Below are 141941 nucleotides of genomic sequence, written 5' to 3' on the forward strand. Positions count from 1 at the left end.
ATCTCATGGGGAGAGCTGAGATTTGTGGATACTTAAAATACATTACGAAATCTCTCCAATTCCCTCTAATTCCTCAATTTTTTAAAATTCTTTAAAATCAATTTCTAATTCAATAAACTTCTTTAAAATCATAATTGAATACCCGGATTTATAAGAATTTTAATAAAGAAGCTTTAATGAAAAGGGCTTGGATTAAGTTTAATTTAACCAAAAATCACCATATACTATTATTTAACCAAAAGGACTTTATATTTCATGATAAGGACAAAACTATTATATATCAGGCCCTATAAACCTTGAATACACATGGGCTGAATTAAAAGTCCAAAACGAAATATATTTTTTTCCAGCTCTCACCCCTAACGGAACCCCACTCCGTCAGCCGCTCCCGTTAGAAATAGACTTTCCTTTTTTACAAGTATGCCACTTCCTCATTAAAAAAAATTTGAAAAAAAAAACCCCAATAATTTATACGATCACAAATCCCATCTTGAATTTTGTTCGTTCTTGCTTCGTTAATTTTAAATCGGAGGGGAAAATGTTAGGACCTGTTTGGTTGCTCAGAAAATATCACTGAGATTCTGTTTTCTATTTAGAGTTTGAAACTTGCATAGCTAATTTCAATGGAGGAAGCTCAGAATTTGAGGAGCACTCATTTTTTGCGTTTTATTATGATGAGTTGAGCTCCGAAAGACTGAAAATCCCATAAAGATTCATGAGAAATATGGAAGGTAGAATAACTGCGTTAGTTTTGTTGTTCGACCCTAGCGGCAGTGCGTGGAGTATTGAATTGATTCAACAGAATAGTGGTTTGTTTTTGCATCATGGGTGGCCGACATTTGTGATAGACCATTACGTAGAATGCTGGGACTTCTTGATTTTAGATACGACGGTGATTTGCGTTTCATCGTGCTAATCTCTTATAAAAGTTTGCGTGAGAAAGAAGCTGCATTTCGTTTTGCATATAGCCAAGCCTCTAGCAACTTTGAAAAGTAAGTGTATATGAAACGAAAAAGGGGAAGGGAGGAGGCCCCATCATCTGGCAATAAGCTGGTTGATGGTGCGACGAAGAAGATGAGAAATGGCTTGTCTCAATTCCAGTCAGAATGCATCGATGAGGGTTGAGAAGCAACTTGTTCCAAGGAAGAAAATCCACATGAAAAGCCTGGGTTGGATGTTGTACTATGAAAAGCCTGGTTTGATTGTTTTTCTATATATATAAAGCAAAGTTTCAAAGAAACGAGACCATAATAAAAGATCTCGTTGAGCAGCACCCACCATTAACATTCCTTCCTGCGCCACAATGCTGGCAAACACTAGTAGTACTAGTGCATTGTTATAGTACTTGTGAGCCATTTATCCAAGTTTCCTTGAACGTGCTTGTTAGTTGTTACTTGTTTGATGCTATATATATATATATATATATATATATAGCATCAGCATAGCACACATGACTAAGATGACTTGTCGTGAGGGTGGTGGGTTAGGATTAGCTAATTTGGTAATCCAACTTCTGGTTGCCTAATTGACTAATAGTCTAATAATTAAAGTCATTGTCGTAAGTGCGTTCATTGTTACTTATTAGGATGAGTTATTTTGGTTCTGTTCAAAAATAGTCAGTCAATTTAATAAATGGTATAGTACCTGTGTCAGTTTAATAAATAGTGTAGTATATGTATCATTTTCATAAATAATTAATTAGTTTAATAAATAGTGTAATACCCATGTCAATTTCATAGATAATCAGTAAGTTTAATAAAAATAGTGAGTGCCCGTATCAGTTTCATAAATAGTGTAGTATATGTGTCAGTTTGATAAATAGTCAGTCAGTTTAAAAAATCGTGTAGTATCCGTATCAATTTCATAAATAGTCAGTCAATTTAATAAAAATAGTGAGTGCCCGTGTCAGTTTCATAAATAGTGTAGTACATATGTCAATTTCATAAATAGTCAGTCAGTTTAAGAAATAGTGTAGTACATGTATCAGTTTCATAAATAATTAGTCAATTTAATAAATAGTGTAGTACCCGTATCAATTTCATAAATAATCAATCAATTTAATAAATAGTGTAGTACCCGTGTCAGTTTCATAAATAGTGAGCTTAATAAATAGTGTAGTACATGTGTCAGTTTCATAAATAGTCAATCAGTTTAAGAAATAATGTAGTACATATATCAATTTCATAAATAGTTAGTCAGTTTAACAAATAGTGTAGTACCCGTATCAATTTCATAAATAGTCAGTCAATTTAATAAATAGTGTAGTACCCGTGTCAGTTTCATAAATATTAAGCTTAATAAATAGTGTAATAAATGTGTCAGTTTCATAAATAGTCAGTCAGTTTAATAAATAGTGTAGTACCTATGAAAATTTCATAAATAGTCAATCAATTTAATATCACTATTTTTTAAACTAGACATTGACAATTTCTGAAAATTAAAAACCTTGATCATACAATATTCACTCCTGCATATACAAATTCAAGATCAAATGTGTATGAACCTTGAGTATTGATTTCTTTTGCATAAGGACAACAAAATCAATATCCCTTAGGGAAAAGTGCAAAGAAAATGCCTGCCCTTTACACAAGCGCAGAGTTCCATTGACTCTAGCTTGGCAGCAATTCGTGCTACGCAACCATCCAAAACAAATATTGTTGAGATATACCAACGGGGTATTTTCAATCAGCTGCAGGAATCAAGAGGACAATGAGAGTGCATCATAGGCCAAATCAAAATATAAAACAAAATAAAAATTGAAAGCTAAATTGAATGCTTAAGTTTCATGAAGAAAAATGGTACTTCGGTGACATCGTTCTTGATTGCAAATTTGACTTGCATATTTATCTTCTCTTGCAGCAAGCTGTGAAAACAGATTCAAATGTTCAATTCTACTGCAGACCAACCAATCTTTGCATTTAAAAAATAATTCATTTATTAATTTAAACAATAAAAGTTCTACAAATCAAAAGCAACCAGAAAACTCCAAACACTTAATCATTTCATCTTCTCAAAAAATCACTTGAAAAGGATATGAGTAAAATATTGCAAAAGCCCAGAAATAGTCAACATAATCACACCTAGAAGACCCCAAATATGCAGAAAATAAATAGAGAGAAACAAATCCACACTTTTTCACAAATTCGAAACCAAATTTACAGTTACCTCTTGGAGTCCATCTTTAAGCTATCTCTGATGATTGTCAGAACTCGCTCGAACTTCTAGTTATCAGTGGAAGACTGGTCGGGAGCGTTCCGAACTTCTCGAACTCTTCTTGGCCTTGACTTCCTCATGGATCACAAGGGTGGGGTCATCTTTATCGTAGACGATCAGATCGAAATTATAAATTGAGAAAATAGCAGAGAGAAAATGACATGAGATCTGTAGAAACTTGTAGAAACCGTACAAAAGTTTTTTTTATTTCATCTGAAGTGAAGCGGATGAAATAAACGGGAGAATGTGTTGCCATCAGGGTAAAATCGAAAACTCATTGTTTGGGCCAATTTTGATTGGGTTGATTTAATGTTTGGTTTATCCTAATCATTAAATAAAGTTTATGTGATTTTTGGTTAAGATTCAAAGTTGTGAAGCCATTTTCATTAGTTTTCATTTTTAATAAACTATCTTAAAATCCTGATGGAATACATTTTAAATCTTGAAGAATCACTGAAAAACTTGATTGAAAATACCTAAATTTATTAAAAGAATTAAAATCTTTCAAAATCCCAATTGAATACATCATTTGAAGTTAGATGGGTAAATGGAATCCATATGTGACGAGATAAGCGTGAAGGTAGGAAAAATAAAAAGGCAAATTATTATGATAAAGAGAATCAACAATTCAAAGTATAACATTTGTACACAACTAAATACCAAAAAAATGTGCAAATGATATTTTACCACAGTGATAGAAAGGAGTTAAGTCCTTGCATAATAACGTGAGTTTAAACCTCGTCGGTGACTAATCTAAAATCTAATCTAATAAAATCTATTGTTTCGCCAAAAAAAAAAAAAAAGAAAGAAAACCAAAAAATGTACTACAGAAAATAAAGTGCGAAAAACACTTCCCGAAAATAAGAAGAAATTCAATCAATTATCTTTTCCCAATTAAAATAACGAAAACTGTGGTTTTGACCCACTGATCCTCTTTGGACCGTTAGCAGCAGCAATAAGGTAGTCCAAAGCTTCCACTTACAGCTAGATCAAATCGAAAGAAACAACCCCAGAAAATACCCCCCCATCCCACCTCAGCATTCAGGAAGTAGTTAGAATCCAGTGGAGTTCTTGATGTCCTCACCAAAGGTTTGTTGAAGTTTGAGACTTTTCCTGGTTTATTTTGTGGGTTGTGTTCTTTTTATTGACTAATTTGATGCACATTTTATTTTTCTGTTTTATTTTTCATATATTTTTGTGATTTTTTATATGGGGAAGTCCCGGTTGCATTGTATGAGCAGAACGAGAACCCTTCATCTGCACTTGAGTGAGTTCATTTGTTTGAATAATTGCTCAAGAATTCAGATGTTATTATTACTTACATATTCTTTCACATCAAAAGTTGGATGTTAGCTTTTTCGGGTTTGCATTTTCGTTTTAAATCTCATTGTCATTGCACACATTTTTGCTCGTATTGTCAACCCTTACGATATTGTTTCTGACCAGTTTATAATACACCTAGAGTAAGTGTGAACCGTGTTGAGAATTTTGAGAGCTTTGAACATATGATCGTTGGTATGCAACTAAGCGGTCATTGTTCGCGGGGTTTAGTCGAAATACTACTTCATTTGTGTATCAATTCTTTTGGAAATGGTACTTTAAATTGTCAATATGCTCTTTGCTCAATTTACACGGGTTACTAAGGTATAAATCAGTTATTAACAGGTTCATAACGGGTGACCCGATTAGTATTGATTCAAAATCTGTTATTTTTGTGTCGTGTTAACGGATCGTGTAAGAAATTGTCAGATCTAGCGCCACATCACAGGTTAATGATTGTTTAAAGAAAAAGCTTAACAAATGTATGAAAGTGTTCCACAATTATCACTTGATGTATGAAATTTTGAAAACCAAAAAACTTCACGGTAGTAAACTGAGAATTACAATACGCAACACAGCTTGACATTATATATTTACGTGATTTGTATGGACTTGGCGTCCAATAAACTATTATTTCATTTCGTACTTTATGCATGGATTTAAGTTTGACTTGTGAGTCTTCTTCAACGATTTGACTTTGAGAAGTGATTGGGCTTGTGATTGAAATTCGCCCAGGCTAAACCCTATTATTTACAACCGCCGGTTTTAGGGATCAGCGAATCGAGATCGAGAGAGGCGAAAATGGCGAGGATGAATTTCGGCGGGGTTTTGACGCGGCAGTTGGTCGGGGGAAATCGCAACAAGCACCAGCTCTGCGCACGTCTCCTTTCTAATTCTGTCCAAACTCTAAACTCCTCCAGACCATCGAAAACTTCCCCACCACAGACGGCAATTAATTGGAAATTAGCCGCCGCCCCTGCTGCCGCCACCTCCTCCGTCTACTACCCTTGTTCCCTCCTTAACTACCACCCAAACCCAAACCTCCATTTTGTGAGACACAAGCACTCGGTTCCACTTCCAGATGGAGATCGAGATCCGGCTCCTCGTCCTCCTCCCAACGTTTTCTTCTTGAATGTCGCACCCGAATATGACGATGCATCAAACAAGTTGAAGGTGTACATGCTATTATTTTACTAGTAATTTCTTTTTGAAAATGTTTTGTTTTAGGGTATAATTTTGTTTTCTGGTAATTTATTGGTACAGATGAAAGTCTTTCAGCGGTTTTCTACTTCACCGAACGTCGGGGATCAAGTTCTGGTAAGTTGTAATGATCGAATTCCCTTTCCTTTTTTTTGTGCAATGAATTGAATTTAGAAAGTTTTAACGAAAAGTCTGGTACTGTTTACTTTAACGAAAAATAACATTTTTACACTAAAAAGTCAAACCTAGTACTATTCAATTTATCCTTTATTTTGTTATTATCATTAAAACTTAAAGTTTTTAAATTATTTTTTTATTAATTTTCCTTTGAATTTACTGTAATCAATTAAGTAAACCTTAAACCCTAAACCCAATAATAATCGGTGTTTCTTCTTGTGCAGTCTCTTACTCGAGTGATGATCCAATCTTGAATTACATGTGTGTGTTTTACCCACACATTACAAAATTTAGGGTTTGCTTTTTCAAGGTACGGAATCTAGTTACGGGTCTAAGTTCAGTTCAATAGTTAGTTCCTGTATTTTTGAACATTTTAATAGTTATTCGAAACGCTCGCTAACTTAGCAATTCTCTGATTACTTCCTCGTTATGTGCTAATAGCTGAATAGTCTAGATCCCTAGTCCTTATTCTTTTCCTAGGAGCAACAAGCATGCTAAACTGTTATGGGTAAAAGATTACTTAATGATATAAATTATGATCCGTCGTGTAGCTGCACATAGAAGAATCATACGATAACTTCTTTTTATTATGCCTTTAAATTTGTGAACCTGACGTTCTATATTTTATCTATAGACTGCAGGTTGTTCCTCATTGTGCTGGGTGGGAGTTTACAAGACGGTAAATGATTTGATCCTTGTATTTTTTATAGCGCACGTGTCTGTTCTTGAAACCTCATTGTGCTGATGTGTGCATTTTTCTGCAGCCAACGTTCCGTTTCTTTCTAAAAGGGGAAAAGGTTGATGAACTTGCCAAACCTTCTATCAACAGCTTGTTAAAGACTCTCGCAAATGTTTACAAGTAATCCTTCAATCTCTTGGTTTCTTTTTTCTTTTTTTTGGTGGTCAATCTCTTGGTTACTTTTTGTTTGCTGATTTTGTGTATTTGTTAATGGAATCATATATGTTGAATATCCTCGATCGTCTGATGACTTGCTTAATGTGTGTAAATTAGTCCATCTGGGATGAAGAAAAGGAGAAGACAAGCTATAAAAGGTGGAGTGGATCCGTCACAACTTGTTGAGGTACTTCCGATTAGTTTTGTTGCATCGTCATATCCTAAAGCGATGGAGGCAGTTGAGTCTTTACCTGGGGTAGAACCCGGTGACAAGCTATGGTGGTTTGCAAAGGGGCTATTTTTATCTCAGGAGAAGAGAGAGACATTTTCCAAGCTGCAAGATGATGATGCCAAGCTTGAATGGCTGTGTAGTGAGATGGCTGAGGGGGAAGAAGGAGAGATGTTTTCTGATGAATGGCTGTATGCCAACATGCCTTAGGAATAATGTATTTATTTATATTAGGATTATGAATCTTGTTATGTGAGGTTGTTGACACTATGGTCCAGACCACTTAGTGTGCTGGTTTGGAATTTGGATAATTATGTAAGTAAATGTAACGCTCGACTTGTTTGTTTATTTACGTAATAGCACTCGATAATAGTCGTCATATTGCACGATTGAGTGTAACGCTCAACTTGTTTGCTTATTTACGTAATAGCACTCGATAATAGTCGTCATGTTGCACTTGTGCATGCACTACTGAGTGCAAGACAGACGACAACTTTGGAGTGCTATATATTATCGGCTTCTGGAAAAGTTTTATGTTACTCTTGTACCGTTTCTGCTATATGAATGAACCCCAAACAGTTTTGACTGATTTTTCATTCCTTAGTAATATAATGCATCGATCAAGCATGTGGCAGTTTTCTTGAGATCCACTATGATGATGGAGCATTTAACATTGAACCCATAGCTTTCACTAAACTAAGTATCAGTCATTTTACTATCTCCCCGAGTCATGTTCCACCATAATGATGGAAATAGTGGTCACTTACTATTGTTAGATAAAAGATGAAATGGTGGGTTTGATCTTAATCCAACGGTGAAAGATAAAAAGTGTACAACAGAAAAGTTAAACGAGCACCTACAGTTAGATCAAAGATCAAACGGTGGTATTGATCTTAATCCAACGGTGGTATTGATCTTAATCCAACGGCGGTATAAGATAAAGTACAACTTAAAAATAAGCACCTACCGTTAGATTAAAAGACCAAACGGTGGGTGACACCCATTTTCTCTAAACCTCTAGGGTTTAGGAGAACAGTTCTGACAAATCACAGCTGGTAAACATATGATAAAATGGGCAAAAAATTGTTGCACTGGCAGATAATAACAATGCTAGTACCAGAAGGAAACCAAAGATAGGCTCAATATTATATAATCAAATAAGAGTCAACGTAGCACAAACATCTACTAGTACAACTTACTTGTCCAAATTTAAATAAACCCACCCATCCGAACCATATATATGATGTCAACAGCATATAATACAATTCATAAATTTAAGTGCATCCAACTTATTCCACCTCCATTTCTTCACGAAACCAACCAATCTTGAGCCCAGGATCTTTAATGTTTGAAAATACCACTCTCTTCTCAGGCTTAGCTATAAATAGTCCTTTCGCAAAACACCACATACTGAAACCCCTTGGTGCTGTACATAAAGATTCAACATCCTTCATCACTTCACTAACTGAAGGTACGTCACTACTATCAACAGCTACCGCACCACCTTTCCATTGGAAGAACATCGAACCATCTCCCACTTTCCACCCTCCTGCAACTACTACGTCATTCTCATCTTTCTTAGCTTGTAGGACAAGTTGTTGAGTATCCGTTTTCCCCTTCCAGGATGACCTCGTCCGCTGAGGGGTTTCAACTGGCCTGACGTATCTTTATTGGAAAGTACACATATGAGGAAGGTCAATAATAGGGTTTAGTAACTAACTAACTAACTAACTAACTATATATATATAAGAGAGACAGATATAAATCCAAAACAAGTGAGATACTGCGCGTGATCACATAGATGTAAACTTAAATTGAACCATCAAAAACCCCAAAGGCACCAATATATACGACTGCATTCACAAATATGCAAAAACAAACAAATGTAAAAAAATGAAGAAAAGAATTACCTGTAAAGTTTTTCACACATATCCATCACGGGATCAGCATGACCACCAACAATCTCATCAACCTTAACCCCGTTTTGATAGAAAAGGAATGTTGGCTGCAGCAAAATGCACAGGTCATCAAATTAATTTGCAATTTTTAGATGAAAGCAAGGCTGAATTATTTACTCAGCTTAATCTAACGGCCTAATTAGCCAATACAAATATATATGTATAGCAAGTATAGCTATTCTAAACTTTCAATTAGCAGATGGTAAGAAAACACCACAAGTTTTTTAATCATAATAAAAACACAAAGGTTACATACATGAGCAATCAATGAACTAATTATGTTACGAACATGCAATGATAACAAAAGGGACAGAATCACTTACAAAAATGCAAACAGCCAAATCATATGCTATTGGGCGCAAGTCGCTCTATAAATAGAATAAACAATGTTAGGACAATAATTTAAAGGGCATAACAAGATATAATACCATAAGCCTTCTATATACCATACTGCAAGACAAATGATAATTAGAGTATCGAAATAAAAGATTGATACTCCAGCAAATTTGCTTTATCAGGTGTGACAATATTTATGTATGTTTTACCAAGGCAATGTATAGAACAGGGTAAGCAAAAGAGATAAAGATGCACCTAGTTGCACTAAGCATTGTGATTTGTGATGCGATCACAAACTGCCCAGAAAAACTCTCAGAAGAAACATGATTTATGATAGAAAACTTATTTCTTCTTAGTATCATGGACTGCTAAATTCTATTTACAACAGTTCTTATATATATTTGGAAAGTAAAAGGTAAAATCATAGAATTTTACAATCTTTGGTCTAATATTTATATGAACTCTAGTGGGTGAACTGTATACCTCCATGTCATATTAAATCAATGATTTTCATTTGTTATTCATTAATTTGTTTTTGAACTTATGCACTACTGATGTTATCATGTAATCCAAAATGAAGTTCCCTTTGCTCGCCAAGTTATCCATGAAACCAAAAGAAATTTGAATTTTGTTTTGGTACAGAAGAGCATTTTACATAGAATTTGTGAAATGAATTTAAATATTCTTAACATTGTTTCTACTTCCTAGCTTCACATTATAATACGATCCTGTTGGGAAAAAAAAAATGTTGCTTTCATAAAGAAATCATTATAAAAAAACAAAAGTAAAAAACTTTAATTTCAAACAGTATAGCAACTGCCAGATGGCCAGTAGTGAAAAACAAAAGTTAAATACTTGTCTAGTAATTTATTAAGATTAAAAAAACTAGAACCCACATGTTGTTTTCACCTTAATCTTAAGATGGGATACAAACAGTTTACAATATGAAAATATAGTTCCCAAATGATCCAATCAAGTTAGCAGATTAGGATACCATACCTCAACTGTAATCAGAACCTTATATAGTTTTACATGTGGGAAATGCTCCCTGATCTTTCGAACGATTGGAATTGAGTACGTGACGGCTGCAAAAGAATAGTACACCCAAATACAAGTTGCAGAGGAGCAGTTTACAAGAAATAACTTGACTGATAAAATTGTTTTGCATCACAACTTACTATTTGGGCAAGCGGCTTCAGTAAAGTAGAAAACTGCTGGCAAACGTCCACCTACAAAATAAATAAGAAGCTGCGTAGAATAACAAGCAAGGTTTTGAAAGTTTTTTGTCCATGTTAAATGCAAAGGCGGTCCTTTTGGAAAGCCAGCCAGCAAGGGAGGAATATCCAAGTTCCAACTGAATTGAATATGCACTTGTGGGTGGGAATTGGGAAGCAATTCTGATCAGATTATGGATCCTTTTTTCATGATTGTTTTTTCTCATTATAATGTAATTAACTAACTAGTCCAAATCATACATGTTGTGTTCAATCCAATGCAATACTAGGTAGTAATCTGCAGTTGTTTACCTTTAACTTGTTTAATTGCTCTCTTATATTCCTTCTTTTCCGTCAACATGATCATGTCTTGGGGACTCGGAAACAGAAGTTCTGTAGAAACAGCCGGCAGCGAAGTCAGTGGCAGATAGATGATAAAAAACAGAAAGAGAGAGAGAGAAAGAGCGAGCGGGAGGGGGTACTTACTTGAGCCTGGGCCTAAGGCCGAGGCCGAGAGTGCACCGGAGGCGGAGACCCTGGCTGGGAGTGAGGCCAAGGAGGAGGCGGATGCCTTGGAGGAAGGAATGGCAGATGCTGCTGCTGCGGTGGTTGTTGGCATTGAATTTGGGGGGGCTAGGGTTTGGACCGTACGGTGATGATGAAGAAGACGACCTGGGATTGGGATTGGGATGGGGATTCGGGGGTTATAGCGATTGCCAATCCCAATCCCGATCATCGTCTCTCGTATCAAAACCCCACAATTCTTCCTCGCCATCTCCATCTCTCTCTCTCTCTCTCTCTACTTTCTCTCTCGCGTCGTCGGTCTCTGGTACGAATGTAACATGCCTAGTATGGAGATGGTCGGGAATAGGTCTGCACAATCACTAAGACATTTTCAATAAACTGTTGCGCATATATATATATATATATATATATATATATTCAGAGTTGTTACACAATATGTATACTATATTTAGGGTTGCTACTCTGAATATATATATATTCACAGTTGCTACTTAATAATTGTGTAATTGGCTCAATACATGTTGTTTGTAACTCTATAGTATACGTGTTGTGTTGCAAGAAAAAATAGGTTATGGTTTTTACTCTATACGTGTGATTTGGAAGTTTTCTTCTTCTTCTTCGTGTATTTAACAATGGAACTGCTAACAAACAGAAAACAAAAAATGTTTACTAAAGGACGTTGGAGACTCGAAGGAACAGAACAAGAAAAGCATAATTTCGGGCAATGTAGAGTTTGCCGTAAGGAAAATGAGCACTTCAGTTCCTCCTGCCCATACTGGAATGGTGTCCCACCGGCGCTTTTGTTGGCGATGGTTATGGTGTAGTTTGTGGTCTTTTGGATCGTCGACTCTACAAAAACCCCAACCGTTGTGCCCATCCTGGTGGTTCCTCCAAAGGACGTCTTATTGTCGCATATTGCAACTACTGTAGGGATAAAGGGCTCCACTGGTCGGAAAAGTGCCCGGAACGTCCAAGGACAAACCATATAAACCTCTATTCATCTCATCCTCTAAGCCGAAGCTGCTGAAGAAAATATATTGAACCATTAAGATGAAGTGTGTCAAGACGTGTCTTTTAGTAATGGGTTTTAATAATAAATGAAACACAATACACAAATGCATTTGCAGGTTTTTTTTACCTTTTTAAATCGTTTGAGTTTTCCTCCATGCGACTCATAACGTTCAATCGCTAGGTGTTTTCTTTTCTTTTTAGAATTCTTAAGCTCATTACTCTGGAAAGATATAATAAGAGAGCTCCAAAAATTTGAAGTTAGATGGGTAAATGGAATCCACTTGTGATGAGATAAGCGGGAAGGTAGGAAAAATAAAAAGGCAAATTATTATGATAAAGAGAATCAATATTTCAAAGTATAACATTTGTACACAACTAAATACCAAAAAATGTGTAAATGGCCATTTATCATAGTAGTGGAAATGAGTTGAGTCATTGCATGACAACGTGAGTTCAAACCCTATCGGTGACTAATCTAAAATCTAATCTAATAAAATTTATCGTTTGATAAAAAAAAAAATAAAAACCAAAAAATGTACTACGGAAAATAAAGTACGAAAAACACTTCCCGAAAATAAGAAGAAATTCAAACCATTAGAGCTTCCACCCACAGCTAGACCAAATCGAAAGAAACAATCCCGGAAAAATATCCCCCAACGCACCTCAGCATTCAGGAAGTAGTTAGAATCCAGTGGAGTTCTTGATGTCCTCACCAAAGGTTTGTTAATGTTTGAGACTTTTCCTCGTTTATTTTGTGGGTTGTGTTCTTTTTATTGACTAATTTGATGCACATTTTCTTTTTCTGTTGTATTTTTCATATATTTTTGTGATTTTTTATGTGGGGAAGTCCTGGTTGCATTGTATGAGCAGAATGAGAAGCCCTACGTCCTCATATGATTCTTGCCTTTCTCTCTCTCTGTCATCCCTCTCCTAACCTTCAACACATTTTTATTTTTTATTTCTCAAAAGAACAAAAAAAAAAAAAAAAAAAAAAAAAAGATTTGTCACAATGGTAAAATTGGAATTTAAAATATGCAAAAAAATTGTTGGGTCTGGACTTTGGAGAACTGAAAAATTCCATCAATACATAACTTGGGCCCAGCCCAAAAAAAAAAAAAAGAACGTACGATTGTGAATGAGTCAGCCCTAATATTGACTCCCCAACAGTGCAAGAGTTAAAACTCTCTTTCAAGCCGCAACCGGACTACTCTGAGATTTCCCCTCACCTTATCTGCCATTGAAGCTCTTTCCCCAAATCTTCAGCAAAGTTTTGTTCATCCACTGTAAGTCCTTATCTCTCTTTCTCTCTCTCTCTCTCTCTCTCTCTCTCTCTCTCTCTCTCTCTCGTCATATGCATATGTTTCGGTTCGTTTTTTTTCGAGTTTCGTCACGAACTGAATTGAATCTCATATATATGTTAGCCAATTTTGCAAATTTTCTCGCTTTTAGGGTTTTTATTGCAAGACTCATTAAGCTGTGAAAGATTTTGTAAATCGGAGAATACGTTCCATGATGATTTTCTGACGAACTGGAAGGCGAGCTCTTGGCCGAATTTTCTTACCGTTTCTCGAAAAGCGAACATGGATGTTATTGTTTTTGATGACCTATTGCTGTGAAATTGGGTATTTTAATTTTAGCCTGTTCTGTTAGTTCTCTTATGGTAACGGTGTGTTTGTTTGAGCTCGCTAGCTTTCGCTGGCTTGGACTGGACCAAATGTCAATGTAATCCCATGTTTGTTGCACGCACGGACTAGCGTTAATGATTCTCACCTACACCAACCCCGACTGAACGATTCGCTAAAGGACCTTAGGGAGGCCCCCCGAAATCGGGTGGACTGCTAAGACCACCTCTATCCGCTTCACCTCTCCTCACTTCGCCCCTCCCATCTGCTTCTTACTTGCTTCCACAACCATTTTCAAATCCATATCCTGCAAAATTCAAAAGAAAAAAAAAATGCAGTCGTTCCATTTTTCAAATCCAGATCCAACCTGCAAAATCGAACCCAGAAACCTAGAAAACACACCAAGAAAAAAAAAAAATCTGCAGTGGGTTTAAGCTTAAATCCATGATGGGATTGACTGCACGGCAAGCCGACCCAGAAAACATAAAACTCCCTGATTGCAGACCTTCTCCAATATTATATTCCAATATTAGTTTTTTTGAGTCCCTTTTTTTGTTACTAGTTTAACATTTTATTTCTAGCTCTCCATACTAAGTAATGATAGGGTAAGATTGAGAGTGCTTGATGCCTCTGAATTCATGCATGTTTGGCTTGGTTTCTGTAAGTTTTTCTGTTTCAAAAATTTTAATTGCTTTGCAAAAGTTGGACTAACAGATGAGTACATACCATTATCAGTACTTGGCGAAGGGATTGTTGTGTTAGGTTAGTACATGAATTGGTGTAGGTTGATTATGGACTTGCATGATTGTTGCTTGTATTTATAATTGTTTTCGGTTGAATTGTTCAGTGTCATAGCACTAACCTTTCGAAAGTGTTGAGTTCAATTATTTCCAAATGGTGCTCGTAGTTGGCATTATGGTTTTGGAAATGGTAGTGGAATAACTTTCACGTGTTTGAACGATAAGTTTTTGGGGAAATAAACAGAAGATAATTTGATAACTTCTTTTACTGGAATTAAAACTTGGCTGGAGTTGTTAAATTTCTTCCTCTAGATACATGGATTTTATGGTTTTCCAAGCTCTTTTTGTTTTGTTCATAATTGTCACATCCCAGCTCGTGCTACTCGCTTAACTTCGAACCTCAGAAATAAAACCGCGCTACTCGCTTAACTTCGAAGCCCAGAAATAAAACCGTGAGGACGTAGTTAGGGTCCAAAGCGGACAATATCGTGCTACGGCGGTGGAGTCGAGCTCGTGATGAAGTAAGGGCCTAGGCCAGGATGTGACAATAATAGTTCTAGAACTTATCACTCCTACCGTTTTATTTCTTGTTGAGGAGGGAGATGATAACTAGACACTTTTTTTATGGTGGTTTAGGAATGTAGTATGTTACTTTAAAAATAGAAATATTTCTTCTCTTTTGAAAGTTCTTGTTAATGCAAGCAAGAATTTACACTAATTTTTTAAATAGTAGTTGTAGGGGTAAACTTCAAGAGGGTAAATTTAGTATGCATAGTAAAAATAATTGTGAGGCAACTAGTACAGTTGATGGATGTTGCTTGACATACTATATGTACACACCTCGCATTCCACATGTTACTAGTAGAATGTTAGAAGTTCACCTTGTTTCCTTGTATGAAGTTGATGAGATTAAGTCGATGGAATGGTATGCACAGTCGTGCAAAATCAGAATTCATCATATTTTAAGTGCTGATGTCAAAGTAAAGGACGAAAAGGGTCGCGTGTTCTTGTTGACAACCCGAGTAGACGCTTGTTTAAAATCATGGGTTAAGTGTAACCCATGTTTTAATGCAAGATATCTCCATCTTCCATTTCCAAACTTGTTTTTGTTAGTGATGTAAATTTCGAGACTTAATATATTTAGGATAAGGTTTTCTTTAATATGTTGCATTAAAACATGGATAAGCTAAAGAGATAACCCACACAACTTAACATAACTAAGCAGCTTGGATCTCAGAATGCTTATCCATGCTTTCATTGGCACACCTTTGCTCTTCTTCAGTCATTTTCTAACTTAGGCACATCTTCCACCTCTTTACCATTATCTATCAAACTGTCACTGTCACACTCAAAGATTGAAAGGATATGATCATCTGTTCCAGAAGCGTGTGATAGATCCTTTCACAGTGACAGTTTGATAGATGATGGTGAAGAGTTGGAAGATGTGCCTAAGTCAGGAAATGGTTGAAGAAGAACAAATGGTGTGCCAATGAAAGCATGGATAAGCATTTCGAGATTCAGTCTGCTCAGTTATGTCAAGTTGTGTGTGTTATCTTTTTAGCTTAACCATGTTTTAATGCAACATATTAAAGAAAGCCTTATCCTAAGTATGTTAAGTCTTGAAATTTACATCAATAACAATAGCAAGTTTGGAAATAGAAGATGGGGATATCTTGCATTAAAACATTGGTTACACTTAACCCATGATTTTAACCAATTGTCCACTCGGGTTGTCAACAAGAACACGCGACCCTTTTCTTCCTTTACTTTGACATCAGCACTTAAAATATGATGACTTATGACTGTGCATACCATTCCATTGACTTGATCCCATCAACTTCATGTGAGGAAACGGGGTGACCGTCTAACATTCCACTAGCGACATGTGGAATGCGAGGTGTGTACATATAGTTTGTCAAGCAAAGCCCATCAACTGTACCAGTTGCCTTACGATTATTTCCACTATGCACACTAAATTTACCCCCTTAAGGTTTACCCCTGCAACTACTGTTTAAAAAATTGGTGTAAATTCTTGCTTGCATCCTGCATTAACAAGAACTTTGTTCAAGTAATATACTACATTCCTAATCCATCGTGAAAAAAAATGTCTAGTTTACCACTATTCCCACTAAATTTACCCTTGCAACTAATGTTTAAAAATTTGCTTGTATCATGCATTAACAAGGACTTTCAGAAGTGAAGAAATTTTCAAGTAATAGACTACATTCCTAAACCGCCGTGAAAAAGTGTCTAGTTATCATCACCCTCCTCAGCAAGAAATGAAACAGTAGGAGTGATAAGTTCTAGAACTATTATGAACAAAATCCATGTATCTACAGGGAGAAATTTAACAACCCAGGCCAAGTTTTAATTCAAGTAAAAGAAGTTACCAAATTATATTATGTTTATTTCCCCAAAAGCTTATCGTTCAATTATTCCACTACCATTTCCAAAACAATAATGCCAACTATGACCACCACTTGGAAATAATTGAACCTTCTAAGGTTAGTGCGAGGACACTGAACAATGCAACCGAAAACAATTATAAATACAAGCAACAATGGCAACAACAACAAAAAAGCATGATCAGAAACAAAACATGCATGAAGTTAGAGATATCAAGCACTCTCAATCTTCTCCTACCCATTTCTCTCAAATTTAGTATGGAGAGCTAGAAATAAAATGTTAAACTAGTAACAAAAACCCGGACTCAAAAAAACTAATATTAGAATATAAAACAACTTGCAAAGACCCAAGTAACACCATGAAGCAAGCATACTTCTTCCATAAACCAAGTGCTCAAATCAGAAATTGAACTCGAATATAACGAAAGCAAACCAGAAATTTCTTAGTAATAATTAATTCACATAAAGAGCATCCCAATTCATCAAAAATTAAAAATTCTCATACCTTTCTAGTTTGAATCCAATCAACTTGGTTGGCGATGGCTTGGAGCAAGCGAGAGAAAAAGACTTGGAGTTCCAAGGAGCGTTTTAAACCCTGAAACAAAATCAACGGGATCCAGAATGATTGAAAAGTGATCGGGCAGAACCCGTGACACCTGTCTTCAAAGCTATAAAGGAAACATTGTCTGCATCACACTTACATCGCTTGTGATATTTTATAAAATAGTTAAGTAATTGGTAATTTCGTGTGTTTACTGGTTCGCTTAGAAGTGCCTTTAAAATGATTGAAAATGTTTAGATGAAATTAATTTTGGATTTCAAAATCACTTTAAATGCATTTTCAGAGAAGCTTCAGATATGCATCTACTTTCCTTCAAACTCACAGTTCTATTTAACTCAAGTAGTACAATAATTGTGTGATTGGCGCAATACATGTTGTTTATGACTATAGTATACATGTTGCGTTGTAAGAAAAATTAAGCTACTGTTATAACTCTATTTGTGTGATTTGAAGGTTTTCTTCTTCTTCGTTTATACTAAAAGGATGTTGGAGACTTAAACGCTCAAGTCCAGCTCGAGGAAAAAACATAATTTCGGGTGCTGCAGTGTTTTCAATGATATATTTTACACTAAGAAGATGAGGAATTCAGCTAAGTACATAATGAGCAACCGAATTTGGTATCGAATTCATCATATACGAGATTTGAACCTAAAGCGTCTCACTTGCAAGTGAAGAGGAATATCACCAGACCGTAGTACTGAGTGGATGAGCGTTGTAGAGTTTGTTGTAAGGAAAATGAGCTATGCAAGAAATTGCGATCCTTGTCACAAAAGAGAGTTTGCTGTAAGAAAAATGAGCTATACAACACTTGTCACGAAAGAGACATTTGTCACCAATTTGTGGCAGAAATTCTCTCCTTTTCTTGAAGCAACTTAACACCAGCTGCTACTGCTAACAGAAAACGAGTACAGCAACCACGACGATGATCGAGCAAATTAAAGCCTGCACCTGTACGAATTTTCAGCACAAATGGAAATAAAATGTCGATACTAACATCAAAGGACAAAAATGGTAGGAAAAATCTGCATAATTTATTACTGCCGAGGGCTGTGGCATAATACCATGGTGGTGGAAAGGCAAATCCCAAGAGAAACCAGTCACAAGCATAGCGCCTTCAAACTTAATTTCCGTCTAAAATACGAGCACGTACTCAACACGAACACATGTATAAGTTGTTGAGAGTGCTTTAGCGCCCTTACTAAAAGTCCTACTACACTGTCTGACTGATTTAATACATTATCTTATGAGCCACTTATAATACTCGTACTTAATACGTGTCTTGTACCTTCAAAAACCGCAATAAAAATCTCGAGCGTTCTTTAATTAAAGAAAAGTAAGCATTAATACAAACACATAATCAATTCAGTATGATCCATTCACTATTACTTGTTGCTCGTATATAATACGTGTTTATGTCCTGAAAAATCCGTTAAACGTCAATTTCTATCATTCCTTAATTAAAAGAAGAAAGTAAGAATCTTGAATGAGAAACTCACGAGGACCATCCAATGCCACAATAACCAAAAGCATGAGAGAGGCTTATCATACATCCCATCAAGCAAATCCAATTCTCTTCCATCAATTTGGAGTTTCACAGTATCTTTATTTCCATGATCTCCACCTATATCTGGAGTTCCACAGTATTTTTATATCCATGTATTTGAATTTAAGTGCAAAGCGTTACCCGATTGAACACTATCTTAATTAACTGACTTAATTCACGTTTCTTAAATGTAGTTATATTGGACCGTCAATATTCCACAACAATAGCATTACACTATTGTTCTTCTTCTGGTGTACAAACCAAAAAAATCTGATAATTACTTGCACTAACTTGTGAACAAAGCCCCACCAGCAGGTATGTATCATTTGGAGAAATAACTTAGGGTTGGTTGTGAGGTGCCAATTAACAGAAATTGTACCACCAAAACAAACATAATTTGCAATATATTAAACAAAAAAGCAGAAATGAATTTAAACTCATAAAATTTAATAAAATCTATTGTTTCCCGAATAAACTATTTTTAATTAAGATTAAAAAGTTCAATAAAAGAATTATATTTGGAATATATTAGTTACGTCAATAATGAGGAATGCATGATATTAATTATTAAGGAGATAATTACAAGGCCTTCCATTCTAATTCATCGCATGCCAATCCAAATTTTTTCATTTCTTTTTAAAGATGTTAGTGTATAATATCGTTTGTAATTAAAATAAAACATGTAATAAAAACAAATACGAATTAAACCAATTGATTAAGATAGAGGTTCTTATACTTAATTTGGCATCTCTTACTTGCATATTTTTTTTCGTGCAATGATATTTTATCTTAAAATAAAAGATTTTAGTTAAGCCACACTATATTTTATCCTAAACCCTAAAATCCACAATTAAAATATTTTTTTTTACGTACAAATAAAGAAAAGTATAGTTATAAATATTTTTTGAAAAAAAAAAACGTAAATTGTGAACTGTTGACTGGAGTCAAAATGTCAAATCAACAACCTAAAACCCAATCCGACGGCCCAAATCACACCACACAAATAAACGCGCAAACCAAAGCAAAAAATAAAACTAAAAGAAGAAAAATAAAATAATTATTTTGTTTATTCGACGGATACGCACTCTCTCTCTCTCTAAAACTCAAAATGGAACCCAATGAAAACCAACTGAGCTCCTACTTCCAACACCCCACCACCGCCACGACCGCCACCGGCTCCGCTGCCACGACCACCCCCTCTCCGACCAATGGGCTCTTTCCCAACACACACTCCACTGATGGGTCCCACATGGTGTACTCTCACTCGGTTCCCTCCTCGGCGGTGACCTCGCCACTTGAGGCCCCCAAAAGGAAGCGGGGGCGGCCCAGAAAGTATGGCACGCCGGAGCAGGCTCTTGCGGCCAAGAAGGCAGCGACGACGTCGTCTCACTCCTCGTCCTCCAAGGAGAAGAAGGACCAACACGGTGCCGTCTCGCCTTCGTATTCTGGGTCGACCAAGAAATCCCAGCAGTTTTCTTTTGGTGGGTTGCAAATAAATACCCTTTTAGATTTTTTCTGCAATTACTGAAATTCTTCGTTTTGTGCTGCTAATTTCTTCAATTTCGATATGGGTTTGGAAATTTTGGTTGCATTTTTGCGGAAATATTGAAACTTGCTGGTTCTGGACGGGTGTTCTGGAAATGCCCTATTTGTGTTTGGTTGTGAAATTTCGGATTCTTGGCGGGTTATATTGCCAATTGCTTCGATTTTATGTGGGTTTTTTTATTTACATTGTGTCTTGGTGCTTTGCCCTATTTTCTGATTTTTGTTTCCGTAATGGTTTATTGTAAATTCGTTGCATTTTAGAGGGTTTTGTTCCAATGGTTGAATTTGTAAGTGTTTTCGGTTGTTCGGTCTCCTCACACCCAAAGTCGTAACCTTTTGGTAGTGTTAGTTTAATTATTGCCAAATGGTGGCATGGTTGGCATTGTTAATTTTGAAATGGGAGTAGAATAACTTCCCCACCTGTTTAAATGATAAGCTTATGGGGAAGTAAAACGAGAAGATAAGTTAATCTGGTAACTTTTATTTACATGAACCAAAATCTTCCTAGATCACACATCCTTGGAAGTGGAAACTTTGGTTGGCTTGAGAGTAAGATATTGATAAGAAGCTCATGAGCTCCTATGTTTTTACTTTTGAAGGATAGTATACCTAGCTTTCTATTAGAGGGTGTTTAGTTTCGGAAATACCGAGTATAAAAGTGATCTCAATACTTTGAAAGTGGCTTGTTTTGTGGTTTAGCAAGCCCTTTGTTTTGTTTTTTTAAGAATTCTAGAACTTATTAAACCTGTTTTCATTAAAGAATGCTGCATATCACTTGACAAATATGAATATTTTTTCTTCCCACTTCTGAAAGTCTTTTTTGTCCTAATATATGTATAATCCTTGTTTTTCTGTGATGCCAAGTAAATTTATTTTTCTGGTTTGACAAAATGAGGTATTAGTAATCATACTTTACTCATGTGGTACTTTTTCTCTTAATTGATTGACGCAGGCAATGCAGGGCAAGGTTTTACACCACACGTTTTAAGTGTCGCTGCTGGGGAGGTATGCATGTCCTAATGAATTCTCAAAGCAATAGTGTAGTTAATTTAGGAATAACGTGACAGTTTATTTCATGTTTGGCCCTTTCAATCACATTTTTTCTTATAAATTGCAGATACTGGAATATATCTCTTTCGTTTCTGATTCCATGAATGAATTTTTTTCTTTTTACATTTGTGTTTCAATGTGTCACATGCTGATCTGGGATATAGAAAAATTCCTTGAATATATTTGTGGTTTTTGTACAACCTCACAGAAATGGTTTCCTTTACCTTTAGTGCAGATCCTATTGTATTTTTATAACATCAACAGTTGCCTCATCTTATGTTGTTTACCTTGCCTGAGTTGACTTTTTGTGCAGTTATTATGTGCTGTTTCTGTTATAGTGTTTTCTTTATGTATTATCTGCTCATACAGATTAGTGAAATGTCTAACAGGATGTGGGACAGAAAATTATGTTTTTCATGCAACAAAGTAAGCGTGAAATATGCATTCTATCTGCTTCTGGTACCATCTCAAATGCGTCTCTCCGCCAACCAGCTACTTCAGGAGGCAACATTACATATGAGGTAAATTTTGTCCTCAACCTTTTCCTAGTGTGATAATTTTATCTTAAAATATATTGTGTTTGAAGTTTTTGGTATATCATATTCAGTATTATGTTCAATATATGAGTGTGGACCTTCCATATGGTATTTGATTTATGGTGGGCAAGTATAGGAACTGTCACAGGTTAATTTATCCGTGGGCTCTCGGTTGGAGCATAAATGTACAAGTTCAGCCATTACTATTGTGTGTATATAGATATTTTTGCTCGGTTCATTCATTCAGTTAATCTGAGATACAACAAAGATGCTAGCCTGAAATCTGAAAATAACAATTATCACTTGCCTCTAATTTAGTTGGTAGATGTTTTTTGAATGATTGTTCTTCTTATTTTCTCAAATAAAAAAAAACTTTTTGACTGTACAGTTCTGAGCCATTTTGCCCCGTAAATCCTACAAAAGGAAGGGGTATCATATGATTGATGAAAAAGTACCAACCACAGCAATGTGGGTGGCTGAATTTTGATTTTAATAGTGTCCAAGTTATTCGTTCATTGTTACATTTATAGTTGGGCAATGTGTCTTTGCTCATGTATGTGTGTAGTTCGGCGGGAGAAAAGGGGGAAATGACGAGTCACTAATGCCTACAGTGGTTTCTTTTGAAAATAAAAATATTAGTTTGTAAATGTGCGTATGCTTATCTATCCAGAAATTGTGGAAGTTGGAAACAAAAAAATATATGAAAAAATGTTTTCAAACTGTGCATATTCTTGCTAAGAAAGTATTATGTCAGTCCTTAGATTAATATTATATGTCTGGCTAAGTCCTTCTTGATCATCTTCCTCATGTTTAGTTCATCAAAGTATAATGATTTCTTTCTGATGTTAGGGTCGCTTTGAGATTATTTCATTATCTGGGTCTTATGTACGTGCTGACCATGGAGGGAGGGCTGGTGGGCTCAGTGTATGCCTATCTAATACTGACGGACAAATCATTGGCGGTGGAATTGGTGGGCCCCTGAAGGCTGCAGGCCCTGTGCAGGTACTATTTGAGAGCAAGTTTACTCTTGGTTGAATAACGTTTGTAACATTGTTTTAGTGCACAACTGCGGCATAAGATACGAGCTACTTATTGTGTCTCTGCGTTGAAGCAGTAAGGGGTTTGGATGCCATCTGATCCCTTAAATTGGTTTTTTGCCATGTTATTTGGCATTGGGACATTTATGTAACTCTTTCTTCTTCTTAACCGAAGTCTCTGCTCGTTTCAGTTAGCATGTTTCATAATTGGTTCTGCTGTATTTATCGAAACACTAGTTTGTTGCACGTACAGGTTATTGTGGGCACATTTCAGATTGATGCCAAAAAGGATGCGACTGCTGGTGTAAAAGGAGATGCTTCTGCCACCAAGTTGCCATCGCCAGGGGAAATGATGAGCGGAGGCTTCCGCTCAACACTGGACTCTTCTGGAAGAACTCTTGTCAGGGGAAATGAAGATCAGCAACCTATGGGGGGTAGTCATTTCATGCTTCAAGGCATGCATGTCGCACCTTCACGGCCCACAGATTGGAGAGGTGGTCCGGATGCTAGAGCCTCAGGCGCTTATGAATTGACAGGAAGAGGAGGCCGTGCACCGAACCAATCTCCAGAGAACGGGGACTACGATCAAATTCAAGATTAGGGATTTGCTTTTGGGATTTGAAAGCGCTGTTTTTTTCGTAGATAGCTGTATAATACAGACCCGAGAACGTTATGTCACCGTACTCTGTTTGTAGTGTGCAGCATTCATTAGAAATGATGGCTCCATACCCGTGACCTCCACCCTCTGAAATATCTCGCTGCCGTCAATATTGCTCATGGTGTATGTGCGTAGGTATCGCCGGCGAGTATCTGTTCTATACTTTGCCGGATATGGTTGTCGATATTTATCCATTTGGAAACTATTCACAGTTCTGCTTCTCTTTCAAAGCTTTTGTTATGAGCTGCTTGAGCCTCGAATGGTTCTTCACCTTCTCGGTGTAAATTGTTTGAATCGCGTTCGCCTGAAAGCCTGCTAAATTTTCTTTCTAGGGTACACGTTAATGGAAACTGCAACTACACTTGTTGTGCCTAACAAGGTGCTTCTTTCAAGTGCAGTTTTTCAAAAGCCAAAAGCAGTTTGAATTATTTATGCTAAACACTGTCATAAGCACTTTTAGCGGTTGGGAAGTGCATTTAGTTATTTTAAAAGTAATTTTTTTTTTTTTAATGCTTGACAATTGTCAGTGTATGTTAAATGTTCAAATATGAAGATGTGTTTTAGTGTTTTTTTCTTTCACATATCCTCTTATTATTGATTATTGGGATAGAACGTCACAAACTCACAAATGAACATGTGTCATACAAGTTTCTTTTCTCTAACCTAACCTAATGGCTGCATATAAAACAGAGAATCATGAGCACGTGCATCACGTGTTCCTACCGACTCCATCACCAGATTGGATCCATCCAACGGTGTAAAAGCTAGGATGCACATCCTTCATACGTGCCCGCCCACATTTAACCAACACAAAAATGGAAAAAGAACAACCTTTTTTTAACGAATTAAATAAGGAAAGAAAATATTTTATTAAATAAAAGATGCACTAAATAAGTTAGAGCCTTTAAACTTTTAATTTTCGTTTCTGCAACAAGTTGGTGGCGAAAGATCGAGTCTTTGGCTTTGATTAATGGTGGGTTTTGCCTAAAAAGTTGGATTAAAGTAAAAAGTTTCCAACTTTCGGTTTCTAATTTGGACACGGGAGGCACGAGGTGTGTTGCTTTTGCTTAGATTTTTTTTTTTTTTTTTTTCCAGATTTTTTTTTGCTTCTGTTTCTTGTTTTCTCTGAGGTTTTGATTATCCGAAATCAAGCTTTTATTTGTAATTTTTGAAATGAAAGAACAGCAGAGGAGTGGATTGCAGAAAGTTTGTAGGGAAATTTAGATTGGATAGGGAGAAAAATTTGGAGTTCCTGGCAGATGAGTAGGTTAGATCTTAAGAATTTAGGAGGGGGTTATGTCAGTCCCCTCCAGCAATCCAGGTTGGTGTTTTCAGATCTTGGAATTTGGAAAATATGTTTTGAGATTCTTCATTTGGGATTAAAGTGATAGAATTTGAGTAGTATTCGTTTTTTTTTTTTTTTCGGTTTTTGAGTGAGTTTTGGTTGTTCTGGAGTTTGAAAAATCGAAACTTTGATAGAAGGAGAATGATCTGAACAAAATTGATCACTTGGGGAGGGTGCAATCTGCAATGTTAAGAGCATTAGCAATTGGATTGTTGGTTTCGTGTTTCGTTACGTTAGTGTCAGGCAGTGATCATGACTTTGCACATTGTAATTGTGATGAGGAGGGTTTTTGGAGCATTCCAAACATTATAGAGGGCCAAAGAGTGAGCGATTTCTTGATTGCAATTGCATATTTTTCAATCCCTATAGAACTCCTTTACTTTGTCAGCTGCTCGAATTTTCCGTTCAAATGGGTTCTCCTGCAGTTTATTGCATTCATTGTACTCTGTGGCTTGACACATTTGTTAAATGCTTGGACATATTATGGCCGTTACACGTTCCAACTGATGCTGTCCCTCACCATTGCCAAGTTCCTCACTGCCCTGGTCTCTTGCGCAACCGCAATAACCCTTTTAACTCTGTTCCCTATGATTCTCAAAGTAAAAGTGAGAGAATTGTTCTTGAGGCAAAATGTGATGGAATTAGACCAAGAGGTTGGGATGATGAAGATACAGAAGGAGGCGAGTTGGCATGTTCGAATGCTGACACAGGAAATTAGGAAGTCACTTGACAAGCATACCATATTGTATACAACTCTGGTTGAGCTTTCAAAGACGTTAGACTTGCATAACTGTGCAGTTTGGATGCCAAATGAGAAAAGAGGAGAGATGAACCTGACCCATGAGTTGAAAGCAAGTTCTTCGCAAAAGTATCGCCTTTCTATCCCAATTAATGACCCAGATGTGTTAGAGATAAGAGTGAGCGAGAGGGTAATGATCCTGAGACCTGATTCAACGCTGGGATCTGCAAGTAGCGGCGAGTCTGCTGAATCAGGTGCTGTAGCAGCAATCCGGATGCCAATGCTTCAGGCTTCAAATTTCAAAGGGGGTACACCACAGTTGGTTGATACTCATTATGCTATATTGGTTTTGGTTCTTCCAATTGCAAATTCTGGAGGTTGGAGCCATCATGAGCTGGAGATAGTGGAAGTTGTGGCTGACCAGGTCGCCGTGGCTCTATCCCATGCTGCAGTACTTGAAGAGTCTCAACTAATGAGGGAGAAACTGGGTGAACAAAATCGAGCGTTGCAACAAGCTAAGAAGAATGCAATGATGGCTAGCCAAGCAAGGCACTCGGTTCAGAAGGTAATGAGTCATGGAATGAGAGGGCCAATGCATACGATTTTGGGTTTGCTTTCGATGTTTCAAGAGAATTTAAGTTTCGAACAGAGCATTAATGTGGACACAATGGCAAAAACTAGTTATGTTCTCTGCACTTTGATAAATGATGTGATGGAGATGTCAGCAAAAGATAACGGAAGGTTCCTATTGGAGATGAAACCGTTTGAACTACATTCTATGATCAAGGAAGCTGCTTGCCTTGCCAAATGCTTGTGTATGTATAAAGGGTTTAGCTTTGAAATTGATGTTCAAAGCTCATTGCCTAATCAGGTGATAGGGGACGAAAAAAGGACTTTCCAAGTGCTCTTGCATATGATTGGGTACCTATTGAGCACCTATAATGGTGGGGGGACTGTCATCTTTCGGGCTATTTCTGAAAGTGGTAGTGATGGCCCTGATGATAGATTGCAAGGAATGTGGAGAACAGGTATTCCAGATGAGTACATTTGTATAAAGTTTGAATTTGAGATTAGTGAGGCAAGTTCTTATCCCGGCGGATTAGTAGCATTGACACACGATGATGGTAGGCGGCATGACAATGATGATATCAAAAGGGGCTTGAGCTTCAGCATTTGTAAGAAGATTGTTCAGGTACGTGCTGCGGATGTTTATTTATGTTATCAATATTCTTTAGTTTGCTGCGTGGTGCTATATAAATTTCTGCATTATTAGCTATGAATTCAGTTGTTGGTAGGCTTCACTTGAAATAGATTTTGTGTGTAGAAATGAGTACTCAAGACGCCATGGTCTCAGAGTCAAATATCTCCGTTGTTCATTTAACCGCGTAAAGATATTTGTTAACTTGTTCATGCCTGTTGGTTTCTTACTATTTAGTTTGGTTTCAAGAAATCGTTCACGCAGTTACATGAAAACGGCACCAGGTTCTCTCCATACCATATCTCAGGCATGCTCAAGTTTGATCGGCAAACTAATTATACTGTATTGAATTGGTAATACTGTGAGTCAAATTGTATTTTCTGCTCTGAAGTAAAAAATATTGGTCAACTTTTTATCTTTGACTCTATATGAGTGGTGGTAACAATCTTCACTTTTATGCGAATTTTAGTGTCATGGATACAAATCCACAGTATAAATTCAAGTAGGTTTTTTATCTGGACTATCTTGATATGAGAAGACAATTAAAGAATAGCATACGAGGAGTAATTTTAGCGACTTATGATTGTTTTTTAATAAATTCATGGACAGATGATGCAAGGCAATATCTGGATATCCATGAATCCGGTGGATTTTGCAGAAAGCATGACACTTGTTCTCAGGTTTCAAATCGTCTCGTCTACTGGGAGAGCCATATATCCCCTCGGAAATACATTGGAGCAACCAAATTCGAACTCCCAGTTCAGTGGCCTTCGGGTTATAGTAGCGGATGATGATAACGTAAACAGGACTGTGACCAGTAAGCTGCTCGAGAAACTTGGCTGTCAAGTTACTGCTGTGTCTTCTGGGTTTGAATGCCTGAGTGCCCTTACTGCTGCCGAAAACTCTTTTCGAATTGTTGTTTTGGATCTCCACATGCCGGAAATGGATGGGTTTGAAGTGGCAATGAGAATCAGGAAGTTCTGCAGCCGTAGTTGGCCATTGATCATAGCCCTCACGGCAACTGCGGAGGAGCATATATGGGAGAGATGTCTGCAGCTGGGAATGAACGGATTGATTCGAAAACCTGTTCTTTTGCAAGGAATGGCGGATGAACTTTGTCGAGTTCTGCAATGAGCACAAGTTGTAGAGAGAGATGGAATCCAACTTTAACATGTCAAACTTAGTTTTTACTCAGAAAATATAGTAATTAGATATTGCTAATTAACCTTCATATCACAATATGTACTGAGTAGTGAGTTTATTTGTTGTTGATGTTAAGCCAAGGCTACTCACATTGAAGTAAATTCAATGATTATTCTAACTCTACTATTCAATCCAATGATTTAATTCAAACAAAACAGTCTGCGAAACTTACCTACACATGTATGCCACTATGTGCGTGATTGATTTGGGATACATATTACAAAGCATTTAATCAATAGAAGAACAAAAAATTTAGGAGTTGGGAGCGGAGTCGAAGAACGAAAAGATAGTCGGAGCAAAAACAATGTCTAGTTAAACCAAATTTAAGGACCGATTCACAATTATATTTCAGATAAGACAAACGATACTGGGGTGAATTTGCGAATTTCTCGACATCAAATCACTCGATTTTCTTACTTCATTTGGATGCAAATGTACGATTGTTCATTTTCCAATTGGGTAGGAATTGATCAGGTTGCATCTATGGTCACTCTCTTCATGAACCCTGGAAATGATTCACTTCTCTCTTCCCCGACACTACAAGAAAATGAAAAAAAGAAAGATGGAAAAGTCTGAAATCCCATCGCATTCAGGTAAAATCGAATTGACATTCCATTTACTTGTCATCTTAACTTTTCTGTTTTTGGGACTGTAATCGCTACTGTATGTTTGAACAAACCCTAACCCTAACCCTAATGCTCTGTGCGTTTAATGGTACTCGGGTGTCCGGAGGATACGTATTGCCGAGACCATGACACTGTGTAAGTCTCTCTCTCTCTCTCAACTTCTGTTTTCTCTCGTGTGTGTAAATATATATGCACTTACATAACTCCACATGCATTTTAAACGAAAATTGATTGTTTTTTTTATAATTCTCTGGATCTCCTGTCTGCCATTCATCTTAGTACGAGAGGCTCGACATGCCCATACATCACACTGATGAGAGTAAAAACTGACCTCTTCTGGCAACCTTGCTTCCCCTATGTCCACTTGAAGTCATACGTGCCTCCAACTTTTCTTGCTTAAATTCAATGTTTGCTCATTTTTTCTTTTTTTCTCTAGGAAACTTGGGGGCAGTGAATATGTTCAAATGCCACGCCTAGAAATCTGATGCATTCACTTCGAAATGTACCCGTTCCTAATCAGGAACTTTCAAGGGGTACGAAGGGATTGACCCTTGAAGCTACAAAAAGTATAGGCCAACATCCTCTTTTTGCATGGCTGCCCAATGAAAATTCTAGGAAAGAAAACCATAACTTAACACCTAAGCAATGTCATATGTGTGGTCAAGTGAATGGAGTCGATCATACGTTGGCTCACTTCCGTATTGGTCATGTTTCAATGTCAACCTTTGGTAGGGGTACGCTTTTTCCTTACTCAAGTTTAAAACCCCGACAAGGTTTTTACGAGATCACATTTTGTACAAATATCCTCGTGATCATTAATAAAAATTTAAATCTTATCCTATCAAATATAGCCAAAAATTAACCCTTAATTTCATAAATGTCACTTTTTATTAAATAATTCAGATATTTCAAATATATCCAAAATTCCACCTAAATAGACACAAATACCCTCAAATTTAACAATCAAATAAATTAGAGACGTTTTAGCCAAAATGATTCGTGATATTGACATAACTCCTTAATCTGATCCTTAACCATTAATGATAATCAATAGTAGTGTTCTTGACTTTGTCCATCATGATCATTTTAATCTTTCTTTGAATTTGTCCATCGTGATCATTTTAGTTTTTGGTGACAAATTTGTCAATTGTTCTGTTAGTGTGATGATGTGGCGTCACATGGGTCTCACAAATACAATCATATAACGAAATGTAGATTAACTTTGAAAACTATTTTTATATTTAAAACTAAAAATGATATTAGTAAGCAAAAAGGCATTGAAGGCATGATTGAAATTCTGCTGCTTCTACTTAAAGTAACTGCAGCGGTGCTCAATGTCAATGATGAAGGGGTCGAAGGGGATACAGTTGTGGTGGTGGAGTGTAGAAGCGAATGTGAAGTTGGACCGGAGATTAAGGCAACAATAGCTAAAAAACCTTTAATTTATTTAATTGTTAAATGTAAGAGTATTTATCTCTATTTAAGTGAAATCTTGGATATATTTGATTTTTTTTAATAAAAAGTGACATTTTTGAAATTAAGAGTTAATTTTTTGCTATATTTGATAAATACTCAAAAATGATCATGTACAGTTTTATCATTAAATTATTGGCTTTCTATCTGTTATCCTAACAAAGTAGTATTTCCTGGGCAATGGCAATGAAAAACATAATTGGTTTATATATGCTTACGACGAATGCCTTGAGAATTTTTAATTGTGACAGGAACACGAGTGGTACATCACGTATTTTTATGTAAGTGATGAGAAATTTTATTTTTTAAGTTATTAACTTTTTAATACACATATCTCACAATTTGTATAATGACACGTAATGTACCACTTCGTGTGCCAATCACACTGAAAAATCTCTCATGCCTCTAACAGAATCTTTTGAACGTCGTTTCCATCCATCTCAGAATTCATGTTGCTTGTTCTACAACATGTTGGAGCTCCATTGTTGCACGTTTGAGTAGACCTGAACGTATTTTGTCACAATACAAAAAGGTATAAAAAAAAATGACAACATTTTACATTTTTTTAAAGAGTGGTGCTATTTACACATCATTTTTTTACATCCAACACACTCATCTCAAATTTTGGTTGAGGGATCGAATGAAAGGACAAAAGTCAAAAGGAGTGTGGTATGTAAAAATAGGTGTATGGATAGGACCACGTACCCTCTCTAGAACTGATAGAGGAAAGTTTGGCTGCAAGTAATTGTGTAGTTGACTTTACAAATTAATTGCTGGACAGGGATAATCAGAAGAGTAATACTAGAGAGACAAAAATTTTAAACTAACATTATTTAGTTTGCAAATTTTATTAAAAATTTAGTCTCCCTAACATTATCCTAATCAGAATTCGTCAGTTCTTTGGCAGATTAGGACTAAATAGCTCATACCATCCACGAGTATGATTCTAGCCCTCTATCAGTCCAAGTGATCCAATTCGTAGTCAAAGGGGTGTGATATTCACACACATTTTTTTTACTTCTCACACATTCTTCTAATTTTAGGCCATCAGATCGAATGAATTGAAGAAAATTAACGGACATAAATTAACAAAGGGTATGTGAGAAGTAAAAAAAAATGTGTGGATAACACATCAAAAAAGAGTGTATGGATAGCGCATCCTGTAGTCAAAATGTCAAAGTGGGGAATTGCTTTTGGAATGGGTACCAATTATGCAAACCCATATTTTTGTCTTTCGACGCTATTGCCTTTTGAATTCTCAACCCTCAAATACAATACAATTTGATTTTGATTTCTACTTTGGTATCCTTTAGAAACATGATTATTAAAAGAAAATATTATAAAATTAAAAACGGCACTAAAATAAGTAAACCAGTTTCAATATATATAAAAACTAACCAGATATAGAATAACGCACAACTCATCATAAATAAAACTTTTGATTCAACCACCCAATCGGAAACTCGTATGGATGCATAGCTCTAATTCTAATGCCTCCAATTTGGTTTCATTTTCTTAATTAATTTCTTAGATTTGGTTTCATTTTCTTAATTAATTTCTTAGTTTTACTATTGGTTTCTTCCTTATCAGCTTCACTAGATCGATAAACTAGTGACTAGACCACGGTATCTTTTCTGAATTTAGGTAATGTGAAAAGCTAGATATAGCTTTCCCTTGTTCAACTTAGCAAACTAGGTCTCATGGTATATTATAATCAAAAGCATATCGTCATTACTGCACTACTATTATGCGATATTGTGGATTTATATCGGCTTCAGAAAGCAGTTAGAAGAATAGAATATTAAGAAAAAAGGTAATCCCATGATTAAAGAAAATGTTCTGTTTGTATAATGAAAGCTTAGATTGTTGACAAATCGACTTATAATTTATAAAAGGTTTTTCAGTTAAAATAGTCTCTGAGATTTGCATAACATATCATTTTGACCTTTGAGATTGAAAATCAATAGAAATGGTCACTGAGATTGTCCACCATCCATTATTTTGATCATTCCGTTAGAAACTCCGTTAAGTGTCTCGTAGCTCTTGGCCGAAAGTTTGAGCAATTTTCAAAGTTTCATAACTCAATCATTTCTTAACCAAATTCGATCCATAATATATCAAAATGAAGATAGAAAAATGTAGAACATGATTATACCTATTTGGCTCAAAAATGGCTATCTTGGCGTTGAGTTAGCCACTTTCGAACCGTTTTCCGGCCAAACCATGACGAGTTAGCCACTGAGAAAGGTATCATTCTCTTCTTCTCAATGAGAAGTATGATTTTGGTTTTTGAATCAATTGATTTCGTTGAGTATTGAAGAAGTTATGAACGTTTAAAGTTTACCCAGTTTCGAACGAGTATTCCAGTTTTTCCGCTGACCCATCACTTTTCAGACTATTTTCCGACCATCTTTGACGATCATTGGGCTTCCAAATAAGTATACTCTTGTTCTACACTTTCCCATCTTCATTTTAATATATTATGAGTCGAATTTGATTAAGAAACGATTGAGTTACGAAGCTTGGAAAATTGCCCAAACTTCCGTCTAAGAGCTCCGAAACACTTAACTGAGTTTTTAACAGAATGACCAAAATAATGGATGGTGGACAATCTCAGAGACCATTTCTATTGATTTTCAATCTCAAGAACTAAAGTGACGTGTTATGTAAATCTCATGGATCATTTTAGATATAAAAACCTTTATAAAATGAGATCCCATAGCTGGTTTGTCTTGCTGCCATTCGAATTGGGATCAAATATAATTAAGTTAATTAGGTTCGAACTTCAAATTATTATAAAACAATCTCCAGTATAAATGCATGGAACACATCAATCACAAAACCATCTCAGTTAATTAAGTTAATTAATTAATGATATGAACCAGTGCCCTCGCTGCAGCGAATATATATGAAGCATGGTGATTAGCCAATAGCGATGAAGAGTTTTGAGAGGTCCTCATTAACAAGAGAAGACGCAGTTAGTGGCAGATTTATGATTTGAACTTTGGGATTCAATATTAAATACAAGTTCTTTTAGATAGAAATAAAGTGTGAAGAGCTAAAAAAAAAAAAAAGAAGGAACTTTAAAGAAAAATCATATTTTTACATTAAAAAATCAATCTTAGTACTATTCACTTTACCTTTTATTTTGTCCTTATCTTTAAAACTCAAAATTTTCAAATCCTTTTTCATTAGTTTTTCAAAAAAAAAAAAATTTATTTACTGAAGCATTTCGTCAAATGCTTGGTAGGCTTGTTATCATCAGCTAAACCATGTTGTGCATACACGTAATCATCATATGCCAAATGAATCTGATGAGTGATGTAGCGAGAATTTGTCGGGTAGTGTTGGTACAACTTGTCGAGATACAAACATTTAGAAGTCACAAAAAAAATTTGTACCAAACATTCAAAAGATTATCGGAAGGCCTTCATATGTATATTTTTCGGACTTCAGGTGGTCCTGGACCACCTTGGTTCCTACTTTCATCCGCTTGGACGCAGTCCACTCAAATTTTTTTTCTTTTGCAATTAAGATTTAAGGGATGTGATATTCACACACCTATTTTTACTTCTCACACACCTTTCTAATTTTCGGCTATCGGATCGATTGAAATGAAGAAGATCAACGGACATAAATTAACAAGAAGTGTGTGAGAAGTAAAAAAAGATACGTGGATAGCATACCCCAAGATTTAATAGTAGCTAGTAGCGTCATTTGTCTAATAAAATATTCGCAACATGTGTAAAAAGTAATTCATCCAAAGACAACGGGCACCCTACGGCAGCATTCGAAAACAACTATACATTTTAATTAGATTTTTAATTGTGTTTGCATCATCGCATGATCACGCATTCATCAGAGGTAGAGTTGGAAAGTGATAATATGCTCTCAAGTTTTTAAAATTTCTCATGGTAATGCATAATGATTCCTCAATATTTAAATAACCAATGAATTAATTAATTAATTGTGTTAGTAGCTTTCTACTAAATTACTAAGGATTTAATTTCGCTGCTGAAAGAATTAGCAGTTCCTCCTGCTGAGAGCCTATCACGACACGACACGTGTCACTTGGACACGTATCGTGCTGTGATAGGCTCTCAATAGGAGGGGCTGCTGATTCTTCAGCAGCCAAGTCTTGTTCAATTACTAATTGATATCAAATGTAGAAAACTTCAACTTTATTAGGTTGTCCTCGTTTCTTAATGCAGGTTTTACGGATTCCCCTTTCAAAGTATTATAGTTTAATTGGCTTGTTTAGACATTAAAAAATAATTGGGGCTTGAAAATGTTGGTAAAACTACACCAGCAAAGACAACCACTGGAGCACAAAAAGGAGGTTTTATTTGTTTGTTAGTCTTAGTCCGCAGATTATTTTAATTAATCATGCTGCTTTAAATATTAAACTCCTTGAGGTGGGCTCCATGATCCTCAATGAAAAGCTGCCTTACCATTAGAAATTTAGAACGAATGTTGTATGCAAATTACTAGGTAATAAACAAATTAGGGTTCATTAAACAATGACATGTGAATCCATGTGAAGAGGGTCCTTCATGTTTCTGTATACAACTCGATCTGTAAGATACATCCTTTGAGTGTCAAGGAAACATCCTTTTAGCGACAATTTTATATAACTAGTTTGCTGTAAATATAAAAGTTTTATTCATGTATAGCTCCTTTATATCTCTAGTACCATAATAGTTAACATGGATGGAGATGAATATTATGCGTGTGAAGCGTATAATTATGTATCTTTAAGATGTGAAGCACATGTGTCCGTTAGCAGGGGTAGATCAATTTATGAACCCAAGTGGTCTCGGGACTACTTGAAAGTTCGAAAAAAGGCCTGTGAGGATCTTCGAGGACCATTCAACGGTCTGGATAGGTGGTGGAAGAGTTGACCACCATGGTTGTGCAGATGTTATGCAGCAAAGCTTTGAAATAAGAAGAAATATCGAAGTTCAGACGAAGAGGAACACAAAGAAGACCACCAAGGCTCTGTTGTTCTTGGACCTTGGTTCCAAGGAAAAAAGAAGACTTTCCATCTCCATTTTCCACATGACCAACTCTCCATTTATTTTTTTTCTTTTTTAATTGTTGTCCAATCAGGTTTTGCCACTTAATATTTTAATTAATAAAGGGATATGCTATTACTCAATCATTTTTTTTTTTTTTTGAGTTGACCGATAGCGTTAGTAAGTTAGATTAGCCGCCAACGGGGTTCGAACCCACACCGTTATGCAAGGGCACAACACCTTTTCAGCATTGTGGTAAAAGGCCACTTGCTTATTACGCCATCAATACTTACTTTTTGTACCATATATTTGACACCGTTTCTCTTTTAAAATTCACTATAAATTCATACAATATTAGAAAAATATTTCGTAAAGTACCACGAACTTGTAATCACTTGAATTTTCATCTCATACTATCAAATTCACTAAAATACTAAAGCAAAAATTTTGATATTTTTGTATGTTAAATGTTAAATAATAAACCAATCTAAAATAATAAACCCAAATTCTCAATACATGTATAGCTTTTTTATGTGTGAATAGGCACTTAATTTTATGATATATAATAAATTTTCTTAAACTCGCCTAGTCTGCCTAGGCTATTGTCTAGGTCCCATCTAGGCGCATAAGCTTTAAGTCGCAGCTCGTCGCCAAACTAGCGCCTAGTGTACCTTGATTAGGATCGCCTGATGTTAGATTAATCCTAAATCCTTTGAAAAATATTTCGTAAAGTATCACAAACTCATAATCACTTGAATTTTCATCTCAATTCAATAAACCCAAATTCTCAACATAACTATAGTTTTTTATGTGTAGATGGCACTTATTTTTATGATATGTAATACATTTACTTAAATTTGGCTAAACTCTTATCTAGGCCCCGTCTAAGCGCATAGGCATTAGACTCTGGCCCACCGTCCTAGCGTACCTTGTTTAGGACCGCCTGATGTTAAATTCACCAATAGCCATTAGGGTTCAAACGTGAATTAACCTAATAAATACTATGAAAGAAGTTGAGATTTTGAAATGTTCCATGTCTACACATCCCTACATGATTTACATATTGGTCGAGATGGCGCCCGAATTGTTTTGGATATTTTTATTCAATTTGTTTGCAGTGATGACTTTCCCTTTGTTGATTTCGCCAAGGAATTTTCGGCACAAATATATACTGATGAATAGCTAGAGACTAGCTAGAGTGGTAAGCATGGAGATATTTCATTTAATAAAAAAACTTAAGCTAACTAATGAAAATAATAAATCTTATATAGATGCATGCATGGTAATCTGTTCATTTGCTGACCATTGTTCCATTAATTGCGTATACTCATGGCTAATTAGTAGTTTATATATATTAACCTAAGCTTCATACTTGGCTCTTCAGTTAATTAGATATATGTGCATGGAAAAGTTTTTCAAATTCTATAACATATATGTGGTTTAGTTGAACAAAAATTTTAGACAAGCACAGTAGCCAAGATCAGCAATATTGGTCCTATAAATTAAACTAGCTAACAAATTAAATTAATAAGTTAGAGAAACAACATGTGTATTGGTTTCATGGAAAAGTGGACTTAAATCTTCACCTAATAATTAAATATGAATACAGATGAACGTCACTCGTGAGACGAAAGAAAAGTGTGGATATAGCTTCCAAATTTTTTGTATTTTTATGCTTATTATTTGTTAAAATAATTTCTAGTTTAATAATACTTCATAATATTTCCGGTTAATACATTATCAAAAAGAAAGAATACAATAAATTAAACATATCCTTATAAAAAAAATAGATAAATTATATATATACCGATCCCACCACAAGATAAGTATACAATAGAATACAATAAAATGTACAAGTTTAATTGATGACCAAATTAATATACATTATAGTATAAGACTTGTTTCAAAAGATTAGTAGTTTAATTGGAAGAAATTCTCAAATTAGTAAAAAGTATATCAGAAAGATGCAAAGGGCCTATATTTATGTATAAATGTTTGTACATTTAATTTAATTTAACTCTTCCAACAATCTATGATTCATTTCTTTCATGTTTTAGTCATTAACTTACATATATAAATGCTAATGTGTAAAACATCACCTGATTTAAAAGGGAAAATTTCTACAGTACTCGATGTTTTAATAAAATTGAAAGCAAGTACTTGTTTTACTATATATACTACTTATACTAAACAGAAGAATTAGAAGAAGAAGAACGATGATATTGATATCGATATCGATGATGCATAAACAAATGATGGCTAGCAAATCATAGCTATTGAAATATGTATACACAGAATATATAATCCACTGCTCAACGCTTCTCATCTTCTATAATTCATTTCTACCAAGTACAAAGCACAACATAAATTAAGGAAGCTTAAGTACCTTAATGATTTCCAGTTTAATTCCTCCTATAAAGTTAAGTTAATATGAAAGAGTAGTAGTACTACTAGTAAGCACTCACGTCTCATTTTTATTCCGAATTAATTGTCCATAAACCCTAATTTTATTAAGTAATTAACTTTTAAAAAGGAGGCCTACCACCACCTTGACCATGAGCCCAAGATGAATAAGCTGCCTGCTGATCGTGGCTCAACTGTGTCTGCCCTCCTCCATTCGGAAGCAAATTCGGTGGAATATTATAAACCCCTGCCAACGCCGCCGGGTCTCCCATCCCACCACCGCCAATTCCTGGCGGCGACCCCACACCTCCTGCCGCAGTCCCCGAACTAGTACCCCCTCCTGCTTGCTCTTCTTCCTCCTCCAACGGCAACCTCTCATACGTCGCATTTGTAAACGTCGCTGCGATCACCATCACGGGCCCTGAAGCCACAAGGGGTCCCACCACGCTTCCTCCAACAACCTGGCCTTGCCCGCCTGCCAAGTATATGGTCATTCCAGTCGACCCAGGCGGTGCAGGGCCAGGCAAAAACGCCCCAGTCAAGGACAAAATCTCGAACCTCCCGTGAAGCGCCATGACTGCGCCGGGCGCGGACGGCTGCCTGAGCGTGACGTTGGTGACGGTGCCACTCCCACTCATGACACAGACGCCACGCTGCCTTCTCCTGGCGAACTGGGCTACGCTGCTAGCGATGTCGGCCCCGTTGGATATCTCCATGACGTGGCTGCGGAGAGCGTTAGGGCTGTCTCTAGTCACAAAGATTGGGGGTTTGGGCTTGTTTTTGGAGCCAGGCGGACGGCCTCTGGGTCGTCTCGTGGCGACTTCGATGGCTCCTTCCTTGGGGTCGTCGCTGTTGTTATCATCTTCATCCCCGCCGGATCCTCCAAGGCTGCTGGTTCCGGTGTTGTTCATGGAGATTCCCAGATCTGGTTTGATGATGTTTTTCATGGGGGAGCTTCCGGCGGCTGCTACAGCTGAGGTTTCGTTCACTACTCCTCCTCCCGGTAGACCTACATGTCCAGTCCACCACCGGTTCGCCATGATCGATTCAAAAAATGAAAAATAAAAACAAAAAAAAAGGAGGAGGGAAGGATGAAGGTATTATAGTAATATATAAATTTATAAAATAAAGGAAAAGATATAGGCACAAGTAATATAATTAAGCTGGTTGATTATATAAAGAAAGTGTCTGTGTATAAACAGGAAACCTAGATATATATAGACATATATATATATATATATATGTATATGTATGTGTGTGTGTGTAGATATATAAGAACAGCTTGAAGAGGTAGGGTAAAGAAATGGGAAAGAAAATTGAGAGGGCCCTAGCTGGCTAAGTAAGGTAACAAGAGAAGTGTAAGAGAAATCTGGTCAGGTGCGACCAAGATATATAAACGATCAAATGGGGAAGAATAAAATTAACAGTTTGGGTTTTTTTTGGGGTTAAATTAACTTGGGTAGGGTTTGGGTTTGTCAAGGTCAAGGGCAATCTAGGGAAGCTAGCCAGCTTTGTGTTCTTTCTTTCCTTCTTTTAGTCTCTCTCTCTCTCTCTCTCTCTGAGAAATTATAGATGTGATGCGAATTGGAAATAGAAATGAAATTAAATTAATGAAAAGTTGAATGGGGGAAGGTGGTGGTGCGTAGTGTCTGTCTTGGGAATTAGGGTTTTGTTTGGGTGGGGTCGAGTGCACGTGATGAGAAGGTGGGCTGCAAGTCCTCCTCTCCTCCGATTTCTTGTAGCTAAGCTTCATTTGGTGATTTAATTATGTAAGAAACTTGACTGGAAGATCGATTTTCATGACAAGTACCATCATCAATAATGCATAATTACATATAACCCAACCTCTCTATGTATCTTAATTGTCACATTAGCAAGAGCGTCAAAAAGAAATAGTTTTCACACATTTTTGTTTCTCTTCATGAATATTTCTATTTAGAAAAATACTAAGGAGACTATTTTTGGATACCATTTGATGTGATAAGTGATATGTACATACCCTGTCAATTAATAAATTCATCTCATTAGATGTTGATTGTATGCATCACTTGTCACATAAAATGATACACCATTGTGATATAAATATGTGGTTTGTCTAAACAAAGTGTGCAGATAAACAAAAAATGGTTTGTATAAATCATTTCTCGAAATTACGGACTCGCTTGGAACTACTTATTTAAAGCACTTCTGTTAAAAAACATTTCCAATAAAAATGCTTCTATTAGAAGAATACTAAAATATTTAATAAAAAGAAGCGCTTCCTAAAAAGTGTACTTCAAACTTCTCATTCTAAATATAATCAAAGCACTTTTGATGATCTAAAAGTGTTTCTAGTTACTTCAAAAACACTTACAAACAAACCCTAAATCATTTAAATATTTTATTTTCAAGTACATATTCCCTCATTTGGATCGTATATAATATCATGTATATGCTCATTCATAATTCAAAGATATAATTTGGGATTTTGTTTTTGCTAATATTTTTACTCCAAATTGATGAGTGAGCTACACTGATCTCTTATACATGAATATCATGTGAATAAGAGGAACTACGCACGTACATACACTAAATTTGGGAATGCAGTACCACTGCTTTTAGCTTAACTTGTTCCTTTCCTATGCATTCTAATTAGCATTTCCCAGTTTTCAGCATTTTATTCTAATATTATATATGAAAAACATAAAATTATGTTTATATGCTGGTAATTTAACATAAAAGCCACTATCTGATTACATATTATATTAATTACTATATGTTAAATCTCCAGCACTACTCTATCTCTCTTGGTAGAGCTGAGTCCATCAAAAAAGCGACAAGGGAAGGGAAGGGGAGGAGAACGCCCCCCGGGTGGGGGGGTGAAATAAAATTTGACTAGGAATACCCAATTCGTGAAAGCGGGGAGATAACATCTTTGTTGGTAAAAGACGTCTTAAGAAACCTGGCTATATATCTTCATGTTTCAACCTATGGCCACTCCACATCTTTGCATGGATGTTCCTTTTATTTTTCTTAAATTTTGAAACATACAATTCGTAATCTCTATTATTACATTCCAATTTTCAGCTTTAAAAAAAAAAAAAAATATTTGGGTTTAAAACTTTAGGATTGGGAACAAAAAAAAAATCGAATCGGATAAGAACTTTCAATTAAACTTGCACTATGGCCCTTACCTATTGAAAATGAATCAATTTGGAATAATGGAGAATTTTATTCTTTTTTAAAGAAGCTGCAGATTCTCATCAACAAAAGCCAAACGGCAAAGAAGAAGATTTCTCCTCTAGAAAGACTAGAATCATATCTGATATAACTAGAGAAGGATCCCCAATTCAATCACAATTCTCAACAACCTAATGAGCAATCCTGGCAAGACGATGGGCCACTCCATCAACTTGGCGGCGATTAACGTGGGAAGGTGCAACTCCAATGATCGATTTAAGCAAGGCCTTAGCATCTTCTACAACTGGACCAACCATTGTCGAATTGAGAGAACGCTCCAGCAGCACCAAAGTGATATGGAGATAATCATGAAGACAAATCTCTCTTTATCATTGTCACATCAACCTAAGTTCTTAGAATGTTTGTCAGGTGGTTAGGTGATTTGTTAGTTAGTTAATTAGTTACTCTATGCTTAAGTGAACTTGTATGGTTCAGTATATAAGGTGCTTTAACTTACAAATGTAATTAGTCAATCATCTTGTTAGAAATACAGAAATACAGAACTCTATTTTCTCTTTGAAGTTTCTCTCTAATTCTTCATCTTACTCAATTCTTCATTCTCCTTTGATTGTTTCACAATGTGGTTAACAAATCATTCTTAAAGATGAAATTTTGAAAACCCCTTCCGCCGTTGAAGCTAACCCCGCACGAACCTATTGAGAGTTGTCCCACATCGGTGAGGGACTAGATTTGCTATGTGCTTATATGATCTTGGGCTACTCCCCATATTGCCAATTGGTTTTATGGTGGAACCTCAATTTCATCATGGTATCAGAGCAGGTTGTCCTCGTGTGAAGCTAAACGGCCACACGCGCGCCACGTCACCAAGTTGTTGTCCACTTGTAGGCTTGAAAATTGGCCACACGGGGGCGTGTTGAGAGTTGTTCCACATCGATGAGGGACAAGGTTTGCTGTGTGCTTACATGATCTTGGACTACTCCTCATATTACCAATCGGTAGCTTCAGCCTGCAAAGGGGAGAAAACATTGGCCAACTTTCTAAACGAACGCAACAACAAAGACGCCCTCAGAGTCTCTGACCACTATTCCTACACCCCAAAACTTTAAGGATTCATTCCAGGCTCCATCAATAGACGACCGCTTCGAGGACGGGACCATTTGGGACCGCTTCGAGGACGGGACCATTTGGGATGAATACTAGAGTTAACTAGAAGGCAGATTATCTGCCTTCTATTTGGGTGTCTTTTTTATTTTATTTTTTTTTGTGCGGTCACGGTTAAGTTTACACTTGATTGAGTTAACTTTTGCATATATCACAATTATCTTCCATTACATTATAGTAAATTTAATATCAAGTGAAAAACCAAAAATAAAAAAGGTCATTAGTACTAGGTTTTTTATTTTACCCATTCAATTGTAATGAACGAATTTTCATCGTAGAAATGTTATAATGATCAGACTTGTTCATTTTATTAATCATTAAAATCTACTTTGAAAAAAAAAATCAATTAAATTATAAAATTGTTTTCCAAATCAATTAAATTATAAATTTTGAGTTTTAACGATAATGACAAAATAAAAGGTAAAAATGAATAATAACATAATTGACTTTTTAGTATAAAAATGTAATTTTTCGTTAAAGTTCCCTTTAAAGAACATGAAGGGTTGGATTTGGTTGCGTGTTTTCTTTTTTTAGATAAAATAACACCGGCCCAAGATGTATTCACATTTATAATGGGCTTGGATCAAAGCCCAAGTTCAGCTTACGCCCTGTTTGGACAAGCTCCGAAACAGTTCGTGATAGAGAGACAAGGCTGACGACCTGTTTGAAGGCCTTCCTCTGCCGTCTGCAAATCTTCCTCCTCCTTCTTCTGAACTTCAACTCCGGCAACCGCCGCCTGAACCACAAAAACCACCAAAACCTCGAAAGACCGCTTCTTTTAGCTGCGATTCTTCGTCTTCTTCTTCCCCTGCTCCTCCTCCTCCTCCTGCAGCTCCCCCAAAACCAATTCTCAAATCCGCCCTCAAGCGGCCGAAGCCCACCGAATCGATCCCAGAAGGTAATTTCTTTGTCTTTTTTAATATATGGCTACAAAACCCGTTACTTTACCTTTAAATTCTATATTTCCAAAAGCTGCAAATAGTGCCTGATTAGGGTTTTAGCTTTTCTTTCCTTTTCGCTGTCGAAAACCCATGGAAGGAAAATTGAACTCATTTATCCATCTGGGTTGCATTTGTTTTAGTTATTGTAATTTGCATCCCTGAATAATGTACAGAGGTTATGCTCTTTGAAAATATTAGTCTTTTGATATAATTTTGGGAATGTAGCTTCTCTTACAGGAAATGCGGTTTCTTAGTGTTCGAAATCTATCTAGAAATCGGAGTGTTGACAGTTTCGTAGTGTTCAAATTCTAGCTGGAAATCGGAGTGTTGACAATTTAATAAAGTTTGATTTTTGTTTATTTCTTCATTGATGCAACTTCTGTGAAACACCAATGTTTTGAAATAATTTTGGGAATGCAGCTTTTCGTAAAGGAAATGCGGTTTCTTAGTGTTCGAAATCTATATAGAAATCCTGTGTTGACGGTTTTGTAATGTTCGAATTCTAGCTGGAAATTGGAGTGTTGACGATTTAATAAAGTGTGATTCTTGTTTATTTCTTCATTGATGCAACTTCTGTGAATTACCAATGTTTTGAAATGAGCTAATATGTTGGAACTGGTTTTTAGAAACTGTGCCGGAAAAGAAAAAGTTGATGTTTAGAACCACGACGGATGCCTCAGAGCAACAGGTGAAAGAGGCTACGCAGAAGATAGCATCACATATAATGACTCCTGCAAAATTTAGTAAGGCTTCAAAGCTTGCCATCCAGCTGATTCAGGCGGGAAGTGTCAAGGCTGAGACCAGTGATTACTTTTTTTCGATACTGGAAGCCGCAATGGCATCTCCTGCTGCTTGTACGGATCCTTCCTTGCGAGCTGATTACCATGCACTGTTTTCAGCAGCACAAGATGCCTCTGAGGTAAGACCGTAATCTATAAGTCTACATATGGTACATGATAATGTTAATACTGGTTATATACTCAACTTAATAGCTTAAATTTTGTATTTTAGTGTCTCAGTAAAAAGCAGAAGAATCAGTTAACTACGTGGACAATCAGGGCAGTGATGGCAAATGAGTTGTTCACCGACGACAGCTTCCTGGTAAGGACTTCTCCTATGCCATAGTTTGTGATTTTGTTTTTTGAATCATATAACAAACCATATATTTCATGTAATATCAAAGGAATGAATTTCGGTGTGGAACTACTATTTGTTTTTATGATTCACTATGCCTGACTTGCCTTTTTTTCCGTCCTTTATTTTCTTCCTCTTTTTCTTGTCATGCATTTGTTATGTGACCGTTTACAAAGTTCTCAAAAGCAGCTGGACGATTAAGGGAAGCCATATCTAATCTGCCTGTTGCAACCGAGGATGTTGACAGATAGGAAGCGGCTGTGCTGGAAGATGAAACAAATTTAGCAAATGAAGATGATCTCACAAAGCAGGACGTGACTTCAGCTGCACCAGCGGAAAATAATGATGAGGAGTCTGATCCATTTGGGCTTGATGCATTTACAACTCCTGCCTCTACGAAGAAAGATGATAAAACAAAGGGAAAAAAAAAGATAACAAGATCACGAAGGAGGAGGAAGAGACCAAGAGATTCCTCAGGTCAAAAAGAGAAGCCTTGGTTCTTTGTTTAGAGATAGCTGCTCGGCGTTATAAAACCCCATGGTAGGTTCTGGAAAACTTATGCGATGTGCTTTTCTTAATATCCAACCTGTTATCACCTGAAGAGCTAGAATTTCTTATGTTATATTGTGCTTTTACTTTGCAGGTGCCAAACCGTCATAGACATATCAGCCAAGCGCGCTTTTGATAACGTAGCAAGGTTCACATGGAAACAAAGGAGGGCCATTGAGAAACTTCGGGCTTCCATACGGGAACAGCATAATCGTACAAAACAATGGAAATCGGTCACTGGGAAACTCGATGCCAATGCTTTCGAGTGGCTGCAGCAGAAGTATGCTACTGAGAAGATCAGTATTCGACATTCAGTTGGAAATAGTGGGATTGTAAAACCGAAATGTGGCTTGGATGACAACATATTATCGGTATGGATGTTGATCATTCTTTAGAAGGAAAAGCGTGTAAAATTTGTAGTTGTTGATCTAGAATACTGTAATTGTTGATCTGAATGAATTAATTACATTTAGAATTAATGTTAAATAGTCATCGTTTGCTACCAATAACATCGATTTTTCAAAAAAAAAAAAAAAAAAAAAAAAAAACTCATGAAATAGTACCACCTCATGGCCGTATGTCACACGCACAATGACATTTCTCAAGCTGAGTAGTTGTTGTGTTGTCTGAAATTATGGTCAAATCTCGTGCTACCCCATCAGTTACAAATTAGAGTGGAAAGAGATCCTTCCGGATCTTTCCCTTCAAAGTTTAGGAATCAAGTGATATGGACCTTTAAAATTTGATATAACGGCTAAAAACAGAGAAATTAGTAAGGACTTTTAAAAGCTATAATAATTTTTTTACCATTTGATCAAATTTTAAAAGCCCGGATCACTTGGTCCCTAGGCTTTGGACAGAAAGATCTGAAGAGGATCCCTTTCCAATTACAATGACCCATTTTGCTTCCTTGACCAATTTGCATTTTGCCCCCTCCTTATAAATTTCATTAAAATTTTGTAAAACATGATGACGTAGTAGAAATTTCATTACAAACTAAACATGTTAGTAGCAAAGTGAGACACATAATATCAATCACATAACAAGATGAGTCATTACATATTTCGAAGTGCAATGTGAAATTTGAGGACTGAATACAATACAAATATGTACTTAATATAGTCACTAATCATTATATAATTGTAGAAATAATAATTTATTTAAATACATGTAAATATTATAGTCACATCCTTGAAATTTGACCATAATTTCCGAGGTACAAAAACAATTAAGCCTAAAAGAACATAGAAAGGGGGCAAATGGAAGAATACCGCATAAAACAAGGACGGCCTTGCAAAATAAATCACCATTTCATCCAAAAATCCCTAAACCCTCTTCCTCCTGCGCCTCTATATAAACACCCCTAAAACCCTGGCCTCTCATCGCATCCTCTCCAGAGTTCATCTCCGATACAAATTTCATCTGCTGGTAACGTTCTCTCTCTCTCCCAAGTGTTTCTGTATTTCAAATTTGCTAGCTTTTTTTGTTCAATCTGTGATGCTATTAGATCCCAATTCCAAAGAATTTATATTTCTAAAGAAAAAAAGCAAACAATAAATCGAGGAAAAGCACATATCGAAGGCTTATGGGCGATAGATATGAACAGCCCATGCGCTCAATAATTGTGCGAAATCATAAATCTTTCTTCTTTTTTTATTATATCCTCTCGACATTGCCCGAGGATTTCGAAGAATGATGACATTGTGTTAATATTAATTTCTTTGTGCTGTTTGGTGGGGTTTGTTGATTTTATTTGTTTCTTGATTTGTTTACTGGGTTTTTGTAAAGTGTTGGAATTTTGAAAGAAGTTGCCCGATTGCGTTGTCAGATCACGAAAATTGTGTCAAAAGTATCGTCTTTGTGAATTAATTGCTGTGTTAATTGATTTGATCTGTGTGTTTGGTCTAATGTGGTTGTGATTGGTTTCGGCAGACTGGAAGTTGTAGAGAAAATGTCGAACCCGAAAGTTTTCTTTGACATATTGATCGGAAGGATGAAGGCGGGTCGAGTTGTAATGGAGTTATTTGCTGACAAAACCCCGAAAACTGCTGAAAATTTCCGCGCTCTTTGCACTGGAGATAAAGGGATTGGATTATCAGGGAAGCCACTGCACTTTAAGGGCTCCACATTTCATCGCATTATCCCGAACTTCATGTGCCAGGGTGGAGATTTTACAAGAGGCAATGGGATCGGAGGAGAGTCAATTTATGGGGCAAAATTTGAAGATGAGAACTTCAACTTGAAGCATACCAGCCCTGGAATTTTGTCGATGGCGAATGCTGGACCTAATACCAATGGTTCGCAGTTCTTCATTTGCACTGCAAGAACCCCATGGCTTGACGGAAAGCACGTTGTGTTTGGAAAAGTTGTTGATGGATACAGTGTTGTTGAGAAAATGGAGAAGGTGGGTTCGGAGAGCGGGACTACTTCTGAACCTGTTGTGATTGAAGACTGCGGCCAGGTAAAAGATGAGTGTTGATGTTTGAATAGTTGGGTGAAGTTTCAAGTAACGTCTTAGCTTAGGGTTGCTGGTAGCGTTAGTTAGTTTCAAGTTTCCAGCAAAAATTGTGTTTTGCTTGAAGAAATTTGGACGCCTACTGAGTATGTAATGCAAATGATACTTGAATCGATATATATTTTTGTTAAGTTTGGTTCCTCTACGTCGAAATTCATTCTCTAAACATGCTAAACAAGCCTCGCGGAGGCATTTTGTTCGAATGAAACCAAACTCGAAGCATTAGGTTGAATCGGGGAGTTAGGCCTCCAAAACGTGCTAAACAAGTCTCGAGGAAGCATTAGATCGACCGTAGATTGTGTGAACTGCACGTTTTCGTTTCGAACTTTTAGTGGGTTCATCACATGGCAGTTTGTTCCCAGGAGATTACTGTTCTGTTTTGTTACTGAAACCGAAAGAGTTAACCACGATACACATTGCGAAAGATAACACATCTAGTTAAGTCGAAAGTCGTTTCAAATATTCTGAACGTATAAGATAATCATACAAAAACAGTTCAAAACCTACTAAGACAAAATAACTGGGAAAATTATGACGACGAGTCTGGTTAAACAACATTACCAAAAATCGTTGTTACAGAAGAGTGATTCAGAAGGACCATCTCTTACTCTTACACTTCCTACTCCCAATCCTCTTCGCTCAATTGATCGTCTGTCTCGTGTCTTGGCGGCCTCACGATCAACACCACAGTCCCTAAACACTCCTCCACACCAGCTGCCGTCAATGCCGATCCCCTTACAACCTTAAACCCCAAACCCTCACCATCCACCGCCGCCAAATAAAACCCGTCATCAGCTTCCACCTCTCTCTTGCTCCTATCAGCCACCACCAGTATAGGCTCTTCCTGATACCACCTATTCACCTTCCCAGGCAAAACCCTCGCGTCACTAAACGACACCACCACTCCGCCCTTCCCTAAACTTACCACTGGCTCCCAACCGGGCAACACCACCCACCTCTTCCACCCCTTCTCTGCCACCATAACCCCAAGCTCCCCCTCACCCGTACACTCCCACGGCGCCTCCATAACCTCCTTATCCTTTTCCTCCGCCCTACAAACCGGCAAGATCACAACTTTAGTTGACTCTGCCACCTCCCCAAACTTCAATCTCACAACCGGAACCCGAACCCCAACTGCAACGTCCTCCTCCCCCTCTTTATCTTCACTCTCCCCCTCCAACTCTTTCAAAATTACTTTTTTGGCCTTATCAGTCTGTGCAACCTTCAATGCCTGCTCTAAAGCAGCAGTTCTAGGTTCAGATGGATTCTTGTGCTCCCTCCCCTGCCTCAAATACATAAACCCTAAACAATCACCAGCGCTGGCATAGTCAAAGCTCTCCCAACCCTTTTCGGTCCGCCGACGAGGGAAGTCTTTCATCGAACGGGCCAAATCCTGAGCGCCTTCGGCATCAAGCTTGTTCTCAATTATGAAACGGGCAGCAGCAGCTCGCTGCTGGACGCTCAGGAGCCGGATTTCGTACAACAATTCGGAGCCCCCCAAGTCGAATTCGGAAACAATTTCTGGGTCGGTGTTGGATTGAACTAAAGAGTCCCTCACCTGCGCCGCCACCACCAGGCGGTTCTGCTCGACGCTGGAAATGCCGGTGATTTCTTCGATGGTGGGGGGAGTAAAGCCTTCTTGGGTTAGGGAGGGGATTAGTGGGGCGTATTCGAACCAGAGGCCGAGGCGGTTGGCGAGGATCTCGAGGCGGCCATTGGCATCGAGGGAGCGGAATTTGGAGGGGATTGGAGATGGGGGCGGCCGGAATGGCTGGTAGACTTGTTTCTGTTGTTGTTGGGAGCTGGAGGAGGGAGTGATGGTGGCGGAAATGGGTTTTGGGGAGGAGGGTTTGGGGCGGGGGAGGGGTGATGGGTGGGGATTGAGTAAGGAGGTGGAGGATAAGAAGGTGGTAGTGGAGGTGGTGGTGTGGTTGAAAGATGGGAAGGTTTTGAGAGAGTTTACTGTTACAGAAAGCATGGTGGTGGTGGCGGCGGTGGTGGGTTTTTGGAAATTTGCAAAATTTGGAGGGAGGGAGGAGGTTTGCCCCTTATCTCATCAGTGATATACTTCTGGATGAGAGAGAGAGAGAGTTCAGTTTCAGTTTCAGTTATGCAGCTGAGGTAGTTGGTAAATTCAGTTGAAGTTTTGTTGGGCTGAGCCATTTAGTAATTAATAGTTGGTTATGTTTGCCATGGACCATCCTCATAGGCCTAACTTAACCCATGCCCACTCTAGACACAAGCTAAACCAGGTCGTCATTCAAAAACTAGGGTCCTGCCCAATTTCAAGAGAGTATTTGCTGCTTGCCATATACAAACAACAACAATTAAGTCTTATTTCACTAAGTGTCCTATGCTCGGCTGTAAGAATCTTAGAATGTGTCCTATGCTCGAAATTGCGCAAAGTCTTCCGTTAACTCTACGTACTTCATTTACTTCTTTATAATCACTTTTCAAATCTTCCTAGTTTTTTTCCTATGCTTTTGCCTTGAACCTCTATCTCATAGTCACATCTTTCAAATGGAGTATCTAAGATCTTCGATTCACGTATCCATAGCATTTTAACCAATTTTCTCTCATTTTATCTTTAATTGCAACCACTCATACTTTACCTTGCATATCCTTGTTCTTAATCCTATCATTTCTCTTGTGGTGCTTGCCATACATTTTGAATAAATCAGCCCAATTCACTAACTCTTCTCTTTTTAGTTTTTGAATTATTCACTATGATTCACTAACCCTTGCTGAGTAGTTCTTTAATCTGGACGCCCGAACCACCAAGACTAAGACCCAACATGCGAGATCTGAAGCGGGATGTTGGGCCTTGAATAAGGGGTTGGCACGCAGAGGTTTGGCAAGGTCACCGACACTCAAGAATTTCTCCTTCTTAAGGAGAGATTCTTACATATAATCGATGATATATCTTGCTCCCCTATTCACTAGCCTTTGTCGGTGAGATATTCTTACTTGTATGGGTTATATTTCTTGTTCTTTTATCTCACGATAAGCAGGATGGAAAAGAGGATATATATTAAGGGCGGAGTCACCTTAGGTGAGGGCGAGCTCCAACCCAATGCAAAATTTGGGTAAACCTAATTTTAGGTGTTATTTCTTATGAAGTTAATCCGTTTAATGAACATATAGCCAAGCCACCCAACGAAAAAATTGGCCTCATTCACATTAACAACTGCTAAAATAAAACTTGTGTCTCCGCTCATAATTAAACTTTGTTTCTCGAATGTTTCTTCTTGATGAGACTGGATATTTACCAACTAGAGCACTCAATCACTAAACTTTCACATCTCAATACTGTTATTAGGATGACTGTTATAATTGCCACGAAATCACTGACGTCGGGACATTGAATCATTTGACCGCAATTCATAGGAGAACTTGAGCTTCGGAAGACTTTTCGAGCACTTCTAGAAGTTCTAATCGAAGTTTGATTGACCAAGCTTTAAGGAGGCAGAGGCAGAGGCAGTCACGCACACAATGATAATTAGTTCAAAGTATTTAGTGAGTGATTATATAATACAATAGCTTGACCAGCTTTTGAAACGCACAACAACTGCACGAGTCTTAGTTGGTAATTTTGTATTAATTTTCTTTTATGTGGTGAAAAGATGGGGTGAAGACATCGAAAATTTTGTCTGATTTTATTATCATGGACTAGTTTGGTATTGTTGTTTTTTTAAAAAAATTGTTTATACTGTGATGTGAAAATAAATAGCTGTAAAATAAAGTTGTTGAATGTTTGATAAAAAAAATTTTGTGTGAATGTTTAACAAAAAAATAGTGTTTGAATTTTTGGTAAGCTTTTATATAAAACTACTATGAATATGTTAAATGACTAAAAATAATATGGTATTGAATGTGATATAATAATTGCCAAAAAAATAATGTACAGACAAAGATTGTTATTTGGTAAAATATGCAGAGGTATACTTATCATTTGAAATTTTCATTAAATGAGTATTGTTCACTATACTTTGAAAAGGAAAAAAAAAAATTAGGAGCATGGTAGACCCTTTTTCTGCTTTTCTATGCTTTTTGATGTCATTAACAGCAATTTAAAAAAAAAAACATTTTTATTTGTTTTACTAAGTACATTTGGTGTTCCAAATTTTTCAATAAACTACTTCTTTTAGAAACACTACAACCTCAAACCAGCCCTAAGCATGGGGATATATATGCATATATATATATATATATATATATATATATATATGTATGTATAATTCAGTCAAATAAGATTCAAATGCAAGCATTTGAGAGATTTGAGGCCATATATAAAAGGGGGTATTGATCGATTTCCCCTCAACTTGTAAGGAGCTGCCAATTTTCTTTATGAATTTTAAGTTTAGCCGACTATCTCTTTGAACTTTTATAATTGGTCAATTGCCTCTTTGAACTTTAATTTTTATCATAAACCCTAAACCATCAAATTCAAACAAAAAGTGTAAGCAGTGAACTAATGGATGTAACATCCCACATTGCCCAGGGGAGTGATCCTTAAATGTATATTCCCATCCCTACCTAGCACGAGGCCTTTTGGGAGCTCACTGGCTTCGGGTTCCATGGGAACTCCGAAGTTAAGCGAGAAGGGGGCTAAAGCAATCTCATGATGGGTGACCCACTGGGAAGTTGCTCGTGAGTTCCCAAAAACAAAACCGTGAGGGAATGGTAAGCCCAAAGCGGACAATATCGTGCTACGGTGGTGAAGCGGGCCCGGGAAGTGATCCGTCCGGGCCGGGATGTGACAATTTGGTATCAAAGCCTAACCCTGGCTGTGGTGTGCCGACGAGGACGTCGGGCCCTTAAGGGGGGTGGATTGTAACATTCCACATTGCCCAGGGGAGTGATCCTTAAATGTATATTCTCATCCCTACCTAGCACGAGACCTTTTGGGAGCTCACTGGCTTCGGGTTCCATGGGAACTCCGAAGTTAAGCGAGAAGGAGGCTAAAGCAATCCCATGATGGGTGACCCACTGGGAAGTTGCTCGTGAGTTCCCAAAAACAAAACCGTGAGGGAATGGTAAGCCCAAAGCGGACAATATCATACTACGGTAGTGGAGCGGGCCCGAGAAGTAATCCGCTCCGGGCCGGGATGTGACAATGGAAGGTAAGCCCAAAACAGACAATATCATACTACGGTAGTGGAGCGGGCCCGAGAAGTAATCCGCTCCGGGCCGGGATGTGACAATGGAAGACGAGAAGAAGAAAAAAATTATATAAAAGTTTAGGAGAGGTAAATGGGTAAAACTAAAGCTCATAAAAGAAATTGACAACAGCTTATAAGTTTGAATAAGAAATTGAATTAAGATAAGCATTTTTTTTTTCACCGATGCTACTGAAAACCGTACGCATCGGTTGAAATTTAAGCGTACTTATATTATTGAACTTGACTATTATTTTTTCCTTATTTTTGTTTTATTTTTTCCAATATTAAAAACGACTTCAAACTCCTTCATTTCATTGAAAGTGACAATTGGCTAGCTTCATACAATGCACCACATGGCCTATCTTCGTTTTACGCTGTAGCATTCCCAATTCAACACCACAATTATTAAAAAGTGGATATTTAAAGGGGAAGTATTATTGACACTTCAAAAATCTTATTCTACATTTTTTACAAGTGTATTTTTATTTTCAAATATAAAAGTTTGGAGTGTAAAATGAAAATTTTGAATTTGTGATCAATTTCTGAAGGTTTGATGAACCATGCAAATTAAAGCATCCTTTTTTATATCTACCTAATCTTCTATTTTATTTATAGAAAAATGCTAAAGCACCCTTTGGCCTTTGCAAAGGTAAAAGCAGTAAGCAAGTAATCCGGTTTGTAGCTCAAATAATAATAATGAGCGGTTACACATGCACCCAAAGCTCTTTATTCAATTCGCTTAATACTTGTATAAAAAAGATAACAAGGTACAATGCTTTTAACAATTTCTATACCCATAACACAAAAGAAAAACATATTCAACTTGTATATATAACAATTAAGATGATAATGTTGTGGCAATGGATGTATGTGATGTTTCACTAGATATAGCTTATTCCCACGAGGGAAATGCACCTAGATTGACCTCATGATACGATGGGTAGCTCTTTATCCGGTCGTCCTTTGAAACTCATCTATCTTCCTTTCTTAAAGATGCACTGAGTTCTCCACCACAAAAATGCAGAACTTGTCGCTAAATATATATAAGTAAAAGATGGCAGTTTCTGAACCCAATAATTTGAACGACAAAATTGAAGGCAGTACACCTAGCTAGTTGAATGCATGATTTGTACAGGTTCATGCACTGTCTAAATCCCAATAGGGCTCAAATGGCCATAGCCAATTTGTTTTCCCGTGTACGTGCTTTTCCTTTTCATGTAATTTTTTTCCCTTTTTTTCTTTTTTCTGGCCTATCCTATTTCCCGTTTTAAAAGGAAAGAAAACTGGTTTGATTGAGTTACATCTACATGTTGAATTTGTTGAAATCCTTGTATTAATTATACATTCACTCCATGCTTTGATGCTCCACATGCAGTGCAGAATCCCAGTTGGCAAGCATGGGTGTATCTGCCATGTATTAATTATACATCCACTCCATGCTTTGATGCTCCACATGCGGAATCTCAGTTGGCAAGCATGGGTGTACCTGCCATCACTACAATCAAAGGAAAGACAGCAGGGAAGAACATTTTAATATTGCTGAATGTGTGCAGTTGCTGAGTGTGGTGTCGGTATAAAGGTTTCTCCACATGTAGTATAGGTGAAAAGCTTTAACCTCATTGTATATAAGTTGGCCTTCCCCATAAGGCTTTAATTTAATTCATCGGAAATGTATGAAAGTTCAAATCAGTAGGAAATCAACTCTTCCTACATACACACACTTCGTCATTTTTAGATGGTATCAGAGCACCTTCCTGGTGCCTGAAACACTTCCGCTCGATCTCGTTGTTCATCATGAGTGACGAAGAAACTCCTAAACACAAACCACAACTCACAACAACAATGGACATCACTGATCCATTCTACATCCATCACTCGGATCACCCGAGTCTACACCTTGTTTCCAAACCATTGGATGGTGACAATTATTCCACATGGAGTCGTGCGATGACAATCAGCCTCAGCGCCAAGAACAAGCTCGGTTTTGTGGATGGTTCGATAGAAGCCCCGCCAAAAACCGACGCCAAATATTCTCTTTGGAAACGGTGCAATGATATGGTCCTCTCATGGGTCGTTAGTTCTGTTGGTAATGATCTGATGAGCAGTGTCCTATACACGGATTCACCTTCTGAGATATGGGAGGATTTGAAGGAACGTTTCTCGCAAGGAAACGTTTCTCGCATTTTTCAAATTAAAAGAGAGATCATTGAACATCGACAGCGTCAACGACCCATATCGGCATACTATACCAAACTCAAAGGACTTTGGGATGAACTAGCGTCCTACAACACCATCCCAGCCTGCACATGTGGAACGATGAAAGCGATCAATGAAAGAGAACAACAGGAACAGGTTATTCAATTTCTCATGGGATTGGATGACTCTTATTCGGCTGTTCGTGGACAAATCCTCTTAATGCAGCCACTACCAAACATTCGTAAGGTATATTCTTTGACCTTACAAGAAGAAAAACAAAGAGAGGTGGCAGAAGGTGGTGAAAGCAACACTACACATGCCATGCACGTATCCAAGACCAGCTGGAATAAGCAGCCTCGCAAGCCGAATAATGGTGGCAAGGCATACACCGGTAAGGATTTTCATTGTACTTACTGCGATGGAACTACTCATACAGTTGATTACTGTTTCTACCTTCACGGATTCCCTGCTGGCCATAAGTTTCACGGGAAGGACGTAAAACCTCCCAACAAAACCAGGCGCGCAGCAGCAAATAATGCCCACAAAGAAGAGGGCAAGTCGAGCACCACCAAAGAACCTGTTGATTTGAAATTCACAGTGGATGAGATCAACAAAATCAAGGCTATTCTTCGTGGTGATGGTAAAAATCAGTTTTTTGCAAATACAGCAGGTATACCTAATACACAATGCTATTCTTTCTCCACAAACAGTCCAGATTCTTGGATTATTGACAGTGGGGCTACAGATCACATTTCATCTTCTTTCAATTTACACGACAAAAGGAGACCACATTCTTCCTCTGTCAATCTGCCAAATGGGTCACAAGCACCAATTTCTTGTCTTGGTTCAATCAAACTCAATTCAAATTTAAACCTAAAAGATGTCCTTTGTGTCCCTGGTTTTCGAGTTAACCTGATGTCAGTTAGCAAAGTTACTCGGGGATTAAATTGTTTGATCATTTTCTTCCCTACTTTTTGTCTCTTACAGGATTTGGCAACGAAGAAGATGATTGGATTGGGGAAGGAGCGTGATGGCCTGTATTACCTAGTTCCAATCACAGAAAAATTCGTCTTTCGACAAAATAAGCCTGGGGTCGTTGCTGCTTCTGCATCCACATCATCCAATGTCTGGCACCAACGCCTTGGACATCTTTCCACTGGTCCAGCCCGTGTCTTATCTAGTTCCATTCCTGATATCTTTTTTAATTTTGATTCTCATTGTGATGTCTGTCCAGTAGCCAAACAAACAAGGTTACCTTTTCCCTTAAGTTCTACTTCTAGTCTGCAACCTTTCGAGTTAATACATTGTGATATTTGGGGTCCGCATCGTTTGCCATCTTCATCAGGTGCTAAATACTTCTTAACCATAGTTGACGATCACTCCCGATTTACTTGGCTCTTTCTCATGAATTTAAAATCTGAAACACAAGAGAAAATCAAACTATTTTTTGCTTATGTCAACACTCAATTTCAGCGTCAAGTTAAACAAGTACGCACTGATAATGGCGCAGAATTCATATCCATGCGTTCATTTTTTGCCAACTCAGGTACTGTTTTTCAACATACTTGCCCACACACACCTCAACAAAATGGGGTGGTGGAGCGTAAACATCGACACCTCCTTAATGTAGGTCGCGCACTCCGTTTTCAAGCAAACCTTCCTCTCAAATTTTGGGGAGAAAGTCTTCTCACTGCCACTTATCTTATCAATCGCACACCCACCATCGTTTTATCAAAAAAAACACCTTATGAAATGCTCTACACACGCCCCCCCACTTACATGCACTTACGGGTTTTTGGGTGCCTTTGCTATGCCACACACACCTCTCCTAAACACAAGTTTGATGCTAGGGCTCACAAGTGTCTCTTTGTTGGTTACCCTTCTGGACAAAAGGGGTATCGTCTCTACAATCTTCACACCCATCAATTTTTTACTAGTCGTGATGTGATTTTTCATGAGCACATCTTCCCTTTTGCTCATCATCCTCTCGACACCCAACCTGATGAAGTTGTGCCCGTCATTCCTCTTTCTCTCACCGATACCATATCAGATTCTTCCACCTTTCCACAAGAACCCTCATCTCCCATCATCTCTACTCCGCACACCTCTCCTCCTTCACCGGCCGAAACTGTCGCACCTCTCTCACCATCACCTGTGTCGCCACCATCACCTGTGTCGCCCTCACCACCACCTGCCCTTGGTCGTGGCCTCCGCCCCAGGCAACCTTCTGTGTTACTAAAGGATTATGATTGTTCACAGGTCACCACGGCGCCTTCCACTTCCGCTTCTTCTTCGCGGTCAGGTACTCGCTATCCCCTCTCTCATTATCTCTCTCCTTCACATTTATCATCATCTCATCAAGTGTTTATCAATAATATCACTCGTAGCATCGAACCTACTTCTTTTTCCCAGGCCAACCTTGATCCTAATTGGCAAGCTGCCATGCAGTCTGAACTTGCTGCACTTGCACAGAACCATACCTGGACACTCACTTCCCTGCCTCCTGGAAAACGTGCAATTGGCAGCAAGTGGGTTTACAAGATCAAATATCGCTCTGATGGCTCCATCGAGCGCTATAAAGCGCGTTTGGTTGCTAAAGGTTACACTCAAATTGAAGGCCTGGACTATTCTGAAACATTCGCACCCGTGGCCAAACTTACCACTGTTCGTTGTTTATTGGCCGTGGCTGCTCAACGCCACTGGCCTCTCCATCAGCTCGATGTCCAGAATGCTTTTCTCCATGGTGATTTGGACGAAGAAGTTTTCATGTCTCCACCTCCTGGACTTCGTCGACAGGGGGAGAACTTGGTTTGTCGACTCCATAAATCCCTCTATGGCTTGAAGCAGGCTTCCCGTCAATGGTTTTCAAAGTTTTCTCAAGCTATTCAACTCGTGGGGTTCAAACAATCAACCGCAGACTATTCATTGTTCACCTGCACTACTGCGCATTCCATTACAGTGGTTCTTATCTATGTTGATGACATGATCATTACAGGGAACAACCATGAGGCCATTCAACGGTTAAAACAATTCCTTCATCATCAGTTTCGTATTAAGGAACTCGGACCTCTCAAATATTTTCTTGGGATTGAAGTGGCTCGTTCACAGCAAGGCATTTCTATCTCACAAAGGAAATATGTTTTGGACATACTGGACGATGTTGGACTATTAGGGGCATGTCCAGTAGATTTTCCCATGGAACAAGACTTGAAGTTAAGGCCAACGGATGGTGAATTATTGAATGATCCAACCAGATATAGAAGGATCGTGGGACGACTCATCTACCTCACCATAACAAGGCCAGATATCACATTTTCTGTCCAAAACCTTAGCCAGTTCATGAACCAACCACGCAAGCCTCACCTTGAAGCTGCTATGCGAATCTTGAAATACCTCAAAGGGACTCCAGGACAAGGTCTATTTTTTCCATCTACAGATACTTTACAATTGAGTGGTTACTGTGATGCTTCATGGGCATCATGTCTAACGACTAGAAGGTCTGTGACAGGTTATTGTGTGTTTTTGGGGAAATCACTTATCTCCTGGAAGACAAAAAAACAACATACGGTTTCACGATCATCTGCAGAGGCAGAATATAGATCAATGGCTGCAATCACTTGTGAACTTACGTGGCTTCGTTATTTGTTACAAGATTTACAGGTCTCCCATGCAGCTCCAGCTCATGTTTACTGTGACAATAAGGCAGCACTACACATTGCAGCTAATCCAGTTTTCCACGAGCGAACTAAACATATCGAATTAGATTGTCACTTGGTCCGAGAAAAGTTACATTCAGGAATGATTGCAACAAAGTTCACACCTTCAAAACATCAGTTGGCCGACATATTTACAAAAGCACTAGGAAAGGCATCGTTTCATTCTCTTCTCAGCAAGTTGGGCGTTCAAAACATTCATGCTCCAACTTGAGGGGGAGTGTTGAAATCCTTGTATTAATTATACATTCACTCCATGCTTTGATGCTCCACATGCAGTGCAGAATCCCAGTTGGCAAGCATGGGTGTATCTGCCATGTATTAATTATACATCCACTCCATGCTTTGATGCTCCACATGCGGAATCTCAGTTGGCAAGCATGGGTGTACCTGCCATCACTACAATCAAAGGAAAGACAGCAGGGAAGAACATTTTAATATTGCTGAATGTGTGCAGTTGCTGAGTGTGGTGTCGGTATAAAGGTTTCTCCACATGTAGTATAGGTGAAAAGCTTTAACCTCATTGTATATAAGTTGGCCTTCCCCATAAGGCTTTAATTTAATTCATCGGAAATGTATGAAAGTTCAAATCAGTAGGAAATCAACTCTTCCTACATACACACACTTCGTCATTTTTAGAGAATTCGATAGTGACGGGCGAGTATATACAGTAGTGGTTCTTGGTTCCTAGTCGAAAATAGATGGGCCATACAACGTTTTCCTTTCGTATGGCTGTCATCAGTTAAGGAGAGCTCCCTAGTTTTGTAAGACGATGCTTGACGGAACTTATTACGAATTTAAATCCTCTTCCGATCTCACCGTTCAAAATTGATGGATTAAGAAATTCGCACTGTTTAAAAGAAGAAGAAACAGATCCGGACCTTTGGTTTGTGGTAAGGTAGGTAAGTGAATGGGCTAATAGGGGTACTAGGATTTAAAATAAGTGGTCCAGGTTTTTCGGTTTGTCGACTTCGAAGTGCAAGATTTTAGAGTTTGCTCCGATATTAACTTTATAAAACTTCAGTCGACTGACCCATTAAAAAGATTAAGGAGCTCTCTCTCTCTCTCGTTTATGAATATAGTTGTAGTAATAAAAAAATGGTTATCAACCGGACACTTAACTGTACCAATTTCACATACCACTTTTTTTTTCACCATCCTCGTTTAAAATTCCATGCTCAAATTACGTACTCATTTTGATTTTTACGAATATAGGCGTAATGTATCATGTTTAGGTCATACAATCATGAGGGTGATATGCAATTTTTTCATGTACCCTCCTCTTCTATCACTATATGAATGGTTGATTTATTCATTGTGATTTGTATGAAGGCATAATATGTCATGTCTAACTTATGTAATCTAGCCAGGTCAATCTATTCTAATTTTATCCCTCTCCTCAGTTAGTATTCCATGGTCAATTTATACATTCTAATTCATATGGATACAAACATAACCTGTCATGTCTAGATCATATATTCTAGGAGGTATAAATCTGACATGCAAGATTTTCTGTAATTTACGAAGGGTACTACATGTTACATGTGTGTATATATATAGGCTGGGTAAATAACACCAGAAATGCAAGTGGTATAAAAAGTGGTAACAAGTTAAGTTTTGAAGGAAAAAAATTGAACGACCATCTACTTGAACCATATTTTGTAAATTACATAATGTGACGATCGATATAGTTGGACTCATTAAAAAAAAAAAAAAGAATTCAACCATCAACTATCACATTATGATATTTACAAAATATGACCTAAAAACATAATCTTTCTACCCTTTTGCAAATTGAAGTAGCTGGTTTCAATTCATTTCTTGAATCACTAAAAAGGTGTAATGCTTTTCCTCTTGTTATTTTTTTATTTTTTATTTTTTTTGGAGAACCGCTTTTCCTCTTGTTTTATATTTTGTGTGCGCGCGCGAAAGCAGGCCTTGATCTTCTTAAAGCCACTTTTGACTGAGTGCATGAATTTTTTGCAAAAGAATTAGGACTTCCTCCATTACAATCCAAATCAAACACTCGTGCATTATTATTATACACATTAATTTAAGGAAAAGTAGCTTAATGTTTTATGTGTAATTAACATCTCAAATGTTTCAGCATGATTCTTTTTGGATAATACTTGATTCTCTTTTAGGGGAGGAGTCCATTCCCCAACTTGTAGATGACGTCATTCTCCTATTTGCAGATAACGCATATTCTTTGTAGAAATTTCATAATCAAAACAAATAATTTCTTCATCTTCATTTGTAGATCATTCTTATAAAAAAAAAAATCATTTGAATTGGAAATCATTTAGTCCTCCAAAATTTTCAAATAAATGGACGATTTATAATTGATATGTTACTTGGTACTTATACAGTTGATTATTTGATACATTTGGAAGACTAATTGATCTCCAGTTTGAATTATTTTTGTAGGAATAATCTTCAAATAAAAAATTAAGATATTCAATAGTTCTAATTTTAAAATTTGTAAGACAAATATACGTTATTTGCAAGCGACATAATATGTTTATCTCACCGAGAAGAATGCAAATATTATATGTGTTTATCCCACGGTGAAGAATGCAAATATTATTCTTTCTTTTTAAAAAAATTATTTGTATGTGAAATTAAACTCTAACCCCAACTAGGCACCTCCGGTGAACAAAGAGAGGTTTGAAACTTAGAAAACGACTATACAGTCTAATCATAAGGACAATCCTTTTTCTCCGTGACCACTTGTCTCCCAACATTGTTGAGAATATGGTTTTGTAATAAATGAGGGAAAACAAATTTAAATTATATAAATGTCATCTATATCTCTTTCTCAACATTATATTGACTCTTAAGAACACGTGATATATTTTGTCAAAATTGTAACCCATCCAAAACTTCACATTGCAAGCATAAATTAATTCATCACCTAACTATTAGATCTAGTGATATTCTCTTTTGACGTTAAAAAATGTTTCATATTTGAAATATTATTTTTCTAGCTAGTGATCAAACAAATAAACTGCATAACAATTACCCTATTGGTGTCAACTTATTCTATCACTGAGAAGAAATTTATTCTATAAATTGCATAACAATTATAAATGGAAAATATCTTATTATTATATCCAAGTGAATATTCTGATGGAATATTTCATTTTTAATGTTGATAATATCGTTTGTTAAAAAAAAAAATAAGGATGTTATTTTAGGATTATAATGCGTGGTTTAATTTATGGTTTTGGCTTGGATTTATGAGCGGCGTTCGTTCGGGGAATTGGTTTCTTCTTATAATTTTGAGAGGGACGAGGGTACGTAGACTGTTTGACTAGTTTAATGACTAAGTGATGGCGTGTAGTTTGGCTCATGTATACCCCTCTCCTTGAAGCTGTACTGTAGCTTGATCATCCCATTGTATGGAGTTAATTATGTGACAAGGACGACACAACAATGTCCATGACCGATCCGCAAAGTTGCAAACATATAACTTGCAAGTGGAGGTATGAATACCATCAAACCCACAATAAGTAACATCGCACAATGAAATCATCGAGTTGACGTCACGAAATACAATAAAATATTAAAAATAAATCTTTAACTGACCTGGCCGACATGTCCATCTTCCTTTTTTATTGGAACATGAACACGGATGGTACACCACATGTTTTTACGAAAGTGGTGAGAAATTTTATTTTTTAAATTATTAACCTTTTAACACATATATCTCACTATTTATATAATAATACGTACTTCATATACCGATACATTGAAAAATCTCTCATCTGACTTGTCTCTTTGACTACTTGTTTCCGGTCACGACCACCTTCAAAGTTATTCATCCCTATCTCTTTCCTTCTCACCATTATTTTTATTTGTTCACTAATATATTTTAAACATGGGTCCTAATGGGACCCAAATTCCCTTCTTTTCTTCCTATATAAAGTCCTACTGCGTTCAAAATATTTTTTATAAACGCAAAACGTACACCACTCACTGAAATATCCATTCCAATATTTATTCAAAGGAAATTCTGCAAATTGTTCATTCTTCCATAAAGCAAGATGGACTTGTCGTTCTTCCAAAACCGTAATTCTGAATTCTCGTTTGAATCTTCTTCTTCCTTCAACTCTCTAGAATATTATTCTCACGATGATCATCTCTCATGGAACATGTTCGACTTTAAAGATTATCACAACCAATCAGCCTTTCCCCAGCTACCATTTAATGAGAACGACTCAGAAGAAATGCTTCTCTATGGAGTTCTTGCTGAGGCGCCAGCAGGAGATCAGAACTCGTCGGATTCAATAGTATCCTCCACTCACTCGAAAGACCATGAAGAGGTGAATTCTTCTAGTGCCACAGCTAACGAAGATCAAGTGGTTGCTTATAGAGGCGTTCGGCGGCGGCCATGGGGAAAGTTTGCGGCTGAGATAAGAGATTCGACGCGAAACGGTGTTAGGGTTTGGTTGGGAACTTTTGACACGGCAGAGGCGGCGGCTCTGGCTTACGACCAAGCAGCACTTTCAATGCGGGGGTCTTCGGCGGTCCTCAACTTTCCAGCTGACGTGGTTCATCAGTCACTTGTGGAGATGAAGTATGGCTTTGAGGAGGGTTCGTCTCCGGTTTTGGCCTTAAAGACAAGGCACTCCATGAAGAGAAAGTCATCGATGAACAAAAAGAAGAAATCATTGCATCATAATCAGCATCAAAAGAATGATGAAGAAGGTGAAGATCAGTTGGAAAAAGTTGTGGTGTTTGAGGATTTAGGCGCAGACTATTTGGAGGAGCTACTCGGTATATCTGAGAGCTAACTAAGGTGGAATGGTACATCACGTCGCTTGATAATGAATAAAACCTTCTCAAGTTAGTCGAGCCAGCTGTCCTTAATCACATTGGTCCATCTGTGTCAAGTGTTAACCATACCATTTTTGGACCTTGTATTTTTGTTACTATTTTTGGGAAAGTATGTGGAGTGGAGAAGATGACGGTCAGTGGTCACCATAGCCAACTATTCCTTTCTTCTTAGATATTTCCTTTCTTCTTAGATATTGCCTTTCTTATTCACTTTTCATAATTGCCTTGTAAATTTTCATAATGGGTGATCAATAGAAAGCATTTGGGTAGTAGTATCCATACACATTTTTTTTTCCTCACATTTTTCTCAATTTCCAACTGTTGGATTGAATGACTTGAAAATGATCAAATGACACAAATTAACAATGTGTGTGAAAGAGAAAAAAGGGTGTGTGGATAACATGATCTAAGCTTTTCCATAATCATAGTACTAGTGTACGTATAGCTGTTTGCTAATAATTTTAGTCCATAAAAATTGATTAGAGTAAGTAACTTAGGTACAAAGAAGATAAGATTCTTGTTGGTGTTGGACCTTGATTATGACCGTTCCAACAGTTAAATCATTAATTAGTTTAATTACATTTGAAAAGGGTGATGTCACAACCAATTATAGCTAGATCACCAGTTAATCTCCCAAATTACTCAAAAAAATATTATATACTGTACATGTGAGTACTCTTGACGCATTTTTTTATTATATATTTTTGTTTTGTAAAAGACTCATAATGCATGTTTTGTTGACTTTAGTATAATTGTATTGAATTTGTGGGGTAGAGAAGCCAAAACAAATTAGCTCGTTACAACCTTTTCATTTGGGTCAGTGCTATTCGCACATTTATTTTTACTTGTCACACACACTTTTAAAATTTTAACCGTCGAATAAAATGAATTGAAAAAGACCAATAGACACAAAAATATGTAAAAAGTAAAAAGAAGCTTATGAATAGCACTACCCTATCATCTTCTCTACCTTTCTCATGTTTAAGATTCAAAATAGAAGCTAAATTTTGCCAGATCACCCTGTATCGACTCATAATAATATATGGTCAAAACTTACAAAGAGTACTAATTAAGTTGACCGAGTCACTAAATTGGATGCATCATGCATGAGAAACTTTTGATCCTTTCTGATTAACCAAAGAAAGAACCACCTTTGATCCTTTATTTCTCTTAAATATTGACAAACGATAAAGAAAATACTGTTATTTTGATCAGGATTTGGATACGTTTAGGGCAATACTATTTTTTTTTCTTTCACATTTTTGTTTAAAACTATTCGTTAATTTTCTTTGCTTTATTTCACTCAAGTGTTACAAATAAAATGAGTATGCATGGAAGAAAGACGTATGTGAAATTATTTCTCAATTGCTAAAGCCATACTAATTAACTATGTAATGTGAGATACTAATTCATTTTGGCCCCCCTTATGGCCATTTCAAGGTGTTCGATCGATGAAGCTGGGAATGAATAAGAAGAAAACAATGACTTGCATCCGCTCGAGGCAAAGCTGTTGTATTTGTACTTGGTACTTGGGACCAAAGCCTTGCTATATTGTCGGCAAGCAACAAGTGGGCAAAGCAACTAATCAAATCAAGCAACACCATTCATGGCATTCAAGAGATAATAGCAACCCTCTTCTTTATTTTTCTGATTTTTCTTATTTAAATCTCCTCATATTTCTCATCGGATGGTTCTGATATAAGGGAAACAAGAAGTTTAAAAAGCAAGTAGGCCATGCAATTTTGTCTCGGATTCTTTCTCCGGCTTTGGTTGGTGCTCACTCGTCATGCAGTTCTGCTTTCTTATTATGCTTCTCTTTCTTTTGATCTGGTTTCTTGGGCTTTATGTTTACCATGTTAGCATATGTTAGAAGAGATTGGCTTATATGAAATAGATTCAATAATAATATAAGGTCATAAGAAAAGTCTTACATATGACTTTGTATTATTGGTTCAGAACACTACAATTGCAATGAACTCGTTCCATGAAAATCTCCATCATGTTACAAGCAGTGCATTAGGCTAATTTGACTTTCTTGGGGTTGGGCACTCTATATTACGTTATTGGCCTTTTTGATAAAGAGTCAATTAGTGTCATTTCAAGAATATCAACCACAAAATTGGAACCATCGAACTAACTTTCAAAGAATCAACTTCTAGGTACAAAGTTAACCAAACAAAAAAGAAACATTGATAATTGGCTAGATAAAAAGATCATGGTGTTGAAGAAGTTGAGGACATGCGTCGTCGTGGTAGTGGTGGGCGTGGTTGGGGAAACCATTTGGGCCAGTCTGTTGCGTGTCGGAGAAGGAGGCGTTCTAGCTCCAGTTCTCCGGCCTAACTTCACGTGTTGCATATTGTGACCAGCTCCAGAGAAACCACCAACCACACTTGCAACTTCAAGCACCGTACTTGCATCATGTATATCATGTAAACCTTGTAAGATTGCAACATGGCTTTTACCCATTTGATGACTGTTTTGTGACAGACACGGTAAGCCAACAAGTAGCAATATCATCAGATACAAGCAAGAATTAGGAGCCATATTAATTCTACACTCCCAACTCTTGAGCTGATCGAGCTTATATAATGCTTGAAATATGTACATAGATCACGAGATAGGTGAATTTGTAATTTGTGTGGTACTGTATATATAATATATTGAGAATCTTACATTTATTAGGTGTAGTAGAGTTATGGCTTGACCGCTAGATAGGCTGTTTGTGTTGTAACTCGTGGCATATACTTTTGGATTTTCTAACCAACCCCCCACAAAATTAATGAAAGAAAACAAAAAAGGAGAGAGAATCCGCTTGGATTGAAAGTCAAATGAATTAGGGAAACTAATTGTTCCATTGACTATGTCACATACAAGGGGAGACCCGCATGCTTGCTAGAGAATTTTTCCTTACAATATTAAAATTTTAGGATTGATTTTGTTAACTTTTTTTTTTTTTTTTAAAATTTGAGCGGGGTAATAAATAATTGATGTGATGTTGCATTTTTTATTAATTAGGAATATCATTGTATAAATTCTAAGTATTTTATGTTTAGGAATCTTATGGGATATTGTAGATCTTTACTATTGGACTTTATATTGCTTGTAGGATAAGTAACAAAACCAATCATGTTTAGTATAAAATAAAGACACAATGCAAAGCAATTACTGTCTCTTTGTAAAGTACCCCTCTTCCTATTTAGAGGGTTGAGGCAAGAAACACTTGATGCATGGAGAATCATCACAGAATTCCTCAAGCCATTTTCTCCTCTGCTTGCCGCTCCGCTATCTTCTCTCTATAAAATAAGTTTACAACATGAGAAATTATTTTTACACATCATTTCTTGTTTTGGACACTATTATTTTCTTGATTTTCTTTCACTTTACTTGATCTAAAGACTATTTATATTCCCTTAATTCTCATTTGTTTTATTCAATCGAAATTTTATAAACAAAAGAGTGCAATAGGAGAAAAATAGAAGTGAGAATGAAGTATAAATAATACGGGAGATGATAATCATCATGCTTCTAAGTTGGCATGACCAAAGAAAAAATGATCTTCAATTCTTCTGCGAGCTTGCCTGATTCATTTTCCAGCTTCAATATATGGGCTATGTTGGCCATCTATATGTATATATAATATATCTATATACATCTGTAAAGGGTTTAGGGTTCGCAAACTCTTATTCTTTTGTAGTTTGCAAACTCTTTATCTAATTGTAAATTATATGGGCGGTGCTATCCACACACTACTCTTTATCTCTTACACATTCCCTATTACTTTCTGTCGTTTGATCATCTTCAATTCATTTGATCCAACATGCCGAAAATTGAAATGTCTGTGTGAAAGGTTAAAAATGGTGTGTGAATGGCAGTATTGCACCACCCTACTTAATTTGCTAGTATGCACTGCACACCACCTTATTATGTATGTTACACGGACAATCTTGTATATTCTTTCAATTGCAAACTGAAAAGTGAGAAGTAACGAAAACATGAATGAAACTTCAAAATTTGTCACCTCTTTGGATATTTGTTATGGCTGTATTCTTTTGCAAATACTAATTTATACATCTAGTCGTGTGTCGTTTAGGTTTCTTCTATAAGTACGCTTCTTGGACAAGAAAAAGTAATTGAAAGTGCTTTCTGAAAACGCTCATATAAACTAAAAGCACTTTTAAGTTTTTTTACCAAACATATATTCAGAACTGTTTGTAGTCAAATATAGATGGGGGAAATGGAGTAAGTGCTAGCTAACAACAGCACATAATTTGGTGCATAACTTTAATACAAAGATGAAGCCGACACATGCTGATATGCCTCAGCCTCATATCTACATTAATCATAATAAATGTGAACGACACCATAGGTGATAGGACCCAACATTTGAACTAACTGCTGAACTGAAACTACATTCTTTCTTCAGCAAGGATTATGATAAGTTTTTGGATACTGTAAATCTCCACTCGTAATGCAAACATTGAATTTGAAACCATAACTTAGGAAGGCGCACCTTAACCGCATCGATCCTTTGTTATGAATCTTTTCTATGACGATGGTGGTGGTGGTGATGCCCATGATGGTGGTGGTGGCTGTGGTAATGTCGGTGGTGTTGATGGCAATGGCTGTGAGGATGGTGGTGGTGGCGATGCAAATGATGGTGAAGGTGGAGGTGGCGGTGGTGGGGCTAATGAATCTGATGGAGACGGCAGCCGTGGCAACATTGGTGGCTGCGTCTGCGGAGGAGAAGGAGGAGATGGTAAGACATAACGGAAATGGTTACGACGACGATTGACTAGGAATGCAGTAGGGTAATACAGAAGAAGCTGCTTCCGAATCAGTAGCCACATTCATCAACACTAATAAACTCATCAACAACAAAAAATATGCAACACCCATTTGAACTAAGCTTTGCTGAAATACAAAGATATTTTCCATGCCAAGTAGAGAAGCCAACTCACACTTCTTATAACCAAAGGACCGCTCATCAAACCTATGGCTGGAAAGCTCTATCTAACTGGAGCAACTTACATGACACGGGACGCCTTCCCATGTTATAGAAGTTGTCCTTACTAACCAATCGAGTAGACAATAATAATTTCAACACAAAACTGTAAATGTAAATTCGCACAATGCCATACCCAAGTGCAATTTTTTTGTTAAATTTTCCCCCAATTTCAGAAACTACATTTATAGTTTTTAAAAATGATGAACGCAACTAAACTACTTAGTACTTGTTTCAAAAGCAAAAAATTTTGATCTAAGAAGGATACCAAACAACCCCGTATTTATCCCACCACCCTATAAACCAACTGTTCGGGCATGAATTTCGCTGGGAAGGGTCCCTGGCTTGAGCACACAGCTCCCCGAGGAGTTGGCACTTTGGTTGTTTGTCAGGCTCTTACTTGTCGAGATGCTGCAAGAGGAGGACACAGTTAGTTCTGAAAGGTGCATTTGTGGGGCCTTAGGTGTAGGCTTTGAGGCTCACAATCAAAACTAACTGAGTGTGAAGGCATGCCACTGCCATCTCTGTGTGACAGATGTAGAACAAGTGTATTTAAGCCGATTACTTGGGCCCCAAGTTATTCTAACCTTTTGTTATCAAAGGATTTTCGTGGATGGGTTAAGTCCACATTAAGTTCTTTTCTATGCCTTGAGACCAAGGACTTTTAGTTTGTTATCTTGTATGCTTAAAGGGTGAAGGTCCAAATCTGATTAAGTCACCAGTTTGGTTCCCATTTAGCCTTTTTAATGATGGTAAACCACTAAGTAAGCCAGATCTGAGCACTTATGGGACTTTGGATCATCAAAAGACTAGAAACGACTTAAATATATACTGGGAAATACATTGTAACACCAGATCTATTGATTTAAAGACAAAACAAGAGAATCGGGCAAGATTTCACCTTGTCGGGTAAGGTCTAAATGTCTTACGGTCTCTTCTCCTTGTGGTTACAGGGGATCGAGTACTAAAACGGGATGAAAGATGAACAAGTTTATATGAGAGAATCGATACCACATCATTTGGGAAAAGTAGTAGAGCTTTTACACTAGACAAAAGATGTCTTTCTAAGGAAAATATATGGCTAAAAGAGTGCAAAGTCTGAACAAAACGCAGCTTTCTGGGTATTTGCTTGACTGAGAAGCAAGTTGTATATTTGTTTGTTTGATTGGTTGAGTGTCCTTGTCTCTGGGCCATCTTCCTCCATTTATAGACGAATTAGCCCGATTGCTCGTAGCTTTGTTCTTGCCCGAAAGCAATTGAAGGGTAATGACTCATCAATATTTTACTTGTAGTGCCACTGAAAAGTACTTTTGGGCTGAGAGTAGGTTGATTTCTATCAGTTGTCACTTCTCTTGTAAGCACCTAACCTTTGCATTAATGGGGGAGCGCCAATTGGTCTTGAGATGGACGATCTGGGCTTGGTGCTGGGCTTTGAGCAAGCCTGCTTTCTTTAGTCTTTTTGGGCCCTCCTTCCTTTCGGCCCAAAGTTCAAATGTTAACCCAAACACTAACATCAAGCTTTACACAAATCATTCCTAGTTACAGATTACAGATTACAGGTTACAGATACAATACAATGCAAGGATGTAGAAAAGCATATTCCAAGTTGAAGATCCACTTCGCCAGAACATCTTGCTGCTGCGAGCGATGCGCGATATTTGCGACAGAGTTCCATGTTCCAAGAATAAATGAAAAGTCTTCATGGCTTCATCACTCTCACCCAGCGCTGCAGAAAAAGTGTAAACATCATTGACAAAGTCTTCAGGTCTGGCCATTCAAAATGGTTATTGTTAACCTCAAGCATTCGACATCAGTATATCAAGTGTTTCAACATCGGCAAACATGTAGAATCGAAAAAAATGGCATCACAAGCGCCAAATACTACCATGTTTAATGCATCCTGACCATCATTATTAGACATAAAATCGGATCCAAATTAGGTAACTAGAGCGAGATAAATAAACCCACATCTAACAAATATCAATTAAAATGGCCTTTTTTTCCTCTCAGGAGCCTTTTGTTCTTGAAACCAAGAAGTTTTGCTCCCCTCTAAATTCTGCGTTGCCCTACCGCTGCATTGTTTTATAAACCAAGTAAGAACAATCTGTTACAGTTTCATTCCATGTTCAGTCCACAACCAGAAATTCCATGTAGTCTTGTAGTAATGCCTTTGATTAAAATGACCCAACCTCAAATCAAATACTACATCCAACTACAAAAAAAAACAGAACCATATCTACAGATAAATCTTTCTTTTTTTTTATATTGAAAGCAGGGGAAGAGAATGGCATCGAGCAGAATACGTATTTGCGCTTTACAAGAAATTGAATTATGTAAGATTAAAAATATGTTAGTAATGCAAAGGGAAGAAAGAATAACCAGCTCACTGTAGAGTGTCAAGGGACACTCGTGATGCAGTAGAACAGCAAAATAGCACACGAGGTTGTAGACACCTTGGTAGCCACGCATCTCAAATGGAACTAACAGTTCGTGCAATAATCGAAGAAATAAAAGCTTAATCATATATGATATGAACTACTCAAAATCACAGGAATTGCCAGAAATGGAGCAGTGCGAAAATAAAACACACCTGTGGCTGCTCACAAAGCCAACACATATCAGTTTGTGCTTCCAGCCTCACCTGCATATGAAATAAATCGGTCAGAGCTTAATCAACACGGCCTTGGAACAACCATCACCTTGCTATATAATGAACTAAAAGGTCATCAGTAAAACGGTAGCCCACCCCTTCAGGTACCAACTCCCAGGACACAAGTTCTTCACTTCTAACGCATCCAGCCACTTCGACACACCCTATTTCAAAGATGAAACCGTAATTTGTCAAATTTGTGTTGTGTGCACGTGTGATGTCTAGACCGCTTAAGCGAGGAATAAAAACAAAATGCAACAGTTTCTTTCTCCAAATTTGAACGAAGATTGATAAAAAAGAGCATTCCACTGGAGATAAATCCACAAGGAAGATACTCTTGATGTATTTATGCAGACACACACACACACACACTTATGAAACGAGGAACATCCATGAAACAAAGTACCAAACTTAGAATACCTAAAAGTCAGGGAAACGGGGTAATGTTCCGGAAATTTAAGATCAGTGATTCCTTCAACTGGATAAATTTCTCGGTAGAATTCCTCCATTGCCTTGATTGTAGCTTCATCAGGAACCTTAGCAGTGGCATGAATCCAGAGACGGCCTTCGAAAGACAAATTCAAGGCATTACAAAGACGATTGTCTCCGTCAACAATTACAATAACCATAACAACAAGAGTCCAATAACAACTATCACAACAAAACAATATCTAAATTGAAGAAAAAAGCAATAACACTTGATGAATCAAATTTTTTCGAAGAAATCAAACTCTTACAAATAATAAAAATTGCTTCTCTACAAAAATAAGATCAAAACTTTGCAGCTTATTTAAAGTTTCTACTCCCACTTAACGAACTAGCTAGCTATAGCATATAACAGACAACATTCTCAAAAGTTCAAAACTTCACTCCCAAACATTAAAAAATAAATAAATAAAAAAAATAAAAATAAAAAAAGATATGAGAGTATCAGAATTTTGAATTGAATTCGGAGACTTTAAGGTAAATTTCTAACACTCCCCACTTTACGAACTAGCTAGCAAATCACATACCACATTCTCAAAAGCTCAAAACTTTACACACCAACATAAAAAAACATAAGATTAAACCAAAAGGGTATCAGAATTTTGAACTGAATTCTAAGAATTTAAGGTTGAAACCTCGGATAGGAGAAGGCCAGGACCTGCCCTCGACGCGCTTGATGCCATAAACCAGCAAAGAAGCCCATGGTTGGTGCATAGTCAGACATGGGTTTCTGTAATTCCCAAAAGAAGAATGTCCTCCTCCTCCTCCTCCTCCTCTTCTCATCCTGAGATTCTTCAGATGCGATTTCGGCCGTCTGATCTGATTGTCGCGCCGTTTTTTTCAGTTGACTGGAAAAAAGTTCTGCATTGATGAGTTTTATCCTATGTTTTCTTTTAATAGGAACCTTTTTGTTACCGACCAGGAGGGGGTAACAGTAATTGAAAAATCACTTTTTGTACTCGAGAGTAGAGACAAAGATTGCTAACAACATATGAAAATAAGAAATTTGTGATTTAAATGATTTTGGTCAAATCTTACTTATAGATCGAACTATAGTCAGAGTAGAAGTTTTTATTTCTCATTTTCTTTGTTTTACCTTCAAATTACGGTTAATTAGTCAACCTTTAGATTCACAAGATAAGAAACTCAATTTTGTATTGATGTTGGGTTGTCGGATAAGCCTTAAAAACACAAACACACACAACGGACCAAACACAAACGAAAAAACAAGAAAATGACCTTTGTATTCAAGGTCAAGATTATGTCAAGATTATTTAGTTTCCTAATTGGAACAAGAGACTACAATTTGAGGGTTTGTGCCGCTGGCTTTTAGAGGGATTTTAAAGGTTTAGTCGGGGGACGCTTTCTTTTATGCAACTTTAGAGACAGAGAGTAATTACTAGGGTTCTTAGAGATTTTCTACTCTAAGGTGTTTTCATTCTTTTTACTCTTAATAATATTTTCTATGATTTCAATTATGAATATGCATAACTAATTCCTTTTGCTTAGATGAAGCCTTGAGCCTTAGCATGAATATGTAATTTTTATTTAATTGCTTATAATTGATTGCATGCATACTTTGAATTATTGATCACCATGATTAAAACTATCTAATTGTTTTAATGCCTGATCACCATTAAGATCTTTAGAAAAGTAATTTGATGCAATTTTGGTTGAAAGGTTCCTTGAAATTGACGATGGCTTCTTGTGATTAATAATTACAATTACACTTAAAATGAACACCACATCTTAGCAGTTGCATGGTTTTTCAAAGGGTTTTCATAAAACATAATGAATCTTTCATATTTAGATTTGATCCGAACATCCGGACGAGTTGTATGCTAAATATATATTCTGTGTTGGAGGTTCCAAGTAGAATATAAATTAGGAAAACCTAACGTTCAAGCGGCATGTGTAGATCATAAGAAATTGGTATAAATTCATAAGATTGCTAGGTGATGGTGAAACCCTAGTCCTTTATAAATTGATATTTAAAACTCTTCTTTTGTCATATTAGTTTTTAATTAAAATTCGTTTTTAATATTACTCAATTTCAAAATCTCTTTTCTCAATTTTTAATTCTAAATATTTAATTAGAAATTGTTTCTACATGAATTATTAAAATAGTCATTGAGGAGAACGACTTTGCATGAGCATCTATACTACAACATCATTGTATTCTTGCAAGTATTTCATGTATTTTTATCCCTACTTTTATAGGTAGTAAAAATCATATCAAGAAATAGGCGCCGCAGCTGAAGATTATTTTAGATAATTTTTGTTTAGACTTTTTATAATTTCTTATTTTTCGTTAAAAAAATAAAAAATAAAAAAAATATTTTAATTCAATTTATTTTATTATTTTCGTTTTGACTGGAGAATCTGCACAGTACATGGTCCAAACCAGATCAGGAACTGCCTAGATTACACAGTTTGATTCAGAACCAGAACGCACACTGCACAGACTGCGACGAGAAATTAAATCGGCGTGGAACTGTTCACTTAAGTAAGAATTAGGAGCCATATTAATTCTACACTCCCAACTCTTGAGCTGATCGAGCTTATATAATGCTTGAAATATGTATATAGATCACGAGATAGGTGAATTTGTAATTTGATTGGTACTGTATATTTAATATATTGAGAACCTGACCTTTATTAGGTGTAGTAGAGTCATGGCTTGACCACTAGATAGGCTGTTTGTGTTGTAACTCATGGCATATCCTTCTGGATTTTCTAACCAACCCCCCACAAAATCAATGAAAGAAAACAAAGGAGAAGAGAGAATCCGCTGGGATTGAAAGTCAAGTGAATTAGAGAAACTTATGAAATATTGTTCCATTGACTATATCACATACAAGGGGAGACCCACATGCTTGCTAGAGAATTTTTCTTTACAATATTAAAATTTTAGGATCGATTTTGTTAACTTTTTTTTGTTTTAAATTTGAGCGGCGTAATAAATAATTGATGAGATGTTGCAGTTTTTATTAATTAGGAATCTCATTGTATAAATTCTAAGTATTTTATGTTTAGGAATCTTATGAGATATTGTAGATCTTTACCATTGGATTTTATATTGCTTGTATGATAAGTAACAAAACCAATCATGTTTAGTATAAAATAAAGACACAATGCAAAGCAATTACCTTCTCTTTGTAAAATACCCCTATTCCTATTTAGAGGGTTGAGGCAAGAAACGGCTCGATGCATAGAGAATCATCACAGAATTCCTCAAGCCATTTTCTCCTCTGCTTGCCGCTCTGCTATCTTCTCTCTATAAAATAGGTTTACAACATGAGAAATTATTTTTACACATTATTTCTTGTTTTGGACACTTTTATTTTCTTGATTTTCTTTCGCTTTATTTGATCTAAGGACTGACACACCCAGATCAAAAATTGGGGATTGCTGGCCGTCACGTGAGGGTGACGTAGCCAAGTGCACAATGCGGAAGCAAAAGAGTGAAAAATAAAGTCAACGAGATAATTTACAATAAAAAGATCAGTGAGTGATAGTGACAAACATGGAAGGAGAAATGTACAGTAGAAATTCAAGTATCCTAGGTGCAGTCCAGAACAAACAAACTCTACACAAGATAACTAGAAAATCCTACATGGAGGGTGCTTTGTCAGAACTGCCTCGATGCCTCTTTCGTCACCCACGTCCTCACTACCTAAAACCTGGACGGGGGCAAAACAGAAAACGTGAGTGGGCAAAAACAAAGTTGTTTTTCAAACCATTTCAATATAAAATAATAACCCCTCTCTGTAAAACCCATATACTTTCCAGAAAAGATTATACGTACTTGTATAACAAATCATGCTAAAAACGATAAAACTTAAATATGCCATGCTAGAAATATGCCATGTCAGAATATCCAAACAATTAGTATAAGCATCACGCAGGTGAGATAAAACAAATCATAATATGCCAGTAATATCAGTACGTCAGCCGAAGTCACCTAAAGTGACCTGTACGGCTGAATCTATAGCTCCTCAACCACTATCCTGCACACGAGTCGGAACCACCTATAGTGGTTTGTACGAAAGGCTGGTGTATCTAATTACGCTCAGTGCTACGATCACGTAAAGGCTGTGCGATATATCGCAAGTCACCTACGAGTCGGAATCAACTAAAGTGGTCTGTACGACAGGCTGGCACCTACCTTGGATCCAAGGTGAGCGTACGGTACGGGAGGTGAACGATCACGTGAAGGCTAGGCCCTACTCTGGCGGAGCACCATCACCGAGGTGCAGGAATGTAACCTATAACTCAATCTCATCAACACCATATCTATCACTAACAATATACTCACCTAACTTACCTGAGCGTCCGTGGCACCAAAGCATAACCAACACAATCACAATAATATTAATATCGACGATATTCGACATGGCATTTCAATTATAAAACCATTAAAGCGTAATTTCTGGAAAGATACCAATCATAATATATATATATATACACAAAAAAACAAAAGCCCACTCACTGATACGTAAAAGGGTCGTAAGCCCCGAACCTCGCGTGGTTGCGCTCGTCCTCCAGATAGTCCTCACCTATATGCGAAACAACTATAAAACCATCAATTTAACGCACATAACCAATCTTAGGTAATAACTTCTCATACATTGCTCAATTAGGGTGTTTGAATATATCAATGTGATATACTCAACCTCACGAACACCCCCATATTTTTAAAATAATTTTCCGACCTCCCACGCGCTGGCACGTGCCTAGCACTCGTGTGGAAACCCTAACGCCGTTAAGGAATATTCCGTTAAAACCCTAACAAAAGTTAACGGCCGTTACCTGACGCTGTTAGAATATTCCGTTAACTCTGACGGAATATTCGCCTCCTTCTCCGGTGAGCCTCGCCGGTCGCAGCCGTCTGTTGCCGTCTGCAACTCGAATTTTCGCCGGTTTCTGGAAAAACTTCAAACCTTAATATCTTCTTCATTTCTCAACCAAATTCCATGAAATTTGCACCAAAATAAAGCTTACAACGAGTAGAACAAAACCTTACCACTTTGGAGACCTAAAACCAACGGAATCTCGTCGGAAGAACCTCGATAATCCGGCCAAACCTGCAACTCGATGAACTCGAGCTTCCCGACGTCCAAAACACTTCAAAATTACTCCCCAAGCTTCGTGAAGACATCCTAAAGCTCCCTATAACCTTAGAAACTTCTAAAAACCACACAATCACGTGTGCATGAACAATGCACCAAATCTGGGTTCCTTGGTTCTCGGGTTTTCGAGGGTTTCAAGTCCAACCAACACCACCAGTCGACTCCTGAGCTCGAAAGGAGTCCAAAAACACCAACAATAAACACGATCCGTGCCAGAAATGGTTGGATGGAAGTTGTCCGTACGATGAGGAAGAAAATGGAAGAAGTCCGAGAGAGAGAAGAGAGAGGGAGTCACGGGAAAGATGGGTGTGTGTGAGTGTGTGGTCCAAATGAGTTCACAACCAAAAAGAACAAAACAAACCAAACACCCTACAACACTAATTAAGGTCTAGGGGTAAAATCGTCTTTTCACACTAACGTTACAAATAATTCAGAACAGGCTGTCACAACAAGGACTATTTATATTCCCTTAGTTCTCATTTGTTTTATTCAATCGAAAATTTATAAACAAAAGTGCAATAGGAGAAAAATAGAAGTGAGAATGCAGTATAAATACTACGGGAGATGATAATCATCATGCTTCTAAGTTGGCATGACCAAAGAAAGAAATTATCTTTAATTCTTCTGCGAGCTTGCCTGATTCATTTTCCAGCTTCAATATATAGGCTCTGTTGGCCATCTATATGTATATATAATATATCTATATACATCTGTAAAAGGTTTACGGTTCGCAAACTCTTATTCTTTTGTGGTTTGCAAACTCTTTATCTAATTGTAAACTATAAGGGTGGTGCTATCCACACACTACTTTTTATCTCTTACACATTCTCTGGTACTTTCTGTCATTTGATCATTTTCAATTCATTTGATCTAACACGCCGAAAATTGAAATGTCTGTGTGAAAGGTTAAAAATGGTGTGTGAATGGCTGTATTGCACCACCCTACTTAATTTGCTAGTATGCACTGCACACCACTTTATGTATGTTACACGGACAATCTTGTATATTCTTTCAATTGCAAACTGAAAGTGAGAAGTAACGAAACATGGCTGAAACTTCAAAATTTGTCACCTCTTTGTATCTTTGTTATGGCTGTACTCTTTTGCAAATACTAATTTATACATCATGTCATGTGTCGTCTAGGTTTCTTCTATAAGTACGCTTCTTGGACAAGAAAAAGTAATTGAAAGTGCTTTCTGAAAACGCTCATATAAACTAAAAGCACTTTTAAGTTTTTTTACCAAACATATATTTAGAACTGTTTGTAGTCAAATATAGATGGGGGAAATGGAGTAAGTGCTAGCTAACAACAGCACATAATTAGGTGCATAACTTTAATACAGAGATGAAGCCGACATATGCTGATATGCCTCAGCCTCATATCTACATCAATCATAATAAATGTGAACGACACCATAGGAGATAGGACCCAACATTTGAACTAAGGTGCTGAACTGAAACTACATACTTTCTTCAGCAAGGATTATGATAAGTTTTTGGATAATGTAAATCTCCACTCGTAATGCAAACATTGAATTTAAAACCATAACTTAGGAAGGCGCACCTTAACCGCATCGATCCTTTGTTATGAATCTTTTCTATGACGATGGTGGTGGTGGCTGTGGTGATGTCGGTGGTGTTGATGGCAGTGGCAGTGAGGATGGTGGTGGTGGCGATGCAAATGATGGTGAAGGTGGAGGTGGCGGTGGTGGGGCTAATGAATCTGATGGAGACGGCAGCCGTGGCAACATTGGTGGCTGCGTCTGCGGAGGAGGAGGAGGAGATGGTAAGACATAACGGAAATGGTTACGACGATTGAATAGAGGCGGCGGCGGCGGAGATCGACTAGGAATGCGATAGGGTAATACAGAAGAAGCTGCTTCAGAATCAGGAGCCGCATTCATCAACACTAATAAACTCATCAACAACAAAAAATATGAAACACCCATTTGAACTAAGCTTTGCTGAAATACAAAGATATTTTCCATGCCAAGTAGAGAAGCCAACTCACACTTCTTATAACCAAAGGACCACTCATCAAACCTATGGCTAGAAAGCCCTATCTAACTGGAGCAACTTACATGGTACGGGACACCTTCCCAAGTTATGGAAGTCCTCCTTATTAACTGATCGATTAGACAACAATAATTTCCACACAAAACTATAAATGTATTTCTGTAAAACTTGCACAATGCCATACCCAAATGCAATTTTTTTGTTAAATTTTCCACCAATTTCAGAACTTTATCACAATTGAACTCACTAAACTACATTTATAGTTTTTAAAAATGATGAACGCAGCTAAATTACTTAGTACTTGTTTCAAAAGCAAAAAAAATTGATCTAAGAAGGATACCAAACAACCCCGTACTTATCTCACCACCCTGTAAACTAACATCAAGCTTTGCTGCGAGCAATGCGCGATATTTGCCACAGTGTTCCACGTTCCAAGAATAAATGAAAAGTCTTCATGGCTCCATCACTCTCACCCAGCGCTGCAGCAAAAATGCAAACATCATTGACAAAGTCTTCAGGTCTGGCTATTCAAAATGGTTATTATTAACCTCCAGCAATCGACATCAGTATATCAAGTGTTTCAACATCGGCAAAGTTGTAGAATCGAAAAAAATGGCATCACAGGCGCCAAATATTACCATGTTTAATGCATCCTGACCATCATTATTAGACATAAAATCGGATCCAAATTAGGTAACTAGAGCGAGACTATGCTTAATAAACCCACATCTAACAAATATCAATTAAAATGGCCTTTTTTTCCTCTCAGGAGCCTTTTGTTCTTGAAACCAACAAGTTTTTGGGTCAGCGATTCTCACCTGTGTTTACATTACTCAAGCCCAAAGTCTCACCTCCGCTTTGTGTGCTCCCCTCTAAGTTCTGCGTTGCCCTACCGTTGCATTGTTTTATAAACTAAGTAAGAACAATCTGTTACAGTTTCATTCCATGTTCAGTCCACAACCAGAAATTCCATGTAGTCTCGTAGTAATGCCTTTGATTAAAACGACCCAACCTCAAATCAAATACTACATCCAACTACACAAAAAACAGAACCATATCTACAGATAAATCTATCTTTTTTAACTGCCGAAAGCAGGGGAAGAGAATGGCATCGAACAGAATACATATTTGCGCTTTACAAGAAATTGAATTAAGATTAAAAATATGTTAGTAATGCAAAGGGAAGAAAGAATAACCAGCTCGCTGTAGAGTGTCAAGGGACACTCGTGATGCAGTAGAACAGCAAAATAGCACACGAGGTTGTAGACACCTTGGTAGCCACGCATCTCAAATGGAACTAACAGTTTCTGCAATAATCGAAGAAATAAAAGCTTAATCATATATGATATGAACCACTCAAAATCACAGAAATGCCAGAAATGGAGCAGTGCGAAAATAACACACACCTGTGGCTGCTCACAAAGCCAACACATATCAGTTTGTGGTTCCAGCCTCACCTGCATATGAAATAAATCGGTCAGAGCTTAATCAACACGGCCTTGGAACAATCATCACCTTGCTATATAATGAACTAAAAGGTCATCAGTAAAACAGTAGTCCACCCCTTCAGGTACCAACTCCCAGGACACAAGTTCTTCACGTCTAACACATCCAGCCACTTCGACAAACCCTATTTCAAAGATGAAACCGTAATTTGTCAAATTTGTGTTGTGTGCACGTGTGATGTCTAGACCGCCTAAACGAGGAATAAAAACAAAATGCAACAGTTTCTTTCTCCAAATTTGAACGAAGATTGATAAAAAAGAGCATTCCACTGGAGATAAATCCACAAGGAAGATACTCTTGATGTATTTATGCAGACACACACACACACACACTTATGAAACGAGGAACATCCATGAAACAAAGTACGAAACTTAGAATACCTAAAAGTCTGGAAACTCAGTGATTCCATCAACTGCATAAATTTCTCTGTAAAATTCCTCCATTGCCTTGATTGTAGCTTCATCAGGAACCTTACCAGCGGCATGAATCCAGAGACGGCCTTTGAAAGACAAATTCAAGACTTCACAAAGACGCTCATCTCCGTCAACAAGAATCCAATAACAACTATCACAACAAAACAATATCTAAATTGAAGAAAAAAGCAACAACACTTGACGAATCAAATTTTTTCGAAGAAATTAAACTCTTGTAAATTAAAAAAAAAATTGCTTCTCTAAAAAATTAAGATCAAAACTTTGCAGCTTACTTAAAGTTTTTCCTCCCACTTAACGAACTAGCTAGCAATAGCATATAACAGACAACATTCTCAAAAGTTCAAAACTTCACTCCCAAACATTAAAAAAAAAAAAAAGAAAAAGACACGAGGGTATCAGAATTTTGAATTGAATTCGGAGATTTTAAGGTAAATTCCTAACACTCCCACTTTACGAACTAGCTAGCAAATAACATACCACATTCTCCAAAGCTCAAAACTTTACACACCAACATCAAAAAACATAAGATTAAACCAGAAGGGTATCAGAATTTTGAACTGAATTCTAAGAATTTAAGGTTGAAACCTCGGATAGGAGAAGGCCAGGACCTGCCCTCGACGCGCTTGATACCATAAACCAGCAAAGAAGCCCATGGTTGGTGCATAGTCAGACATGGGTTTCTGTAATTCCCAGAAGAAGAATGTCGTCCTCCTCTTCTCATCTTGAGATTCTTCAGATGCGATTTCGGCCGTCTGATCTGATTGTCGCGCCGTTTTTTTCAGTTGACTGGAAAAAGGTTCTGCATTGATGAGTTTTATCCTATGTCTTAATGTTTTCTTACTTTTAATAGGAACCTTTTTGTTACCGACCAGACGGGGGTAACATTAATTGAAAAATCACTTTTTGTACTCCAGAATAGAGACAAAGATTGCTAACTGTTACATAGGAAAATAAGAAATCTGTGATTTAGATGATTAAAAATCTTGGTCAAATCTTGCTTACAGTTTGAACTATAGTTAGAGTAGAAGTTTTTATTTTTCATTTTCTTTGTTTTACCTTCAAATTACGGTTAATTAGTCGGATTTAACTTTTAGATTCACCAGATGAGAAACTCAATTTTGTATCGATATTGGGTTGTCGGATAAGCCTTACACGCAACGGACCAAACACAAACAAAAAAAAAAAAATGAAAATGACCTTTGTATTCAAAGTCAAGATTATGTCTTAGGTTGTGTTCTCAACATTCAAGAAATCACCTTATAAAATTTTCGTTCATGAATAAATATCAAAGATACACTTTTTGAAGTCGCATAATTATTATTTCTATTTTCTACTGAAAGTGATTTGAACTTTAGTGTTTTGGAGGGAGGAGAACCCTTAAACAATTTCAATCATCCCCCTCTCACTTAAAAACATAACTATATACACTAAAATGAATGGTTATCTTGATTTTTTTAATAATTCTTCAATAATCTGATACTACTGAGTGGTTTGAAAAATGAGCAATAAAAGTAACTTTAAGAAAACTAAATTGTGAAGATTATTTAAAAAGTCAGACTACTTAGTAAGTTGAACTAAAGAAGACAAACCCTTACGTACCTAAAAGCGATTAAACTTTTTTGTACTCGAGAGTAGAGACAAAGATTGCTAACTGTTACATAGGAAAATAAGAAATCTGTGATTTAAATGATTAAAAATCTTGGTCAAATCATGCTTACAGTTCGAACTATAGTCATAGTAGAAGTTTTTATTTTTCATTTTCTTTGTTTTACCTTCAAATTACGGTTAATTAGTCGAATTTAACTTTTAGATTCACCAGATGAGAAACTCAATTTTGTATTGATGTTGGGTTGCCAGATAAGCCTTAAAAACACAAACACACGAAACGGACCAAACACAAACAAAAAAAAAAATAAAAAAAGAAAAAAAGAAAATGACATTTGTATTCAAAGTCAAGATTATGTCTTAGGTTGTGTCCTCAACATTCAAGAAATCACCTTATAAAGTTTCCGTTCATGAATAAATATCAAAGATACACTTTTTTGAAGTCGCATAATTATTATTTCTATTTTCTACTGAAAGTGATTTGAACTTTAGTGTTTTGGAGGGAGGAGAACCCTTAAACAATTTCAATCATCCCCCTCTCACTTAAAAACATAACTATATACACTAAAATGAATGGTTATCTTGATTTTTTAATAATTCTTCAATAATCTGATACTACTGAGTAGTTTGAAAAATGAGCAGTAAAAGTAACTTTAAGAAAACTAAACTGTGAAGATTGTTTAAAAAGTCAGACTACTTAGTAAATTGAACTAAAGAAGACAAAACCTTACGTACCTAAAAGCGATTAAACTTTTTTGTACTCGAGAGTAGAGACAAAGATTGCTAACTGTTACATAGGAAAATAAGAAATATGTGATTTAAATGATTAAAAATTTTGGTCAAATCTTGCTTACAGTTCGAACTATAGTCAGGGTAGAAGTTTTTATTTTTCATTTTCTTTGTTTTACCTTCAAATTACGGTTAATTAGTCGGATTTAACTTTTAGATTCACCAGATGAGAAACTCAGTTTTGTATTGATGTTGGGTTGCCGGATAAGCCTTAAAAACACAAACACATGCAACGGACCAAACACAAACAAAAAAAATAAGAAAATGACATTTGTATTCAAAGTCAAGATTATGTCTTCGGTTGTGTTCTCAACATTCAAGAAATCACCTTATAAAGTTTCCGTTCATGAATAAATATCAAAGATACACTTTTTGAAGTCGCATAATTATTATTTCTATTTTCTACTGAAAGTGATTTGAACTTTAGTGTTTTGGAGGGAGGAGAACCCTTAAACAATTTCAATCATCCCCCTCTCACTTAAAAACATAACTATATACACTAAAATGAATGGTTATCTTGATTTTTTAATAATTCTTCAATAATCTAATACTACTGAGTAGTTTGAAAAATGAGCAGTAAAAATAACTTTAAGAAAACTAAATTGTGAAGTTTGTTTAAAAAGTCTTACGTACCTAAAAGCGATTAAACTTAAGTTCTAAAGAATTATATTTTTTACCAAAAAAATGGAGAGCATTTCATTTCCATCAAATTTGTGTACCATCGAACTCCCACCAAACACTGAAAACAACACTTTCATCTTGTAGCAGAAATCAAAACCCAAAAACAAGAACAAGAACCTTAAATTGTTCACCCTTCAAGCAGTTGACAAAAGAATAAATATTATTTTGTGCAAGAATTTCGAATTTAAAGTATTCTCTCTCTCTCTCTCTCTCTCTCTGAAATCACACAAGAAAGTCACAAACACCACTCTGTCCAACACTGAGACGACATCCCTTTCACAGAAAACGACAGCCAGAAGAACCCAACCCATCGAATCCCCCCCACCCAAAAGTCCCACTCTTTTCTTGCCCTCCCTCTCTTCTTCTTCTTCTTCCTCTCTTCAAGTTTCAGTCTTCCAGTTTTCAATCGGACCGTTGACTTTCTAGACGGCAACCAACTCCTGGGAAATGGACCAATCGGTTCTGGATGACATAATCAACCGACTCCTCGAAGTCCGAGGCCGACCCGGGAAGCAGGTCCAGCTGTCGGAGTCGGAGATCCGGCAGCTTTGTTTGGTCTCTAAAGAAATCTTCTTGCAGCAGCCTAATTTGTTAGAGCTCGAAGCACCCATCAAGATTTGTGGTACTTTTCTTTGCAAAACAACCTTAATTTTTCCGTTTAGTTTTGAATTTTCGTGATGGGTTTTGTCCTGTGGCTTTGAATTAGTTGGAATTTATTGGAAAGTTCTGTTCTTTGATTTGATTAGGTTGTGTGTACTCATTATTTGGGGAAATTTTAGTTGTTTTTGTTTCTGACCAATGTTTGTTTTTGTGGAATAATCCGTGAAAATCGGTATGTTGTATGGCAAAACATTCATTGACTACACAAATTATGGAAGTGTTTCGTTTAGGATTGGGTCAGTCGAACATTTTGTTCTTTGATAACCGCGAAGGTTGTCGTGTAGTTTGGCATTGTATAGTGAGTATAGTTTGGTTACTGAATTCGGGCATGAATAGCTTGATTGGAACAATTTCAGATGATCCGGTAATGGCGCGTTTACAATTTGCTAAACCTTTTAACATTTCAAGAATTGGGAATGTCCGGGCGTGTTAATTGTTTGTAGAATTGCAACATCCACAACAAAACCTTATCCCACCAAGTGAGGTCGGCTGAATGAATCATAGAACGCCACTGCGCTCGCCTGTATGAATCCTAGAATTGTATTTGTACAAAATATCGTATCATAGACGTTCAAGCAGTGAGCTTTACTGCAGTGTCTGCTTTATACTCATGACAAGTAATGTAACACTTATGTTCTTGTGCAAATGCAAAGAAGATTAGATTTGTAATCATTGTGTGTGGGCGTGTTTATATGTTTTGTGCACGAGAGCTAAGTGGGCTTTATTTTCTAAACCCATGTAGTATTTTGCCTGTAAGTATGCTAAAGTTTGGATTTGTTTTTAGATGAAAGGTGACCTTCTTTCTTTATGATATTGGAGGGGTGTTGCATATAATTATGATACCTGCACACAAGGTCGATAACATGAAACATGGAGGGTTGTAAATCAATCCTTCTTACAGAAGTTTTGAGTTTCATATGTATAGTCAGTTACTCTTATTTTCTTATTCTTCTTTCATCGCTCGTTCAAAGTTTGGTATTGACCAAAAGAAAGAACGAAGTAACAACTGATGATAAAGGAACTTATTTTGTAAAATGTTAGTTGGTAATTCTAGTTTTGTAGACTACGTAAATTATGGAGATATGTGATCTTTTCTGAATTATTTTGAGGGATGTGACATGCGGGCATCGTGGCATTGCAAATTAATTTGTTGGGGGATGATGGGAAGCTAAGGTTTATGGGTACTCTGAATAATAATAAAAAATTAATATTGTAACTGGAAAACCGAATCTAAATAATTGCTTAGGGGAATGTTATGGGTGATTATATTCTAGCAATGAGGTACATCACTTCTTTGTGAAAGCTCACGTTTTGTGCTCATTTCACCATTTTGTGTCTTGGAAATTTGAACAGATCAAATAGTGTAGAAAATTTCAGCATGATTGCTTAGTTCAGATGCTTTTGCTGATATTCTTTTCTTGCCTACTTTTTCATATGACTTTAGTTTTCAACGATTTAATCTCATGAATTCTTAAAAGTGAACTGCTTATCGTTTGCAGGTGATATACATGGTCAGTACTCGGATCTTATAAGGCTTTTCGAGTACGGTGGACTACCTCCTAATGCCAATTACTTGTTCTTGGGGGATTATGTGGATCGGGGAAAGCAAAGTTTAGAAACAATATGTCTTCTCCTTGCATATAAAATAAAATATCCTGAGAATTTTTTCCTCTTGAGGGGAAACCATGAATGTGCATCTATAAACCGTATATACGGATTTTATGATGAGTGTAAGAGAAGATTCAATGTGAGGTTATGGAAGACATTCACAGAGTGTTTTAACTGCCTTCCAGTGGCAGCTCTGATTGATGAAAAGATTCTCTGCATGCATGGCGGTCTTTCTCCCGACCTGCATAATTTAGATCAAATCAGAAATTTACAGAGGCCAACAGATGTACCTGACACAGGTTTACTTTGTGACCTTCTCTGGTCTGATCCCAGTAAAGATGTTCAAGGTTGGGGAGGGAACGAGCGGGGAGTTTCGTTTACATTTGGTCCTGACACGGTGACGGAGTTTCTTCAGAAGCATGATTTGGATCTCATTTGTCGTGCTCACCAGGTTTTATTGATTGGCGTTTTTTTGGTTCAGTTCATATCCTCTTTACACTTGTAGGACTGTAGGGAATATACCTGTGGGAGCCAAACATTACTTCCTATCTGGGATTCTATGGTCGGGGGTTTTGTGTGGTTATAATTTCTTTTTTACGTATTTTTTAAGCCTTTGGCATTCCCAGACCTCCCCTGCTGGTGTAGTGGCATTGGCAAATGTTGCTTTCTTCTATACAGACTTGCACTGACTATTGAGGATATGAAATTTTAATTTATTTCCGTGCATCAGGGCAATTAGTTATGTTTTTCTTTTTATCATTGGCAGGTTGTGGAGGATGGCTACGAGTTATTTGCCAACCGACAACTTGTGACGATATTTTCAGCACCTAATTATTGTGGGGAATTTGATAATGCTGGTGCCATGATGAGTGTGGATGAGACATTAATGTGCTCTTTTCAAATATTAAAACCTGCAGAGAAAAAGCCGAAATTTAACTTTGGGAGCATGACTGCAGCTAAACCTGGAAATACTTCATCTGGAGTTGGCGCTTTTGCGAGCATAGCAGCAGCTAAGTCTGGGAACACTGTTACAGGAATCAAGGTAATTGCAACCTTTTATTCAAGAGAAACAAAACTATGTTTTATGCAGGAAGCTTTAGATAGCATGTTAGAGAACTTGAATTTTCCACTAGTTTGTTTGCGTCACATCATGTCGGTGTCTGGTTTTGGCTTGCAAAAAAGCCATTACTGTGCTTGCTTCTTTTATTCCAATATTTCAAGATGATTTACTGTGAATACTTTAGCATTGTAACAAAGAAAAGATGATGTGTATAAGAAAGATGATGTGTATAAGAACTGCATTTCTCTTTTCGGATTTCGCAGATAACATGTAAGCAAATGCGTTCACCTTCTACAATATATTTGTTCTTTTGGATGCGTTCACCTTCATTCTCATCTTGCTCCTACGAATTATATGCTGTTGTAATTCGTTTCCAAGAGTTCTGATTGGTTTCCCCTGCTTCAGCTTTAGGACCATCATTCTGGTTGTCCTTGAATCTGGAGAGTGAATTACTTCTTCCATTATAACAAAACGTTTCTGGCAAGCAAATGTTTTCTTTTTCAGAATCGTATACCCACAAAACATCTATTTCCCAGTGGTTAATTCTTGATGCATTTCATTCAATCAAATACATTTCGAATCTGTATGTCAACGATGCATTTACGTATTTGATAAAAATGTACATTTTTGTTTTCCTTGCAGTCTTTGATGCACAGGTAAGATGTTTGATCTGGCGGAGAGGGAAGGAGCCGAAGCCCAATTTGTATCATGATCGAGCCAAGGTTTCCATCTGGAAGCACGAGAGCCAATTTAACTTCGCTGTAATCTGTTTAAATTGTAAAATTTGAAAGGAAAAGTCACTAGAAACTAATGGAGAATGATATAAAGTTGGGTTTGAAGGTAGAAGGCTGTGTACCTTCTTCTCTTCGTCCTTGTACACTAATGGCTGCTATGAATTATTAGTCTCTCTGAGACCATGGAAAATCTCAGAACAGCCAGATGCCTGTAATGAAAATATCGGGGAAAATTTTCCAAGTCTTCTTGTTAACAAAATCTCTCTCTTGCATGTACTCGTAACCATTTTTCATCCTTTAATTTTTCTTGGACATTGTGACTTGTAGCTCTAGTGATTACAAACACCGAAGATATTTCCGAACGCTCATTTTCTCTCCGTTAACACCTTTGTTTGTGTTTTGTTTTGGAGAATAAATCAAATGACATAAATAAAATAGGTGTTCCAAAAGAGAATATGCAGAATTCATTTTCCAAATTGTTCCTACAAATGCTAGGTATTGTGTAAGCAAGGCCAGCAAAAGTTGGAAAAAAAAAATCATTTTGTTGAGAACCTGGTCTTGTACATCAAGTGTCATATAATACAATTGGTTGGAAATTTTTCTTTTTACGTTTTCAATCAATTGTATTGTTACCCTTGGTGTACTGACTGTGTTCCAAGCTTCCAGCACACTGCAAAATTCTCCAAAAGCTAACCTCAACTTGCTAACCCATTTTCTGTCTATGCGCTTCTGTTTATCAATGGTATTTAAATTGATTAAACTAAAAGAAAATCAAGAGGTATATACATGAGTTTGCACAAGGAAAAAAATTGTGTGTCGAAACCATTTTCAAAAGTCCTCTCTCTTCACTCTTCAGACAGACCTCATCTATTAGTACATTACTTGATGATTAAGCGCACCACAAACTTGACGATTAAGCACCACAAATATTGACGATTAAGCACCACGAATATTGAAATGTACATGATATACAGCTTAACTGGTACACAAATCTGTTGGTTTTGGTGGGTGCTCTTAATTTAAAGTGAGACAGGGATCCACATTGTGTGGTTCAGGTCATTTTCTACTCACATGTTGTGAGCGACTTGTTTCATGCAACGGATGCAGGAATTTTTTTTTTTTTTTTTCTAAAAGACAACACTGGCTTCAATCACGTGAGCGGATGTCACGTAGAAAACAGTAAAATTGGACAAATTACACACACCTTTAAATGTTTGAGTCATCTGAAGATAACTTTCTAAAATGGTAGGTAAAAAGATATTTTCATGTCAATTGATTTTACATCATCATACTTGCAAGTCACACTAAAAGGAGTACTAATGCGACACAAATGCAACCACATAGCGCTACAAAACGAAGACCAAGTTGTTATGGAGGTCCACGATGAATACGTAATAACGACGCTGCATGCAGATTAGGGTTCAGAATTTATAGAAGGAACTATGAACTCAAATCGTCGTATATTTTCGAAATCAATTGACAACAGATAGAAAAGATCACGATTATTTAACTCACCAGTGCAAAGATTTTGTTTACAATGTGAAATATGTAATTCGATATGTTCAAGGTTTTAAAAGATGTTAGGCGCTAGTCGGACAACGGGCTAAGGTCTAGCACCTAGGTGCACTAGGCAAATTTAAATAAATCTATTGTATTTCGTGTAAATAAGTGTATATTTATACTTAAAATATATATAATTTCATCATAACCTAGACATTAATCCGGATGGCGGTCATCCGTCTAGCGCTTAGGCGAGGCCCAGACTACAGGCGGAGATTTTTAGCATAGTTATATGTTTGAGGATAGAGTAAATTTAAAAAGATCAAAGGTGCTCGATTCGTTTCTTGGTGCCATAAAAAAATAACAAAATATAACTTCATGTGCCTAATTGTTTGATTCCCATGGAAGAGGATCCTCTTGACTACGAAATTAAGGCCGTTCAATTTTAATCCAACGGTTGCAATTATTATAACTTTTAGAGGACCCTCTGTTTTAGAACCGTTGGATTAAAATTGAACGGCCCGGATTTCGTAGTCAAGAGAATCCTCATCCTATGCTCAGGAGAGGATCCTCTTCCGATTCCCATGATCGATTTTTTTTTTTTTTTTTTTTTGTTTTAGTTAGGTCATTACCTGCCCTTCAAGCATTATATGGAACAAACAGATTAGCAAGAATAAGTCTGAAGAAATATGATATTACATCAAAGTGAGTATATTTAAATCAAAGGTGGATTCTAACTTGGATGTGCATTCCAACAGAAATAAAAGGAATTTGTGTGCAACAATGAAGCTCTTGTCTGATATGCAAATGGTGATCTTAAATAATACGAAGGGAAAAATAATTGGTGTCGCATGACTAGAACACAGTGGAACACGTGGACAGTGTATGTAGAAGTAGGACACACATCCAACAATGTTTAGTATACTAAATGAAGTTTCTGTATATTATATCTGCAAAAGTTTCTTAAATCATACTTTGAGATGAGAATAATAGTTAAGTATTTTTAAATAATTCAAGTGCCGTTTGATACCTATTTCCTTTTTCTTTTTTTTTTACTTTTATAAAAATTGAAATCTTGTTTGTTAACTATTGAAAACTTAAGGAAGTAATTTTCAGTTTTTAAAACAAAATGATTATCAAACGGTATCTAATTAAATGGTTTTCAAGTTATCAAAAACACTTATATGTTTGCCCGAAAATTAAAAGTATTTTTGAGTTATGAAAAGCCCTGAAAGACGTACCTACTATATGTTTCTTTAAAGAAGTACTAGAAGTGCGGTGGAAATGTATTAAGTCATTGCATGACGGTGTGAGTTCAAATTCTGTCGTTGACTAATTTAACATCTATTCTAACAAAATTTATCGTTTGTCAAAAAAAATGAATTTTTAAAAAAACCATTTCTAAAGGAACCCTAATAATTCTGTCATTAGAATTTATATATCATATCATCATATATATAATAAGATCAAAATTGCTACTTAATTATACTGTGGCTTCCGTTTGTACTTGGCATGGGGCCAAACCAAAACCATTGGCGCCCAACGTTTGATATTTTTTTTTATTCTTCAAGTATATATTTGCACCTAAACAAGCAGGAGTCGTACATTATCCTGACAGAAAAAAAAAAAAAAAGAGATATCTGATCTGTATATCTATATGCTTATTCATTAATAATTATACTAGCAGTTAGATTAGTTCCTTTTAAAAACAAGTAGAAGAAGGATTAGTTAGGGAAAGTTGGGAAATTGAAATTTGAATTTCATACCTAATTGGCATTGCACAGGTAGCACTCACATGGAGTAGAAGTTAAGCCAGATAGGACTGTAGAAAGCCAAGTAGGAAGATATGTTACAACCTGCTCACACAATAAAATTAGGTCATTATAATGCGTTAACTTTACCCAGTGACCGATCCAGGATTCCAATTTTGGGAGTTCTAGTGTTAAAGGTTTAAATTTTTTAGATAGAAACAGAGCACGAAGTGCGCAAAAAACTTTTAGTGTATTCACCGAGATATTTTGTTGAACATTTGGTGGGCTTGTTGTTGTTAGTCGAACCATGTTCGCACATGTTAACACATATCAACATATGCAAAAGCAACCTGATAAGGGTTATCGAGAAAATTTGTCGAACACTCTCGACGCAACCTGACGAGTGCTCCCGAGATATGTATATAAAGCATTACACCAAACACTTATTGAACACCAAACAAACCCATAACAAAATCCCGAAAGGTCCTCGAAAAGCCATCATATATATATTTTCCTGACTTCAGGAGGTCTTTGGACCACTTTAGTCCTAATGTACATTCCACCACTCATATATTGTTCTTACCACAAATATATGAACGCGACATTCACAAAATTAATGCAAGCAATTATTATACTAGTCTAGAACTAGGCCAGCAAAAATTATTATCTCTGGAGTATTCTATACTCTAGAATTATTGAACGTTATATCTTTGTTATTGTATTCTCGTCTAAAGATTTAATAGCCAAAAACTCAAGTGTAGTATACTTATATATAAATCAAAGATGAGACCCGCAAAATCAAATAGAAGGACCTAAAATGCGATAATATTTGAGAACTTTCTAGTATGTACCGATGCATATTTTTGTTAGATTTTTCGATTCATTCATCAAAAGACATGTCAGGCTGGTCGTTGGAAGCCACCAACCTCACAGGCATGCGTGCTTGCAAGCAACTGCGAGTACTTACTGCAACGATTTAAAGTCCAAATGGACCAGACACTAATTTTTTATAGCAAAAAATAACTACAAGGGTCCTGAATTATGAGTGCTTCTGACATTGCCTCATGATAAGGCAAGTGCAAGTACTTATCAACGTTAATCACGGACCTAACAAAGAGTCTGCACCACCGACGTACGTATTGATCTGCCCGTCGACAGATCATTATGGTCGGCTCACCCAATTCACTATCACGTGCTACCACGTGTAACCCTAACCCTAATTCGTGCTATCGTTTTTTGTTCTTCTTCTTCGATCCATGCTGTTCTTCTGGTTTTTGGGGAGTTTTGTTTTGTTGGTTCTTTCTGTTTTTTTTTTTTTTTTTAATCAATAATTCTTGTTTTATATGGTTTATGAATACAAATTGAGATTTGCAAAGTAATTAAGCTGCATGGTGCATGCGCATTTTATTTATATATTAAAGCAATACTTGCAGAAAGAAACAAGCCAAGTCAGTAGTCAGAGAAAGCATGAACCAAAGCACATGCATGCTACTTTAAAAGAATATTCTGGATCTTTTTATAATCACTTTCTTTTGTTGAAGTCTATTTATTATAACTAAATGGTCCAAATATGCAGGGGTAGATGGACAATGTGACCAACGCGATCTCAGAATCGCTCGGAGTTTAAGAAATATACATGTGAAGAACTTTCAAGTATCCTTTGAATGTTTACTACAAGATTATTTTATATTTACCAAGTGTTTGATATAATGCATGTTAGGTATATCACAACATATTTCATCGATTCAGAACTTCTCTTTGTGTCACTCATCAGATTGATTCAAAATATGTTGATATCTGTTAACATGTGCGCAACATAGTTTGGCTAACGACAACAAACCAACTAAGTGTTCAAGAAAATACCTTTGTGAACAAACTAAATTTTTTTGCGCTATTCATGCTCTATTTCCATCTAAAAACTTGCATTAACACTAAGATTCCCAAAGTTCAAATCATGGATCTACTACTCCTAATATGCATTGCCTTTTAATAGTTTCAAAACCAACATTGAACTTCACATGATTTGAGCGATATAATAGTATTGATAATATCAAATTGCTATATTATATACTGCTTGAATTAATCAAATTATTGGGTATAACTTATAAGTCATGGACCATGATATTACGTGAGCGGCCCTATAAAAAGATGCTTATATATATTCGAAACCAATTATATGCTGAGAAAACTTCAATAAACTCCCCATTGTTATTGTTCGTGAACTTTTAGACGATGACTGAATGTCAAAAATGGACTCTAAAATAGAGCTCTTAAGTCACGTCAAGACATTTCAAACGAGGAACGACCTTCTTCATGATCGCCGCACGAACTTACATTCAACATATGCTAGTGCATTGCTGAAGAAAGTTGAGGTTTTACCATAAAATTGACAATATAGAGAGTAGCATAACTTACTTATAAACCCATGCAAGGTCTCTTGCCTCATCAATGTAGAATTCATTCTCAACACGCCCCCTCACGTGTGACGAATTTTCAAGTCTAACATGTGGACAACATAAACGGTGTGACATGGAGTGCGTGTGGCCGTTTGGCTTTACACATGGGATAACTTGCTCTAATACCATGAAAAAAATTAAGGTTCTACCATAAAACCAAATGGCAATATGGGGAGTAGCCCAACTTACTTATAAGCCCATGCAAGATCTCCCGTCTCATTAATGTGAGATTTATTCTCGATAAAGGCCCTTTTGAACCATTTTATGTTGAATTGACACTAGCATTACCAAGAACAAGCCCGAACATTGACCTATAGCCCGCTTGTCAACTAATATTCAAATTATATAAGCAGTACTAATTAACATGTGCAACTTATTTATGCGCGCGCACATACTAAATATGTACCTATTTTCTTGAATAATTTATGGTGCCTTGGTTTTCACACATAAAGAATATGTTCTATTTGCGCTTACGAGTTCATAAAATCTACGTTTTAAGTCTAAATTATGTTTTGCTTCTGCTCACAGGTACGTAACGATAATACTACTCAAATATGACAAGAAATAAGATATAATATGACAAATGATCTCTCTCTATAATATATGTAAGATCCCACATCGTCCAGATGAGTGGATCCTGTAAGCCTTATATGTATATTCTCATCTCTACCTAGCACGAGGCCTTTTGAGAGCTCACTAGCTTTGGAGTTCATCGGAACTCTGAAGTTAAGCGAGTAGCGCGCAAGAGCAATCCCAGGATGGACCCAAGGTCGGAATGTGACAATATGTAAAATGATACATTACGTAATTTGTGTTTTTGATAATAATAAAAATTTCTCTTCTGAAAGCCTCATTCGACCAAAATTGGTCGCGCTAATGATGGAGACAATACTTATTCTCTACGTCAAAGTTAAGCACGCTTAAATTTTAAGCAAATCTTTTGGCTAAGGTTTTGTGCCAAATTCTAGTGATTTGACTATAAATTCCAGAGCAAAATTCAATTGTTTTAAAAAAAAAAAGCGTAATAAACTAACGTTCATTAGTTCGTCCGTAACTTGACTTCTATTTTTCTTCAGATGTATGGTGTCATTCCTTTTATTTGGGAGGGTTCTGGGGTGGTGCTAGAGAATTAAACTTCGGATTTATACGTGACCTACACGAAAACGACTATTTTATTTTCTTTTAAAAAAAATATAAGTGAGCTTGACTGCAAGATTTACCCGTCAAGAGGAGGCGAAAGTTGACTTAGCATCTAGTGGTGTCGAATGAAGGCCGTCGCTATACGGATAAAGATTAGTTTAAGAATAACAGGCTGGTTTTCACCAAGAGCGCAAGAAGGTTTGACATAAAACAAAATAAAAGTTTTGATTTAGAGAAATCATTAAAAAAAAATTGTCGAACGTGCATGCACAGGTCAGCAGTGACGAACATTGTTGGTGGCCCACGCAACAAGAACGAATTCGTACGTAAGGGATGACCAAATTTGTGTTTTCTTTCCAAAACAAATTGAATTGGATGACCAACGTTTCTTTCAGCTCCACAAAAATTAAGGGATCAAGAGACAATATTGTTTTACTAACTTACGGGAGAAGCCACTAAGTGATTTACCAAGTATATTTGTTTAGGGATGTGATATCTACACATCCCATTTTACTTCTTACACACGTTTTTAATCTTCGGTCATCGGATCAGATGAATTGAAGAAGATCAACGGATAGAAATTATCAAGGGGTGTATAAAAAGTAAAATAGGATGTGTGAATAGCACACCCCTTTGTTTAAGGCTGTCACATGATAAGTGTTGTAGTTATGTATAAAATATTTATAAACAAGAGCAGAATATTGTTAGTTTAAAATTTTTGCACTTATTTAGTGTGCGGTTTTTTTGTGTTTTTTTATTAGTTGGCGGCACATGTTAACAAAATTAAGTATTCTTAACTTTGTTTTAATAACCGAGCGCAGTGATATTTTAGAATGAGAAAAGCTAAGGAGATTCAAAAGTACGATTCTTTATGGATTCTCTGCAACCTCATTTTTTGGTATATTTCGTGCCAATCTTATGAAACAATGGGCCAAAAACATTAGGTGACGAAGAGTTCATAGAGAGTCACACTTTGAGAGAATCTCTTTACCAATTTTTGCACCGACCTTATAAAATATTATGCTAAATGTATAAGGTAACAAAAAATTTATAGAGAATCCTACTTTTGAAAAAGTGTTCTTAATATTTTTCTTTTTAAAATTCTACAAGGATTTTACTTAGCAAAGGACGAAAAAGAAAAAGAAAAGTAAAAAAAAAAAATATGGCACGAAGCGATTCGCACTACAGAAAAAGGAGATATCCAAGCCATCGTATCATATCACACAGATGCACCGTAGTTTAAGGTGTGCCACCAAAGTCCAACCACATGGGGAGCACCACGGTTGACTGGACCATAATCCAGATGACCGGATTAATTTGATATGGAGCTCTACTGATCAGATCATACTTGTCCAGTGTCCTCCTCGCGATTCAATTTACCTGAAACCTATGGACACACTTTTTTTTACTTTTTTATTTTAACTAACAATATTTACATTTAGAGGAAGGAATGAACTTAGTTTTATAATGAGCGAATAATAATGTGGTTTAAATTCGATTTTAGTGAAAAATGAACCTAAGATCTCTCAATGACAACTGAAGAGGAATACGACTTGATCGTAATACTAATTGATACTTTGATTAATTAATTAGTTAACCAGACAATTAATTAAGTAATTAAATAATTATGTGGCCCTAGTTTTAAGACTATTGAGGTTGCGCCACCCCATCCAAGGTTCGTCTACAGTGACACTGTTGTTGGGATATGGATAAAAAAAATCAACAAATGACATTATCTACATTAAGGGGTGAGAAAGTGTGTTATGTCTCATAATAAACTAGTAATAAGATGGTTCAAATTCACTTTTGGCGTGAATCAAACGTAAGATCTTTTACTTATCAGTAAAAAAAATATTATTAGATCGTAATACTAAGTGCCGAGATATGAATAATGAATAATTTATCTTTGCCTTCTAATATTTGTTTATCAAAAATTTTGTTTCAGACCCTGAATAAATTTTAAATTATATTTTGGTCCTCCCTCCAGATGGAGACCGGAGGATGCCTAAACAGTAGGTGGATTCAGGATATGTTGGACAGCTCACTTGTGCTGGTTCCTTCTAGTGAGGACACTTGGGTCCCCTGCATCCTATTCATCACTTTTACTAGATTCCTTAATGGCACTTATGAAAATTTGCCGCCATGGCCCGCGAGAACATTGATGAAACGTTAGTGTGTTCATATCATGAAAGTTTTCTTGGTCTGCATCTTTGATAAGAGAGTTGTCGCATACATGTGTTTGATCACGTCATTTCAACGACATCTTTGAAAACGGAATAACCCTGTAAAAATGTCTGATCACATCGTTTTTTATAACAATCAAACTTAGCTGCAAATAAACGTATGCTAACACAACTAAGAAAGCTTATGACTTTGCACGCAGATGAGTACAAAAGAATGGATTTGGATCCTCTCCTGAGCTAATGGAGAGGATCCTCCTGATCAATTATAATGAACCGTTAGATTTTTATCTAACGGCTACAATTATTATAACTTTAAAGGGATCCTTTATTTGTAACCGTTAGATAAAAATTCAATGGTCTACGATGATTGGTCATGAGGATCCTCTTCATTAGCTCAGGAGAGAATTCAAATCCCAAAAGAATGAGCACACTGATCTGGCAAGAATCAACTACTTGTCATGCGTCAATTAAAAAGTTAAAATATCAGTTAATTGTGGTCCCTAGTGGGTGTGTATATATATATATATATTTTTTTTTTTTTTTTTTTTTTTTTTTGTGGCACAATTTGCATATGAACTTCCGACTGTGTACCCATTTCTTCGAAAGACAGTTGTAAACATGGTGGAGGGGCTCACTTTCAACTTTTCATGTGATTTAATGGGAGCGTTGAGTAGATATTCGATTCAACGCAAGCATATGCTGTAATATGCCTGCATAAAATATAGAACATTGATCCCAAAGCAACACGTAACCAAAAATGCACATGGATATTTAAGGGCATATATACTATTAGAGAAAATTCTTACATCCAGCGGCCGTATACGGCAACACAAAAAACACAATACACGAACTTATTCCCCCATCGAAAAAAGATTTAGATTCTGAGTTGGACACTCACATATCGCAGATTCGTCTAACGTTTTTAGTACAATAAACGTGGAATTTTAGATAAAAAGTAACACATTTGCTATGGGAGTAGTCTGCTTTCTCACTTTCGAATCTCTCTCTCTCTCTCTCTCTCCTAAAACAAACAAGAGAAGGCGGGAAAGACAAAGGATCCTCATAAACGCCATTTCTATCTACATTCTCAAGATTCTCTCTCCACAGAAAAGGAAAAGAAAAACGCTTGTAAAGCTACATAGATTTTTCTGACGATGAACTCTTCCATGAAATATGTATTGATCATCTCATCTTTTATCTAATGAACTCATTTCATGCAAGTTTTTATCTTTCTAGTTCTGCTTCTTAGCTAATAGCTCTTGAGAGGAAGAGGGGTTTTCAAGATCCACTGATGGCAAGATTTTCTGTTTTTTAGAGAGAAAAGCGGAATTGAATAGGATTCTCTTCCCTCATCTTTCTCTCTCCTACCCTTCCCTCCCCTCCTCTCACACTTTCATTTTGTCTTTATATCTTTAAAAAAAAAATTAAAAGAAGAACATAGCTTAATCGTAAGCGTTTAAATAGAAAGAGGAGAAAGATTAAGAGGGAAGATAATCATACTCTGATTGCTTCATATTCACATAGACTAATATTCAAATTATAAAAGCAGTTCTTGTTAACATGTATGCACCTTAATTATCTATCCACATCTCGTTTCTTTCTTCTTCTTTTTTTTCCAAAACGCATTCATTTATCGGCGCACATGCAGAATATGTTAACCGATTTTTCTTGAATAATTGATATATGGTGTCTTGGAACAAGCCAATACCACTTTACTATTCCACATAAACTTAAACATAAGAATATCTTCTGCTTGCGCTTATGAGTTCGTAAAATCTTCCTTGTAATTCCAAATTATGTTTGCTTGCTCTCAAGTGTTTGTAACAACGATACTACTTAAATATGGCAATACATGAGATAAAATATGAAAAGAGCTTAAATGTCCACATAGGATTTCCACTTAGCTTTTCTAAGAGAATTTTCATAATTTCACAACCTCGAGAAAATAAAAGACAACATAACTAGGTACGGATCATAACATGTGATCCCTCTATAATACGTGAAATGATATATTATGCACTTTGTGTTTCCGATACTAATAAGAGATTATCTCGGAAGCCTCATTCGAACAAAATTGATCGCGCTAATGATGGAGACAATACTTGTTCTCTACGTGAAAGTTAAGTAAGAGTACTTTTTAAGCAAATTTGGCAAAGGTTCTGAGCCAAATTCCAGTACTTTGACTATAAATTCAAGATAAAAAATCAAGATAAATTAACGTTCATTGGTTTGTCCTTAATTTAACTTATTTATAATATTAGTATAAAATTTGATATTAAATTATAAGGTGACGGAGAGTTCATGAAAAATTCTTGACAATTTCTCTTAAAAACAAAATAAAAAGTTTTGATTTAGAGAAATTATAAAAACAAAAATGACACGTTACACAGTCGTGACAAACATTGTTGGTGGCCCCACGCAACAAGAACCAATACATACGTAAGGGATGACCCAGTTTGTGTTTTCTTTCCACGAACAAATGGAACTGGATGGCCAACGTTTCTTGTTTTCCTAACGGAGTTGGAGTATCTCTCATATTTTTGTCCCTTCTCTTTCTTTATTTCATATTTGTACGGTCACAATTAAATCACATCAATATTTTATATTAATGTTTTTATAATGAAAGAAACACAAAGTCGAAAATGTGATAGGAGAGGGAAGGGAAGAGGAATTGAATGAGAGAGAATCCTACTTCTTTACTAACTTAGGAGAAAAGCTACTGTGTCGCTCCATAGGTGTGTTGGTTTATAATTGTAAGTGATGAGTGGTATAGTTATGTTTATGCACAAAATGTTACAGTCATGTAATAAGCGTTAATAAAATTGTTCTATGCCACTATATACTCATATGAAATTGAAACCGTTGTATTTGAGATCTACCCGAATCTAGTGTCAATGAGTAGGATGCCCAATTTTGTAGCAGAGTAGAATTCTCTTTTCTCTAAATTCCCTTTTTTACCTTCTTTTTTGTCTCTCTCTATAAAGAAGGTTTTTTTTTTTTTTTGTTTGTGAACAAACGATCTTATCTACACAAAGGGGAAATTCCCTTTTTTACCTTCTTTTTTGTCTCTCTCTATAAAGAAGGTTTTTTTTTTTTTTTTTTTTTTGTTTGTGAACAAACGATCTTATCTACACAAAGGGGTGGAAGAGTGAACAAACACTCTCTTCTCTAAATCCCTTATCTTTCCCTCATAGCAATAATGTGGTTCAAATTTGCCTTTGGCGAGAATTAAACCTAAGACATATTAATTATAAGTGAATAAGAATACTATTAGACCGTAATAAGTGACCTCTATAAAGAAGTTGGCGCAAGATGTAGCATGATTTAATCAGAAGCGTCAATAGGAGGGAACTAGAGAGAAGGAAAATGGAAGAAAAGAGATAGGCACTTAATTCCATTTTCCATGAATCCCATTTTCCACCTAAGGTCACAGCAGATTTCTGTTTTTGTAGCACTTAGCATGACTCCTCAATCCATTCACGGTTTTACAAATCACGATTTTACTTAACCTTTTTTAGTATGCACTAGAATATAGTATATACAAGTTACAACCAATGGCTTATTGATCGTTAATTTGTTAACCACATATTCAATCCACCACGACCCTAAGATTTGTTTGGAAATGCTTTTAAAATAATTGAAAAAGTTTTTGATAAAAATATTTTTGGATTTCAAACTTGCAAGAAGTATCAGTTATGTACTTCTAATAGAAAACGTACTTTTTTATGATTCATTTTTATTTTTACTAACTATTGATTTTTAAAGCATTTTCCAAAAGCGTTTTATACACTAATTTGTAGTATAATTTTTGTTTTTGTGCTTACTAGGCTTGAAATAAAGATCGAAAAGGCCAAAAAAAGAAGAAAAAAAAAAAAAAAGTTGGTACGTGGCAATTACGGAAGCGCACTAAAGAAAAAAGGAGATATCCTAGTCAACTTATCATATCACACACCGTAGTTTATGGTGTGCCTCCAAAGTCCAACCGCATGGGGAGCGCTGCCGTTGACTACGCACTAACCGAGATGACCGGGATTGTCTTCCTCGTGATTCCAACTTGTTGGATTAATTATTTAACTAATTAATAATTAAGCAATTAATTAAGTAATTAAATAATTTTGTGGCCCTAGTTTTAACACTTGTGGTTTTGCCACCCCATCCAAGGTTCGTCTACAGTGACACCGTTGTCAGGATTTGGATTAATTAACCATTTAATCTTTGCCCTCTAATATTTATTGAAAGAGAATGTTAAAGATACTTTCTTAAAAATATAATTTTGTATTAATTCTGTGCTGTTTTGTATTTTTAACATCGTTTTCGTATCAATAATATAAAATATAAAATCAAAAATACGAGATTGCACCGAAACTCGCTATTGTACCCGTGGCTAGGCAAACTAAACATGTTAGCCACGTTTCTTTCTACTATCTATTATATTAAGAGAATAGTCATTGTCAACTTTTTTTTTTCTTTTTTTTTTCAATTTTGCCCTTACTTTTGAATACACAAAATTGATATGAAAAGGGTAAAATAGTAATTTTGTACATTTTGACAATAGTAATTGAGTGGTGATATTCCCATCCCGGTGTCTTATTTCCCCACCCACCATTTAATGAAAATGTTAATAACATATTTATCCTTTTAAAAAAAGACTCTTAAACCCCTATTTAATTCAGTACTAAAATAATAAATAAATATTGGTGGGTGGGGTGTGATATCTTTGGTCGAAAGAGGTTGTGAAAGATTTGGGTTAGAATCGACCGAAAGGTTGGAGGAAGAAATGAACGTATGCTAGATGATGGCGAGAAACTTCAAAGGAGAAAAAAGAGAATTGGGTGTGAGATTTGCGGTTTTGACAAAAGAAAGGAGGAAGAATAGTGGTTTGAGGATCCGGGGTCTCTACGAGGCGGCGTTAGGTGTGAAGGAGATGTTGAATGTCTAGGTCTTAGGTCTTGCATTTTCTTTCATTTTTTCTATATTTATTTATTTATAATATTATTTAAGGATATATCAGAGTTATTTAAAAAAAAATTATTATGGTTATTTTGGGAATAATGGTGGGTGGGGAAATAACATTTTACTTTTTTAATTGTCTATAGTGGGTGGGAAAATAGAACATTTGGGTGGGTCTAGTAGCACTCTAGTAATTTTGTATATTTTGACAAAATGACAATCATATCCTTATTTTTCCTATTTTACCTTTTTTTTAAAAAAAAAAAATGACAATCACATCCTTATTTTTCCTATTTTACCCTCACTTTTGATACACAATATTTACATAAGGAGGACAAAAAATAGTAATTATATAATATTAAGATAAAATATACACTTATTAAGAGAAATTGTTTCATCATCATTTTTTTACTCTTTTTAAAATTTTAAAATAATCACACTTCTTAACAAAAAAAATAAAATAAAATGAAATTATTCACACATACAGAATGTGTGCTCATCGGATGGCTAGTAGCAATTTAATCGAATAAGAGCAAATTCACGTGACTAGCGTGTCCGGCGCCAGACTCGCTACTGTAAATTATATTTTGTTTATAAAAAATTATGGTTCTGACCATTAAATAAATCTTAAATTATATTTTGGTCCTGCTTCAGATATATTTTGTTCAATATATGTTGGACAGCTCACTTGTGCTGGTTCCTTCTCGTAAAGACACTTGGACCCCTACATCCTATTCATCACTTTATACTAGATTCCTTAATGGCATTTATGAAAATTTTCAGCCTTGACCTGCAAGAACGTTGACGAAACATCAGTGTAATCGTGTCGTAAAAGTTTCTTTTTCGAATTTGTAATTTTGATAAAGGTGTAGCGTATTCGTTTCATGAAAGTTTATTTCTTGATCTCCAGCTTTGATACGGGAGTAGTCGCGTAAAGATGTATGACCAGTCATGTAAGTTTTTCTCTCGATCTTCATGTTTGATAAGGGAGGAGTTTGCGTATATTTTTGTCAACAAACAGAAATCAAACTTAAGTGCAAATAATCGTAAGCTAACACGACTAAGAAAATATAGGCGTAAAGAACAAGTACAAAAGAGTCGGCACAGTATTCTGGCCAAATCAATTGCCTGGCATGCGTCTGAAATATAATTAAAAAGTTAAAATATCAGTTGATTGTGGTCCCTGGTGGGTATATTTTATTTTTTTGTGGCATAATTTGCATATGAACTTCCAACTGTGTATCCATTTCTTATGGATCCGAATCTCGTCAGATTATTTTTTTGTGAAAATCTTAAAATTTTGTAAATCGTATTTGTTTATTGTACATTGTACAATAAAAAATCAGTTTAAATATTTTTATTTAAAAATAAATATAAACAGTATTTGACAAAAACTGATCGTATAATGTACAATGAACATATACGATTCATAAATTTCCAAGATCCTCACAAAAATGATCCGAAGAGTATCCCGTTGGATTTCTTGGCAAGTAAGTTGTAAACGTGGTGGAGGAGCTCACTTTTCAACTTTTCATTTGAATTAATGGGAGCGTTTGAGTATATATTTGATTCAACGCAAGCATATGCTGTAATATGCCTGCAGAAAATATAGAACATTTTGATCCCAAGGCACCACATAACAAAAAAATGCACATAAATATTTAAGGGCATATACTATAAGAGAAAATTCTTACATCCGGCCGGCTGTATACGGCAACACACTTACAAACACAACACACACGAACTTATTCCACCATCGGGAAAAAGTACTCAGATTCCGAGTTGAACACTCAGATATCGCAGATTCGTACACAAAGGATATGGGACTAGTTTGCTTTCTCACTTCCGAATCTCTCTCCTAAAACAAACAAGAGAAGGCGGGGAAAGACAAAGGATCCCCATAAACCCCACTTCTATCTACATTCTCAAGATTCTCTTTCCACTTTTTTTTGTTCTTCCTTTTTTTTCCCTAAAAAATGAAAAAAAAAAAAAAAAAACTGCCTGCAGAGCATCATGTGCAGGCTTTTTCTTACTTTGGTAAAACTCGTTACGTAGACTAATTGATCATCTCATCTTCTGCTTAACGGTGAACCCGTTCCATGCAAGTGTTTCTGCTTCCGCTTCTGCTTCCTAGCTAATATCTCTTGAGAGGATTAGGGGTTTTTGGGATCCATTGAGGGCAGGATTTCTGTTTTTTTAGAGAGGAAAGTGGGACTGCTTCTTATTCACATAGATTGGATGACTGGGGTTTGGCGATTTATGTACTTGGATTTGGTTGATTGATCTGAGTCAGCTGACCCAAAAGTCAGATTTGGTCAATTGGATTTGCTTCTCCACCACTTAAGATCCATGGGTGCCCTGAAAATTTTCACAAAAGAAATCGACTTTGTTAGTAATCGAACACTAATTGGAACTGACGGAAAACTTGACGCTAAACCGAGCTCAGTGACATTCTAGAATTAAAAAAACCGACCCATCTTAGTGCGGTAAGACTTGATTGTTGTTGTAGTAGAAATCAAACACTAAAACAATTAACTTGATAAACCAAAAATCAACTTTTGTTAGTAATCTTACTAAGTGCCTGGTCAGCAGAGAGTCTTCTGGAAGCGTCTCTGCAGATCATCTTCCTCAACAGATCCTTCGCCGCAGGCGATACAGATCGGAAAGCCTTCGGCGGAAATCTCAAATTCCCTCTCAAAACCGCCTCGAAGATCTCCGTCGCCGACTCTCCGTAAAACGGAGGAATCCCGCCGAGCATTATGTACATCATCACGCCGGCGCTCCAGACGTCGATCTTTTCATTATACTCCCTGCCCATCAGCACCTCCGGCGCGACGTAGTACGGCGTCCCGACAACGCCCTCCATGGCGCCTCCGTCGCCGGTCCACTCCGCCGACCCGAAATCCGCGAGCTTCAAATTGTTTCTCGAGTCGAACAAAACATTCTCCGGCTTCAAATCCCTATGAACCACCCCGAGGCGGTGGCAATGCGAGACGGCCTCGAGCAGCTGCTTCATGATCGCTGCGGCCTCGGGCTCCGAGAGCATGCGCTGCACGACGCGGTCGTAGAGCGTGGCGGGCTCGCAGAGCTCGAGCACCATGGCGAGCGAGTCCTCGGTCTCGAAGACGTTGAAGAGTTTGAGAATGTTGGGGTGCGGGGACAAAAGGGTCATTATCTTGGGCTCGTTCTCGAGGCAGGCGCGGTCGGTTTCGTCGGTAAGGGCCGATTTGTCGATGATCTTGCAGGCGACGAACTCGGCCGAGTCGGGCGAGAAGGCTCGGACGATGGTGCCGAACCGGCCGCGGCCGATTTCTTCGAAGAGTTGGTAGGAGTTCTTCAATGTGTCATACATTTGGGGGGGTTTTTCGGTTAAGGCCGTGTTTGGTTGTTTGTTGTTGGGATTTTTGGGTTTTTTTTTTTTTTTTTTTTTTTGTTGCAGGTTCTTTGGGGTTCTGAAGAATTGTGTTTTGGAATTTATAGAAGGAAGACGAAGTGGAATACTCCGAAGGATATTCGCTTTGGTGGGTAAAAGCGTAAATTTATTGAATTTACGCTTGAAAGTGGATGGCTGCGATGTACGGAGTGGTTTGTTTGAAATGACGGAACTGCCCTCGTTGTTAGTGGTTGAGTGGAGTGCTGGGTTTTGTGAGTGTGCTGAGGAGGCAAAACCTAAATTGGGAAAATTGGTTTTGGTTTTGGTTCTAGAAGGACCTTCAAGAAACAGTACGGATCTAAACTGTATATTAAAAGTTGGTTTGGGTTTATAGTGCTTTTTAAAAAAGGCTATTAGTAAAAAATTTAGAACTTCAAATATGTTTTAGTAAAATAAAAAAATGCTTTTAAAAAAAAAAATTATAACGAAAAGATTCTAATACTGTTTACTTTAACGAAAAATCATATTTTTATATTAAAAAGTCAATTCTGATACTATTCATTTTCCCTTTATTTTGCCCTTATCGTTAAAACTCAAAATTTTCAAACTCTTTTCTTTAGTTTTCTTTTTAAAAAATTGTTGATAGTAGAAAAATAAAAGCATGGTAGACCATATTTCTAAAACAATAATGCTAGAAATACTAAATTTGATGTGTCACTAATAGAAATGAGTATGTTTATCAACGCTTAAATAATAAACCAATCATCAACTTTTATGTTATTTAGTTTCTAAAATTTTATCTACGAATTTAGTCTCCCTAACTTTTTTCAAAGCATAATGAACAATGCTCACATTTTTGTGAACAGTGCCCAAATATTTTACAAAATTACAATATTTGTCTCTGCATTATTCTCTTGCAATAATTATATCACATAAAATACCATATATATTTTTAGTCATTTAACATATTCGTAGTAATTTTATATAAAAATTTACCAAACACTCAGACACAATTATTATTATTTTTTGTTAAAAGCACTTTTACAAAAAAAAGTTTATCAAACATTTAACAACTCTATTTTACAACTATTTATTGTCACTGTGTGACAACCTGTCCCGAATTATAATATATTTTGTCCTCGATAGCGTGGGAATGACTTTTATGCCCTTGAACGTTGAGTGTGTTGTGTGAATGAGCTTAGGATTTGGACCAATTCATTTTTCTTCCTAAGTAGTTGGACCCAATTAAAACTTAAGATTTTTTTTTGTTTGTTGTTTATTTTGTTTGGTTGGCCAACCTGGACCACACACACACACCCGTTGACCTCTTTCCCTCTCCCTCTCGGATTTTCTTCCATTTTTTGTACAATCGTACAATCACTCTCTCAAACCACTTCATCACTCATATATCAAGGTTGTGGATCTTATCTTCGTGCTCCTTTCAAGCTTAAGAGTCAAACTATAGCTTTGGTTAGACGTGAGGACTTCGAAAACTCGAGAACCAGAGAGCTCCGATGAGGTGCGCTGTTACTCCGTCGTGATCGCGGATGTTTCGTTGAGTTTTAGGGTCCTAGGGAGTCTTTATAGTTCTTCGCAAAGCTCATAGAATAATTTTGGAAGGTTTTAGACGTCGAGACACTCGAGTTCGTCATGTTGCAGGGGTGGCCAGACTATCGAGATTTTTCCGACCAAATTCTGTTGGTTTTAGGACCTAAAAGTGGTAAGGATATGTTCTTTTTGTCCCGAGCTTCACATTGGTACCAATTTTATGAATTTTGGTTGAGAATTGAGTAAGTTATTGAAGTTTGAAGTTTTTCCAGAAACCGGTGAATGCAGCGGCGGCAGGTGCCGGAATCCGGCGAACCATTAGTGACGAATGAGAATATTCCGTCAACTTTGACGGAATATGCTAACAGCGTAAGGTAACACCGTTAATTTTTAGACAGAATATGCTGTTATTTAATGGAATATTCCCTAACGCCGTTAGGGATTCCGTCCAATATGCAAGGCACGTGCCTGCGCGTGTGGGAACTTAGAAATTTTTCTAAAAATATGGAGATGTTCATGGGGTTGAGTAGGCCACGATGGTATATTCAAATGCCCCAATTGAGCAACGTATGAGAAGTTATTACCTAGTTTTGTATATGTGCTTAAAAATAATGTTAAAATAGTTGTTTCGCATATAGGTGAGACTTTTCCAGAGGACAAGCACAGCCAAGCGAGACTCGAGGGCTACGACCCTTCCACATATAAGTGAGTGGGCTTTTGGTTTTCAATATATATATATATATATATATATAAACAGAAATACAAGAACTTCTTAATAAAGGAATTATCCGTAAAAGTAAGTCACCTTGGTCATGCCCTGCATTTTATGTTTAGAAGAACGCTGAATTAGAAAGAGGTACTCCCCGATTAGTTATTAACTATAAACCTTTGAATGAAGTTTTGAAATGGATTAGGTATCCAATCCCTAACAAAAGAGATTTGATAAAAAGGCTTTCTCAAGTAGTTATTTTTTCAAAATTTGATATGAAATCAGGGTTTTTGCAAATTCAAAATCGTGAATCTGATAAATACAAAACAGCTTTTGTAACTTCTTTCGGACATTATGAATGGAATGTAATGTCTTTCGGTTTAAAGAATGCACCAGTGAATTTCAAAATATTATGAATGAAATTTTCAACTAATATAGCCATTTTTCGATTGTTTATATTGATGATGTGCTTATTTATTCAAAGTCTATAGACGAACATTGGAAACATTTGCATTTGTTTGCTAGAATAATTAAGTCCAATGGATTAGTTGCCTCTGCATCAAAGATTAAACTGTTTTAGACCAACATTAGATTTTTAGGATATAACATCCATAAGTCTACCATCCAGCCTATTGATAGAGTCATTCAATTTGCTAATAAATTTCCAGATCAAATTACTGATAAAACTCAATTACAACGTTTTTTAGGTTCTTTGAACTATGTATCTGAATTTTATCCTCATCTCCGTCAGCAGTGTAAACCATTGTTTGATCGTCTCAAATAGAATCCTCCAGCATGGTCTACCATTCATACTTCCATTGTCAAACAGATAAAAACTCATGTTAAGACTTTGCCTTGTCTTGGCATTCCAACTCCCAGCTCTTTTAAGATAGTTGAAACCGATGCATCTGACATTGGTTATGGAGGTATCCTCAAGCAGCAAACTTCTTCCGGATCTCCTGAACAAATTGTTCGTTTCCATTCAGGAGTATAGAACTTTGCACAATGTAATTATAGTATTATTAAGAAAAAGATATTATCTATTGAATTATGCATTAAAAAATTTCAAGATGATTTATTAAATCAAAAATTTTTAATCCGTGTTGATTACAAATCTGCAAAACATGTTTTACAAAAAGATGTTCAAAACGTTGCATCCAAATAGATTTTTGCACGGTGGCAAGCCATATTAAGCATTTTTGATTTTGATATTGAATACATTAAAGGCAGCCACAATTGCATTCCAGATTTTTTAACAAGAGAATTTATGCAGAGGAAGAATGACAACAAACATCAGTAGCCAGAGAAGGCTTCCAGCCAATCTTCCACCTCCACCACCAGTAAAACAGGAATCTATTCCCGATTCCTCATCAGCCTTAGCCATTACCAACAGATTCACTCCCTTAGGATCCACAATAGGAAATATCCGACCCAACTACCAAACGACATTAACCAGTTCATACGACCCATATTCATCCATGCCAACCCTATCATCATTCAAACCAAAAACACTTAGCTTTGCTAAAACATCCCCATATGTCAAGAAAAACCCAATGGAATACCTATTTTGCATCCCCCATCATATTGACAAAAAATAACCACCAGGACAAATAGCCAAAACTATTTTTCCTCCAAATTCCCATCATTTACCAGAAGTATCTTATAAAACCCTCAAATACTATCAAGTCATCCTCTCTGAAACATAAAACATTGCTATTAAGCCCATTTACAGTACCACCCATGAACGCAAAATACTCTACCATTCCCTTCATATTGGTAGATTTTTTACAGAACAAGATGGGGAATCCCCCTTATCAAACCAAGCAACTTCACACCCAACATGTTCTCCTTCCGAACAACCATTATAATTACTTTGATTACATTCAAGCTTGGACTAATATATTTCTTCATCAAACGGTTGATTTTAGCCACTCATGGTTTGTAACCTTTGACAGAAATTTTAGGCTAAGTTTTCCAGCATGGTTTTCCAATTGGTGGTCAGTTCACGGCCCAACATCCAGCTTACTACACGAAGAACTCATACAGGTTTTATCATCTAGTTTCCAACAAAGATTCGACAGAAGCTGGTTCGATGGCAGAATCACCTTTCTATCATTGTTCATGGCTAAATACAAGGTCCCCTGGATCTCCAGATGGAACTATGAAGTCGAAACATGCCAAATCTACAAGTCCCAGTGGGTCAAATGGTGGGGCAAATTTGATTGCCAGAAAATTATCAGTCTGGTCTTATCCGAGTTCCCTTTAGTTCCTATTCCAATGGTGTCTCCACCAGTTCAAAAGGCATTGCCAGAAGTTCCAGAAGACATTCAGTCTTTATCAGACATTAGTCATTCATCATCCCTCAAGGGAAAAACAAAGTCATCCAAATCATCCAAGTCTACAAGTTCGAAGAGAATAGAAAAATCCTCTCAACTTATTTGGCAGATAAGCTTATGGCAGAAACAGCCTTGCTAAGAAAAGAAGAAGAAGAACCTGATTTAAACTCATCCGATGCTTCATCACAAATTCCTGCCAAGTGGGCAAATCAAGCTGATTACTACCAAGATTCTCAAGATCTGTTTGAAATTTGAATTTTTCAAAATGTAATAGATTGTAATCATTTCAAGGGTTTTACCTGTGTAAATTGCACAGTTCTAGCCATGTGATCAGCAATAGCAGCAATCATTTCGACAAAGAACTATTCATCAGCAGTAGCAACAGACAAGACACTATTCCATGAATAGTAAAATCACTTTTTACTATTCATCCATAAATTCGAAGTCGGAACGCGTGAATACACAGTGAAAGCATCATCATTAGCCAGCCTTTGGCATATGCAAGCGGGAATCCTGGCTCCATCATCTCGGTCTCAATCATTCATCTGAGGGGAATAAAAGAAGAGCTCATTTTCAGAGCAAAAAAACGGACTTTAGTCGAACAAGAGCTAGAGCTTCTGCGAATTCGCAAAGAACAGAAGTAGTTTAGCTTCATCCCAATATCAAATGTCAAACACTTGTATTTAATTTACCATAAAGGATGCATGGGAGCACCATCTGTTTTCTTATCAATCGTTAGTAGACAATTTTGTAAGTTGGTTTCCAAATCTGAAATAAAATATTTTTTTTCAAATTATATCTCTGCATCATTAATTTCATTATGAAGAATATTTTCATAATTACTAATTTTGATTCTTATACTCCTAGACAATTCATTGAGTTTCTCAAATTCAAGGTAAATACTGATCAATCATTTGTTTTGTTCTTCCTTTGCATCTATAGCCTTTGGCATGATAAATGTACTCCTCCTCATGATAATGACTGTAGTCTTGAGTGTTGTCCCCATAATTTCTATCATCGTTAATAGACAGTAAGCTTCCGCCCCCATTTGGTATATATATATTTTTTCCCAAAAAACGTGTTTAAATGGACTTGTGTTTTAACATGCCATGCCAAATGTTTTATATTGAGAATATGCATTTAGTAGTTGCACATATTTATGTTTGACACTGCAATCGCTCAGGTAAGTTCCAGTTGAGCTTATAGATTGTGGATGTGAGTTGCATGATTATGCTGAGATGTACCTATAGCTCATAACTTGCACCCCGGTGTTAGTGCTCCCGCCCGTGGTCAAGGCACAATCTTTCACGTGATGTTCACTTCCCGCACCATACGCTTACCTTGGATCCAAGTTAGGTGCATAGTCCTGTCGTACAAACCACTATAAGTGGTTTCGACTCGTAGGTGACCCGCAATCATTCGCACAGTCTTCATGTAATCATAGCACTTGAGCGTATTTATTTACACCCATCCTGTCGTACAGACCATTTTAGGTGTTTCCAACTCGTATGCATGCATACTTGTTGAGTTATTGGTTGAGCCATACAGGTAGCATTAGATGACTCCAGCTGGATGGATGAGCTATAGACTCAGCCATACAAGTCATGTTAGGTGACTCCGGCTGATTTGTTACTTGTCATTGACTTACTTCAACTAGTTTACCAAATTCGTTATACCGAGATTTTTGGCATGGTATACCTGTGGATTTTGCTATTCTGAGCATGATTGTGATATAGATATGTATTTTAATTTCTGGGAAATTATACAAGTTTTACGACGAGGGGTTACTACCTTTGATAATTGAAATGGTTTTAAAAAGCTTTGTTTTTGCCTACTCACATTTTCTGTTTTGCGCCCCTCCAGGTTTTAGGTAGGAATGCTTGTTGGTGGCTTACGAGGAATTGACCGCAGTTCTGATAGATTATCACTAATGTAGGACCATCTTTGGTATTGTATAATTAGTACTGTCCTACTGGACTGCACTTGGGCTACTTATACTCTGATTATGGTGTATCACACTTAAATATTGGGATTTGCACTTATATTTGCTTAGTGTAAATTAGTTAGCTTGGTTCTTAGTTACTCACATTTCTTTTTATCAATATCATTTCCGCATTGTGCACATGGTTATATCACCCTCATATGACGGGCAAAACGCCTTGATTTTGGTCAGGATGTATCACACTGCAACATAAACATTTTTATCCTTTTATACATAATTGGAAACTTTTTTTTTTGGAAAATGTGAACATTAAAATAATTCGCACAAACAAGTTTTTTTTTTAAATTCCATATCACCCTATCAGTACGGGAAACTCACTCTCAGTCTTTCTCTCTCTCTCACATTTGCACGTCACCACTACTTTTCTTCCACTTTTCAAACTTCCCCGATCCACTAGTTCTTTTATATAATTTGACATTAATTAAATTTAATTCTTTTTAAAATCTTAAATCGCATACATAATGTGTGTACTCCATATAGTTATAAATAAAAATAATAATATTCCATTAACACAAAATGAATTTTATTATTTTAGTAACAATTAACACTTACTGTGACATCCCACATTGCCCAGGGGAGTGATCCTTAAATGTATATTCTAATCCCTACCTAACACGAGACCTTTTGGGAGCTCACTGGCTTCGGGTTCAATGGGAATTCCGAAGTTAAGCGAGTAGCGTGTGAGAGCATTCCTAGGATGGGTGACCCATCGGGAAGTTCTCGTGTGAGTTCTCAGAAACAAAACCGTGAGCGCGTGGTAGGGGCCCAAAACGAACAATATAGTGCTACGGTGGTGGAACGGGCCCGAGAAGTAATCCGCCCCGGACCGGGATATGACACTTACTGTAAGTTTGTACTCAAAAAACACGTACTGTAAGTTTGTACTGCACAAATTAAATTTTAGTAACAATTTAATTCTTTTTAAAATTTTAAATCACACACATAGTGTGTGTACTGCTCATTGATTTTCTACTTCTTTTACTATTTTTTTAAGTATTAAATTGGAGCATGTGAGCAACTATAAATGGTTTATTAAGACGGAAAATACGATATAGTTAATAATTACTGCTTGTTTGGTATAAAAACAATAATATTTACATCTTTGTGAAATATACAAGTTGGTTGAGTTTGTTTTTATTTGAAACCTATTGTTTTCTTTTGGAGTTGGAATATGACTCATTTGGTTGTCAATTTTCTCTTTTAGAAAAATACAAATTATAATCCATTAAATTGCTTTCATGTACGGGGATTTCTTTTTCTTAAGAAAAGTTTTTTTTTTAAATTTTTTGGTCGAAGAAAAGTTTTATCGTTGGGTTTGGATTTTATTGAAGTGTGGTTCTTTTCGTGCATACTAGATTAAGGGCTGGTTTGAAAAATATTTTTAAATAACTGAAAGCGTTTTTTAAAAAAATGTTTTTTAAATTAATCTTAGTAAAAAAATCTTAGAAAACCAACTAAATCAACCCTTGTTGACTGTTCTAAAAATCCCCGCCTAGCGGTTGGCTAATGCCCCGATTAATGTCTAGGCGTTTGAAAAAAGGGCCTCTAGAACTATTGAGGCGCCCGCCTAAATTGCCTAGGCACCCGTCTAGTTTGCCCAGACTCGCCTAGACACCCACCTAGGTTACGACTCACTTAGACAGAAAATAAATAACTTTCATTTTGCATTTGATTTTTTCAATAAATTGTAAAAGACTTGTTGCATACTTAAATGAACACACATTATATCATTGTTCCCCATGTTTTCATTATGTTCCAATACTTCATAATATATATGTCATGCTATTTTGTAGTTTATGATGAAATTATATATATTTTAAGTATAAGCAGACACTTATTTACACAGAATATGATAGATTTACTTAAATCTGCCTAATCCGCCTAGGCGTTAGGCCCAAGCCCGCCGTCCAACTAGCGCTTAGCGTCTTTTAAAACCAATTGCCAGCAGCGAAACTTGAACATAGGCCTTGATCTAACAAAGAGAACGATCTTTACCAACTCAATCAACTCTCGTTGGCATATTTGTCAAACTTTCCACTGTTAGAGGATTTTATAATATCGATCAGTTTATTCCTGAACAAAAAAGATTTAAGTTTATATTTTAGGTTTTTTATTTTTCTTATTTCCTCCTTTAAGATCTATTTGTTTTTTTTTTTTTTTGTTAACTATAGATATCATTTAATCATACGTGCCAAAGATTGAAGTCAAAAAAATTAATTAGGTCTTCAACGTTTTCTTTGAAAACACCCTTCTTAGTTTAAAAGTTTTGATCTTCCTAGCATTACCCATATTATAATATAGGTATTAGAACATAAGTATGATACTAAATGTCATAGTCGACTATTGTGATTCAAATTGGTGTAGAAAATTCTTGTAAAAAGAGGATAAATGATGGAAAACTAAATTTGGATTGTCAAACTAACCAAACAGATGGCCTTATATAATCCTTTCATATCACACTTATAGACCCATCATTTTTTCAATACATTAGTTAAGCACTTGAATTTTGTAGAATCATTAGGACATCTAATTCTTAATTAAAAAATAAAAAATATGTTATAATTTAAGTAAAACAGTAATAAGACATGATGATTTTACAGATACACCCAAAAAATCGCTCTCAAAAGTCTAGTCATGCACAAGCTTTCAATCGATGATACCTACCCACCAAATGCCTTCTCCACCAAGGAGACTTTAGGCTCCACGGTAGCGTTCAGTAGCTGTTGCGCTTTTCTGCCAAATTTGTATAAACAAAACAAGAACAAGAGCTCTATTTAGTCTCCTTTCACTTCCCCATCCTCTCCACCTTTGACGAAACTGAAACTGGAAAAAAAGTTGCTCAAAACAAAACAAAACAAAACAAAAATAAAAAGAAAAAAGGGGAGGAAGATATTCCGTACACTTTGCAATCTCATCCACAGGGCGGATGGAAATAAGGATCAAGGTGGTCATAGCATCACTTATATTCCGAAAAATCTACATGTGAAGGTCTTTCGAAGATTCTCTGTGTGTTTGGTACGGGTTCCTTTTGGGCCTACTAAATGTTTGATGTAATGCAATCTAAACATGTATCGACATATTGCATGACATCAATCAACAACTCTTGCTATTTCACTCATCAGATTGTTTCGACATATGATGACACCTAGTGGGAAGCGCAACATGGTTTGATTGACGTCAACAAGCCCGTCAAGTATTCGACGAAATGTCTCAATGAATAAACTGAATTTTTTTTTTTTTTTGGGGGCCCGTTGCAATCTATTCCTATCTAAAAAACTTATATTTAATACTGGGTTCCCAAAATTCAAATCTTGAATCTGCCGCTAATCATCATCATCGATTTCTCCTGTCGATCGTATGAAGAAACAAACAATAGCGATTGGTCCAGCATTGCATGCATTTTACTCTCAATGCATGAAAATGGAAGTTGATCGGATGTCACTTTCTCCATGAAGGTGCAGGCTGCCGTTGTCGAACCATTTCCCACAGGTGTCTAAAAGATAAGGATAATGTCCATTCCTATATTTTTATATCTCATAATTAAACAAACCATTTAGGCATGATCATTGTTGTATTATGTTTATATAACACCAAAAGGCGCTCGCAAATCTAGGCCTAATCGAGTTTGCTATAGCAATGTGTTTTTTTTTCTAGAGTTAAGTTCGAATTTTTCTTCTTGTAACTTAGGTGGACTTAATATAAAACATTACTCGTATAAAATCACCAAAATATGCTTCACTACTTAATGCATAAATCTGTGACATTTTACCCTTTTAATTATGACAATGCGAGAAGTTTTTTTTTTTGTCCCTTTAATATAGAATCACTTGGTTTTGGTTTTTTTTTTTTTTTTTTTTTTTTTTTTTCAAAAGGGATCAGTTGGTGACTTCACCACTGCACTACACTCTTTTGGGGGTTGGAAAGATTTACAGAAGCGTTTGAACTTCCCCTGGCCACTATCTTGTTATTCATGAGCGCCAAAAATCGAACCTAGAATGTGCGATGCGAAATATAGGCTTGAAATTTGTTCCTAACCACTGAGTCACTTCGTAATGATAATAGAACATCACTTGTTTCAAAACATCAAAATACGCTTCATACTTAAGAGAGAGGATCCCGGGGATCCTCCAATCACATCCGTTCATTGTACATCGTGCAGCTAGTTTTTGTCAGATACTGTTTATATTTAATTTTAAATGAATAAATTTTCAATGATTTCTAACGCATAATGTATGATTAATAGATATGATTAGAAAATCTCCAAGATCTTCATAAAGAGAAATTGGCGAGGATCCTCCTGATCATGCTTAATACATAAATTTATGAAATTTTACCTCTTTAATTCTTCTTGTGACAACGAGTGAATTGAGTTGAGTGAAGTGAGGTTAATGGATAAGCTAGCAAAGGTGTCAAGTGGGAGGAATATGCACTTTATAATTATTGGAGAAGCCTCCACTATGTCAACTTTTCCAAAACCCTAATCTTCTTTTGTTCTATTTTCTCTTAATATTGCTCCCAATATTTATCACCCAAAGTTATTGATGTTTTATTTTTATTTTTTACAACAAAAAAGTGTATCATTAAAGATGTTGAGCAGCATAATGGAGATATGTTTAAGGGAAAATATAAAGAACAAAACTTTTGATATATGATTCTTAGAGCTACTTACAGATAGATGTGACAAATTAGCTTATTAAAATGAGTACATTTGAATACATGTTTAATTAGATATCATCATAACATAAAGGTGAGATTGGTAGTGGTGATGATGATGGTGTGGGATGAAATCAAACTAAATGAGTCTTAATAGGTATCCATTAACAATCCAGTGAGTTAATTTGCCACCTCTACTTATGAGTGTGGTCAAATTAAGATTTTAAAATATTTTAAAATTATGTTATAGCAATTAGGGTTTTATAAGACATTCTAAGAGACCATGTAAATCCACGTGTAGTCAATTAGAATTTTAATGAACGTGAAGCAATCGCATGCAAATCTAACTGTATTCAAAATGTTATAAATTTTGTATAATTTCATTGAGTGTAAAGAGACGTACACACTGTTCACATCTACTTATTATCATTTCAATTTGGATGATGCCGTTATTGTTTTTCCTGGCCATTGTTCCTTCATTTCTTGGGATACCTATAAATAAGCATAGCATGCAAAATTGAATATCTTGTCGTCATGCATCACGTTAAACATGTCATTATTTTATGTTAATCACTAATCCGAGGTTATCATTATTTTAATCTTTGAAAAATGCTTCACGTTACCTACTGATTAATTTAGCTAGATCAATTATTTACATTCTGATGTAAGCACAGCATGCTTCTTTTACATGATTTGGTTCAACTTCTTATTATTATAAGTAATTAGGTTATTGTTAATGATGGATTTATATTTTCATCAACTGTCTATCCTGACAGTTGGATGAAGTTGGTGAGGAGAGATTTTTTAATGTGTTCGTAACATGGGATGATACGTCATATGTTATTATACAAGTAGAAGAAAGTTTTTTTACATATTCGTTTACTTGTTTAATGACATATGACGTCTGCCCATGTTCCATGCACGCTAAAAAACTCTGCTTGGTGAGTTGGGTTATAAGCACAAACAAGATACAGGCATGCAATTTGGCTCATAAACTAAATAAGTTTAGGGTTTGTTATTCCTTTTGGGGAAAGCTGCATTGATAAATGACATCTTAAAATAATGAATTAGTCGATTAATTATTGTTCCTTTAGTAATTGAAATTGTTAGGTGATATGTACGTGGAATCCATACGAAGTTGACATCAATTATCATCACTAGAATCTGTGAAACAATATGCTTTTAGAAAAGGTTTTTTTTTTTCTTTTTTTTTTCTTTCTTTCTTTGAGATTGGTATTATTCCTCATTTTAGTCCGTAAAATCGATCGAAATGGTCTCTTAGTTTGTTCATCGTTAATCATTTTGATCATTTCGTAAAATATATGTCAATATCAGTTTGACACAAATACGCTTTAAAAGGTGGTCACGTGGTGATATTGAACAAGAGTTGAACATAACAGTTGAGTTGGTAACCCAACATGCTATTCATGTGAATCGAAAATGAAATTTTTCATCCGTTGCTAACTCAAGAATCATACCTCCTGGGGTTCTTGAGTAAAAGTTTATATTTTTTGTATGCACAATTTTTGTCAAGTTCAGTTGATTTATGCCGAATTATGTCAATGAAGGGTTTTGTTGAGCAGTCGGTGGCCCTTTCGACATATGATGAACCACGTTGCCGATACTTCTCAGCATCTGCCGAGCCATGTTGTCGAGGATCACATATCGAGCCCTACCGACATCTTCCGAACAAACATTACATCGAATACTTTGTGGTCACTATCGGGTCTCGAACTAGACTGCCACAAGGTCCCCATAGAACCTTCCAAGCCATTTTCTTCTCTTCTATTCTATAGGGGTTCGGGACCCAACTGCTTTTCTGATGGATCTGCCTTTAAATAGCACTAAATGGTGCTGCTAAACCAAATTTTACTTGGACTTCATAATATCAGAAAGTTTTCTTGATGTGAAAAATGGGATTCGTCGGCGTCCTTTGGGCCTTTTACTTATGTGGGTCTGTCGATGTCCAATTTGGCAATTACTGTAGCACATGAGCTACCCTATTGTTCAAAACTGGTCTAGTTTATGTTATTCAAACTTTCACAGTAAACAAATGACTTACGTTTTAAGACATTCACATGATTATCTTAAATCAATTATACATGTTGTGAGAAAAATTCAAATGCATAGCAGTTTATAACTCACTCGGATACAACTATAGTGACATCTTTATATAAGTTTCCCTCGAACATTGAAGACTTGTTTTTCTGATTTATGAAATTTGGATGGGTTTTTTTTTTTTTTTCCAAAGTCGATCACGCATGAGGGATTGGACATGGAAATAGAATTGCTAATCTGACATGTATGTATGAAAAGTCAGTCTCACTTAGGTAGCTAGACTTTCTTAACAAAGTGCAATTAGAGAGATCTTGCACCAAATATAGTCAAGATCTGTGTTATGATTACTTGACTTAAGCAGGTGTGATAAAAATGCGCACTTCATCTGAAGACTGATGGATTAACTTTGAAGAATTAATTTAAGCTTCTTTTAGATATTAATTGATTATGTTCAACTCAATGGTGCGTGCGCGATTGTTGACTTCAATTCTCCGCAAAAAGTGAGGACAGTGCATGATTCCATCAGCACAAAATGGTTACGAACCAATCCTAAACTTGGATTATTGATTAGAATTTAAAGTGTTAAATCTAAATTCACAGATGAACAATATAAGTATATACAAAATGCATACAATAACAAGAAAGTCTTATTTCACAAAGTGGGATTGGTTATATGAATTCTAGAATGCTATTTCATTTGGTTTTGCACCAAGTCTTCCATTAGCTCTAAGAACTCTATGTCTTTTCTTAAAGTCTATTTCTAAGTCTGTCTCATAATCATATCTTCTAACCGTAGCATCTATAGGTTTTTCGTTCGTATGTCTAAACCACTTTAACTGATTTTCTCTTATCTTATCTTTCAATTGTGACTACTCCTACTTTAACTCGGATATCCTCGTCTTGATTATGTCATTTCTTGTGTGCCCAGACATCCAACAAAGCATTCTCATCTTCGTTATATTCATTTTTTGCACGTATTGATGCTTGACCTCCCAAAATTTCGTGTCATAAAACATCACAGGCCTTATTGCCATCCTATAAAAAATTTCCTTGAACTTTAGTGGCATATATACAAAATGCATGCGGTTAATATAAAGACATTGGCAATAGTTCTTATGTATTAATACTCGCTAGATAATAGAGTAATGAATCTAATTAGAGTACTTAGGTTTTACTATAATTATGTATGAAATGTACAATGCATATTGCATAAAAAACATGCATGTTTTTCTCTCCAACAGACAATTAGACATAGTTTTTTATAGCAGGGCGGCTTGGAATAATATGTATTTGATATCAATTTGGTAGCTCTCTATTTCTCTAGTGGCGCATGTTATATTTGACCATTCGGCACCAAAAGTGTTCTTCTGAGCCGAACAAAAGCACGTCTGAAATGGATTCTTTATCTGCTTTTGTTCAACCATAAAAGTTAGGGTTTGAAGTACTCCCCAATAGTGCATCCCCTTAGTGATCAACGATCCATTGCCCATGCGCATCTAGAGAGAGAGAGAGAGAGAGAGAGAGAGAGAGAGAGAGATAAATAGAGAGAGAGAGAGAGGGAGGGTAGTGCATGTCCGAGTTAGTTACCTAGTTAACTTGGGGAGAAAAATGGTGAGGGCTCCAGCTCCTTCACCTTGTTGTGAGAAGATGGGAATGAAGAAGGGACCGTGGACGCATGAAGAAGATGAGATATTGATTTCTTACATCCAACAGTATGGACATGCGAATTGGAGAGCGCTTCCAAAACAAGCTGGTGAGTCAAATACAGCGAAACGAGATCATATCCCTGCTAAGAATTGGGGATCGTACATATAGACTATGAACTTTGTTATGCATATATTATAGTATCTAATTAATTATTTGCTTTATAGGTCTATTGAGGTGTGGAAAGAGTTGCAGGCTTCGGTGGTTTAACTACTTGCGGCCGGGCATTAAACGGGGGAACTTTAGCAGGGAAGAAGAAGAAACTATACTCAACCTGCATAAACTTCTTGGAAATAGGAACTGATCTTCTCTGGTTTACTATTTTCTGTTTCCTACTTCAAGTCAACTAATTACTCATCACAACCTATTCATCAAAGCCCTATATATTATATGTTGTCCAATTTATTTTCCTGTAGCTAGCCTACCTACTTCAGTTTAGAAGAGAGACTTCTATGGAACGGGTTCATCACTATCTTGCCTTATTTTAGAAAACTTATAAATAGTGTGGGCCGGGATGCTATGATAATAGTGAATTCGTTCCATATAAGTCTTCTCCAAATTCAGTGTATTAGGCTAAGTTGGGAAGTTAACTTAAAAATCAAGGCTACTTTAGCTCTCAGCTGCTCATCCTCATCATTCTCTCTCTCTCTCTCTCTCTCTCTCTCTCTCTTTCTCTCTCTCTCTCTCTCTCTCTCTCACACACACACACACACACACAAATTTCTTTGTGTATGCATGGACTAGTTAACTGATCATCGTACTAGGATTCACAAAATAGGACGTATGATTAATTTGCTGGCTATATGTACTGAGATGGAAGAACTCCTAAGTCTCCTATAAATGTAAATATATACTTTGCTGAACGAAAATGATTGATTTATATGCTTAAATATGACCAAAAAATTAATTGATTGATGTTGTTATATTACTGTCTCCAGATGGTCTGCCATTGCGTCGAGCTTGCCAGGCCGGACAGACAACGAAATAAAGAACTTCTGGCACTCGCACTTGAAGAAGAGATCAAGAACGTATTTTAGACTTGATGATTATCATCAGCAGAAGCACTTCTCGTCAAAAAGTACTTTTCCAGTTCCAGGGTTAATTCATGAGCCTCCTTCCTCTTCCAACCATGCCGTACCAATCCCGAACAATGATGGTTCCAAGACCAGTATTGAGGACATAGATTTTTGGTACAACCTTTTTATGAAAGCAGGAGAGGCTCCAGAGTAGTACTGCATGATGGAGATGTAGCACAATTAGAGTAGGGCATGCAGAAGAGTTTGAATTCTTGTTTTCAATTTTGAGAGGTTGCGTTAATTGGTTAACATTGTAACATATATGAACGAGGGGAGATTTTTCAGTGTAATCGGAACACGGGATGGTACATCACGTGTCATTATACAAATGGTGGGATATGTGTATTAAAAAGTTAATAACTTAAAAAATAAAATTTATCACCACTTATATAAAAACACATGGTATACCACTCGTATTTCAGTCACAATGAAAAATTTCTCATGAACAGGAACTTCAATATACAATAAAGAAGAGATCAAGAAAATCTTTCCTTTAGGCGGAGAAGTCTTTACATGTTAAGTGAATCACGAGAACTTCAACATAAACAACCTAGTAGAATCCTGAATCACATATCCCAAAGGTGAATCACGCACAGCAATGAAGCTTCTCAGCACTTACTCGGGTGGGCTGAGTTGGGTTAAATCATTACAACTACTACTAATTATTTCATTTTCTAAATCTCACATGGGCTACAGACCAAGCCTACCCTCAAAGCGCTTCATCCTTGCTTATACATGACCTCGTATTAGTAATTTAGAATACCACGATAATAGTCAAGAGACAAGAATCAATCCAGTCTCAGGCTACTGCTCATGAATTCGAGCTCTACCTAATTAGGACAGAACTGCCTCACACATTTCATTTTAATTGGCCTTTCTAAAGCTTCAAATTCTTTACTCTCTCTTACACTCGCACAAATCACTTTGTGCATGCATGGACTAGTTAACTGATCACCATACCAGAATTCATTTAATATTACGTATACTTAATTTGCTTGCTACATACTTTGAGATGGATGAGCTCATATATATATATATGTATGTATGTATATATGTATATATGTGTATATATATATTTGCTGAGAATGCTTTATGATTAAGTGTCAATAAATCAATTAATAAATTAATTAACTAATGTTGTTAATTACTGTCTGGTCTGCCATCGCGTCAAGATTTCCAGGCCGGACAGATTATGTTATAAAGAATTACTGGAACTCTCGGTTGAAAAGAAGAGATTCGAACGTCAATGTCCCAGCCAATATGCTGCAATTTTCCCACCGCAATAAGAATCAAGAACCTTTTTTAGACTTGATGATAATCATGATCAACAGAAGCACCTGTTGCCAAAAAGTACTTTTCAGGGTTAATGCAGCCTCCTTTTTATTCCAACCCCGCATACCCGATCCCGTAAGATGATGGTTGCAAGACCAATATTGAAGACACGGATTTCTGGTACGACCTCTTTATGAAAGCAGGAGAGCCTTGAAAATTTTGTACTGCATGATGGAGATTGAAAGGTTTGAGTTAAATGGTTAGCATTGTGACAAATATGTGAACGAGAATTCAATATACAATAAAGATCAGAGGGACCAAGAAGATAACCTCTCCTTCAGTGCAATGGACAGAGAGGTCCTTTACTATCACTGCTACGTGGTGTTAATAATTTATGTTGTCGTGATAATGTGATTGCCTATCTACTTGGATTAATTCGTTTTATATCTCATATTGTTTAGGATTTTCAGTTTGAGCCTTGTTATGCTGTTCATTGTCTATTCTCTAGCTTCCATGTTTATGAGAAAATTTTAAGTGTTCCTGACACTTGTGCGAGGTGGTGTTCCCCACTTATGATAATTTAACACCTAAATTTAATTAATTAAAAAAAAAGAAAAGAATATCTAAGTATCAAATTCTCAGTGGTAGGAACACCACCTAGTACAAGTGCCCGTACCCTAAAAATTTCTCCATGTTTACATATAACTAAAGAAAAACCTTCTTGGAATGGGCAAAGAAGGTATAAAATGATGGATGGTGCTATCCAGATATCTTACTTTACTTTTCACATGTTCTGTGTTAATTTATGTCATTTGATCATCTTCAATTCATTCGATTTGAAGACTACAAATTGAGACGAGTGTATGGAAGATAAAAAGAAGTGTGTGTATAACATCATCCTAAAATAATCATCATGTCTCTTTTATACGGTCGAGAGATGCTATCAGCTTTCATAGTTGGGTTTTTTCGTTTACATTTTCAACTTATCTTCTCATACTACAATGTTACGCGATGATTACAATTTTTTACTTTCATGTTCATTCTTAAGAAATCTATAAAATCATAAATCTTTTAACTGTTTAATTAATAACATTCTCAAAAGAACAAAGTTTGGCTGCTTAGAAACAAGCATGAGTTTCTGCTCTCATCCAACAACTTGACAAGTGTGCAAAAATAATTGAAAAATCAAAACTTGAACTAACAACTTAGACATTTGTCAAGTTGTTATTGAATGAGAACGGGAACTCTTGCTTGTAAGTTTTTTTCTTCTCAAAATGTACTACCATCCAAGATCAAATAGTTTGGGCTGGTTCATATATCAAGCCCTTAAATTCCTATTTCCTCCACTTGCTATTTCTTAATTGTAATTCCCCGTCCCTCCTCCAAAACGATTGCTATTTTTTTATTTTTTATTTTTTTGCAGATCTCCCGTTTTTATCCACTCTCCTCAAATTATAGAGCTGAAATATCACACTGAGAGGGAGGAGGGAGGGGGGGAGAGAGAGAGAGAGAGAGATGTGCCGGCGCGATAGGGTTTTATCAAATCGAGAAGTCACCGATTCTTAAACCCCCGGGGGATTCTCCCATTATCTTCTCCGTTGCGTCCCAGTCGAAAAACCCTAGGGTTTTGGTACCAATCGTCAATTATTAGGGTTTGAATCGAAGAAAAGTAGGGCAAGATGAGGATTATGATCAAAGGAGGCGTGTGGAAGAACACGGAGGATGAGATCCTCAAGGCGGCGGTCATGAAGTATGGGAAGAACCAGTGGGCTCGAATCTCGTCGCTCTTGGTTCGCAAATCGGCTAAGCAGTGTAAGGCGAGATGGTACGAGTGGCTCGACCCCTCCATCAAAAAGGTAATCTTTTGCTTTATTTTCTGATAATTTTTATGCATTATTGTGATTTATGTTCTGTTTTGGATGTTAGATGGTGAAAGATTGCAACTTGAGGTTTTAGGTTTTGTGTGTTGATTGTGGAAACCGATTTGGATTAGGGTTTATAATGTTTGGTTATACTCGCATTCGTCTCGGTGGTTCAAATATTTGATTTGCACTGAGGTGGGAGAAAGTTATGAAATTTTGATGTTCTAGGAAGTTTTTAGCTGGGATTTTAGTTAGGTGAATTTGTAATGCTGATTCAATAATCCCAATTCTTGCAGACTGAGTGGACTAGAGAAGAGGATGAGAAGCTTCTACATCTTGCTAAGCTCATGCCTACACAATGGAGAACCATTGCCCCGATTGTTGGTCGTACTCCGTCGCAGTGCCTCGAGCGGTATGAGAAACTGCTTGATGCAGCCTGTGTTAAGGATGAGAATTATGAACCGGGTGATGATCCACGGAAGTTGCGGCCTGGAGAGATTGACCCAAATCCCGAGTCGAAGCCCGCTCGTCCTGATCCTGTTGATATGGACGAGGATGAGAAGGAGATGCTTTCAGAGGCGCGAGCTCGGTTAGCAAACACTAGGGGAAAGAAGGCTAAAAGGAAAGCCAGGGAGAAACAGCTTGAAGAGGCCAGAAGGCTTGCTTCGCTACAGAAAAGGAGAGAATTAAAGGCGGCTGGCATTGATACTAGGCAGCGAAAGAGGAAAAGGAAGGGAATAGACTACAATGCGGAAATTCCCTTTGAGAAAAAGCCTCCTCCAGGCTTTTATGATGTTGTTGATGAAGATAGACCAGTGGAGCAGCCTAACTTCCCTACGACTATTGAGGAACTCGAGGGGAGGAGAAGGATTGATGTGGAAGCGCAGTTGAGAAAGCAAGATATTGCTAAGAACAAAATTGCTCAAAGACAGGATGCTCCATCAGCTATACTACAAGCCAACAAGATGAATGATCCGGAAACAGTTAGGAAGAGATCAAAACTGATGCTTCCTGCACCCCAAATTTCGGACAATGAATTGGAGGAAATTGCAAAGATGGGTTATGCTAATGATCTTGCAGCTGAAGAATTCACTGAAGGTAGTGGTGCAACTCGAGCTCTTCTTGCAAATTATTCCCAGACACCAAGGCTGGGAATGACACCTTCACGAACGCCTCAAAGAACACCTACTGGTAAGGGTGATGCTATAATGATGGAAGCAGAAAATTTGGCCAGGTTGAGAGAGTCTCAGACACCATTATTAGGAGGAGATAATCCAGAGTTGCACCCATCAGATTTTTCTGGGGTGACACCTAGAAAAAAGGAAATTCAAACGCCAAATATGATGCTTACTCCTTCTGCAACTCCTGGAGGTGCTGGCCTTACTCCAAGAACGGGTCTTACGCCTAGAATTGGCATGACGCCATCAAGGGATTCTTTTGGCATGACCCCAAAGGGGACTCCCATTAGGGATGAGCTTCGTATCAATGAAGAAATAGATACACCTAATAGTGCAAAACTGGAGCAGCGAAGAAACTTGCAGTTTGGTTTTGGAAGCTTACCACAGCCTAAGAATGAGTACCAAATTGTCGTACAACCAGCTCCAGAGGATAATGAAGAACCTGAGGAGAAGATTGAAGAGGACATGTCTGACAGGCTAGCTAGAGAAAGGGCTGAGGAAGAAGCGCGCCAGCAAGCATTACTTAGGAAGAGATCAAAAGTATTGCAGAGGGAGCTCCCTAGACCGCCTGCTGCCTCTTTGGAACTCATCAGAAATTCCTTGATAAAAGCAGATGGAGATAGGAGTTCATTTGTTCCTCCTACTCCTATTGAGCAGGCTGATGAAATGGTTAAAGCAGAACTTCTTAGCCTACTAGAGCATGATAATGCCAAGTATCCGCTTACTGAGAAAGTAGACAAACGGAAAAAGAAAGGTTCCAAGCGCAGTGCCAATGGACCTAGTACTGTCCCTGCGATAGAAGATTTTGAAGAAGATGAACTGAAAGATGTATGTTTTTAGTTCCTCTTATGTGTTATTCCTTTTCTATAATTGCTGATTTCGTTAGGTCATTTTTGTCTTCTTGTTTTCATATGCATCCACCTTTATATTCTGGACACAGATGCTTGGTGCGGTGGCACTGCCTTTGTTTCTTCAATTTATTTTTTATGATATAGTATAGAGAATGGTTTTTTCATTTTCGTGTATCTGTGTTGGCAAACATCTCATCATTTTTAAGCAATACGTTTTCAATGGGTAGGATGATATATTTTGATATGTTAAAATACATGAATTCATATTTATGATAAAAAGATTTTTCTTCCCTGTTCTATGCAGAAATATCTGATGTGTTATGAGAGAGGGAGAGAGAGAGGGAGAGAGAGAGGGAGAGAGCATGACTAATGTCTGATTTTTCTTCCCAATTCAATTCATTTGCCCACTGTTTGTCTATACAGTATGAACTGATGTATTTTGATTTATTGGCTACCTTTGAGCATGACTAATGATTATATAGCTCCATGTTTTTTATGATTGCCATGTTATATGCAGGCTGATTCATTGATAAAGGAAGATGCAGAAATTCTTCGTGTTGCAATGGGGCATGAAAACGAATCCCTTGATGAATTTGTTGAAGCACACAAAACTTGCCTGAACGATCTCATGTACTTCCCTACTCGTGGCGCTTATGGTCTATCAAGTGTTGCTGGAAATATGGAGAAGCTTGCAGCTTTACAGAATGAGTTTGAGAATGTGAAGAGGAAGATGGATGATGATATCCAGAAGGCAGCCAGCATTGAGAACAAGGTTAAAGTCCGCACATATGGTTATGAGGTATGCTTACTGAATTTTGTGGTTATAGAAACGTTTATTTTGTGATGTTAGAGCAAGGGCTTTGGACGCATCTTTTTTTCAAACATGTTATGCTGATTTCTTGGGTTTTTATTCCAGCTTGAGCTAACATCATTAGTTCCCCTTGAGAGTGAAAGTGGGACTTTATATTACTAAATTTTAGAACCATAAATTAACAGAAATTTTTGCAGCACTGTGCAAGTTCATAGGCATTAGTCTTGTATTATAAAATTATAACCTCTCCTAATCTACGAAAGACTCGTACTTTAAACAATTATTCAAAGAAATAATGCTGGACATTGGACTCCATATATTTAACCTTTGGCATTGAATAAGATTCATCGCCATCTAGAATTCCTAAAAAGAAAAGGGAAATGATATCCGCACACCTTTTTTCTCCATGTGCACACACCCTTTATTTCTGTCCATCGGTTCTCCTCTGATTCATTCAATTCAAAGGCCAGAAATATAAGGTGAGTGCAAGAAGAGAAAAATTGCAGTCACTTCCCAAAAAAGAAGAGGCAAAAATAATCTATGGCTGCATTTCATTTTTTGTTTTAGGCCAAATTTATAGATTGTTAATTAATTGCACTTTTTTTTTATTTTCCAGATGCGGGCTAAAGAGGGTCTCTGGCCAAAAATTGAGGAAACGTTTAAGCAGATTGACACTGCTGCAAAAGAACTTGAGTGCTTTAAAGCTTTACAGAAGCAAGAAAGATTAGCGGCAACACACAGGATAAATAATATCTGGGAGGAAGTTCAGAACCAAAAGGAGCTTGAGCGGCAACTACAGAAGCAGTATGGGGATCTTGTAGTCGAGGTGGAAAGGGTACAGCACCGCATGGATGAACTCAGAGCAGAAGCAGAAAAACAAGAAATTGCAGTGAGGAATTCTGATCTGGAGTTGCCTGAGGCTGCAGCAGATGTGACTGTTCTGCAGACAACTGCAAATCCTGATCCTGTAACTGCCTCAGATGAGCTTGGAAATGCTTTTCCCGGTGGTGCATCTGATGGTGAAGCAACAAATCAGCAAATGGATGGTGTGCAAGAACAGGCTTCAAGAGCCCCAGAAGGTGATATGGACATTGATGCCGAAAAGGTTCATGCGAAGCTAGCGGAGGATATAAACTTACCTGATAACATGCTTTCTACTGTTGAGGGAGATAATGTTTCCGACAATGTGGATGCATCTGAAAACCTGAAGGTAAATGATCCTGAAGTATCTAAGGATCAAAAAGTTGAGATGCCGCAGAACGTGACAGAAATTGAAGGCACTGTCCAGGCAGCGGTGGACGATGGTTTTGCTAAAGAGACTGCCACGACTGTTTCTGTTGAAGGAGAGGTAAATTCAGCTGAAACTGCAGCAGCACAAATCTAAACTCGTTCCGTGGCGGACTCAGCCTGGCTTGGGTGATGAGCTTTAGCGAATCAAAATGTTGGATCGGATTACCAGGTGCGAGCAGATTACAGATGTGCTAGTCTGTCGGAAACTGCATCGTGGTTCATGAATTCGGGATGTCGTTTTCGATTTCAGAACTCTGGACCATATGATTCACCTGAAAGAACAATTAAGATCGTTTTCTGGTCTTATTACGATGTAATTGTTTATCAGACTGAGGAACTATATACTTGTTGACTGAAAAAAGAGAGACTGAAGAACTTGGAATCTCTTCGTTTTGAAGTATCTATGGTCTCTTGGACTCTGATGATCCACTTGCTCTCAATCTAAAGTCTCAAGTCTCAATTTCGGTTAAATTCGTCGATCAAGTGGTGGATAATCTCAGTCTTGTAGTAATTATCTCATTAAACAAGCAAATTTGGTAGACCTAAAAGCATGGGAGACCCTATTTTCGGGTTTTCCACCATCGCTTTTGAGCACTCATTTAGGAGTTTAAGGGAATATTAATGTTTCAAAAGGAATATTGCCTCCAATAGAATAACTTCATTATTAGTTTATGTCCTGATCGATTATTTCTGATTGAGATAAGATTGCAACTCTTTGCAACTATTGGAATTGATTTTCTTATCCCAATCTCGTTCATAAAATTGCTTTTTTATCTTTTCACCTTAAAAACGAGATCTCTATTTATTTCACATCGCTCTCCCTCACTACCCGATTTGAAACCCTCTCCCTCAGATTCTCACCACCAAATGTGAAACCCTAGCTTATCCCCTTTCCCTCTTCCCCTCTCATACGATCAGTGTTCAAGGGAAGGTGTGATGTCGTATGTGTGTTGCTTTTTAGTTATACACTAGATACTAACTTTAGGGCTTGTTTGGATTTCAAGCAAAGCAATATTGGTCAATTTGTTTCTGTTTGATGATAATTAGTCTCCCACTATGCAACTAGCTAGCCTTATCCCACAATTTGTCAATTGATTCTTTATTTTTTGCGATACACTATGCCAGTATGGCCTCCACCACTCAAACGGACATCGACGAGGAAGACGATGGAAAAGATGTTCGTCAGATCTTTGTTTTTAATGATCTTAAAGATTATGTGATCGTGATCGTTTATTATACATCTTACGGTCAGTTTTTGTTAGGTATTATTTTTTAAATTTTAAATTTTAAATTTTAAAATAATTTTTAACTGCATAATATACAATAAAAGATCACTATCACGAAATTCCTAAAATTCCTAAGAAAAGTATACGAGGAGGATCCTTTTCCGAAGACGATTACGACAACCACAAAAGTGGATGAACATACACTTTGGAATGAGCAGTTCTGGGGAGTAGAGTAAGTAAAAATCATGCCCTACGTGAGGTCGTCTTGCCACATGGCTGCCTTCGTGCCACACCCTCCCAAACCCCAAGTTTCATCAGATCCCCAACCTTGCAAAAAGTCGCCTTTCAAAATCCTACTCTTTGCAACCACGAGCTAGTGGTTTAGTGATAAAAGACGGATTACGAAATTTTCTTAAAATTAAAAACTAGAGGTCTCATATTCGAAACCTACTGTTAGTGTGGAAGCCAGACTTGTCACCAAAAGGAGAAATGCCTCTACGAGTCTTCCTGACCCTCGAAAGAAGTGAATAATTGTTGCTTGCCATCAGTTGTCATTTAAAAAAAAAAATGATCTTGCTCTTTGCAAAGCATTAGAAGTTAACACCCAAAAAATATTTTCTCGCCTGAAAAATTATTCCTAATCAGATTTAGGGCTGGAAAAAAAACCCAAAAACCCGAACCTGAACTGATAAATTTCGAAACCAAACTATACTGAAGTTTGGTAAACCGAAAAACACTAAAAATTTGGTATGGGAATCAGTACCATATCCCGGTAATCCCATACCAAACTGATAAATATTTTGATTAAATTTTATATATAGTTGAATTAATAATAGCCATTGAATTTGGTTGAGATTCAATCTCAACCGTTCGTTTAAAACTCAGTTCTCTCTCTTACCTCACTTCCTCATGGATACCTTAGGCTATCTCCAACCAAAGGAGGGCTAGAGAGCTCCTTTTAGCCTTGTAGCCCTCCAAGAAATTAATATTTTAATAAACAGTGTCAGGCCATATTCCTTACCATCTCCAACCGAGAGGCCAAAGGGCCATAGGCCAGACATAACCATATGACAAAAAATCATCTCCAACCAAGGGGGCCAAAGGGCTATAGGCCAAACATAATTTATTATTTTAATTGAATTAATATGGTTACTTAAATTAAACTACCTAATAATTTTTTGAGATGGAATCTCAATAATTTTACATCTCGAATTTCGAGTGTCATGTGTCGATATGTGAGTAACTTTGTAGATTTCTTGTCGATATAGAATCTCAATAATTTTACGTCTCCGATTTCGAGTGTCACGTGTCGATATGTGAGTAAATTTGCAGATTTCATGTCGATAAGAAATCTCAATAATTTTTCGGATAGGATTTCGAGTACCACGTGTCGAGTTGTATTTGGTTGTGGGAATTTTAGTCAAGAAAAATTGAACTCCATCATGATGTCGTGCATCATATTACACAACATGATTGTGGAGGATGAGCAAGATGGCTATATTGATGGACAATCTGATGACGACCAAGAAGATCTAAATAGGTCAAGGAGGGCTCGTGCAAAAATATATGATGAGCCTAATTTACCTTTAAATCCAAGAACCGGTAATATCTCTTTAAATGAGTACATGAGACATCATAGGATGATACATTCGTAGGCCACAAACAAGTACCTACAACAGGATCTTGTTGCACATCTTTAGGCGTTTAAGTTTTATATTGTTAAATGTATTTTTTTAATGTTGTTAAATGTTGTTTAAGTCTCATGTTGTTTAATATTGTTTAAGTTTGAGGTTATTTAATGGCTTAGGTAGTTATAAGAAAAAAAATAGAATTTTTTATTTTTTATTTTAAAAAAATTTGTCAAAAAAAAAAAAAAAAATAAAATCAAATCCAACTACTACCTGGCGTCACGCTGACGTTAGCTAGCTGGCGTCACATTGACGTTAGCTAGTTGTTGTAGTTCAAACATTGGGCCCGCCCGGGGCTGGTTGGTTGGATTGGGCCAGCCAGTTGGCCTGATTTGGTATTTTTGGCCTGGTAGGGCCCCTTTGGTCTAGTCTTTGGTTAAAGACGATTTTCGTGTCATTTCGGGCTAGTTTCGGCCCTCTGGTCGGATCGGTTGGAGATGACTTTAGTACCTTAGACTCTGGACCTTCGAAGCTCTCTCCGACATCACCATTCACCGCCACACTCCTCCCTCTTGAACCTCTCTAGCGTCATCATGACTTGGAGGCACGCATCTTTGACTCACTCCTTCTCGACCATCTCCATTTCCTTTCTCCTCTCAGGCGTCACTCCCAACCACCCATTCATCTATCAACTCGTCGTTGACCACAATTTTCTTTATTTTATCTCCGGCATTTAAGTCACTAAGAGCAGTTCCACCGGGGGTAGGATAGGCCGGCACCCAGCCAAAAAAATGGCCCATCACCTAGGGAAGCCTCTCCAGCCCAGCAGATTAGCAGGCACCCAGCCCAAGCTGGTCTCCAGGCCAGCCCAAAATTGACAGACATTGGGACCAGCCCATCTGACCCCAGCGTGACATCAGCCATCTTTTTTTTTTTTTTTTTTTTTTCCGTGCCAGGTCCGGTCAAGGGCGTTGCCTGACGAATTCCTGTCTCATTCCAGAACATGACTTGCTTATCTGGAATAGGGGTTTTGGGTCGGGGGTTCATGGTGATTGGCGATGACGGCGGAGTCGAGGTCGGCGAGGTGTTCGCTTAGGCAGGGGCGTAGAATCCGGTGATGGGTTTGGTAGGGTGATGGTGACATGTGGATAGACGGTGAGTTTGGGGTTTCATTGCTCTTTTAGAGTTAGAGGAAGAAGGAGGAAGCGGTGGTAGTTGAGAGAGCATGCATGGCAAAAGAAGGAAGTGGCGTGTCAATGAGGGAGAGAGGCGGTGAAGTTGAGAAAGAAGTGGAAGGGAAGTGCAGGGGTGGACAGTGGTGGGGATGAGGAAGAGGTGTGGAAGATGAGAACGAAAGGGGTGTGGATTTGGCGTGGGAATGGAAGGGAAGTGCAGATGGACGAGAAGGGAAGTGCAGGGGCGGTGGGAATGAGAAAATAAAAATATTTTAATAATAATAATAATATTTTATTTTTTATAAAGTCATAAATTAAAAGTAAAATTATTTTTTGTTATAATAAATAATAATAATATTTTAATAAAATGGACTAGGCTATTTTTTGTTAGAGGTGGAAATGTTTTTGGCTATTACTGTTTATTAGGGTCTATCACTGTTCACTAAGTGGATTAAATAGACTGGGTGCTGGCGCATTTTTTTAGGGGCGAAATTGCTCTAAGGTGCACAAGAAGTGCAACACATTTCATAAGTGGATCTTATCCAAGGGCTGCATGTTTCTACATGTTGGAAGTGGATTTATTTATTTTAAGGGAAGACAAATGATGACAAGTCACAGTTATTCACCATTTCCAGGGGCCGGGAAGACTTACATAAGCATTTTAGCCTTCCGTGGCCACAAGTCTGGCTTCCATACCAGCAGTGGGTTTCGAACTCAAGACCTCCAATTTTTAGTTTTAAGAAAATCTTGTAATTCGCTATTTACCACTGAACTACTAGCTCGTGGTTCACGTTGGAAGTGGATTTGAACACCGAAGTTTGGGGCAACAAGGAGTGAAGGAGCGATAATAAATTGAAGTGCTTTCATTTATGATTTTAGGATAAATTGCTTTTATGTTGTACTAATATTTAAGGTAAGGAAGAAGAAACAAGAAGGCATGTACGTTAAGAAAAAATTGATACCACTATCATATTGGTCCTCAATTAAAATAGAAATTATACATTAAAAAGACAATAAAAACGATCAGATTATATGACAATTACATACCCTAATTGTCTGCTTTTGCAAACTTTTTCTCCTTTGAATTTTTTTCCCTTTTCCTTTGTGCACCTTCATGTGTCTATCCAAATCTCATTGGTCCTCGAACCTCCTTGAAATATCACACAACAGACACTCAAATCATAAAAACAATAGACTCCACAGTCCTCACTGACAGTGATAGAGAAGCATATATAACATAAACAAAACTAATTGCATTGTTCTTCAAATTGCCTCCCTTTGATTTGGAGTCCATGGGAATGTTCTTGCAACCATTTTCATTTTGGAATCCAAATGTCGTTGGTGTAGTTGCATTATCGAAACAAAAACATTTTGATTTGACTCAAACTCTTTGACCTGTTCTTTGAGTTGCCTCTGTTTCACTTCAAGTCCATGGAAGCATTCATGTAACGACGTCTGTTGCGAAATCAAATGCTTCTGGCTTTCTTGAACCATTGAATCAAAATTATTTTTGTTTCAACTCGAGCTCTTTGGCCTGTTCTTCAAGTTGCCATCCTTTCATTTGAAGTCCATGGAAACAGTCTTGTAACTTCTCTTGTGAATCCAAATGTTTTTTTTGTGTTACTCAACCCTTAAACCAGATTGCTTTTGTTTCAACTCAAGCTCTTTGCCATGTTCTTCAAGTTGCGTCTCTTTCAATTCCAGTCCGTGGGAACCTACTTGTCAAATCTTTTCTGAAGTCTTATACATGCACCTACGTTCGCCGCCAAACCAACGGTGTAGCCCACTGTCTTGCTCGTCTATCTATCTCTTCTGGTTTTTCGCGTTACCACCAACTTGTATATGATGCAATTACTTGGTAGAAAACTGTTATTGTAAATTTGTAATCAGTATATAACATCACTAATTAAGTACCGTAGTAAAGAAAAACAAGTCTACTGTCAAGAAGCAAGCTTCAAGCCATAAATGCCATGGAATAATTATTACCCTAAAGAAAAGAAAGTAATGAACTAGCTATATTGTTGCTTTGGACATGTCAGTGAGTTTGTTTGAAAGTATTTTTAAAATAGTTGAAAGTGTTTTTAATGAAAATATTCTTGAAACCAAACTTTAGTAAAATGACAAATGAATTTTAGAAAAACACTTTATTACTTCATGCAAGAAGCACCAATCATTTTAAAACCAATTCCAAACAAGTCTTAAAGCATACTAATCTTGACACACATTATGCGCTAGAAAAGGATTAGCAAAACAATTTTGTTTGTTTGCTTGCTAAAAGCATAAGCATTCGTTGCTTTCTGCTAATTTGCATGCATGCGACAGCTAAAGAGTCAATTCTAAAGGGACATGAACCATGAGATTTTGGATGAGGCTATACGAGGAATTTGCTATGAAGGTTCCTCGTTGATTTGTTGCTTTCTTGATCGTTTGATTACAGTGGGAATTTGTATGCAGCACTTGCTCTCCATCTTTTCCAGTGCCACAATTTTCTTGACGACTTTTTGCCACTTTGCCCTTTTGCGTAAGATTAATTATGATTACCTTTGGATGGCAAAGATTTAGGCTAAGTAATATTCTTTTTTTTTTTTTTTGTGTCTTCAATGTGGATAAATCATTGAAAAAGTTAGATGGCAAGGAAAAATAAATTCAGTTGAACTTTGCACATTTGATCTATAAGAAAGCTGCTAGATCCATCTCCAATGTTCTATTTTTTTACTCACATTATAATTTCATCCGCTATAAAAATTAAAAAATTGAAATGATTATTTTCTCATCCATTATTGTTCCTAAAATAACTTTTAATATCTGTATTTCAAAAAAGTTGAAACGCTATTTTCTTAACAACGAAGTCTCATATGACAATAAATAATCAATCAGCAAATGAATGACCCTCCAAATGCTCTGTTGCTGTGTGATTATGTACTCTAATAACTACCATCAATATTCAATCATCATCAGTTGCTAGCTTCTTACCCTTTAATTTGACACGGCATTTGTATTTTTTCGTTTCAAATATCCTTCTATCCTTATCCTTTTTTTTTTATTATTTGGCAAATTCAGCTTACATATTGTCAATTCCTCTCACAACCATTGCAAGTCTAGGAGACCTATTACATTTTCGCGTCCAACTTGTTATTATTATATTATATATCTTTTAAAGTTTTTATTGGTTGTTTTACAGATGAGTAAACTTTTAATTAAAATTTTATTAAAAAATGAGTGAGAAGATAAAACACTGGATTAAAATAACAAGAATCTCTATTTTAGAACTTACTAAACCTAATAATAGTAATTGTAATGCACCATACTTCGGGGAGGTTTTTTCTTCCCTTCAATTCTAGCGATAAAAAATAACATAATTACACTATGAAAAGGGTTATTCAATTTCAAACTTGTGCAAAAGAAAAAGACACTGTTTTAATTAACTTGAGATTGTAAAAATGTAATTGCTTAGAAGTTTCCTGCATATATTATATATGGTCCGTGACTGATCAATCTGTAGCTATGTAACTTTGCTATCAAGCATTTCCTCATTCAATCCGTACAAACAGAAAAGCAACCTTCATTAGTCCGAATGAGGATCCTCTCAAGATTAATTTTGTGAAAATTCTGGAGATTTTCAAATCATGTTGGTTCATCGTATATCGTATAATTAATTTTCATCAAGTATTATTTATATTTAATTTTAAATAAAAATATTTAAAATAAATTTTAATTGCATAATATTTGATAAACAAATATTATTTAGGAATTTTCAAAATTTTCACAAAAAACATCTGAAAAGAATTCTCCTGACCATGTTGATTTAAATAAAAAAAATTAGTGGGATGGCTGTGTGATTGCATGTACGCGCTTAAGGGAGGGGGTGTTGGTGTTCGTATAAATGTCCGTAAGCCAATGGTCACCATCAAGTTACTGCCCACTGCCTAACTTGTCCTATTAAGGGAAGACACTTCCTGTTAACTTTACTTGTTCCTGCTAACTTTATTTCAACTCTTATTCCTCAAGAACACAGACTCTGCAACCCCTCTCCTCTCTTCCCTTAGTTCACTTCATCATTCATCACTCTTCAAGTCTTGAGATCTTGAAATCTTGGTTAGTACTTCAAATCTCTCTCTCTCTCTCTAACTCCATTAATGGGTGAGTACTCTCAGCTGGTTTTTCGCTTTCTCGCAAAATATTTTATGGAAATTAAGGGAGGTGACGATCTCTGAAGTTGTTCCTTGTTGAAATCATTCATCTTCTTGCAGCAGTACTCTGACTGTTATTCAAACTAAGTTTTCCCCAAAAAGATAGTAGTCATGATGAAGTAGATTCTTCTCTATTGATCCCCAAAATCTAAGTTTAATTAAGTTCCAAACATCTCCCCCAACCATCTTTTCTTCCAAGATTATTTCCCATCTCTCTCAGTCTGACAGATTATATTTAAGGAATCCAAGCAAAATCTAGCATTTTTTTTTGGGTATATATCTTCCTCATTTGCACTAATTTCATACCTCAGCTGAAGTCACTCTCTCTCTACTCATCCAAAGAAGCAAAACCTCTTTCTCTCTCTAGAAGCACTACCTACTCATACTCTCACTCATAACCTCATTCACAAGGATCTAGCTAGACAATACTAAAGAGAGAGAGAGAGAGAGAGAGAGAGAGAGAGAGGTAGAGAGAGAGAAACCCTAGAGTGAGAAAGATCAAGATCCAGAGAGAAACCCTACAAATCTCACCTTTCATTCACCAATGGATTTAGTTTCAAACCCTATTTCCAACAGCCCCAGCATCACCTTTGAAAGCCCTATAATCACCAATACCAGGGCCATGATCTCTCCACCACCGTCCTCAGCAATATCCACAACCCCCACCACTCCTCCCACCACTCCCAGTCGCTATGAAAACCAAAAGCGGCGGGACTGGAACACCTTCTGCCAGTACCTCCGGAACCACAGGCCGCCTCTGTCGCTCCCGATGTGCAGCGGAGCCCACGTACTGGAGTTCCTCCGGTACCTCGACCAGTTTGGCAAAACCAAGATCCACATCCACAACTGCCCGTTCTTTGGCCTCCCAAACCCACCTGCTCCCTGCCCCTGTCCGCTGAGGCAGGCGTGGGGCAGCCTGGATGCCCTCATTGGCCGCCTTCGAGCTGCCTATGATGAGCACGGGGGGAAGCCTGAGGGCAATCCCTTTGGAGCCAGAGTTGTGAGGCTCTACTTGCGTGAAGTTCGTGATTTCCAGGCAAAGGCAAGAGGGGTTAGTTATGAGAAGAAGAGGAAGAGGCCCAACAATAACAATCCAAAGTCAAGCATGAGTACGGCCATGATCACAAGTTCTGCTGCTTCTACAACTACAAGTTAGTCCAGAGGGAAGAAATTAAAGTAAAATTAATCAAAAATGCAGTAGCAGTCATTTGGGGTATAATATTCCTCTTTGTCTTATATTATTCTATATATCTATATCGATAAATATAATATTCTAGCTAGTTAGATTGTTCCCTTTTTGTGCACAAAAAAGGAAATGGTCTAATGAACTCTTTTGTAATATGTTCTTGAAATATTGTAAGTGCTTTTTTCTGTGTCCGAAAAAGAAAGGGAAATGCATACTTTTGGGGTTTGGGGCTCGGCCTTTTTAGTGATCAGAATTTTCTAGGTGTCAAGTCTCTAGGGTAAAATGGGATCAGAAATGATCAGTAGTGGGTGCCAATGTAATTACAAGCTAAGTAGGTAGGAGGCTAGTGGTAGATATATATGATGCATTATTGTACTTGAAGCACAATATCAGATCGTCGATGAATTAATAGTAGATTTCCATATCAGTTATTTGTTTCTGCTTATTAAAATAATCATTTTTCAAATTTAAATTTTGAAAGATTGGTTTTTAAAGTGTCGTCGATACTTATCAATATTGATTTTGATAGATTTAATTAATGATTTTAGTTAATTTTTCTGAATCATTTATCTCTCTTTTCTTTTATAATATAATATCTAAAGCTTTAATGCAAAATTTTAAGTGGATTTCTCCCATTAGGAGTAGGATTCTCTGTTTTTCCTTCCCTCCTATTTGAACGGTCACGGTAAACCAGGTTAACATTTTGTATTAATTTTTTTTTATACAAAAAGAAAAACGAAATAGAAAATGTAAGAGGAGAGATGGAAAGATGTGGGAAAATAATCCTACTCCCTCCCATTATCAATCAAATTAAACCCCAATTTGCCTCTCTAGTGGGTGACTATATTCATATAATTAATATTAACCACCACATATCAAATGTGATTTCAATTCCATTTTGGTTTATGTATTGACAGTATTGCTGTTAGGCTCTCTCTCTCTCTATATATATATATATTTATGAAAAGAAATTATTCTGGATGATTCATGAATGACTGGTAATTATAGAAGTGGAAAGTTCACGAGCCTAAATGCAGTCAAATCTGATTAGGTATTAGTTTAAAGATAATCTTATTAGATCTATAATTAGGCATAAAGACAGCCTAGATTATTTGCTGTTGGTGATGCCAGCCGAAAGACAAATCTCTAGGCAATAATAATGAGAAATTTGGAGATTTGGAACTCTGTACTCTTATGTATTTCTAATCCACCTGGACAAACAAGTCTTTAAATTAATCAATTTCTTTGCATATCTGGTATGGTAAGGCCGATGTTGGGCAAACCCCCTTTGGTTTTACGAGTATCTGATCTGCTTAAAATGTCACCTTTCAAGGGTTTTATTAGATTAATATTATATTTTCAATCTCTAAAGACGCAAGCTCTAGAAACCAGAAATCGACATCTTTATGTCTCTCTTTCTGTGGGCGTCTGGGTATCGTGTGCGTGTGCAAAACCTACTTATGCACTGAGAATCTTTCTTTTGTTTCTTGATTAATTGATTTTTATGGGGCAACAAACAAGCCTAGCATGCATTGATTAAAAGACCTAATTGAACTCTTTGGTTTAAGATATGAATACAGTGTAGTTTAATCAGATTAAAAAATGAAATTTGTTTGGCGAGAACATGTGAAACACCAACACCCACCCCCCCCCCCCCCCCCCCCCCCCCCCCCCCCCCGCGAAAAAAACGATGCACTGGATTGTCATCTATAATTTAGTTTTAGAGCTGTACTGCTGAACTTGAACAATCCATATGCATTGCCACACAATTATTGGCCACAATATATAAAGATTATGATCATATCATTGATAGGTATGACTATTTATGGCTATGGTGTGTTTAAAAAGTTATGAGTTAGCAAGAGATTTAGTTAGGCCATCTCCAACCGAAGGGTTCAGAGGGCCAGAGGGTCGAAAATATAGCTTTCGATTATAACCGACATGATTTTGTTTATATTATTTAATACAAATGTATTCCTGTCGGTTATAACCGACAGGAATTTTTAAAAATAATTTTAAATATAAGTTGTAGTTTTTAAATTTAAATAATAAATTATGTTTGGCCCATTGGCCCTTGGTTGGAGATGGTTTTTTGTGGCAGGGCTAAAACGAGCTCTCTGGCCCTCGGTTGGAGACAGAGGCAAATATGGCCCTGTACTGTTCGTTAAAATATTAATATCTTGGAGAATCTTAGAGGGCCAAAGGGCTAAAACGAGCCATCTGGCCAGCCCTCGGTTGGAAATGACCTTATGTTTTCATATTGGTGCTTTGTTTAGAGGAATCCGGATCCTTTTTTGTGAGAATTTTGAGAATTCGTGAATTGTGTCCGTTCATTATACATCGTGCAGTCATAAGTTATTTTAAATATTTTTATTTAAAATTAAACACAAACAATATCTAACAAAAATTGATCGATGGATGATAAACGAATAAGATTCACAGATTTCCATGATCTTCACCAAAAATCTGAAAAGGATCCTGTTGGTGTTTAGAGTACTTCCACCTATTCTCTTTTGCCACGTCAAGGAGCCAAAACCCCTCCAAAACGCAATTAATTTATTTTCGTGTAATTGAATTTGGGGATTTCAAAATGCTATATGGTAGGAAATTTCTTTCTCCCAAAATTATTATTCTGTGCGTTAAATCAACATAAAGAAAATTAACGAAAAGTTTTAAAAAAAAATTTAGTTTTAAATAAAATGATAAAATAAAGGTATAAGTGAATAGTATCATGAGTGACCTCTCAAGGTAAAAATGTTATTTTCTTTGAAAGTGAACAATATTGAGAGTGTTTCATAAAGATTCCCTTAAACCCAATGACAATTGTTGTTTTAGTTAAAGAGTAATGTTAGGGAGATAATATTTTTAAACTAGATTAGTGTATCATTTTATGTGGCAAGTGATGCATACAATTATATAACATTCAATTAAATAGGTTCATTAATTGACGTGATGTATACACATCACTTATCACATCAGATGGTACACCAGTATCACACAAAAATATGATCTCGGTAGCATTTTTCTTAGTTAAAATCTATGTTGCACCAAAATACGAAACAATAGAGATGTTTAGTCTAATAAATGGGGTAATGAAGCACCTCAATCTAAATGACCATTTTTTTCACAAGCAATCGTGGGGAGGGGGGGATATAACCTAAGACTTTAAGTGCAGGGCAAATGCTATTAATTACTTGAGTTACAATTCTCTCACATATCATTTATATAGTTTATTTTTATTTTATATACACGCAAGAATAGGAGAGGGAGAGTTGAATTCAAAACTTTGAATGCAATAATTAATATTCTTAACCAATTGAACTCCAAAGTTCAAATCCTTGTTTTCCATCTCTTGTAAGTTGTAACCTTGTAACGATTTATATATCTATATTTAATTGTATTGAAGGTTTATCTGTATTTTGTTCCAACCAAATGGATTATGATAAATCTAATTAGTTGGTGCGGTCATGAATTTTGTTCGAAAAGTAGTTAACATGTCTATACCTGCGCTTTGTGGTGTATTATCCCTTATCTTTCCCAATTATTTTGATGCTTGAATTTTGATAAACATATCAAAATCGTCCAGTTCTGAAGCATCTCCTAAAAAATTATCCATTTCTCCTGATGGATCAATAATAAAAAAAAAGATACATTTTTGCCGGCGTATAAAGATCTATTACATTTACATATCATGCATCTCATTGTTAACAAGAAATTTATTTTATCGGTCGTGCCTAAACTTAAAAAGATTCTACAATGTAATCGAATTTATCGCTCTCCAAGACAAGTTTTTCTACTATACATTAACGCCTATCATACCAAACAGTCAAAAGTACCCCCACAACACAATGCATAATGCTTAAAAAATTTCAGGCTAGACCCAAGATTAAGCCGTAATCCTTAATTAGCCTAAGGAACAATTAATAATACCAATATCAACATTTCAACATGCATGAGCATCACAAGGATAATAAGCTTTCCAAAGAACACTTGAAATTGGACCATATATAATCTGAGTTTCTTTATAATACACTCTCTAATCACAAATACGATAAGATATTTGCACACATGTTTATGATATTGATATAGACCAAAATTCCGTTATTCGAACCGGTAATATATAATGAAGTTTCGCATAATCATGTCGTATAGGTCTGAGTCGAACGAGTTGTTAACTAACCAAAATGTATTACAAATTAGTACGAATTCACTGCAAAGTAAACCGGACCTACTCCAACAAAGCGAAAACGAATAGTGCTAAACGCAACTAAATATGTACGTTGAGTTAGATTAATTAGCAAA

General features: G+C 36.6%; 14 protein-coding genes, 1 long non-coding RNA gene and 1 pseudogene across 15 annotated transcripts; 10 read left to right on the plus strand and 6 right to left on the minus strand.

Annotated features, from left to right (window-relative positions):
* Positions 1 to 2342: 2342 nt before the first annotated feature.
* Positions 2343 to 3548, minus strand: LOC125473863. Its single transcript, XM_048577221.1, has 3 exons — positions 3166 to 3548; positions 2803 to 2863; positions 2343 to 2689 (listed from the first exon to the last, which is right to left on the minus strand). The coding sequence occupies exons 1-3, from the start codon at positions 3177 to 3179 to the stop codon at positions 2462 to 2464; spliced, it is 303 nt and encodes a 100-aa protein (XP_048433178.1). The 5' UTR covers positions 3180 to 3548; the 3' UTR covers positions 2343 to 2461.
* A 4775-nt stretch (positions 3549 to 8323) lies between these two features.
* On the minus strand, positions 8324 to 11317 carry LOC103961329. The gene is made up of 7 exons (XM_009373872.3): positions 11029 to 11317; positions 10855 to 10935; positions 10507 to 10557; positions 10328 to 10413; positions 9316 to 9360; positions 8945 to 9039; positions 8324 to 8699 (listed from the first exon to the last, which is right to left on the minus strand). Exons 1-7 carry the CDS (start codon positions 11315 to 11317, stop codon positions 8324 to 8326), a joined length of 1023 nt encoding a protein of 340 aa, XP_009372147.2.
* Positions 11318 to 13216: 1899 nt separating this feature from the next.
* On the plus strand, positions 13217 to 13821 carry LOC125472107. The gene is made up of 2 exons (XR_007254051.1): positions 13217 to 13361; positions 13528 to 13821. It is a non-coding gene; the product is annotated as an uncharacterized LOC125472107 (long non-coding RNA).
* Positions 13822 to 20010: 6189 nt separating this feature from the next.
* On the plus strand, positions 20011 to 23987 carry LOC103962929 (AT-hook motif nuclear-localized protein 14). Its single transcript, XM_009375710.3, has 5 exons — positions 20011 to 20431; positions 21448 to 21500; positions 21935 to 22066; positions 22931 to 23083; positions 23372 to 23987. Exons 1-5 carry the CDS (start codon positions 20059 to 20061, stop codon positions 23717 to 23719), a joined length of 1059 nt encoding a protein of 352 aa, XP_009373985.2. The 5' UTR covers positions 20011 to 20058; the 3' UTR covers positions 23720 to 23987.
* Positions 23988 to 24661: 674 nt separating this feature from the next.
* LOC103962931 (protein EIN4) lies at positions 24662 to 28416 on the plus strand. Its single transcript, XM_009375711.3, has 2 exons — positions 24662 to 27052; positions 27668 to 28416. Exons 1-2 carry the CDS (start codon positions 25307 to 25309, stop codon positions 28190 to 28192), a joined length of 2271 nt encoding a protein of 756 aa, XP_009373986.2. The 5' UTR covers positions 24662 to 25306; the 3' UTR covers positions 28193 to 28416.
* Positions 28417 to 37676: 9260 nt separating this feature from the next.
* LOC103961324 (AT-hook motif nuclear-localized protein 20-like) lies at positions 37677 to 39357 on the minus strand. The gene has a single exon (XM_009373868.2). It carries the CDS (start codon positions 38816 to 38818, stop codon positions 37901 to 37903), a length of 918 nt encoding a protein of 305 aa, XP_009372143.2. The 5' UTR covers positions 38819 to 39357; the 3' UTR covers positions 37677 to 37900.
* A 2534-nt stretch (positions 39358 to 41891) lies between these two features.
* LOC103962949 lies at positions 41892 to 45202 on the plus strand (annotated as a pseudogene).
* Positions 45203 to 46012: 810 nt separating this feature from the next.
* Positions 46013 to 47389, plus strand: LOC103962933 (peptidyl-prolyl cis-trans isomerase CYP19-3). Its single transcript, XM_009375714.3, has 2 exons — positions 46013 to 46171; positions 46676 to 47389. Exon 2 carries the CDS (start codon positions 46695 to 46697, stop codon positions 47220 to 47222), a length of 528 nt encoding a protein of 175 aa, XP_009373989.2. The 5' UTR covers positions 46013 to 46171; positions 46676 to 46694; the 3' UTR covers positions 47223 to 47389.
* A 307-nt stretch (positions 47390 to 47696) lies between these two features.
* LOC103962935 (rubisco accumulation factor 1.2, chloroplastic-like) lies at positions 47697 to 49388 on the minus strand. The gene has a single exon (XM_048577222.1). The coding sequence runs from the start codon at positions 49234 to 49236 to the stop codon at positions 47878 to 47880; it is 1359 nt and encodes a 452-aa protein (XP_048433179.1). The 5' UTR covers positions 49237 to 49388; the 3' UTR covers positions 47697 to 47877.
* Positions 49389 to 62273: 12885 nt separating this feature from the next.
* Positions 62274 to 63453, plus strand: LOC103962934 (ethylene-response factor C3-like). The gene has a single exon (XM_009375715.3). It carries the CDS (start codon positions 62376 to 62378, stop codon positions 63123 to 63125), a length of 750 nt encoding a protein of 249 aa, XP_009373990.2. The 5' UTR covers positions 62274 to 62375; the 3' UTR covers positions 63126 to 63453.
* A 15931-nt stretch (positions 63454 to 79384) lies between these two features.
* Positions 79385 to 81115, minus strand: LOC125473920 (activating signal cointegrator 1-like). The gene is made up of 6 exons (XM_048577342.1): positions 80980 to 81115; positions 80348 to 80459; positions 80017 to 80110; positions 79861 to 79911; positions 79651 to 79761; positions 79385 to 79489 (listed from the first exon to the last, which is right to left on the minus strand). Exons 1-6 carry the CDS (start codon positions 81113 to 81115, stop codon positions 79385 to 79387), a joined length of 609 nt encoding a protein of 202 aa, XP_048433299.1.
* A 2574-nt stretch (positions 81116 to 83689) lies between these two features.
* LOC103934453 (serine/threonine-protein phosphatase PP1) lies at positions 83690 to 87772 on the plus strand. Its single transcript, XM_009344202.3, has 4 exons — positions 83690 to 84091; positions 85629 to 86188; positions 86504 to 86779; positions 87440 to 87772. The coding sequence occupies exons 1-4, from the start codon at positions 83917 to 83919 to the stop codon at positions 87455 to 87457; spliced, it is 1029 nt and encodes a 342-aa protein (XP_009342477.2). The 5' UTR covers positions 83690 to 83916; the 3' UTR covers positions 87458 to 87772.
* Positions 87773 to 103159: 15387 nt separating this feature from the next.
* Positions 103160 to 104959, minus strand: LOC103962937 (phosphoenolpyruvate carboxylase kinase 1-like). Its single transcript, XM_009375717.3, has 2 exons — positions 104086 to 104959; positions 103160 to 103869 (listed from the first exon to the last, which is right to left on the minus strand). The coding sequence occupies exons 1-2, from the start codon at positions 104861 to 104863 to the stop codon at positions 103817 to 103819; spliced, it is 831 nt and encodes a 276-aa protein (XP_009373992.2). The 5' UTR covers positions 104864 to 104959; the 3' UTR covers positions 103160 to 103816.
* A 14634-nt stretch (positions 104960 to 119593) lies between these two features.
* Positions 119594 to 121366, plus strand: LOC125472120 (transcription factor MYB4-like). Its single transcript, XM_048573193.1, has 3 exons — positions 119594 to 119943; positions 120062 to 120191; positions 120833 to 121366. The coding sequence occupies exons 1-3, from the start codon at positions 119799 to 119801 to the stop codon at positions 121122 to 121124; spliced, it is 567 nt and encodes a 188-aa protein (XP_048429150.1). The 5' UTR covers positions 119594 to 119798; the 3' UTR covers positions 121125 to 121366.
* A 2447-nt stretch (positions 121367 to 123813) lies between these two features.
* On the plus strand, positions 123814 to 128674 carry LOC125473864 (cell division cycle 5-like protein). Its single transcript, XM_048577223.1, has 4 exons — positions 123814 to 124098; positions 124401 to 126110; positions 126651 to 126932; positions 127561 to 128674. The coding sequence occupies exons 1-4, from the start codon at positions 123922 to 123924 to the stop codon at positions 128326 to 128328; spliced, it is 2937 nt and encodes a 978-aa protein (XP_048433180.1). The 5' UTR covers positions 123814 to 123921; the 3' UTR covers positions 128329 to 128674.
* A 7763-nt stretch (positions 128675 to 136437) lies between these two features.
* On the plus strand, positions 136438 to 138066 carry LOC125473865 (protein LIGHT-DEPENDENT SHORT HYPOCOTYLS 1-like). The gene has a single exon (XM_048577224.1). It carries the CDS (start codon positions 136998 to 137000, stop codon positions 137607 to 137609), a length of 612 nt encoding a protein of 203 aa, XP_048433181.1. The 5' UTR covers positions 136438 to 136997; the 3' UTR covers positions 137610 to 138066.
* The last annotated feature ends 3875 nt before the right edge of the window (positions 138067 to 141941 follow it).

This window comes from the organism of the source record quoted next, unplaced genomic scaffold, assembly GCF_019419815.1.
Source record: "Pyrus x bretschneideri cultivar Hongxiangsu unplaced genomic scaffold, Pyrus_bretschneideri_v1 Contig11, whole genome shotgun sequence".
In the NCBI taxonomy this organism is placed as follows: domain Eukaryota; kingdom Viridiplantae; phylum Streptophyta; class Magnoliopsida; order Rosales; family Rosaceae; genus Pyrus; species Pyrus x bretschneideri.

Coding starts and splice junctions, on each gene's coding strand:
- LOC125473864 (XM_048577223.1), top strand. CDS start 123,922: ATGAGGATTATGATCAAAGGAGGCGTGTGGAAGAACACGGAGGATGAG. Junction 124,099..124,400: donor TCGACCCCTCCATCAAAAAG/GTAATCTTTTGC, acceptor CAATTCTTGCAG/ACTGAGTGGACTAGAGAAGA. Junction 126,111..126,650: donor AAGAAGATGAACTGAAAGAT/GTATGTTTTTAG, acceptor TGTTATATGCAG/GCTGATTCATTGATAAAGGA.
- LOC103962929 (XM_009375710.3), top strand. CDS start 20,059: ATGGAACCCAATGAAAACCAACTGAGCTCCTACTTCCAACACCCCACC. Junction 21,501..21,934: donor TAAGTGTCGCTGCTGGGGAG/GTATGCATGTCC, acceptor AATGTCTAACAG/GATGTGGGACAGAAAATTAT. Junction 23,084..23,371: donor AGGCTGCAGGCCCTGTGCAG/GTACTATTTGAG, acceptor TTGCACGTACAG/GTTATTGTGGGCACATTTCA.
- LOC103961329 (XM_009373872.3), bottom strand. CDS start 11,317: ATGGCGAGGAAGAATTGTGGGGTTTTGATACGAGAGACGATGATCGGG. Junction 10,414..10,506: donor TGAAGCCGCTTGCCCAAATA/GTAAGTTGTGAT, acceptor ATTCTTTTGCAG/CCGTCACGTACTCAATTCCA. Junction 9,361..10,327: donor AGGTTCTGATTACAGTTGAG/GTATGGTATCCT, acceptor TTCTATTTATAG/AGCGACTTGCGCCCAATAGC.
- LOC103962931 (XM_009375711.3), top strand. CDS start 25,307: ATGTTAAGAGCATTAGCAATTGGATTGTTGGTTTCGTGTTTCGTTACG. Junction 27,053..27,667: donor TTTGTAAGAAGATTGTTCAG/GTACGTGCTGCG, acceptor ATTCATGGACAG/ATGATGCAAGGCAATATCTG.
- LOC103962937 (XM_009375717.3), bottom strand. CDS start 104,863: ATGTATGACACATTGAAGAACTCCTACCAACTCTTCGAAGAAATCGGC. Junction 103,870..104,085: donor CTCTGCTGACCAGGCACTTA/GTAAGATTACTA, acceptor GAAAATTTTCAG/GGCACCCATGGATCTTAAGT.
- LOC103962934 (XM_009375715.3), top strand. CDS start 62,376: ATGGACTTGTCGTTCTTCCAAAACCGTAATTCTGAATTCTCGTTTGAA.
- LOC125473865 (XM_048577224.1), top strand. CDS start 136,998: ATGGATTTAGTTTCAAACCCTATTTCCAACAGCCCCAGCATCACCTTT.
- LOC103934453 (XM_009344202.3), top strand. CDS start 83,917: ATGGACCAATCGGTTCTGGATGACATAATCAACCGACTCCTCGAAGTC. Junction 84,092..85,628: donor AGCACCCATCAAGATTTGTG/GTACTTTTCTTT, acceptor TATCGTTTGCAG/GTGATATACATGGTCAGTAC. Junction 86,189..86,503: donor TCATTTGTCGTGCTCACCAG/GTTTTATTGATT, acceptor TATCATTGGCAG/GTTGTGGAGGATGGCTACGA.
- LOC125473863 (XM_048577221.1), bottom strand. Junction 2,690..2,802: donor TCAAGAACGATGTCACCGAA/GTACCATTTTTC, acceptor TGATTCCTGCAG/CTGATTGAAAATACCCCGTT.
- LOC103962935 (XM_048577222.1), bottom strand. CDS start 49,236: ATGCTTTCTGTAACAGTAAACTCTCTCAAAACCTTCCCATCTTTCAAC.
- LOC125472120 (XM_048573193.1), top strand. CDS start 119,799: ATGGTGAGGGCTCCAGCTCCTTCACCTTGTTGTGAGAAGATGGGAATG. Junction 119,944..120,061: donor AGCGCTTCCAAAACAAGCTG/GTGAGTCAAATA, acceptor TTTGCTTTATAG/GTCTATTGAGGTGTGGAAAG. Junction 120,192..120,832: donor CATAAACTTCTTGGAAATAG/GAACTGATCTTC, acceptor TACTGTCTCCAG/ATGGTCTGCCATTGCGTCGA.
- LOC103961324 (XM_009373868.2), bottom strand. CDS start 38,818: ATGGCGAACCGGTGGTGGACTGGACATGTAGGTCTACCGGGAGGAGGA.
- LOC125473920 (XM_048577342.1), bottom strand. CDS start 81,115: ATGAGAAGAGGAGGACGACATTCTTCTTCTGGGAATTACAGAAACCCA. Junction 80,460..80,979: donor CTGGCCTTCTCCTATCCGAG/GTTTCAACCTTA, acceptor TGTCTTTCAAAG/GCCGTCTCTGGATTCATGCC. Junction 80,111..80,347: donor GGAATCACTGAGTTTCCAGA/CTTTTAGGTATT, acceptor CACAAATTTGAC/AAATTACGGTTTCATCTTTG.
- LOC103962933 (XM_009375714.3), top strand. CDS start 46,695: ATGTCGAACCCGAAAGTTTTCTTTGACATATTGATCGGAAGGATGAAG.